Source organism: Lepeophtheirus salmonis, chromosome 11 (assembly GCF_016086655.4).
Source record: "Lepeophtheirus salmonis chromosome 11, UVic_Lsal_1.4, whole genome shotgun sequence".
Classification (NCBI taxonomy): Eukaryota; Metazoa; Arthropoda; class Copepoda; order Siphonostomatoida; family Caligidae; genus Lepeophtheirus; species Lepeophtheirus salmonis.
In genome coordinates, this window is record NC_052141.2 from 1,761,784 (window position 1) to 1,905,962 (window position 144,179).

Genomic DNA, 144,179 nt, shown 5'->3' on the forward strand with positions numbered 1-144,179 from the left:
AAGAAAAAAGTGCGTGGGAGAGGAATGAAGTTGAATGTAGCCTGGAATTTTTCTCACGACACATGAAATCTTGACTTTATTGTTTTCCACATTTTTTTTTTAAATACATACATTTCAAAAAATCACTGTATGAATATAATTAATTATAAGGAGGGCTTTTTTTCGCGTTATTCTACATGGATACCTACAAGTATTTCGTGACTAAGGGGTCATAACCTTTTCTATGTATGCTGTAAAATAACATTTACATTTGCACGCTAAATGAGTTGATATTTTCATTACTCAAAATTATAATATTAATACCTACCTCTGGCTAGTTATCGGCCTCCTTCAATGCAGTTTCTCCGTATGATAATGAGTATTTTATTTAAGAGAAAATATACAGTGTGTATCAAAACTATTTCACCATCACTTTAAATATTTTCGTTTTAAAGATGAGTCTAAGAGTCTAAGGTGTTGATCTTCCTTGTTTGATTATTTCACAATCATGCTAAAGTGAATCGAATGAGTCACTTTACTCTAGTGTTGAACGGGTCTAAACAAACTAAAACGACTGCAGTCGTATCAGTCCGGTCCTAAAACAATTTGTCAGTCCTAGGACATGGCCTTCTTGGTCTTTTATGATAACTACAACAGCTGAAATGCCGTAGGTATTGACTATGTACTTTCAGCTCTTCAACATATCATCTTTCAACAGACAAGATAGTTCAAGTTTAAATTTGGAGGTGTGTGGCTAGAACTTACTTATATACCTTCTAGCTATAATATATTATTTTCTTCATTTTTAAATTATTCAATCTTAGCTATGTGTAAAGAATAGCTAAATATATAGGAAGAACCGTAGGACTGAAAGACCGACGTATCGTACCTTAAGTCCGTTGAGTGGTAAAAGAAATCTTACCTATAAAAAAGACTAACAGGGGGAAGACTGGTTATACAATCAGTGCTAGGACCGATCCAACACTAACTTGCTCCGTGCTCACAAAAAAGTCAAGTAGACCGGTGTCCGTATCATAAAGCTTCACCAGATTTCATACGCAAAGCGGATCTCCTCGGAGAATGACTTTCCTAGCGTTTTATCTGTTGTGAAGCTACACATCAATGTTTCAAAAATGACATAATGTTTTTATCTTCTTTTATTTTAGCATATATTTTCCTTGGAGGTATTTATAGCCTTTGTATAGCTTCTATATTTTTATTCAACAGATTTTATAGCATTATGTTACTATATTTCCTTTTTATTTTGGCATTCTACTATAAGTATATATCTGTTTATGAGACTAGTTAAAAGTGTACTTACTTTTCTGTGCAACTCTCGTGCAATTCTGGAAGCAAATAACCGCTGGATGGGAACCCTGGAGGTGGTTGCCCCATAAAAAAGTCATCATTTGTTATAAAAGAGGGGGGCATGGCTGCACCAAGGCATGACCTAAATAACTAAGTACATCATACAGTTGTGTTTCAAGTTGATCAGATTCGTAATTGTCAGCTTTCATAACAATAATGAGGTTCTCCAAAAGGATGGAGCACCTCCACATACAGCGAAGCGACCCAGTCCTTTCTCCAGAAGAAAATAGTTTATTTGGGGCATGGCAGTGTGGTCACCATACTCACCAGACGTGAATCCGCAGAACTCAATATGCCTTCGATCCCAGGTGATTCCTAGAGAAATAAATATACCAATACTTTATGTTGGTACATGGATTTCACAAAAAGATTCCCAGGTTAGATGTAGCAATTGTAATACTATAATGCTTATTTATACTTAATCAATCCAACTCCATCTAATAAATGGCGTCCACAGATTTATATTTTTCTTTTAATGGGGTGTTTTTTTGTAATTCTTTGCAAAAATCCATATAGATTCACAAAAAATTTCATAAATCAATAGCTATTCACAAAAAATTTAATTTGTAGGAAAAACAATTGAATTTTTTATTTATATATATATTTGGGGGGAAGCGCTTCAGCCACTCCAGTCCACACCCTTTGGACACCCTGCGTTGTGCCTTGCCTTCTTGGTGCATGTGGAGAGTAAGGCCCATGGCAAACGCCACCCCAACTCTGAGGCCAATAAAGCCTCTGTATTAGTTTTGGGGCAATACGTACAAAGAGTGGATAAGGAGGTCATGCTCTGCCTCAGCCCCAGACTGAAGGCCATCATTCAGACTGATGGAGGTCATATTGACCTTTAATGAACCTTAACTGAATTTTTACAAACTAGCAAAATATAAATAGGTACAGAAACATGAAGTCTAAAGTTTTTGATTAATTTTGTTGTTTTGAATCGGGAAATATGTTTGATACAACCTGTACATAATTATTATTTGTTAAAGTTCTCAAAGAAAAATAATGTATAATAAAATATATATTTTGTTAAACGGCATTTGAATCAAATTATACAACATTTGCTGTTATAATATATGTACGTTCTACACGCAACGCCCAAGAAAATAACAATCCCGCTCACTCTATGCGTTTCCTTATTGTAGGTAGGGGAATAGCAGGTTGTAAAAGATCAAGTGCGGAAAAAGGATGGGTAATGATGAGTTAGCATTTAATATGAGTAATGGATTGCGTTTTAATTCAATTAAAGATAATAGGATATTATGCATTGCATTTATATAAAAGGTGAGTAAGGTTTCGTGATGAGAATATGTTTGTTCCGTGATTTTTATATTACAATTCTATTATTATAATTTTGTGTATTTATATAATTAGATTTTAAAATATTATCGCAAGGATCAGATGATAATTACATGTATTTTTTTATAAAGGGGGGGTTGGAAATGACAGGAGAAAACAGTTCTATATTGTTTCAATGTAAAACACACACAGTTTATAAAGTTATACAAATGAGTTCAAAACTAATGAAGGTTCATTTCGTATTCAGAGTGCGAATTGAATTTGTATATATTTACTGCCAAAGAGTACTAAAAACTTGGAGATATATTAATAAAAGTTCTAAGCGTACAAACGACAATAATGCTTAGTTTTCTTAGGAATGTTTTTTTTTTTTACTCACATCAGAAAAGTTTTCCTACAGAATGGAAAAAAAAATATTTTCTCCTGTATATAATCATTAAATAGCAGATGGTGCCTAATGATGTATCATTAATTATACAGTAGATTGCTGAATGGGTGATGAGTTAGGGATATTTTTAGTAAGGAAGGGAATTTTATTCTCTTTTCCATCATCCTAAAAGGATTACATAGTTTGTGGGCCAATTTCCATATAAAAAACGCCCTTGCCAAGCTCTTTAAAATAAAAAATTAAAACAACATTCTGTCAAAATGTCAAAATACTCTATTGAACATTTTCATTGACGTCATAAATTGCATCATAGTTAAAGGAGACGCCATTTTAGTCACTCAAAGTTGATATTTTACTGAATAAAATGGACCAATTTTCTCTACATCTTGATTAAATTCCATCAAATAGCATTATGAATCAAATAAAAAAGACTCAACACTTACATTGAATACTACTTAACGGCAATGATAAACAGTGATAGTTGTATAAAACCAAAGTAATTTGTACTAAAAATGGCTAAATTTCTTCTTTATTTTAATCAAAAAGGGACGATTGATAATTGGAGAAAAATATCCGAGTATCTCCATTATAAAAATTATCTTATAATACAGTGATTTTCAGCCTTTTTTAGTCATATCCCACTTGTAAAATAATTATTTAAGCCAAGTACCCCCTTACCAGTAATATACATTTTAAGTTTCAGTGATGTAACACATGTACCCCCTGGAGTGCCTCAAAGTACCAAGGGGTTCGCGTATCCCCATGTGAGAACCACTGGTGTAATAGAATCTTTGAACAAAACAAAACATTTTTGATCCTTGGCATTTAGCATCAAGCGTCTACTATATATTCATATTTTTTATCTAAGTAATAACATTGTAGTCCTATTAATTAAATATATCAGGCCTTTTGCATGCAGTAGTAAGCAAATTTGACATGGTTTGAGATTCGATCCCGGTTTCACTGACAAAATTTGGTAAGTAAAAAATTCGAATTCTTATAAGTAATACATGTTTTCTAAACTAAATTTGTATGTAAACTTCAAATCTGAAGTCAGAAATACAAAATATGGAATTCTTCTTTAGATATACTCATTTTTGTACAAGTATGTCTAATCTAACGGAAATAAAAATTTAACCTGATACTGAAAATATATGTATACTCGGATATCAATGTTAGAACAACTAATGTGATGTATTTATTTCAGACAACATACTTGATACCTTGATTTAGCCAATATCAAGTAGCTGCAGGTAATATGATTGCACAATATCATGCGTTCCAAAATATAGATATTTTACTCAAAAATTGTGTTTATGTTGCTTGGTAAAAAAAAATACATTCAGAATTATTAAGTCGTTTGACTCAAATTGGGCATCATTTTCACAGAAAAGTCCTGGACATAATCAATTAACTTTTCAAGAATATCGCTCGTTCTGTTTTTTTGTTGCGGCCTCTCGTAATGCAAAATTTCGCATAAAATTTTAAATGAGTAAATCGTAAAAAAAAAAAATCTGAAATATTATAGCTTGTAGTAGATAATTAAACGCATCAGCCTAAAATATGCTATTTGAGGTACAACCCATACGATTAAATTTTCACATATATAGCTCCATACGTTTTTATGTACCATCCATTTTAATGGCGGACGGTATTTTTTCATTCGTCAATCAAATTAGGGAGTAGGCATAATATTTTTTTTAATGTTTGGGTACAAGAAATAATATAAATTAAGTATCAATTTAAAGCTTATTAAATTTCAAATAAAATGATATAGAAATCAATCCTGTAGTCCTTTCCTATCAGTAGATATGGCTACCTAAAGCCAGGAATTTATCAAAAAATATGAATTTCCTATTCCGTTTGTCACTTAATACATATTTTTTTAACTATAATATTTCATTAAAGTTAAAGTCCTGCCCACTATCTATCATTTGAATATAAATAATTGTTAATAAAATATACATTGTAGATTCTATAGGTCTACAAAATTGGGATTTCAAAAATTTTGTCACGCAAAAAACTGTCATTTCCCGGGCAAATTGGTATTAAATTCAAATTTCTTGGCTAAACGACATAAAATACAGGATTGAAACTTAAAAAATCATAATGTACAGACATCTTTACACCATAAAAGACTTATGAAACAATTTTCATTGTTTATTTTCTGTCCCTAAATATTTTTTCACACTTTTGTGAAAAAGTGAAACCGGAGTCAAATCTGAAACCATGTCATATAAAGGATAACTGTTTTTGTTAGTGAGCGTTAGTAGTAAAAGTAATCCCTAACTCATCAGTCATCACATCAATTTATTTATTTTTTTCTTTTGTCAAGCTCGTATTATTAATTTTTCATTCTTGAGGACAGAACACGTCATATGAATGGATAAAAGCATTGAGTGAGGATTTATCTTCTATAACCGAAGCCTAATTACTCCGGGTTAGGCGGAATACTACCCCTAGAATATATCAAACCTAGCAAAAGAAGGATGGATTTTTGATATATATATCTTTTATTGGTTAACCCATTTTGACATCCAATATTTCTGTATTTACCTTAATTTAAAAGAAAAGGGAATTTGATTGTGTATGCCCCCAATGGGTAACATCAAACCATGCTGACCACTGACGTCATGTAAAAACACTCCTTGCCAATTGATGTCATTGATAAAGAGTGATATTTTTATAATAAAAATAACATGTACTAAAAATCCCTACAACTGCTAGATTTGTATAATTATTATTAATATTTTAGTCCATTACGGACGAGAAAAGTAGAATAATTTGATAAATATATCTTGTTATATAATTGTCATAGTGAATATATATCTACACCATGGAAATGTGATTTTATAACGATATAATAACATATTTTTAATAGATATAAAGGTGAGATATATATAAAAAAACTAGGCATTAAAAGGATAGTCTTTTGATAAGAATTAAGTCCTTTTATTTGTTGGTTCATTGTTCAATGACTTGGATGTTCTAAGGCTCCCAATATGTCCTCCATTATCAATGCTGATATCAAGTGAAAAAGATTTTTTTCTCTCTTTTCGCACGTCATTGTTTTTTCACCCTTATTGTATCACCCAACCTTTCCTCAAAAAAAAGTCTCAAAATCATCTAGTAGTTAGCCAAATAAGTCAATCATTCCCGTTGCCATTTATTTCTTAAGTCATCCCAGACTCCTATTGTGGTGTTTACCTGAATGTAATTAAAGATATATACGATTCTCCTCCCGAGAGTAACGGAATGGAGAGAAAAGATTGTAGACAGAAAATTAATATGAACGTAGAGCCTATTTGTGAAATGATAAAGGATGACTAAAATATAGAATAACTAAAAGGATATGGTGGAAGAACGTAGATTGGTGATTAAAGCCAGTAAATATTACTACGAATATACATGACTGAAATAAAATGTTTTCATATAATTAATTGTAAAAACAAGGAAATGTCAAAATTATTGTCTCGTTATTTATGCACCATTTTTGAAATGAATTACATAAATATATTTCATAATATTAAAATCCTACAAAATTAAACTTTTATGAAATAAATGTCAAACATTTAGGACGGCCCTATATTGAAAAATAATTGTTGATATTATTAGGTATTGTTATCAACAAAAATGTTGTTGTTCTTGGTGAAATTGATTTAAATCTCAGCATCAAAAACAGTACAATTTGCTTATCCACATTCTACACTTTTCTCCTACGTTTAATATACCTATAAATATTTTAGATTTCTCTATAAAATAAACAATACATGGATGAACTCTCATGTCTCTCACATAATAATACATGTATTATTAATACAGGGAGTTGGGAACAAGAGAACAGAGGCTCTATTAAGTATATTATTCATTCTTGATATCATTATACCAAATCTGTGCTCATGTCATGGAAATAACAAGAATAAGTGGGGTAGTATGTAAAGGAAAAAAAAAAGTAGTTCCACTCTTTCTTAAGAAAAGTGAAAATAATGAAATAAAAAAAAATCTTTATTTAAAGAAGAAGAGAAAAACCCCTTATCATTCAGAGTTATCTTGCCCCATAATACGTGATGGAAATCCTTGATAAATGTTTTTCCATTTCTTTCTTGTTAGGTTTTTTTTTTTTTGTGTGTGTGCACCTTTGTACATAACTTTTTACGTAAAGGAATTTGACGTAGTTACTTCTTTTACGTACTCGGCGTTTCATTATTGCTATTATACGCAGGACTAATACTCGCTACGCCCTCATTTTCTCATCTTTATTTTTTAAATGATTATTATTGCAAATTATTATTATTATAAATGCAGTTTCACAGATATTTAATTAGATAAATAGTAGTATAGAGACTCGTTTCGAGACACATTTTTGATTTGGTTCGGTCCTAGGACTGATTTATTAATTTTCCAATCTATTTTTTTAAATGCTCGAAATTCTCCGGATTAGAATCATCAATTCGAAATCTGAGCACTTCATAATTCAATAATAATTGAAGCTGGAGTAATGGAAATAAATTCATTATTCGATATATTAAGTCATAAACAGTTCCAAACAAAGCAAATTTGGTCTCTCTAGCGTACGTACAAGTTGAGAAAATGACACTCAAACGTGACCGAAGAATTTCTATTCGCGCACACCAAGTAGTTTGAGGTCTCCAGGACCACCCTTTACGCCCTCAGCCAATTCCGAAATGTTGGAGAGGAAGAAGGGATCTGTCAAAAAAACCAAATTGCTGGACCCGGATGAGTTAAAGAAAACCCCCCAGGACAATCCCTCAATTCCATGAGGGTCTAATCAGGAGATCTCGGATTTTCACACCAGAATGCCCAGAAAGCTATCAAAAAAGGGGGTGGAAAGAGTCTTGTGAGGATCAACAGGCAACTTTTGACACCAGAAATGAAAGAAACACATTCCTTCCGTTGCAAGACTCTTTGAAGTACTTTTGAACACTTTTACCTACCCTAAACCCCTGATACTAACCCTTTGACTACACCTTTTGAGTGCATGTAGAAGGGAAGGCCTCCAGTGTCCATAATCCAAACACCAAGACTCTCTGAGACACTGACAGCCAACACTAGAACGGAATGACAGTGGACTACATTCTCCGCGAGTGACAGGCCTTTCCGCTGGAATCCATCATTGTCGCTAAGGGTGGCTACATTAATGATTAACAGAGTTCAGCTAAGCATCTATTTATATTATAAATTTTGTTGAAATTATACTGTATTTTAATGGATTATATTTTGTTGAAGCTACAAAATTCAAAGTGTACGGATTTTAATATACCACTCGGTATATTAAAGACGTAACTAGACGTCCTCTGTTTTTACATGTACTTTGATCTCTGTTTTCATTGAATAACGATCTATTTTTATGAACAAAAATTAAAAAATGGAGCCGTTACTATAAGAACCTCTCATGGCAGATTATTTAAACGAAATGATTTATATAATTAGTCTTCCTTTTCTTCCTTTTATATTCCTCAACCCTAGGTAGGAGTCAAGATAAAAAAAAGAAGATAGCTAGGACAGAAGGACTCAAGTACCAAAAGGGGGTCTGTAGTACCAATTATGGTAATTTATCTATTTTGAGCACTAAAAATAAAGAAATCAGTATGGTATCCTGACATTTGGGAGTATGTTTTAGAAGAGAGCAGCTTAGCTACCATGACGTTTCGTTAGATCAGCTACAAGCAGCTGTGAGGAGGGGAGAAGGATATCAACCAGGGCAAAGAATAACTCCTATATCGATCATCAATATTACTCTGAGTACAACAAGAAAGTACAATTTATTACTCCACAAACAAATCCTCAGGACTTTATGAGTAGAACATGAAGTTCACTCATCAGAAATTAAATAAGAATCACAAGAACCTAGTATTACAAAACTTTACTCTTCAGATTGCCAACTCCAAGAACCCGGATGAGCTCTTTCTTCTTTTTTGTTGATTCTTTAATAGATCGTCATTTTGTTAGTATCTCCCTCTGAAAGAAGAATTATTGCCTATCTTTGGTGTAAATTGTTTTAAAAAGGAATAATAAAATAAATAGATAGGAAATTAAATACAATCGTAATATTTTTCCTGCATCATTGCTATTTATAATTAGAAGTTTCTTCTCTTTTTATGAGGAATTATTATTTTCTCTCCAAAATCATATAACAGAAAGTTAATATTAACAAAGGCCTTAATTCAGTAGTGCCATATTTAACACAGCCCATTTAGAGAAAAATCAATGTAGCTCGTTTGTATGTTGACAACCAAATATATCTCCAAGAATAATTGAATTTTAACAAAATAATTAGGTATTTCTATAAATATTATGTACTTAATTTGTCAATGCTCCAGTATCCAAAGTTGCGTGAGTATTTTTTGGATGTACTTAACATAAGAGTACATAATTTTATTTCATTATTTGAAATTCTTCAAACAAGTAATTAACATAGTTTAATATAATTAAAACTGAGAAGTTTCTACCCTTCATTCATTTCTATTTCATTGACCCTTTTGGTTCACAATGGAGATAGAAATTTAAAAAAACAATGTTCTTGAATAACAAAGGATTGAGGATCCTGTGTAGAATGACAATAGGTTCGTCAACGGATCAGGTTGAATAAATGTCAAGTGAAAGAGTTTTTATTTTATAAATAAAAAAACCCACCAAATAATAGCCTTTTACACTTCATATTATTATGTACATCTTGTTATGATTATTACCATTATTTCACAGCCAACTGAAAAAGTCTCTGAACAAAGAGAAGAGATCAGAGGCGGGAGAGTGCCATATTTGGACAGGGTTTGGTTCTCCATTCACATGAAATGTCTAATAAGTAAGGTATCAAGTACTGAATACAACTACATAATTGAATAACGTTTATACAGTTTTATTCACTCAAGACTCTATATTTGACCCGTCAACACAAAAACAAGATAGAATGATACTTCTCAAAATTGACCCTATATTACATATGTCCTCTTCGACGAATTATTGTCAAATTCTAAAAATAAATTAATCTCATTAACCATTTGAGTACATTTGAATGAGAAATTGGCATTTTCTTTTTTGAATGGGCTGTATCAGGTTCTATATAAGTCTCTTAAATCAAATAATGGTTTTAAATTATAGCTAAGACTATTGGGTATCTAACCTCATCCGAGTAATTTGAATAATAAGCCTATAATTGACTCAAAGATGCCTATGAAATATTAGGGTGTATGTATATATGAAATAAACAAATCTAACAATAAGGCTATTCTTAAAGTTGTATAAAATAGGACCTTCCATATACACATATATGTGTATAATATACAAAGACTGTATACATTCTGTCAAAAAGTACCGAGAATTGGTGATTTAAATTGCCTGTACTGAAGGGATTTAAAAAGATACTTTTTCTAAATTTGAAGCACTGTTCTTCATTATAATGCCAAGTTTGAGTGCGATTTGTGGACCAGTTTGCTTGCGAAAGCTGGATATGTCAGTTTACCTAACTAGTGGTCCACGACATGTCTTTTTTCTCCCCCCAATCTGATGATTGTTGGCTGGTTTGCTTATCATACTCGTAGACCCACGTGTATCATTCCCAGTTATAATGTGTTTTTTGAAACGTTGGGTCGAAATTCACTGGATCAATCATGTACGAAATGACTTGTTCACGGTACTGTTTTTGCAGCAAATTCTGCTCTTTTGGAACAAGCCGTGTAGCGACGCGTCTCATCCCCAAATTTTTAGTCAGAATGGTACAAACTGACTCGTGAGAGATGTGAAGGCAATGTGATAACTTCCCTAAGCTGATATGACGATTTTTTTGTCCAATAATTTCCTTCATTGTAAAAATCGTGGAGCACTATTGAGGTTGACTGACTTTTGCAAACAAGCTATTCTACAAATCGCGCTCAAACTTAGCATCGTAATGAAAAACAGTGCTGCCAACCTAGAAAAAAACATTTTTTTAAAATTCATTCAGCTCGCGAAATTTAAATTAACAATTCTTCGTACTTTCTTGACAGAATGTATGTGGCCCGTCAACACAAAAGCCAGCTCGAATTATTCTTTTCAAAATTGGCACTGGATTACTTTTGTATTGTTCGACGAATATTCGTCAATTTCTATCAACAAATTATTTTTTTAACTCTTTGATCTTGTCACAAATTGTACTTAACCCATTACAGGCGATTGGTGAATTAATTTACCACTATATATTGATATAACTATAAATATTTCTATCTTCATGCAATATCTTTTAATAATTCTTGTTTATCTGTCATTTGGAGTACCTTAACATTATTTTTGTACGATATCTTGGGCAAAAAAAAAATTTTTTTTTTTAAAAGATCCCTAAAATCATGTTAATTGTGTCATATTGTGTCAATTGATCATATTAATTGATATATGTATTGAGTAGTCATGTGTGAGTGTGCTCATGAAAAATCGAGAGCAACACTGATGATATACTTGAGGAGTTATCTTCTATGTTAATAAATCAAAATTTGTCTTATGAGCGATGCATTATTACTCCAGGTAATGTTGGGTACAAGTAACTTATAAAAGAAAAGAATAAATTAATTATTGGGCGTCACATAACTACGGAGTTTCTTTCAAATTTAGTATTTAGCAAAAATATGTATTAGAATTTAGTATTGTATAAATTAAGAAGGTGATCAGGCTATAGACGAGCTTAATACGTTCATTTTTAATTAATACTTGTTTATTGATTACTTTATTTATAATAAAAAAAACTGGACTTTTCAGCAAGTTCGATGTGGAATAAAATGTTGACTTTTGAGGGATTTGATGTGTAATAAACGTGGCCATTATCTACTTAATAAAAGTCAAATGTTCAACATGTATTTCCAGGCAAATTTACCATTTCATTGTGGGATTAAAATATATTTTTTTATTATTTTGCTCCTCTGATTGGATTAGCCCATCCCAGAACTCACTCAAAAAGAGTTCAGTCTTTCTGCTTCTCATATACATGACAATGGATGGATGATACCATTCTTTTGAGTCAGTCATGGGGTGTCATTGAAAAGGTAGGTATCTACTACTGCTAAGACTCGGTCCGAGCCCAACTTTTTTAATTTTGATCTTACGTAATTTTGTTCAATGAGATTTCAGTCTAGACCGTGATGATTTCAGACTGTAGACCGAAATTTAATCTATTAAAATCATGGTACGATTTTTTCAGTATCAATCTAAGAACCGATTTTCTCACCATTCCGTATCCATAAGTTGTGTAAATATGAATAATGCAACACATATCATTTCCCATGACGTTTTGTCTACTGATATTCACCATTTGGAAACCCTCATGGCGTCATCTAAAGGGAGGGGACACAAAATTTGCTGTAGCATGACTATATTACGAAAAATTTGATTTTTATGGAATCAAGAAAGACAACTCAAAGCCAGTTGCTGCCTTGTTTGACAACTATATTTACCTTTATTTTGTATTTCATATGTCCTCCTTCACAAGCAATAACAGCCTTGATACGTCGGTGAACAGATTGACACCACTTGACGATGAAGGCTGTGTCCATGACGTACCACGCTGTCATTATGGCAGCTTGGAGCAAAATTAACTGTAATGAAAAGTTTGACAGACATTCTTCTCCAAGACACCACAAACTGGAAAATCCCGGTGGTTGACATCAGTTCTAAAGGAGGGGCACATGGAGGCAGGGCAGAAATCAGCCATATTTTTGCTTAAGAAGTTTCAGTTTTCTTTGCTCTATGGGGCTATCATGGACTTTTCGATGTTGTAGGGAGTCCGAATAGAGATGTTACCAGTCTCTGTAGCCTTCTCCGCATTGTCAATGGTACGGAGGAGATGGAACAGGCGTTGCCTTTTTTTTTAATGCTCCAACATTTTTGCTACTCCAAGTTTTTTGTTCCCACTTTGCCTTGAATTGGTCTAGACCAAATTTTCTAATGAGACTTATATTTGGAAGAACCATATTTTCTTTGGAAACTATGTAAACTAAGCTTGCCTTTTTTTACCGGTTCAGTCCGAACTTCTTTAATGGACCGAATGAGTTCGATCCACTAAAATTCACAAGGGTCTGAGACCGGTCTAAGACTTTATAACGAACTTCTTTAAGTAACTACTGAATTGATTTAATTCGCTTAAATTCATAGCGGTCTGAGACCGATCACACACTTTCAGACCTAAGACCAACACTAGTAGGTACCTACATACTCACATGGATGGATCATAGGTAGGGATCGTTTGAAGAAAGAAAGAAAAAAGAAGGAAAAATTATATAACGCTCATCCCTGCTGTGAAAATGAGGACGATGGGAGGATTTGTATGCGCTTTTTTTTAAAGCAGGTGTTTTTTGACTTCTATTATATTCTTGATTTAAATAGACAGAAGGAGTGTTATTGTTGTTGGGGATGTTGAATCTATTTATTCCTCCAGCTCCTGCTGGAAGGTGGTCTCTTTCTTTCTTTCTTTTTTGATTGCTGTAATTGTTGTTGGAGAGGAAAAAATATGTGAAGGAAACATAAAGAAATGTTTTAAAATAATTTTTTGACGAAAAAAATTATAAAATCGTCATTAGATATATGACAAATAAATGTATTATCAACCAATTACAGGAGGGAGTTTAATAAAAATCTACTACTACATAAAATAATGAATTATTTAATCTCAAGCGAAATTTTGGTTTTGGAGATGCAATATTAAGCTACATCTGCATTGTATCTATAATGATGACAAATAATTTATGGCAATTTTGTTCATGTAAATACAAAAGAAACCTATTTGAACATATGAATATAATTTTTTATTATTAAATGTAATAGTTTAATTACAAATATGTCTCCGATTCATAGATACCTTCTTACATATAAATGCTACTGATACTTAATTAATTAGCCTGCTCCTATCAGGATCCAAGATATTTTTTGAGGTTTTTTATAAAAATATAAATCTCTTATTTGAGTTGTAAACTGTTCTAAACTGTTATCGTCTGTAATGGATTAATTTGTTAAGGGTGTCATATATGTACGTAAGTTTCTTACATTTTTTGCCCAAACCTCCTCACGTGTTCGTATTTGGTACATATTTATTCAACCCCGCCTTCTTATAAAGTTAAAAAGTAAATTCAGGGATCAACGGTCATTAAAATTAGCCACTAGCAAACAGGGCTAGTAAGAAGTGAAATAAATCCTTATAGAACATTTTTACGTGACGTCAGCATTGTTAATGTCAGCTATTTTGTGCACCGAAACATTCATTATTAGAATACAAACTCTTTTTCATAAATATTAAGGTAAATACGGAACAATTAGATGTCAAAATGTGGGCAAAAATTAAAGAACTTGAACCTTACCATCAGTTAAAAATGTATCTCTCTAATTTGGCAAGTAATAGCATATATCTAACCCAAATATGTATTAAAAATATATTATTACATCGTCCTATACAATCTGTTTTCCATATTGTTGTCAATAAACTAACTATTACAAATAGTGTTGTGTTAGTCCATATTTTTTCAGTCCAGTCCAGTGTTGTTAGTACCAGTACTATCAGTTCTTGGGACTGGTCCTTAAGACTATCGGTGATCTGACTTTCATTACTAGAACTAATTAAAAAAAGAAGAAATAAAGTTGGGTGACGTCATAAAGGACCAAACCTTATAAGTTTTTTAGAAAAGAACTGGACCAGACCAAGGCTGAACTCGTCTTAAATAAGGACCGACACAACACTAAGTATAATAACAAGTGGTTCATTGAACACTTACTAATTCAATAATTAATAAAGGTAGACTAATTTGAAATTAATTCATATTTCGATATATCAAAGCATAAACAAATTATCTTATCTACAAGTCGAGAAAAGGATACTTGAATGGGATCGACAAATTTGAGAGGAAGAAGGGGTCTGTCAAAAATGCCAAACTTGGCATGGAGGAGTTAAAGAAAATAGTCCATGCCAATCCCTTTAAGTCCATGAGGGTTCATGCAAGAGATCTCAGGGGGTTTCACACTAGATTTTCAAAGGAGCTATCAAAAAAGTGGGTGGAAAGATACATGTTTGATACCAGGAATGAAAGAAACCCATCTCCACTCTTGCAAACTCTTTTGAATGTGTATTTTCAGTTCTTTTGAACTCTTTTTTGACACTTTTGGCCCACCTACAGCCCTGATACCATCTCCCTCGACTACACCTTTTGGGTTCATGTCGAAAGGGAAGACCTGCAGTGTCCGTCATCAAAATACTGAGGCACTCAAAGCCATCACTCATTATGACACCATGACAAAGGACTACAGGTACCAGGCCTTTCTCCACAGCATGGAAGCCATCATTGCCACTAAGGAAGGCTACATTAATGATTAAGAGAGCTACGGCACACATCTATTTATAACATTATTTTGGTTGAAATTCTAGTGTTAATTAATAGATTATATCTTGTTGAAGTTTACCTAAAATTAAAAGTAATCAGATTTTAATGTACCAATCAGTAAAGTGAATTTATACATAATCAGGAATGAATTAAAGGAACATTAAAAACAAATCCTGGAGTCAAATTGTATCATCATTTATTAGATTGGAAATGGTTTTGTATGAACAGAGCACCATAGTTCATATTTGTCGTCTAATAATACTTGTATACACATTGTAAATTACATCGAAATGCCCCAAAAAAGTTTTACGAGATTGTACAAGAGACTTGAGTAGTATTTGGATGACACCATCATTGAGTAAATGTTATGCCAAGGTGAAATAAAGTACAGATAAGTAAATAAAAAACCAATTTGAAGATATATGGTAAAATGACTGGATGAGACATAGGCAGACACAGGCATAATAAGTAGATGTCAACCTTAGATAAACAGTCAATATATGAATGTATATATTATTTTTTCACAGCATGGTGTTAATGAAATCCCCCCTCTAAAAAAAAATGATGAGAGTTTTTTTTTTAAAAGTTATAAAATATACTATATACTACACAGCAACTATTGGTTCAATATGTGATTTCGAACAACCATAGCTAGTAGACAACATGTGAAAAATACCCAAGAAATAAGAGATTGTCAAAGCAATCTGTGGCTTACATCAAAATAAAAAATATATATTTTGTGATGCGTCAACATAATACAATCTTGAACAAAAATCAAGTGACGTAGAAAATCCCAATTTATACTTTGCCCTCCATATATAGATATAATCCAATATAGTATAGACATATTTGACTCAATTATAGGCCTATTATTCAAATATGTAGGATGAGTGAAGAAAACCATAGAATGTTAGCAATAGTTTAGAACCTTTTTTTTGATGTAATTTACATATATTGGGCCTGGTTTGATCCCTGTCAACTATAAAATCGCTCAATTCCTCATTTTTCTATTATTGTGAAGATGCATTTTGACTACTTTCAGTGGCATTTTATACACACCCAAAAATTCTATACGAATAATTTATTTGCTTTATTGGATAAGTTAAGATACTCAAGAATTTTAGCTATAGCTTCAAAACTTTATTTGATGTAATAGACTTATACTGGCCCTAATATGGCCTTTCAAGGGAAACCCCATCCTTTATTAATCTTTTTATTTAGCATTATTTATAAGAATAATTTGTTCATAGAAATTAACGATTATTGAAAAAGACAAATCTAATCCACACTCAATTATTAGAAAAATCATTCTACCTTACTTGTGTATTGACATTTTTGCCAATATATTTAGAGACGATTGTATCTAGGGATGCCACTATGAATTTTATACCGCCCCTTGATTCCCCTCTAAAAATCCCAATAATTAACACTGAAATCCAAAGAAAATTATACTAGTTTACAGCATATTAATACAATTTGATACTCACATTCGATCCGTTATAAATGAATGTCATATTCATAAAAAAATCATATATATATAAGCCTCAAAAATGATGAAAGATAGTAATGCCCCTGTTCTTCACCTTAAAAGTGTATAAAATCCCTTTCTGTATGCGTTGTAAGCCTATATTTGTGTCGTTGATGAATATTCCCCTGCTTAATTTTCGTTATTAAGGCTACGGGAGGCGGACAGTTTGAACATGATTAGCCCTAGTAAAAACCAGACAAAACGTGAATAAGTTGAGAACGACCTAATGAGTAGTAAACTTTTAACGCGTTGAAAAAAAAGTTTGAAAATATAATTAATATAATCAAACAAAGTTAATCAATAGCAATATTTCTACATTTAGGTACAAAATAATCCGAAACGTAACGTCAATATCAAAAGATCTTGGGATAAATCCCAAGGAGTGGCATCTCTAATTGTATCTGTTGTTCGAAAAGAGGACCGTTTTATGCTCCAAAATGTCAAAATATGATGACGAAGGACACAAAATGTCAACAGTCCAAATGCAACCCCTCATGGCACACTTAATCCAACTTAATCCCTTCTTCTGTTGACATCCAAGCCCATTTTTCGTATAGTCTTTATTGCATTATATGCAAGGACACATTTATGGGAGGGGGATGGAATAATCCATTGACCCTTCCTTCATCATATGACTTAAAGAACACGACAAAATAATTTGAAATCTGTGGACTCGTGAGTAACAAATAACAGAGTAATTTATTTATATATCAATCACTGTTCCGAGTGTTTACATACAGCAAGGGTTCATATTATTCAAATCCCTGTTATTGTTGTTCTATTACCTCCTACTAAGCCAACTATGAGCACCTGCTTAGCATCAGATGTTGCAGATTCATATCTTAGATAGCTATGTATGTTGTACTAGTCGACGGCATAGTTTCAAGTGTTTGTTCCTTTCGTAAGTTTTGTCAGGAGGGTTTTTCGTTATTTTTAAACATAAATGGTCTGTCAACACAAAAGCAAGGTAGAATGATGTTTCTCAAAATTTACCCTGGACTACATTTATATTCTTTGCCAAATTATGCAGAGGCGTCTGCAAGATTCTATTGGGAGGGGATTCGTTTGCAAAAAAAAACACCCTAAATTAGAGGGTTTTTTTTCTTAATTCTAGTATTAAATTTTTGGAAAAAAAATATCAAAAATCCACAGTCATTCACAAAAAACTACAAAAATTATATTTCAAAAATGAAGATAAATTTCAAAAATTCGTTGATATTCTCAAAAAATTAAATTTTTCGCAAGCAAAATTCAAAAATCCAGAGTTGCTGCCAAAGAATTAGATTTTTTACAGAAAAATTCATAAAAATTAGATTTTAAATATTACATTTTTTGGAATTTTTTTTCAAAATCCACATTTATATGCAAAAAAATTTATAAAATTATATTTCGAAATATTAAATTTTCCAGTAAAAAATAAAGATTCCCATTTTTTTTTTTTTTTTTTTTGTGTGTGTGTTTCTACAGAACCTGTCTAAGTAATCAGAGCGGATACAAAAATGATCAGTAACACTACAAAGATCTGCCAACGCCTTGAAAAGACCTTGGTTTTGGAATTTCCTATCAACAATTCCATTAGTTTCACGGAATTTCAAACAATACAACTAAATTTAGCTGCTGAAACTACTCATTCAATTTCGTTCATTAGTAGGATTGCTTTTGAGCATTACATAGGTATTTTTGTATAGTACAAGCCTATTACAAGGGATATTATTCTTTTTCGAATGCGTTTTACGACAATTTCGACTTTGGTTCTGTGAAAAACTATCCACGAAGCAACATTGAATCCTTTTTTCAACTATTTGAAGGGAATACACTTGGATCTTCAACAGTTTTTGCTATTAAATTATACAAAAACCTCCAAAAAGTTTTACAAATATCGCGTACTCTCCGGGACATTCAAAGTGAGCCCGAAGTTTTTCCGGATAAACATAGCAAATGATATTTTTGTCGTATGAGTTTAGCGGTCATTATCTATATGATTGTAAATTTTTAAAACCTCATTATCAATATGTTGCTTAGCTTAAAATCGATAATTTTTAATTTTATATATTCCAAAGAAGCGATATTATTTTATTTTATGTTGGAAAACAAGAAAGTATTTCATTCAATGGAGTCATAACAAAGCCACAAAATGTGTTGTACGTAAAGAAAAGTTCCTACGAGTTTAGCAAATCGTATATTTTATCAATTGTTACACTTCACATGATAGTCTTAAAGAAGTCAACTTAATGATTTCCATTAATAGCCTAGGTTTTTTTTTCTACAATTTTTATTATTAAATAAAATGTTGAAGTATTATATGATACGTCAACCATTTTTAGATCGCAGGGACGTCTACAGGATTATATATATATTTATTTATTTTTGAAGAGGGGGTCTTGTTTTTTGAAATTTTTTGAAGAAAACTCAAAAAATTACAAAAAAATGAAAAAATTAAATATTTCCGTTAAAAAATTGAAAAAAATATTTTTTTAGAGAAAAAAATTTCCAAAATTCACAGCTGCTCACAAAAAAATGGATTTAAAAAAAAATTAAAAACACATAGTTTTTTAGAAAAAATTAAATTTTTTGGAAAAAAATTTCTGAAATTAAATTTCAAAATTAAAAAAAAAAATTCAAATATTAAATTTTGCGGAAAAAGATTTCAAAAATCCATAGCTATTCACATAGGAATGAAAAATGAAATTAAATTATTAATATTAAATTTTCTAGAAATAATCAAAAATTTCTTAATTGGGGGTAGTCTACAGCCCCTTCAGCCCTTCCCCTGTGGGCGTCCCTTGATTGTCAGAATAAAAGTAGGATAAATTGATAGATTTTATTTGAAAGGGGCATATGGGGACCAATATAAGTCTCTGAAATCAAATGAAAGTTCTTAAATATAGATAACATTCTTGGGTATCTTAACTCGTCCTAAAAATTTGAATAATAAGAATGTTATTGATTCAAATATTTTAAATAAATAGTGGGTTGAAAATATGTTATATATGAAGTAAAAAAATTAAGTAAATAACTAGTCATATATATAGGTGAATCTGATACTGTGAATTTGATAATGGTTGCCTTTAAATCATGGTAAAATTGTTAAAAAATAAATTCACGTATTTTCTTCTTTTTCTGATTTTCGTTCAAGATTATTTTATGATGACGCATAATATATGTGACCAGTGAACACTATAGCAAAATAAAATGATTTACCCCAAAATTGACCTTTGAAGACATCTATTAATTAATTATATTTTATTTTATTTAATGTTTATTCTGATTAATCCTTTGAAGATACTGCAAGGTATACTTAAATCTTGCAAAAAAAATCAACTTTCATAATTAAAAATATAATATTATAGACTATATTTGAAAGATCATATCGAGGATAAATAAAGTTCTATCATGAATGTGTTTTATAATAAAGTTAACATTATTGAGTATTTAAATACAGCCCCGAAATTTGAATGTAATATCATGTATCAATGAGGGGGTGATATTAATACATTAAAGGCAACCATTATCAAATTCACACTATCAGATTCATCTAGATACATGACTAGCTTAAAATTATTTCTTCGGAGGTAGGAAGGCTTTCTTTGAGGGATTGAGGGAGACTAATAGATTCTTTACAATGTGATGGTTTCATATAGTTTTGTGGTCGTTTTAATGAAATATTTGATTGTTTTTTAAGTTTAAGCCTTAGTTAGGAAGTTTAATTTCAAGCTAAAATATTTTTATTAATATAACGCAACTCCTTCTAGCAAGTAATTTTATATTAATTTTGTTAAATTGTGCCGCATCAGAAGGCTATAAATTTAATTATTCATATATAAATATATTTTTTAATAGGCATGATTAACTAATTAATTACAGTATCTGAAAGTTATATTTCTTTTTACTTTCAATTTATGATCTACAGCAGTGTCAATCTATAGGTTTTAATGTTAATTTATCATCAAAGGTAAAAGGTTTTACAATATATTTGTCTGAGACTTGTTCTTAGATTCTATTTAAAAAATACAGGCTATAATACTGGACCTACAATACTTTCAAATACGACTATATTTTCACTTTAAACAACATCATGCTCTTTCCCAAAAATACTTTTTTATTTTCTCTTTGCATAACCATAAGTAAATATGTCTATTTACAAAATTATGTCTCTATGTATTTACTTATTAAATAGTAGTGTTGTGATGTGCCGCAACCTGAATTTTACAACTCAAGTATTTTCAAGTTTCAAAGAAAAAAATAACCCAAGGAATGAGGAGCTATACTTCTTAATCGCCGGAAAATTCGATACCCTCTTGAACACTCGTAACTCGTCGACATACCCACTCTTAAACACTTTTTGGTACACTAACAAACCTGTCGGTCCAAAAATCTTATTTTTTATAGAAACGTCGATAGTTATTTCTCATTTCAATTTTTTTTCTACATTCTCTTGTTTATAAGTCTTTTTCGATGTTATCATACATGGAATCCAAAACGGTAGAAGAAACCAGTCCAAAATTTAGTAGATAGACGTATAAAATAACCAAGCATGTTCTTAGGACATTTTTTGGGGGTTCTGAGGTCATTAAGACCCAGTTTTTGACCCCAATAAAACTTCATTTTCCTTCTCTCTTTCAATATACATATATACCTCTCTCTCTCTGTCGCTTCCTTCTTCTCTTCTCTCTCTTTCTATATCCATCCCTCGGTTTCTTTTCTTCTACCTTCATTCTTTGTTTCTATTCCTCTCTGTTCAGCCTTGCAACGCGAGCACGCCCAATTCGTAATTTATAAAGGATTCCCATTAATTAGATCATAGGTCGGTTGTTAGAGTGGCTTAGTTCCTAATTAACGAATAGGATACAGAGCGTAGTGATCAATTCCACTGTCTCTGAGCCTTGTGACATTACTCCATCTAATCCACAAGGCAGTGTACTTGAATCCACGCTCTTTGACGTTTAGATTAACGATTTAGTGTATAGTTTATCTGGAGATATATTTATATACTTGCATGATACGAAAATTATCTGCTCTGATTTAAACTCTGTTGGTAATGTTTATACCAAATGTCTTAACTAGAGTATTACTAGGAGAATCCTTATAAATGTGTCATGTTTCCTTTCTCCAAAAAAGAGGGTATCCAACGCAGTCTTAAGGGGGTAGATGATTACTTGGACTTGTGAATTTACATCTCTCGTGATCTACATCATGAGGAAGGGCTCATTGAAACTTGATAACTATTAAAAGAGGTTTCAAAACTCCTAAGCTACGCTCCCTCTTTTATAGCATTCACAAATGTTCAATCAGATTTAGATTATAATTGAATGTAGACGAAAAGGAAGTTCACTCCTCAAAAATAGAATAATAAGGACAATAGCTGATAAATAGAAGATTCATTCTACAGATTACCAATTCCAAAAAACCAGGCCAGCTAAAAATGTCACTCGATTTACATCACTGATAATATGCTCCAAAAATAAAAAGAGGGAATCATAAGTTTTGACGAGTAAAGACGGTTTACCACATCTATCGACCGTGTTGACGTCTAAGTGTGTGTGCATATATACGAGTTAATACTCACATTTTAGATCACGAGCCGAGTTTTTAATGTGTTTTTTGTTCAATATTAAAATTCGAGCACTGATTCATGGATTTTGCTCGCAGCACATCACTTATAAATAGATGGATATACCTTGAATGTGCATGAAAAAGATTTATGCATAAACATGCATCCTCATATATCTTGCAGCTCTGACCATAAAGTAATCACACCTTGACGTGGACAAGGGAAACGCATGTCCAAAAGGTTAACTATCTAGGCATTACTGCTTTGATTTTTGTGCCTGTATATTTTTTTTCTTCTCTCTATATATATGTACAATTTGTGCCTATAAAAGAGGCTTTAATTATTATTCATTATTTTAAAGCATTAAGTATGCAGGAAAAATTATTCACACTCACAAATATTCAAATATCTTTAAATAAATAATATATTTTGTTAAAACAGTTCTTTCAATATTTTTAAATATAGAAATAAATCGTAATAGTATGTTAAAAAGTGAATATTCTCTCTGTTAAAAAGTGTGTTTTACATTTGTTCCTATAAAACCTTTTCCGGAAAAGAAACTAAGGCACAGATGTGAGGCATACATACATAGTTAAAAATGAGGGTAAAGTGTTTTTGTTTTTTCTCCTTAAATGGTATGATGAATATTTCCATGGATTGTGGAGGTGGAATTAGAGTAAAATAAAGAAAAAATCATCTTATGAGGCCTTAGGGATTAACCAAAAGATCTCCATTGGAATTATAATTAGGACCCCTTAGCTAAATAAATAACCATTGACACATTGATGAATAGGGTATTTTTTGACCTTCTATAAGGGATTTATACATATATATATATATATATAATATTATCATGTAGATCAAAGCTATTTGTTTAAAAAATATATACATTAGTGTCGAACAGTTTTTATTTTGAATTATTATCAAGACCAGAAATGATTATCTTGCTACAGAATAGAGCTTTTTATGTGACGTCAGCATTGTTGATGTACACTCGCAAGAAAAAGTTTGGAAAAAAAGAAAGGAATCTCACTTATTTTTTTAACTACTTATGACTTTATTATCAGGTAACAAAGTAATTAGGCTATTAAAATAAAATGAAGGTTCAATATGGGTATAAACATTTATTTGTCAAAAATCAAATTGATTTTTGTTTAAATTAAGCTTCTTTAAAAAATCCTCCTTTAACAGCCAAAACAGCTTTACAGACTTTTCGCATTCTTGCTGATATTTTTTCAAGATAGGCATGTGTGATATCATTCCAAGCATTCTTCAAAACGTTCCACAACTCATTTTGACTTGTGGGGGACTTTTACCAAACTTTTCTATCTATGTGTTCCCACAATAGCTCTATTGGATTCAAAGCATGAGATTGAGCTTACCATTGCATTATAAATAAGATGTAAGAGGGTTTTTCTTTCTTTTCCAAGAAGTTTTTGTAGAGCTTGGATGTATTTTTTGGGTCGTTGTCTCTTTGAAAAACAAACTTCCTTCCAATTAATCTCTACCCAGAAGAAATGGCTAGCGTCTTCAGGATGGAATGATAACCATTATGAAGGAATTAACTACCTAGTTTTCATACTTGCCAGAGAGAAACATTACATATGAAATTAAACCTGACCAAAAAAAGCTGGATTTTTAAAGACAACTAATTAAAAAAAAAAGATTTTATGGATTTATTTTTGTCATAATAATTTACATCGGCTTAATGTAAAAAATATTGATAAAGTCATAAACATTGATGAAAATGACAAAAAAGTTTGTTTGTTTTTTTCAAACTTTTTCTTGCCAGTGTAAATTCTATATAAGCAAATTAGATAGGAATAAAAACGAGTACACTGTATAAAAAATGGCCCAGTATCATGCTTTCTAATTCCATCTCAAAATTGGAGACACGGACAGCGGAAAGTCAACATTCAATTATCGTAACCTCTTAATAATAAGGAAATAACCTTGCAGGGTGAAGAAAAGAATATATTATTGGAGTAGGGGTCTCAACTTTTCGAAACATTTTGAGGATACTGAAAATAGATAAACGGTCTTATTATGGGAAATAGGTGGCTGTGAGTGTGTCTCTAATGGATTATTCGAGGGGATGGGAGGCGAATATCTGTGGACTGACGTAGGAGGCCGGAAGAAATTGCAACTCATAATGTAAAGCACTACGACTTTTTTTTGTATCTTTACCTCATTCCTTAGTCCACCGGATCGTCTCCGAGTCCCTCCCAAATTCTCCACAAAGGACAACTGATCAATCTCCTCCAATTATTTTCCTAATTGTCCTATTAGAAGAATTTACCTTTTTGTCCTAATACTATTCAGTGGGGGCTTATCAATGGCACTGTGGAACTGCAGAATCCCCTATTAATTACATATATATACTATTATAAGAATATATACTCTTATACATGATTATCAATAGTCCTTTAACTTACAATTATTGCACATCCTCTCAATTCAATAAACAATCAATATTAGCTACAAATAAAGCAAACAATATTTGTAACTGCGTACTCAACAGTTCCAATTTTCTTTGTATGATGGTATGTGATAACTGATAACCCAGCAGCCATTATATATATTTATATTTATTGACACAATTTATATTTAATGTAGATACATTATTAATCTTTTAACCACCTTAATTTTTTTCAATTTGTTGCTTTGTTAAATCGCACGATTTGCTGTAAAATAAGTTATCTCAAGATAGCCTTCAAAATCACGTATCAACTATAACGGATCAAACAAAAGGTACAATGGACAATAAAACATTTATTTATCTAGTATTTTGTAAGATTTTTAATCAATTTGGGAATGCAAAGTACATAAACTTAGCACCTTCAACCTTTGTTACTACGCAATATGAAAGTACTTTGTCTTAATTTTTAACTTCTCTTTTTTTCTTTAATAATTATCATTTATTGTCCGAGGAGCATGAGAAGATTTTATATTATGCAAGTCAATTGCAGGTATTTAAAAGTATCATCTTTTGCACAATACTGTATTCTGTAATTCCTGAAAATTTCATTCAATTATCTTCATGTTTATTGGGATATCATATTTTGTTAGATAACAAATTTGATCATTTGTGTTTATATTTATAAATTAAAAACTTGAAAACGAACTAAAATGTTAATGTTCAAATTAAAATAACAAACTTATCAAAATAAAAATTTCAAAATAACAAATACTAAACAAAATCTATTTGTGGGAAAATGCATATTTAAATTTATAAGAAATTAAAATTACAAAATAATCAACTGTATATTATATATCACATAAAAATATCTTATTAAAACCACTATAAATTTCAGGATTTCACTCCCTCCATAGGCCTCAAAAAGACCCTAAAAGTACTCAATTATCCGAAATTTTGTTGGGGAAGCTTACAGGGTCCCCCAAATCCCCGATTGTTAAGCTCACATTGCTTGCCAACCACACATCCATTTGTTATGCAACATCACCCGCATGAATGATAATCACCAGCCGCTACTGTGACTATTACTTATTGATCATATACATAGGATCAGGTGTATTTTGTATCATAATTATACCTTATAAAATCAACAATTATTTTTACAAATGTCATCCTTTTGCAGCCATCATGGCATCCAGTTTGAGGAAATAAGGCATTGCACACCTGAATGACAACGTCATTGAACATATCACCCTACTCCTTCATAACAGATGCATTCAGGGAAATATTACATAGTTGAGGGGTGAGCAGTCCAGTGATGAGGAAGACCACAAGTTTGGAGACCAGAAATCGGTGAGATTTTTCTTGGACCAAGGTTGAGTTTTTATGGTCTTATGACTAAGTGTTGAGTCTCTTTGCCACCAACAGTAATCCTCTTTGTGGTTGTTGACATCCAACCAGGACTTCACAACCTCTTTCATCACTTCGGGGAACTCCTAGGCCCCATCCTAAGCCATAACTATAAAGAAGTCTTGAGTTGCCATCTTGTTGTATTCTCCACTTCCTGTCTTGCAGCTATTAATGAGCCTCCTGATCTTACAGACAAGCTCAACAGAGCAATACACAATATCCGCGACCTCCTTTACTGAGTATTGGGAGAAAATCCGTTGCCTTTTCCCCTCCATTTTCGTTTCTGTAGATGTAATGCAAACACAGGTTGTGCCCAGTTCAGGTTTATCGGTTTTATCTGTCCCGATTCTTTCATTTCACCGGTTAAGGTCTCAGTTCTTTTTTATACATGCTCAGTTTTGATTTGTAACAGGCAATTAAAAAAAGGGGTGTTGCTAGAAAATAATATTAAATACAAACAGGGTCGCAGCTACCTTGTACTTAGAGTGCGTAGTGCTCCATTTTCCAGCACAACTCTGAAAAACTGACGTTGCTTACAACCTTGGTTTTCAAAGTGGGGACCGTGAGGGGAGGCTAGGGAGGGTTGCAGTAAGACGGATAATTGGGGATTCCTTTCAATTTATACATATATAGTACACATGTTTCGTATAAAAGGAGCCTCAGCTAAAAATGTATTAGAATAGGGAGGTTTGGCATAATAAAGTTTGGGAAAGCGTGGCTTAAGAAATATTATAGTTATCATATTCTAGGCTCCCAAACAAGCTTAGTAACAGACCTAGATTCATAATCAACCTCACTCCTTCCTTCTTCTATTTACACCATATGGTGGCTAAAACAACTTTTCCAGATCCATAAGAAGCCCTTTGCTATTTGGAACTCAGGTACAAATGTATCCCCCTAGCAACGTAAAAAAATCATTGGAAACACTGCAATTGTACAAAAAAAAACTCAGAAAATTGATTTTTTGGAATATATATTGTATATTCTTTATATGCTCTAAATAGGAACAAAAGCACAAGAACCGAGATCGATAAGCAAATAATTGTGGTCTGGGGTCACTTTTGTAGGGTGCAGTTCTAGCGGCTCAAGAACCGGAACCGCTTGAACCACTAGACCGATAAGAGCAAAACCTTGATTGAAACTAATAATACAGCTTACGAAAGCTGATTAATTTCAAAACAATATATTTGAATAACCCAACATCGATTGCAAGTAATAATGGTTGTATGGGGCTTTAATTAATGCAGTACGATATGCTTAAGCACATTGTAGATAGTATCAATAAACAACCCCTCAAAAGCTCATTATGCTTTAGCTACCGCTGAGCAATGAAATCTAATTTGATGGCTTTACAAACGCCCAATTAAACAGTTGTAAGAGAGCAAAAGTTATTATTATTTTAAAATTTGATTTTACATCCTCTGCATCGCACGTCGTTACCTTTAGTGTATATAAAAAAGGCACAAACTATGCAACAGTTAGCCAGTTCTTCCCAACTATGCAATAATTACAGACAAGCTCAACAGAGCAATACACAATGTCCGCGACCTCCTTTACTGAGTAATGGGAGAGAAAAATATCCAAAATCCGTTGTATTTCCCCCTCCATTGCCGTTTCTGTAGATGTATGTAGATGTATCTCACCCACAGGTTGTGCCCACTTCAGATTCATCGGTTTTATCAGTCCCGGTTCTTTCATTTTACCAGTTTCGGTCTCTAAAGAAAAATCCACATCTTACAACTAAATTAATTGTATACTTATAACGGTGTTACCTCACTTACACAAAAATACTCTTTCTATTTTTGTCAGCTGTTGAGTCCTTCGTTTCACATCATACGTAATGTCTATTTCATAATTGATTGATTTTGATAAATAAACGAAATAATAAGGTATATATAATATAATTATGCTCAATTATGTAAACCTGGTGTGTTTTTTTTAGCTGGCCCGTTACTTTGTAATTGGTAATATAAAGAAGGAATTTTCTTTTTCTTAGCAGTTGTCATTAGGATTTAATTCCTGAGTAGTGAACATCCTTTCCTAAATAGATTCAATTATATTCAAAACCTGCTTCAACGTTCTGAGTGCTCATAAAAGACAAAGTGTAACCCTGAGGATTTGTCCTGGAGTTATAATTGTAAGTCCTTGTTGGACTCAAAGAAGAATTGGGGATCGACATCGGAGTAGTTCTAGCAAATACCCTTGTTTATATCCTTTTTTCTCCTTTCTCTCTTGTCACAGCTGATTGTAGCTGATGTAACGAAACGTCATGAGCATTATTCTTCCTCTCATCCAAAACATTTTCAAATTGTCAGGGTTACTAATTTGATTTCCGGTTATTTTTTTTAACATGCCCATTCTACGCTGGATTTTCATCTTTGCTTATACTCTGTTTCTTAAAGGACAGGCATACCCATATTTTGTCATATATGTACAGTTAGACCTCCATATAACGGACGAATAGAGGTAGAGGGTGTCCGTTACAGCGAGGCGGTGTGTTCCAATAGCATTTGCCCCCAATAATAATGAGAATTTATCCTTGCTTAATTTCTTCGGGTTGCGTTTTTTCATTGTTCCAAAATACTTGCGTATTCTTCGACAGTTACCTCCAATACAGAGCGGGTTCGTCAGCGTTATAAACTGGATTTAAATACAAGTCTTCTTTCTTTTTAATTAATTCATTTAACGATAAAATTTCGTGCCCCAGATTTTATCCTTTGCATCCTAAATCCATTGCAGGGAGGTCCGTTAGATCAAGGTTTAACTGTATATATAAAATATATGAACCATCTTATTACGTCTATGAAGACATTTTTGAATTTATCATATAGAAATATAAATGATAGTCTAGGATTACATAACACATCGTTACTTTCATTGTATCACCCAACCTTTTTCCGAGAAGAAACAGAAAGAAGGCCCTAAATTATCATGTACATAATTAGCCAAAGGGTTCACTCCTACCAACTGTTTTTATCTCCTATGTACTCCAGACTATCTTTATCATATTATTTCTACACAATTTATAAAATGAATTTTATAGTTGTTGTTTTTTTCTAGTTATATAATATTATATTAAAAGTATTATATACATTTGTATATGATGGGCAAAGTTTCTTCATTGAAATAATAAAATGGCCAATATAATATTTAATATATGTTGTGTACAAGTTGCGATATCTGTACAAGTTGACACTCACAATTTATTCGTCTTAAAATGCCTTATTTAATTAGACCATTGAGAGGGGACCCCCCCCACCAAGATGGGGTTTTCGTTTGGACTAGGAAAAATTATCGCACTGGGAACAAAAAATTAATGAAAAAATAAAGGTTAACAAATTTTCATTTCCAAAAAAACAAGGTAATTCGACAAAATTATACAGCGGACTAAAAATTTTAAAGTTATTATTTTTTAATAATTCAAAAAAACCAAAAGCCCCCCAAAATATAATCCAGCAAATCCCCCTGACATTGGCCATTCTAATTATCAACTATAGATTGATATTATCATTTTATTTTGATCTATTAAAATTACATGGCTATGATGTATTTACGAGTGATATAACTGTGGGCATTTGAACGTTATTATACACGACAGAATACTTATATTTTAGTCATTTGTATTCAAATAGTCAAAAATGAAACAAAAAGTTGAAACTTGTACAAAAAATATAAACCTATTTGTGTTGAGACTCGATCCGCACCGATTTTTTTTTTTTTTTTTTTTTTTTTTGGTTCGGGTTTAAATCATTTTTTCTAGACAGATTTTTTGGCCCAGGCCGCAGTTTCATACCGTGGACCGATTTTATTTGGTCTCACTTTCTCGACACATTTTTTCCGGTCTCATATAATATAAGAGACCAATTTTTCTTTTTCTATATAAACCCTCATTGATTTTTCAAAAAAATATGTTCCAAAACAAATATTGTATTTATAAAAGAGACAATGGGATCAAAATTAACCCGAGCTATCTCTGTTTAAACTTCGTATGACGTCATTGTACTTGAAAATACATATGACGTCATGTTATAAATAATTTATCTGTAAAATCGGTCATGACCGATCTAGAACGAACTTTTCCTTTGGACCAATCTAGACCGAATTTTTATATGAGACCGGACCAGACAGAGCTTTTTATTGGACTAAATAATTCCACCCAACAAAAAATATAGCAATCTCAGACGGGTCTAGGATTTACAGACCGAAACCCAAGACTAATACCTATATATGACGAGGGATCAACAAGAAATTGTATTCCTGTTTTTTGATAACGGAACATAAGTATAGTATTATACTTTATTACATGGTTTATTTATTATTTTCATGAAATAGCCATCAAGTGAGACGAGGGAATCGACAGTTGACAGGAAAATACAGGTCGTATTTTTATTTATTTTAAGGAGGTCAACCATGTTAAGAAATAAAACAGCAATTGCTAAGGTTGACTTATTGGGCTGACGGATTTCGGATCATTTTCTCAGTTTCTTTTCGGCTAAAAGGTTGCGTGAAACAATTAAGGTATGGACGTGTTATATATTTTCTGTAAGGGAAGTACTTCCCTCTTACCGACTTTCATAATTATAAAGTAATGTAAGATATTTTATTCAAAAAACACACACACTTTATAATTCATGGTTTTTCAAATACATTTGATTTTTGATTTTTTTCAACTTTCCGTCAATCTTTATACGATCAAGAATTTACATATATATATATATATATATTAAGCATTTTCCGCAATAAAGGATTTGCAAAAAATCTCCATGTATAAAAAATACTTATATACATCCACACTTTCACGTTTTTTACGGTAATTAACCTTAGGTAGAAGCAAGTTGCTATTTCGTTATTAAATATGGTTGTATGGTTATATTGAATATTATGGGGGTTTTTTCTTCTTCTTCTTCTTCTTTTTGGTATGTACAGTGTGTTTCACAATAATTACTGATATTTGTGAAGAGATTCGTGTTTTATGTTTTGTTATTTTTACAGATAAGACATCTTGTGAAATTTATGTACGTTGTTCTGTCCTTTCTTATCTGATATTGATATAAGTAATTTAATTTACCTATTTTCACCTCTCCCCGGATTTTCTTTCTTTCCTGGATCTCACTCTATATATATGTACGGCTATTTGGAGGGGGGGGGGCTGATGTATTACCAGATAATAAAAATAATTGGTGTGTTTAAGACCAAAAAAATTACATCATTTTTTCAAGCTTGAATAATAACGGTTTACATATTAGATCTTAAAGATATAGATAAAATCCACAGTGAACCACTCTGTATATATAATTTTTGGTATTATGCCTTCGATGTTTTTGTACAATATGATGGCGTAAATATTAATTTTACTAACAATTTAGTGAAGATCCGTTTTAAATGTGTCAACTCCCTGGTACAACACTATATTAAATATAACTACTGTATATCTATTATTTTCTTATGCAAAAGTGTTCATTGATTTTAATCTAAGAAATCAATTAACTCTTCCAAGGATGTTATTCTCAGCAAATAAAAAATATATAAATATTGTAAATTTGTATGGCGTTTCCATTGAAACACTCCCTACTCTCAAATACCCATACACAATTTAACAGATAATCTGCTTTTATATCTATCGAAACTATCACTAAAAAAAATAAATTATATATTGAATCCTTTATAAATTCCAACCATTACAATCTAATAAATAAATAAATGAAAGACCGTGTCAATTGAAACGCACTGTATTTTTTATTGTTTTTTTTTGAGTAATCAAATGTGAAATAATACAGTATGTCTCTGGTAATTTTATATTTAATCACCGAAAAAAAAAAACTTTTTCCACCCGACACACTTAGAATTTGATGAAATGTATCTTGCCGAATATAATTTTCCCGGAAACAAACATTGTCGCATAAAGGTAAGTACTATATTTGTTGAAGATTCATTATACAAAACTATGTAATTACGATTCTCATTTATGTTACATCAATTTTAAAAGATATCATGTTTACTTATTTGCTACGATTTGCAATGATTCAGTGTTAATTAATTAATAATTGAATTATTTTATCATGCGGAGGCTTTAATAGCTTGCTTGAATGATTAATAAAGCCTTGGTAGCAAAAATAAATAAGTAAATTACAAGGAGAAGAAATGTTTAAGGGAGAGAAGGTGTATATCAAACAATAGCTGAGATTCTATGGACAACCGGCTAGTTAATAAATTAGACAGATAAAATATGTTTAAAGAATTCGGAGGTGTCAATCAATCTATGATTGAGTTTCAATGGGTAATGTAAGGTATTCATCACTTAGATCGGATGTGTTGGAGTTCTTATGCATCTAGTCAAGTCGTTCTGATTGACACTCGTCTATTCCAAGGAGGTATCCTTCTCTATAAAGATCAATATGTTTTTTGTAATGGTCTAGTAGATAATGACATAGTTTTGAAGCATGAATTATCATCAAATATATTTTTATGTTTTTCGGCAAAGTGGTCATTTCGCAAAGTGGCTGTTGTCAATAAGGTTATAGGGAAAGTGTTCTAGAACCTAAATTTATGTATATACAATATCGAAATACTTATACATGCAAATTCCAAACCTACTTCATATCTCGAGAGTCAACCGTCGATAATTTGCTAACGGAAAAATCAATTGTATTTTCCTAAGCATTTGTCATTATTATTGTACTCCTGAGTAGTGATCTTCCTTTCATACTATATTCAATGATCATCTAAACCTTATGAAACTTTTTGAATGCCCATAAAATACGGAGAATAATCTTGAGGATTTGTTGTAATCGTAAGTCGTTATTGGACTCATAGTAGAATTGAGGAACGACATAGGAGTAATTCTTGCCAATTTCCTTATTTATTTCAGTCTCCCCTCCTCCCTTGCCACAGCTGATCTAATCATATGTCATGACAGCAAAGTTACAGGCCTCCAAAACATTCTTTAAATTGTCATTGTTACTATGTTGATTTTCGGTTGATTTTTTTTACATGTCTACAATACACACAATTTTCATCACTAGTCATCGGGGTCCGACGATAGGGACCAAGAATTATGCAGCTAGTAGCATCTGACAGTTGACCCTTTCGGTTAAAGTTTCAGCCGAATAGATCAGTATATGGTCAAAGTATGCAAATTAATATTCAAATTGTTCATAATATAAAATCAATTTCATCTTTCTCTCAAGGGTCAACAAAAATTTTGATATGAATTTATGTGGTATCGTTGAAAGATCTGTTTAACTTCTTTTAGATAAAGTATGCACTGGCCTTGTAGTCCTGAGAGTTTACCAGAAATGGCCTATTTTTGTGAGCATATAAACTTTATTCATTTTTTATATACCGCTGTACCGGGTGTTCCATTGAAATCCGAACACCTACTTATTCAATAATTAATGAAGGTTGAGTTATTAAAATTAATTCATATTTCGATATATTAAAGTATAAACCATTGGTTACAAAATAAATAAAAAACCTGACCTCTCAAGCTAACGCACGAGTCCAGAAAACGACACTTGAATGAATTTCCATGATTGCACTCCAAGTAGTTGGGTGTCTCCAAGACCATTTTCTACGCGGTCAGAAATTCCGAAACGTTCTATAGGAAGAAGGGTCCCTTTCAAAAAGGCCAAACTGGACCCGGAGGAGTTTAAAAAACATCCCAGGCCAATTCCCTCAAGTCCATGACGGTCCATGCAAGAGATCTCGAGGTTTATCAATAGACTGTGCAGAGAGCTATAAAAAAGGGTGGAAAGTGCCTTGTGAGGGACCAGCAATTAAAGAAACCAATCCCCTCCGTTTCAAGACGCTTTTGAATAAGTATTTTGAAAATCTTTTAGAAAATCTTTTTGACACATTTGCATTTCACCGCCCCCCCCAGCTCTGATGCCTGTCAGTCAGCACTTGGACACCATGACAGAGAACTACATCTACAGTGGGTTTCAAGCCTTCTGCCGCCACCGGGAAGCCATCATTGCCAGTATGATTGCCTACATTAATGATTAAGTCAGCTCAAACACACATCTGTTTATTGCATTAATTTTGTTAAAATTAAATTGTTCATTAATAAATTATATCTTGTTCCAGTTTAAAATTCAAAGTGTTCAGATTTTAATGGAACACTCGATACAGTGTACAAACATTCATTTGGACGACCAAATCAAGAGGAAGTTGCTTGTTTGTTTGTTAAATGTAGGCTGTTCTTTCACTGGATGATTGATTTTGCTTTATATTTATTAGAATTATTATGTATGCCTTAGACATTTGTTCAACAACAAAAACAGGATTCAACGGAAATTCAATCGTGGTGTGAAAGGTTCTTCCCAATTTTTTTTTTTTTTTCTTTTTTTTTTAAAGAATCTGCAATGGTAATTAGTGATTTAATAACTTGTTATTAGGTGATTCGACACAGTTCTTTTCCCCTTCATATTTTTCTTTTTTTTCTTTACAAAGAAAAGAAAACGTTTCTTAGAAATTTGTTGTGTAACACAATACATTGTATTTATATATTCCTGTGGGAAAGAGATGAGAAGCACAAGATGTTGGTTGATATATTAGGCAAAATATCCAATATCCGCATCGTATCCCCATATCAGAACTGGAGTGTTGTGCTAGTCCTTATTTACGACGGAAGAATGCAGTCCTGTTCTCCATATCAATCCTAAAACTTATAAGTTCGGTCCTTAATGACATCCCTCAACTTTGTTTCTTCTTTCTAATCAGTTTTAGTACTAAGAGTCAGAAAGATTAACAGTCTTAAGGATCGGTTCAAGGACTGATAGAGCGGTTTTAAGACAGAACTGGACCGAATATTTCCCGTTATTGCTTGTAAATATTAGGCATCGATGAAGAGACATACTATCAACTATAATATAATAGTATATTAGTTGTGTGTCCGCTTATAAAAAGCATAGGATACATTTTATTTCGAAAAAGAAACAGAGACATACTTAAGAGATAAAATAAAAGTCTTTTATAATTATGAGTTACGCACCTAAGTTTCATTCTGATCCGACGAGATTCCTGGGTTCTGGAGTATAAGTTTGTTTTTTCGCAAATAAGTTGATTTTTTTCATAAAACAAGATCGATTCTCCGTGTCTCAAAGTTGTTTAAGGTGTGATTTGTCGGTCCAAAAATATATCAAAAAAATTAAAAATCAAAAAGCAAATCATTGTACAAATGAAAAAGGAGAAAATATATATTGAATTAGAATTTAAAAAGGGAAGAAGAGGATTAGTGTGTTAGTCTTACATTGGTTAAAGGATGAACACATTTATAATTATTATGGACAAAGGAATTGAAGAACTTCAAATGTTGTCTATCGACTAGTTTTACTAACTTCTAGAATTATTTAAAGCATTACTAAAATAATTCGAAATACTAGGTATGCGCCTATGAAATGAGACTTTCGGCTATTGATCACTAGGTGTCGCCAGTTATAAACCGATTCAAAAATCTAAATGCTGATTTCGACATGTGTCAACAATATTTAATTCATTGTTTGTTTTGTTTCATTCAACAACATACTTTTTTTCGCTCGTAAAAATGTCTAATTTTGTGCCTATAAACTGCGATGTGCGGACATCATAAACTTTATGTTACTAATTGAAGAAAAACGCTTCTCAAGTCCATCAAATGCTTGTGGAAGCTTACGGTGGACATGCTCTAAGCAGAGCACAGTGATACGTGAGTGAGAAGGCAATGTTGTGTGTATCCTGGGACCAGTTTGTTGTATTATGATATGACCTTCTACAACACGGTCAGACTGATGATGGTGATCGCTACCAACAACAAATTGCCGATTTGAACCATGTTATACCCCAAAAACGCCCAAAATATGAAGCCAGGTAGCACAAGGTAATTGTCCTTGATGACAACACACAAACGCATCGCTCTATAGCCGCTCACCAGCTTGTTGAATCGTAAAACTGGGGACCTCTTGCTCATGCAGCTTAATCACCATACCTGGTGCCTTACGATTATCACTTGTTTGCATCGATGGGCCACGCACTTAATGATTTAAGATGACTGGTTTGCAGCCAAAGAAGAACAATTTTTTTGGATAGGCATCCATATATTGGCTGAAAGATGGGGGAAAATGTGTGGCTAGCGAAGGTGCGGAGTTTAAAAATTAAATTTGTAACCATTTTGTCACAATAAACGTTCAATTTTTTTTTAGTCTCCTTTCATAGGCCCATACCTGGTAAAGCATATAATACGGGTATGCTCTAGTGCTTTTATAATATTATAAAATTATATGAATTTGTTTTTTTATTACAGATGATAACTCCCCAAGGAATAATCAGTGTTACTCACCTTTTTCATGAGCACACCTGCATGTAATTACTCGATACTTAGATGTTCTCTCCTCAATGATGAAAATATAATCATAACAACTTGAGAAGATAAAGAGCATTGTTTTAGTAACTTGCTCATCAGATCTCGAGCCAGGGGTACCAGTTTTTTTCCTCCAATATTTGTCGTTTTGTTTTGTTTATTTTCCTGCTGTAGATTTATGTGGTTGATCATTGTATATATTTTTATATCTTTCGTGGCTTTAGCCTACAAAAATAGATTCCTTTTTTTCTATTTTGATATTTGACAAAATAAAATAAAAATTTCAATTTTTGTAGCCAGGAAATGCTTAATTCACAGAGTCCTTATACTTAGATGAATGAATGCATCTGTTATGACTTATTAATTTCTTAAAAAGAATGCAACACAATGCTTGCCTTCTTTATTCAAATTAAGATGTATTCATTGTGAAGGCTTGTGAAGATTGTCTTCCATATAAATAGCTTTATTTATATATATGCATAAATGGTTTTTAAACTAACATTAAAAAACATGGGAGCCTTGTCTTAAGGTTACGAATCTATTGGCAAGGGAACACACCAGTTGGGACGAAAACAAAACACTGTTTTGTTTGGGATAAGCGTACATATAATGATTTGTAGAATATGGGATTGGAAAATAATTCTTAAATTATCTCAAATTGGAGAATATTTGGATATCAGCCCATGTCTAGGGGACGAACTAGTCCGCAACGCCTTCTTCTTTATATATCAAATGAGTAAGTTAAATTCGTTTGTGAACACTTTGCCACATAAAAGAATAAATATATTTGATGATACTACAATACTCTAAAATTATGATTCCCATTCATATTTTTTCAATTATAAGCAATAAAATGTTCATTATTCATTATTACACACGAATTGCAAAGTTACAGACAGCACAGGCTACGAAGATGGGAGAATTTCATAAAAAAACTCACATCAACTCACTCAAACGAATGTTTCAAAACAACTGCGAGTCCAAAATGACTGAAACTTTGTTGAGTAACTATCAACAGATGCTAGATACATGTGCCCAGCTTTTACATACGTACGAGTGCTGTCATCTTCACTTTGAGGTTTCAGATCACCCTCGTATAAAATTTTCGCGAGTCGGATTTGCCGATGCAGGCCACCTGTTCAGATTCCCAGACTTAACCATTTGGATTTGTGGCAAATAATTAAGCTTTTGATCTTTGAAATTGAAGTAACATGAATGGTATTGCTACAAGAATCATCATCCAATATATGGAATATTTTTCCCGGCAAACCGTCCATTTGGCAATATCTCTGTTTATCAAAGTGTCTATTCGATAACGTGTCTGATCGGCAAATTGGCTTTTGGTAAAATCCCTTAGAACCGTTAAATATAAAAACGTTATAAGTCAACAAACAAATGGCTGTTTGCATTGATAAAATTTTGAGGGATGGACACTTGTATGAAGGAATTGCAATGGTTTGAATTTGCTATTATTTGCAAAAAACAACAACAACAACCTGATGAATTGTTGCTTTTTTGAAAACAAAGAAGTAACCATTGAATATTTAAATATATATATGTATATATATATAAAATGTTGGAATTTGATGAATTTCTTGCTTATTATATATATGAATGACCAAATCCCCCCCTTCCCTTTCTAGAGTTGAGGTCATTTCCATAATTCATATACAAAGCATAAAAAAGTTTGCAAAATCATATTTGCTAAGTCTTAAAACCATAAATCAAAGATTGAATCGGTGATTGTATTTTTATAAGTAAAAGGAAAAAAAAAATTATTCTTTTTTTCGAGTGTATGGTATCAAAAAAAGTGTTTCATTTGAGGCACTCTGTACTTACAAACTATGTGAGGAATTATTTGACTCGGTGTTACCTTACTAAAACAAAAAATTTACAATGTTTTTGTTGGTCGTTAACAGGGGGTTGACCATTGATTAGTTGTATTTTGTATTAGATCTTGTTAAGCTGTGAACACTTCCCAATAATTAGTGAATTTATTTAAATTCCATGTCTCTAAGTGTAAAAATGTTGGAGCAAAAACAAAAAAAACCTTATCACTAGTGTCAGTCCCGAGAAGACTGCTAAGACCGCCTGGCATCACCATCAAGAGCAATAAGGAAACATACAGCCAAGAAGAACCAAAAATTATCCGGCAGCAATATGTTTGACTTCTGTCCTGCCTCAATATGGCTCTCCTCCACCCCTGGCCTCAAGCCCCTTCCCTTATCAATTTGGAAGGACTTGGAGAAGAATGTTTTCTACACCTCTCAACCAAATTTGGATTGGCACTGATCTGTCATCATGACAGCGGGTAATGGCAAAGACACGGCCTTCATCATCAAGATCTGTCAATACATTGGCTGGCGTGTTGAGACTATTATCGCATGTGAAGGAGGACATATTGAATAAAAATATAACTCAATATAGTATTTAAACATCTCACAAATTGGTTTTGAATTGTCTTTTCTTGATTACATAAAACCACGTTTTTCTAGGAATCCAATTAAAAATAATTTCATTTGTTTATTTACAGTTCTTATAAGGGTTCAAAATTAGAAATGTATTAATAATATACCTAGAGGAATGTGCTCTATAACTAATGAAGCAAAAAGGTACTCAAATATTTGCCTTATTTCGAAAATATTTTTGTTTCAAAAAATGCAATACAAAATCAATAATATTTTTTTTTAATTTGTGAAATGATTGCACACACAGAGCATTACAATATTCAAGGAATACTCTATTCATGGAACAGCTGATACTTTTACTCAATCATTCGGGCTTCTTGTCACCCCTATGTATTTCTTTCTCTATGTGTATGACGTTATTGGGTTTAAGTGACAAATAATTTGCAAAACTATTAGTTTGAAAGATATATAAGATCCTCTGTCTAAAATGCAAGACTTATTTTAAAAGACGCACCATTGTCCTATTTGCTATATTTCGATGTTAAACACTAATAATTTATTATAGAAAAATATCTAAAGAAACTGTGAACTAAAAATTAGCAAAGCCAACCGAGAAATAAGAGCGTCATAACTAAAAACATGGAGCAAGACACAGCTGTAATTCCGGAGCTTTTCGCTCGTGTTTAATCACCTTCTGATATATCTAAAATGCTGGGATATAATCCATCCCTCGACTGTGTACCGGATGATCGTGAGAGGTACACCAAAAGCTTCCACAAGGTCCTGATCAAGGCCAAAGGGGGATTTTTTTTTGCCTGGGGCAGTTAAAGTCACCATTGACGGCAGAAGAGGCAAGGTGACCGTCAATGGCCTTGCTCGTTAATTTGACAACAGCCAGTCCGCCATGCCTCGCTTGGTGAAGCAAAACTTAAACTTAATGCCTACAAGAGAACTCTTCATTAGAATGTGAAGTTTTTTGTATGGAGGAAAGCGTGTGGCCCGATGTACAATCCTCTTCAATAAGCTTGAAAAAATAGACTCTTGACCTCCCACAGCTCCAACTGTTCCCACCTGGACTTTTGTATATTTGTGCACATCAAGGGGAAGCCTTCGGGAGTCCGATATACAACAAAGGACCAAGTGAAGGCATGCCATCATCACTGCTTCAGCCAACTTGGTGCCGAGCTTAGTAAAGATATCATGCTTAAAATTCTGCCCCAGTCATTAAGGTAATTTTGAAATAATGATTGAGAATGAAAAAAAAGGTGTCCCTTGATTGTATTTATGCACAAAAGTTTACAAATTTTGATGATATTTATTCAAATATAACCATTTTGATAAAGTGTTGCATTTTAGACGGAGTAGCCTGTAATTAAGGGGGCCAAAATATACTTTTTTGACAATTTTTAGTGATTATATGAAGAATACATTTCCTTTATTTATTTACACATTCTTAGAGGGGGTTTCTGTATTAAATAAACTATAAGTAAAGGATTTATATATTTTATTATTTCTAAGAAAGTTTGAAACGTAAATATTGAGCGAGTAGAAAATAAATATGCATAATAAAATAGCTAAAAAGGTAAAAAAAAAAGGAGAAGTGACCCATTGTTTGAGTATTCTTATATTTTTTTTCACTCTGGTGGAGAAAAGGTTAAAGTGAGTAAATAGATTTAAGTAAATGGTTTGTAAAAAGAGATTTATGTCAAGATTAGAGGCTCAGGATACGAGACTTATATACCTACTATAAATACAAAGCTATCATTGCCAAATACTCAAAAGGTAAATATGCAGTGTGTATATGTGTCTACACAAAAGCAACCCAGAATTATTTTTCTCAAAATTGAGTGTGGATTCCTATTGTATTCTTAAACGAATTATCGGCTATTTCTATCGACAAGTTATTCTGATTAACCCTTAAGGTATGCCGCAAATGACACTTACAGGAGTTCAAAAATGATACATTGTATTTAAAAAAAGACGATATCGGGGCCAATATAGGTACCTTTAACCTAATAATGGTTCTAAGCTAGACCTAAATTCCTTGGGTATCTTAATTCACCCCAGTAATTGAAATAATAGGTCTGTAATAGCCTCAAATATGTCTTATAACATATTGGCCTGTATGTAGACAATTAATTGAGATTTTCTCCATTTCTTGAATTTTGTTCGAGATTGATTTTATGTTATTGCACACAATATGTAGATAAATACAAAACTAATTTTTTTTCAAAAAATTACCATGTAAATATGTAATGTTTATATGTGGCCCGTCAACAAAAAAGTTATCTTGAATGATTTTTGTCAAAATGAGTGTGAATTACAATTTTATTCTTTTGCATATTATCAGCTTATTAACCTGTTGGACGTTTTAAAAATAGCACTTAAAGTAGCCAAAATTGATTTTTACAATAAAAGAGTGAGAAATTGACCTATTTTGTATGAAAAGAGCAATATTCAGGCCAATATAAGTATTTTAAGTAAAATGAAAGTTCCATACTTTGACTAAAATTTGTATACTAAGCCTATAATGGATTCAAATATGTTTATGGGCTGTAAGTATATATGAAGTAAAAAGAAATATTGTTCTAGGTTGTTTTTAGATTGAAAACCCAGACATATAATTTATTTGCAGATTTTAAATGATGTAAGTGTCAATACTTTTGAGTAAAATCATTATAAATATCATTTATATTGGTATTTTACTTGAATTTTATTAAAATTAGTTTTATGTTGATGCACAATATATATGATAAAAATAAGGGTTTTTTTTCCAAAAAATTATCAGGTAAACATGCAAAGTATAGACATACATACACTATGTAGCAATGCATGTAAATATATATATAGATATATAAAAAGGTACGGTGAAATATTAAGAGGTAAATTAAATCAATACAAACTCTTTATTGACCCCCAATCGCTATCATGAAAGTTATGGGGTATTTAAATAAATCTGAACATATTTACAAATACTTTTTTCATGAATAAATGACTCAGATAAAAATTATTTGGAGAGGGGTCGGCAACATCACGTCCTTTTTTCTAAAAACAATCAAGCAAGTTTGATAAATTAAAGAAGTGTTTATTTTATTTGATAATGATTGTACACATTTAAAGTTTTATTCTAAACATTTTGAAAATCATATCCAATAAGTGGCATTACCTATTGTTCATACACTTAATAAACCAAACACTGATATTTAAATACCAACAGATTTATTCAATTATTTTGCTTCTCTATAAATACGTTATCATTGAAAAGAATTACAGGAACACTCTTTTATTTAAAAAGGTGCTTAATTGTATGACCAACATATCTTATTTTATAACTATGGACGATTAATTGATTAAGTTAGTAGTTATTGGTAATTTTCCAAAGGTATTAACAATATCGATTTTACAGAATAAATGTAATTTTAATTATCCTATTTGAACAAATAACAGATTTAAAATTCTTGTATGACACTGAATATGATGATTTCAACTTTAACTATCTAGCATTATTGTTCGTTGAATAATAAATCATTTTTTGTATATTAGAAATGAAAGCAATTAATGTATTTTCACTTATCGGAAAAATGAAAGCTCTAGAGCTAAATTGTAATTACTTTAATTTTATACAATATTCTGTACAACCATTTTTGGGTATATTTATAAACCTTAGTAAATGCACGTTCCTCACAACTCCAACGCATTATAGTGACTGATTGTATTTCTTATAAAACTTTAGAATCTGGCCTCTAGAATGATACCAAGACTACCCCGCTACTACTTCCACAGCCTGATTGCCATGTATTATAAAAAAATGAAGTTATCTTGCCACACCCGGTGGGTGTTGTGGTAATGGTGGTCTGTACATCTCTGCATTTATCAGTGTGTTCTTCATGTTATTTACCATCAGCTCTAAATATGAGTATTGCATCACTATTTTAATTTTATTGTATTAGAACAGTGGTTCTAAAATGGGGGTATGCGTACCCCTTTGTGTACATGGAGGGACTCCAGGGGTACTTGAAATTTTGAACGAATATTTTACAAATGCTACAAAACTTATAAGGTGTCTGCAGGGGATGGGTTGGAGGGTCTGTGACCCACCCCAAATTAATTTTTCTTTCAAATTTTTTTTCAAAATATTTAATATTTGAAAATTTTTCTACAAAAAATTAATATTGAATTTTTTTTTGAAAAGATTTTATAATTGAAATTTTTCGTCGACAGATTTGATTCAGATTTTTTTTTCCACAAAAAAACTTAATTTTTTTACAATAAATATGGATTTTTGAAATTTTTTGTGAGTGGGTAATAATTTTTGTGAATATCTAAATATTTTTGATTTTTTTTTTGTGGATAGCTGTGAAATTTTGAGTTTTTTTTCGAAAAAAATTAATATTTTAATTTTTTTTTCAAAATGTTTAATTTTTTGGATTTATTTTCATAAAAATTCCAAAAAAAAGATACATTTTTCAAAATATAATCCTGCGAACGCGCCTATGATTGAAGCTAAAAATGCTTTGTGCTTGTAATGGGGGTTAAATAAATATTTTGCAAGTGGTACATTACTAGAAAAAGGTTGAGAATCCCTGTTATTAAAATAACCTACCCGGCTTTTACAAACATTTAAAGACCTTTAGATATAACTTCTTTAGTGGTTGGATGTTTACGCATTTACCAACATCTATTTTTAATCAAAATATGTGTGTTTTTATAGATGTGCTACGTGAATGAATAAAATACATTAGATGGAAGGAAGGTTAAAAACAGAAATGGGTGGTCGTCTCTTTTAACAAAAAAAAAAAAAAAAAAAAATTACATTCCTTCCATAGTCATTGATAATGGTGAGTTAAATGTCAATAACGGTGTAGTGCTTTCATTAGCGTGATGATTTAATCCAAGAAATTAAATAAATGTAGGCATATTCTAATTTCTACTCAGTCATTGGACAGAGTAGGGACCCAAAATTTGGGGTAGTATTAAATGACGATTTTATCCTCTTTATTTTTAATTACAAGGTTTCATAATGCAACCAAAGGGCTGATGAAATAAAAATAAACAACTTTTGTTTTTATCTCATGCCTCTAAGTGTAAAAACGTCGAAGCAACAACAAACAAGGCAACCCCTGAGCATTGTCCTCTGCGTGATGTCAGTGCTGAAAAGGCTGCAATGACTATCAGCATCTCCATTCGGACTGCCTACAACATCAATAAGGCCATTACAACCCCATACATCCAAGAAGAACGAAAACTTCTGGACCAGCATCTATGGCATGACCTGGAGCAACCTTTTGCATGTGCCCCTCCTCCTGCCCCGACCCCAAACCCCTTTACCTTAGAGTTTGGGGTGTCTTGGAGATGAATATCTGTTGAACATCTCATACAATTTTGGACTCACTTCGAGCTTCCAACTCGTACTCCATGGACACGACCTTCATCGTAAAGACCAGTGAATCTCTTCACCGACGTGTCGAGGCTGTTATTGCCCGTGAATGAGGATATATTGCATCTAGCTAAATATAGCATTTGAACATATCACATATTGGTTTGGAAGTGTCGCTTCTTGATTTAAAAAAAATCACGTTCATCTACCAATTTTGAATTCCCACCCTGAAGAAATATGCACTTCACATCATCCGAAAATAAATACATTTTCATTCAATTCTTCATTTTGGAAGCATAATGTCAAACATTGACCAACAATCATTATAAGTAATATTTCGTTAAACCTTGCATTTCCAAATCATAATTACAAGCAATATTTAAAAACACTTACATAGTTGAAATTAAACAAATATGAAACTGTTTCAGTAATCCTTATATTTACGTATTAATAGAGTGAAGTTGGTCTGTTTGTTTGTCTGAGGAGGATTTATTTTAAACAACGAGGCGTGTGTATCTAAAGCTCAGTGTCTCATATTAAAAAATCAAATTAAACTACATTTATTTAGGGCTGTAAATCCAAAGTATTTTTTTTCTTTCATCCTTAACATTCAAGTATCAAGTAACTAAGTACAGTTGAATTTGTTAATGAAAAACGTATAGTAACTCGTAGGATTTTTTTATATTATTAAAGCAAAGAGTGTCTGTTCTTCGGCGCCTAATAATTAATAGAAACACTGTGTACTGTAGCTATTATTTATAGAAAAAAACATTCGTGTTATATCCTAATATAACTTTGCTAAAATCGGTCATTCACTGAAAATTACTCAATATAGTAGAAATATAATGTGGAATAATCTACTATAATAATTACAATAAATACAATAACAATTCTGGTAAAGATAAAAACTATCTAGAACTAAGATCAAGAAAATGATTTTTTTACTTGATATACCAATATATATCATAACACATATTTGTAATAATAATAGGCTTAAATTCAAATTTATGTAATGAATTATGATATCCAGGATTTTTAGCATTAGTTTAGAACTATTATTTGATTTAAGTAGATATCTGTTGACCTGATATCATCTATTCATTTTCATTATTTTACTGCAACGTACAATTTAAATCACTTTTAGTAGAATTTGCAGCACACCCTGATGGTTAATAAGAGTAATCTTAAAAATGTTATCCAAACTCCATTTTGAGAAAAATCTTTCTAATCTGCTTTTGTCTTGATCTGCCTCATATGTGGAGATTATCCAAAAATCAAACTGGAAAATTAATATATTACTCTATCACTAACTCAACTAGACGCAAAACTCGTTCACTCAATCGGGACAGAATTAAAAAAATTGACTCGAATTCAATACTAAATGAAAAAAGATTTTTTTTATTGTATACATAAAAACATATTTGAAAAACTATTCCTAGAAAACTTTTCATGTATGAAAAAGATTAATCTGGCAAAATTTACATTACCATATTATGAATAAATAAATGGGTAGACACGCCAAGAATTATGTGAGAATCTGATTGAGTGCTACAAAGAAAAAGTGACTCTTTGAATGATCTTTTAGAGAGGTTTAATCCTTGTGTATTCTTTTGTGTTCATCTTATAACTATTACTATCAAAGGAGATAAGAACCAGGAACAAGAAAGCTGTCAATCAGTTGAATATATATATAGGAGTACAAAAAGACGGATTTGCAAAAGAAACAAAACAAAATCATGATTACTTATGAATGGACAAACGCTCTGGACAATCTTTAGTGTTTATCTTTAAAAAACGTTTCCCTTTTCTTAAATGGAAAATATATACAGGGTGGGGATTTTAAGTCTGCTAGAGTGTAAACCTGAATATCTTGACATCCCTGAAATGAATGTTTATGAAAGTGTGCCCATCAAATTCAGCTGACAATAAAGGGGCGTCCGCAGGATTATATTTTTGTTGGATGGGGTTGGTTTTTGAATTTTTTTTATTCAAAATTCAAAAATCTTACTCACAAAGAATTAAATTTTTGGAAAAAAAATTTCAAATATTCTATTGTTATACAAAGAAAATTAATTTTTTGGAAAAAGTTAAAAAAATTATAAAAATTTAATTTCAAATATAATTTTTTTTTTTAATTTCAAAAATCTATAGTTATTCACAAAAAATTACAAATTTTGAAAAATAATTCAAAAAACTTGTATTTTTGGAAAATAATTTAAAAAATCAATATTTGTTTATAGAAAAATAAATTTTTTTGGAAAAAATTTACAAGTATTAAATTTTTTGGAAAAAAAATTTAAAATTTAATTTTTGTGGAATTTTTTTTGAACAGGTGAATTAAATTTCAAATATTAAACAAATTCAAATATTAAATTTTCTAGCCAAAAAAAAAAATCCCTTAGTCCCCCTTCGGACGCCCCTGCAAAACCAGGCCTGTAGAGTTAGAGTCAGACGTCGAAAGAAATAAAGCAACTCTACCTACAAAAATTATAATAATTTATGTAAATAAAACTTATTTATAATCTAAGGCTTACTTTGAGCGTTCGTAAAGTAGTTGTTTTTTAAATAGTTATAAATTATGGTTATTATTTTTTTCCCCTATTAATCCGTTAAACTTGAAATTTAAAAAATAATAAATGTGTTTACTTCGCCAATTTCAAACGTGTTTTATAGTCTATACAATCACAATTCCCACCTCTAAAGTCTACATTATTATGCCAAGCTAATTCAATACAAAGTATTTTGGATAGTCAACGTCATCAGTATAAAGTGTAACGTTCCAGTGAGAAGTTGTGTGCATTGTTGTATCTTGATTACAAGTGGATAAATTATGCTCAGAAACTTATGAATGAACTAGCAATAGATATAAGATGTATAACTTTGGATTTATTTCATTAGCTGTTAATTATGTTAAATATTATATATTCTAAATATTTTCTATATATCCGGAACAATTATTTACTCCAAATAACTCATAACTACCTATAACTACAAATTAAATCTTTATTTATATAATAATATATTAATATATATAAAAATTAATTATTATAAAAGTGTGTGTAAGAGTTTCGAAGTCGGATTCGGATATAATGTGAACCAACTCCGTAGCACTGGACAAATTCTACAAGAAAAAGTAAAAAATCCTTGAGGTGTCCTCCGAATACAAACGTCATGCGGTTATTATAGTGTACCTCAGAGACGGGGGGAACTTATTGAGTTTACAAGGCTTTCCGAATAAACTGTTTACGATGTTGGCAAAGCTTTTCAGGAGTATGATGTGTCGTCGTAAACACCTGCAAGGAAGACACTTGATTGTTCTGAGAGCTGCTGAATGTTTTGGGCAAAGGAAATGTGGCTTCTTAGCTACACAGATCGGACCATTGGATTACTATTTGTGGGGCGTTTCAAAGGCAAAGTCCAACAAACGTGGACATTTCTAAATAAGAGATCTGTCTAAAACAAAAACTATGTTGACAGATTGGAAATTGAAAAACGGTTGATGTATATAGTCTTTTTTTTTTTTTTTGTTCATTATTTAATCAGTCGTGTGTGTGTTAACATCCCCCTCTAAAAGAATAATTATCATCAAGGATTGTGCCAGGTTCAGGGAGAGGTTAAAGGATGTAGAGAAAGCTGGAGGTGGTTGGCTTGAGTGATTGACTTCCCTATGGACAACCCCGTCTTGTAGGAGCAAAAGATTGTTGAATTATTAATTTTGAGAAAATGATTGTTAATATTATACAATATCTTTAAATTTCCCGGATTTAAATATCTACCCTCTATATAGACTTAGACACATAATCCGTTTTCTATAGATACACGAAAAAAAAAAACCCCATAAAATAAGTACACAGTTGAATCATATTTTAAAGCATTATGTAGATAGAAAGTGCCTTATTGTAGTTTTTTTTTTTGACAGGTACATAGGAATAATATGTATATTCATACCTATATGAGTATATACTCAACGATAAACATGATTAGTATCATTATATGACTGTATAACAATGTATTGAGTGATCGATCACAAATACTTTTTCTTCTCTTTTTTTTTTGCAAAATGTACGAAAAAAGATAAAGAACTGCATTTACATATCAGATATTTTGATTTATTTGTTTGTAGTAAGATGATCCAGGCAATGCCACACATTTTATCTAGATATCCATTACCAAAAATATCTTACCAACTTATAATAGGAAGGCCTTCACAACCTCTCTTCTTTTAACGACACTACAGGATGCAAATAGAATCATTACACTAAACATTAACCATCATATCTTGTAATAGATGGTAAACTGTTTATATCTTGTCCCATAAATACTAAAACAATTGTATTATTTTCTTACAGTTTGAATTATTTGTATTAAGGGGAATGGTAAGTTTGATACTTAGGTAACCATTTGTCATGTTTAATCTCAAGTTTCCAAGTTATGTTTGTTTGTCTTTTTTTTTTGTATGAATATTACCGAGTAGTCTATTAAAATCGGAACACCTTGAATTTTAAACTTCAACAAAATATAATTTATCAATTAACAATAGAATTTCAATCAAATTAAAAATATGAATAAATGTGGATCTGAGCTCTCTTATCATTAATGTAGCTGTCCTTAGCAGCAATCAAGGCATCCCGACGGCGGCAGAAGGCCTAGTACCAACTGCAGATGTTGTTCTTTGTAATGGCGTCCCAGTGCTGACTGATAGTGGTTCTGAGGGCCTCTGTGTTTGGATGACGTACACTGCAGGCCTTCCGCTTGACATGCACCCAAAAGGTGTGGTCGAGAGGGTTTACATCAGGGCTATAAGTGGGCCAAAAATCAAAAGACTCATTCAAAAGAGTCTAACAATGAAGGAGATGGGTTTTTTTTTCATTGCTGGTTTCAAAAGTGGCCTCACAAGCCTCGGGATATCCACTTGTGTGAAATCCCGAGATCTCTTGCATCTGCTCTCATGGACTTGAGAGGATTTGCCTGGGCTATTTTATTTAACTCCTCTGTGTCCAGTTTGGTCTTTTTGACAGAGCCCTTCCTCCTCTACAACGTTTCAAACGTGCTGACGGCGTAGACAGCGGTCCTGGAGATGCCCAACTGCTTGGAGTGCTGGTTCAAGTGTCATTTTCTCAACTTGTACGTTGGCTAGAGAGCTAATGTTTTTTTTTGTATCTAATTGTTTATGCTAAAATATATTCTAATATTAATTAATTTCAAACATCAACCTTCATTAATCATTGAATTAGTAAGTTTTCAGATTTATTTTTATAGAAATATAATGTATTAAAAACCCAACACTTTATAATAATTTTTTTCGCAAAATTTAAATCTAATTTATTTTTAGAGGAAAGTAACTTATCCATTCAACAGTATCATATCAGATTACATGATACTAAGTTGGAAGTGATGAAAATAACAACACTTCCTATTTTATTTTGATGATGTATTCAGTAATGAATGAGGCATGAGCTTTGTATACTTATTAATGATTGGTTTTTATACCTGAGAATAGTGTCGCCACTTGGCGTTTATTAATATTATTTGCATGTTACGTCAACTTAGTACATTTTCACCATATTGAGGATGTAAATGTTTTGGTAGTAAACATTCTTTGGCCGTTCATGGAATTAATACTTTAAAGAATTGATTTCAACGTTTATGTAAGTTTTCTCTACGTTTGTAAAGTAAAATACTTCACTAAAGGCATTTAATCGTTTACACGAATGGTTTTGAAACTCACTGTTGCTCCATGAACTCCCTTTAGTTGGTAAGTGCTCCAAAAGCTGTCTTTTCCTGTTTGTTTTTTTTTTTTTTTTTTTTTTTTTTTTGCATAACATTCCTCCAAAAATTGACGAATTTTAAACAATTGTGTTAATTTGAGATCTTTTTGGGGAGTCACTCGTATCAAAATGTGTCACATTTATAATTATGCAACTTTTCATTATTTACCAAAAAGTGCGGCACCATTGGTCCCCTATCTGGTGTCTATGACTAGTACAATTTAGAACTAAATATGTAGAGACAACAAGTTGTTGTTTATGGTAGCTTGGCATTGAGAGAAAATATTTTTGAATATACAACTCGGGTAGAAGAATTCAGCTGCTTTATATAAAAATAAATTGTGTGGGGATTTCTTTAATTTGACGAAAAAGTTTAGACAATTCAACGTTCACCTTATTCAATGGTTTTTTTTACATCAGTTGTAATAATTGAATTAATTAAATGATTGGCGAAAGCAATGTCCCAAAAGGAAGACAAAAGTGAACTCCCTAATGGGCTGATTAATTCGTTAATGCTTGCTCTGATTCTCTTCTCTTTTCCAACTATTTTCTACCACCTCATCCATTTTTGTAAACAGCTGAAATTGGCATCTAGATATTTTTCAACTTATAGCCTTTATATATTTATTTCCATAAGAACCGAAACAATACAATTAAAGTTACGATGCATAATGTATAATAGACGATAGATAACCCGAACTTAAGGATGAGGCGAGTCAATTATGAGGGCGATATTAAAAATCAAATTAGTCTCGTTGATATTTGCTTTGATTGGAGACGTTCAAAAGAATTACCATGAGAATACATATTGTTAATTTGTGTTTATAAGAAGAAATAACCAGTTCAGTTTCTGGGTAACAGAGAATTTATGACAGAGACGACTTTCTCCTGATGTCATGAATGTGTCTTGTAACCCAAGCTATTCCGTACCTGCATCAATAAGTAGCCAAATTAGCCAATGTGTACATAAGTGTAATTTGAGTTTGAAAGGAAAAAATTGATTCAATTAATTTATAAATAGTTATGATTAAGAAATACCCGAAAAATGTATCTTTAAAAAACAGGCTCTAGGTCAATCATTGAACATTTTTGTACACAAAAATAACTGTACATCCATTCTTTATCACAATATCGATGCTTATGATCTGATGTCCGGATGAAGGGACCTCCATGAGCGCCAACACTTTGTAGTCATTTCCACATTTTAATTAAGTTTGATTTTATAAAGATATTCAACATTGATTGACAATTTTTTATTTAATTTTCTTTCGTTTGAAAAGATCATAATCGGAGTAGGTTCATTCTATTTTTGTCTATTTATTTTTTTAAAGAAAGAGAGAGAAATAATTGAATAGATGGAAATTGTGTTGATTAAATCCGTTTTATTTTTTTAAATAAAATATAAATACCCACAAAAAGAGGTTTCATCACATGGAGTGGTCCTTAATTAAATCCTCTCCTCCTGAAGATTATCTATTTGACGACATTTGTTAATAAACTGATATGAAGAAGAAAAAAAAAAAATGATGTCAGACAAAAGAATTCCTTTTCTTTCAAAAGTTGAGGGAAAGGTTGTCAAAAGCTGTCATCAGTGATTATTAGGATATAAAGATATGTAGTTCAGTCACGATCATTCTTCATTTTGATTATGTCTTTTACGACTTCTAGTCTGACAATAGCAAAATAGGAAGGAGTCTAAGGAACCATATTTATAATTATTTAACTCAAAAATGTTGCCTACATTCATATGTAAAAAGTACAAATGAATTACATGGGTCGTGGAACAATATAAAATCAAGAAAAGGAAAAAAAACCCAAAGTATTTTTTTTACTTCGTACATACATACATACAATCCAATATTTAATTGACATACTTGAGTCAAATATTGGCTTTGTATTCAAATTTGTGGGATCCGCTAAGATATCCAAGAATTTTAGGAACAGATTAATAACTTTATTTGATTTGTACATACAATCCAATATTTAATTGACATATTTGAGTCAAATATTGGCTTTGTATTCATGGGATCAGCTAAGATATCCAAGAATTTTAGAACAGATTAATAACTTTATTTGATTTAAGACACTTTTATTGGCCTCAATATGATCTTTAAAAATTTATCATCCTTTACAGGAAAATTAAGCATCAATCTTTAAATATATCTAAAGCTACGATGTGCAATATATAATAGACATTGGTTTACTCAAGCTTGAGAATGAGCGTGGTCAAACATATATATTAGACCCTATTACAAAATTATTAATATTTGAAATTGGCTGACATCATTCAAAACCATTTCACAACTTAAAAATGATATAATTATCTTTTAATTGAAAGAATGAAATTAGGTCACCTAAGCAATTTCACACTAGGAGGACGAAGATATCATTTTTGATAACCATTTGGGATTCAATGAAATACTGTGAGACACTTCTTAAATATATTTGCTAATAACGTCTTGAATTTTTACAATAAATTTTATTAGCCACAAAAAAAACAAAATTCAAATTAGTAGTCATTTCGTTGATCGGGTGAACACTGCCTAGACGGACGTGGGTATCATATTTTTTATCTAATCCTTTCAAATAATCACTTGTATATATATATATATATAATTGTGTATGAACAGGCTCAAGCAAGTTCAAATATGAATGAACAACTCTAGAAAGGAAACGTGTGTAAATATTAACATAGATTTTCCTGAACCAGTCATTTTGCTTCCACATTTTATACAAGGAAGTCCAAGAAAAAGTTATCCATTGAAGAAATAAAACATTATTTGTGTCCACATTGTACTCAGATTCAGAAGTTTATCCTTTCGAATTGGAACAAGATGAAGAATATGTCAAACCACCTCCATCTAGTTCTTTTGATTCTGATGATTATTCTGAATTTTTTGACAAGCCTGTGTGTAATTAATTGTGTTGAATACCACTATTAATTTTAATGGATAGTATATATATTTATTCACAACTAATTGGTATATTTCAAGAAATCCCAGGATGTAATCAAGTGACTCAATTCCCGCCTTCTAAGAAACATTAATCAACCGACTTATTAGGAGAGTCAATGTATGTCGGCAAAGATAACACAATTTGGTACTAACAAATATGAAATAGAGCCTGTTTTAGCTTCGAGGAAGTCCCAGGCCCGTCATTATTTGCAAAACGTAACATCAGTACAGATACAATTTTTTTTAAATAAATGGATATCATTTTTGATATCCAGCATCGTTTAAGGAGTGTCGTTAAAATCTATTGCTGTAGTCTTTAAAGCTAAATGAAGAACAAAAAGTTATGTTTAATACCTACGTATACAATGAAACAATATTCTCTGGCTTGTGATTGGCTCAAGTATGAGAAACAAAATAGTCAACTTTTGACAACTTTCTGTTAAAATTAAAGATATTCTACATCTATTTGAGAAGAAACCGGACTCTTAGGGCAAAGATAGTGTTACTCAAGTCTAAAGAACTGTATGTAGTTTGTGAAAAAAGTTGATTGTACATATTTATAAATAACTTTCATAAATATCCTTTAAGCGTGTGCCACTCCAAAATCCACTTTTTTCATTAATTTTGTATGAGAAAAAAATGGAGATCTGTTCGTGAATATAGATCTTTTTATTATTTATGAAAGGGATATCTGATAGATTGATCAATCTTTGTCCTTTTAGAATAAGTATGACTCACTTCCTTGTTTACCATATTATGATACTGTCAAATATTGCCACGGCATATGCATGAATGTTAATATCCATGTCCTATAGTATAGGAATATGATTTAACGAACAAAAACAGATATTTGGGTCAAGTAAAATTAAAACTCTTGAATCTTCTTGTTTATACCTCATAATAAATTCTGAGATACGACCTTATAAAGAGACATTTCAAGGACCTGTTTAGGTGAAAGTGTTTGCAAATCTTTGATCATAATTTACCTTCTTTTAGCAAATTTGTTTCTACAAATATAATCTATGTACAATACATAGCTGACGTATAGACTAATTTGACATGACATTTTTTTTAACCCCCTTATCAAGCAGTGAGTGGTAAACCATTGAGGAAATTGATTTCTATTATGATGGAAAACTTAGATTAACAACTCAAATTTAGAGCAATTGTTCTTGAGATATGGTAGACTCGAACAGTTTAACAAAAGACATGGAGACCCTGGATATCAATATTTGAACACCAATTGAGTTTTAAGATGTTTATATTTACTTCATTTAGAACAATTTGCTGAATCCTTATTGCAGAAAACCACTTTGACAAAAATGTCATTGTGCGGAACAGACTCTTTACCGAATGACCACTTTACTTGGACCACTTTACCGGGGGGAAATAAAAAAAAGTATTTCCTGTTGACTCATGCTGTAAAACGTGGTAATTATTTAATAGACAATGACAATCATATCTAGATCCCTATAGAGTCAGAGACAATCTCAGCAGAGAGGAGTGTTGATCAATACTTGATCAAGTGCATAGGAGGTCCAACATATTGGATCCAAATGATTGATTCATTCACATTGTCCATTGGGTCTCAATCATTGATTGATTTTTTGACATCTTCTTTTGTTTAAACATATTTTCTCTCTCTAATATGTTTATTTATTTTGTGGTTGTCATGATTTTTGTTACAAAGGTTTTAATAGCGGTTCGAACCATCAGTTGAAGCATCTTTATACTGAAATAATTCAATTATTAATTAATCAACGCTTAATCATTGCAATTTTTGGTAAATAATAATTAAACCTTTTAATTTTTTTAAATTGGTGTAACATGCAATGAAATCAGAATTACATTATATTACAATATGAATCGTAATCAACTATATTTCTTATTTTTTTCAGCAAAGTGTCAATACTCCTCATGATGGCTGACATCTGTGTTGTATCAACATAAAAACAATCTTAAACAAAAATGCAGAAAAGGAGTTTATTTTTGTTATGTCATATATACAGACCGTCCAATATTTCATTGACATATTTGAGTGAATTATTGGCTTGAGGCAGAATGATCGAGTAGTGACATTGGGGGATGTAGCAGAGGAGCATGAATGTCCCACTATTGTTCACCTTGCTTCAGTGATGATGTTGGGCCTGGTTGCTGAAGGTCTGAATCCCGTATGTTCCCGTCAGGATACAGGCTGAAGGCTGATGAGTATGTACGTTAAAATTCAGGGCACCAAAGTTATCCCATAGATCAAATCCATTGTTGGCAATCCTGCCCACACCGCAAAGGAACCCCAAGAGTTACTTCAGACCAACATGCACTTCTGGGCATAGGACTTATGGCCACCTCAGAGCCAGGACCTCAACTCCCTAGACTATTCCATCTAGGCACACGTGGAGTCCAAGGTCTGCAGGAGACACCACAACAGCACCCGCGTCCTGAAGACCTTCGTCATCAAGACCTGGGCCTCCAAATGCGCCGAGTAGATCCAGAGGATCTGCAGCAGCTTCCCTCACTGCCTGGAGCTTGCCATCAATTCTGAGGGTGGATACATTTTTATATATTTTCTTTGGTTTTCAATTAATAATTAAGAAACTCGTTTCTTAATTCACCAGGATCTTGCCATAGACTTCAATACTTTGTGTATGAAAATGGGACAATAATATCGTTTATACTGCTATAGACTTAGTATTCTAATCTGTGTAATGAGTTAGGATACCTAATAATTTACCTATATTTTAAAAACCTTTATTTGATTTAAGGTACTTATATTGCCTCGATATTGCCTTTCAAATAAAACCTATTAATTCTTCATTCCTTTTTTGTGACGATCAATCTTCGCTGTTTTAAGTCCAATTGGTGGCACACACATAAAGTTAATAAGAAGTATTATATATTAGAAATTGAGGATATTTCGTCAAAGTATACAAATGAAATCCATTCTCCATTTTGGTAAAAAAATATTCTAGTTTTGTTTTGTGTTGACGAGCAAAATATATTAAAGGTAAAATACACCTTGACTCATACGTAATAAGAGATATATCCTTCTAGCTTGATTTTTTGTTGACGGATCACATGTTTGTTATGGAGTGTAATAAATAAAAAAACATCAGACAAACATCCGTTTGCATCCTGACATTTTGTATAATATTTAAATACACACCTTTGTATCTATGAAGGAATCAAACGTGCTTCAAAAAGTCCAAATAATTGACAGAAGACACACACACACACACACAAGGAAGGTTACAATTATCATAAATAAGAAAGGTCCTTCCTGGCCTTGACTCCAGCTGACAAATTAATGGTAGATTTATGAGTCGATAAGTCATGTCCCACTAGGAGTTGGAGCAGAGATGGATCGGATTTGACTCCATGTTGTATTATTATTATTATTTAAAAATATACAGGAGATCGAAACATTATGAGTACATTATAATATGAAGTACCCTACAATTATTTTTCTTCTTTTCCCCAATGATATTCAAGAAACATTCTACACGCCATTTTGTAAAAAAACAACAATAACAGTAGAGAAATCCAAAAAAAAAAAAAAAAGTTTAAAAAATACCATCGTCGATTTAAATACCCAACTCTTCGGGTGGAAATCTATAAGGAGGTGTCGTCTGTATACCCCTGCTGCTTGTGTTTTTACCTTCTCTTTCCCAATGGCCTCTTCTGTGTACTATCCTTTGACAGAAAAAATAAATAAATTCATTCTCAAAGTGTCTTTAAAATATCCAAACAATTTTCCTTTAAAAAAATAAAATATTTATAATGACTGTTCAAGAGTTAAAACAATAGATTAAAAACATTGTTTTAAGGGTAGCTTATTGAAGCTATACTTAAATAAATTAAAACGTGCGCTTGGTAGATTGCAATATTTTTTTTATTTTATTTTTTTGCAAAGTGAAGCAACATTATTAAACCTACATAAGGACACCAATTTGAGCTCTGTACCTAAATATTTACTAAAGTTATGGTCGATTATGATTTTGAATGAACGTTTATTGTTACCTTGACCTTTGACCTCTCAAAATTTAATGGCCTTTTAGTGTTTTAGTGTGACTATATATAACGTTCCTAACAAGCTTGATCAAAATCAATATGTTACTTTTGCCCTAATCCCGGTGATTAACAATCCGTTCCACTTTGTTACGTAGTTAAAAATACTTATCAACCCATGTTTATACTAATTTGCTCACGAACTAGTGCACTGGTATGAGCACCACAGGCTGATGCTAATCATCGTCCTTCGCATTTGCCAAACTGTGAACGAAGTAGGCCACTAGCCACACCTTGTTTGTTTATATTCATATGGCTAAAATATGGCACTTACTTCACAATGACTACTATAAAAGTTACATCAGCCAATAGTAATTATGATAATCTTACAAAAGTATATAAAACGATCGTAAAATACTAAAAACTGACTTCTCACAAATCACTGATGGTGAATTGCAAAGAAATATGCTTACTGGCACTTTGATAAATAAACCAGAGTTGATAATACTCCATCAACCTACGAAATTTTTATATAAATACTCAAAAAGATGACAATGACTGGGCAATTTAAAAAACAAAACATTCATAAATTACATTAGTCTTTAATTTATAAATTGTATTTTGTAGAAATTTAACAGATAAATCCAGACAAGGTTTGATTTCATCAAGGTGAATAACGAGGGGATTGTAGTCAAGTTAACGGCTATATATGAGTGGTTAATATTCTTAGCAACTATTTGGTTCCAATTTTACCACGAAAATATCAACAACAACCACGGAAGGGACACAAAGAACCCTATTGTTGAATTAGCTAGAACAGGAAACGGCGCCAGGGTTATCATCGACTCCGCCAAGTACACCAAGACGACCTTCTACGATGTTCTAAAGTGTCTGAACGATTCCGACCAGTAGGCCCCAAGAGTCCCGAAGCAACAAGTAGAGGACCCTGACGTTCCTGAACAGCATGACGAACTCAATTGACGCGAATCCAACGAAACCAACATCGAAGCTAGCCAAGGACTACTCTGTGTGCACAATGACAGTTAATAGGACCATTAGGGGGCTTGTGCCTCACTTCCTATGCACAGGGCTAGGCTCACCTCCTCTTGGCCTCTGCCAAACCCAAGAGATTAGAGCACTGCAGTAAGATCTTGAGGAAGTTGAAGAATTGCAAAATTCTTCCTTTGTATATAATTCAATAAATAATCTTGTTATTTTTAGATAGAGGGCCCTTTTCGGGCCCTTTTATCATAAGCTTTACGCTATAGATTGTCAACCTGGATGTTGTATTGGTTAGTTGGTGTTAGGTTAGAAAGAAGGATATTTCATGGGATACATTATAATGTTAATCAAAATCAAAATTGTTGATGACGGGCATTTTAAGGGTCTAAACAACCAAGTTTTATAGCAATAAAAGCCATTTTTTCTGGAATATTAAGGAAACTAGTAAACTACTGCATGTCAAGATGGTGTCAAAAAATAAAAGGACTCCATTTCTATGACAAATATAGGGTCTAATAAAAATAAATCCATTATTTTTAAAAGTCCTGCAAATCCCCTATGAATTCTTGCCAAGTGAGGGTTTTCAACTTCCCTCAAAATATTTGATCTTTTTTTTTTTTCTTTTGATAAATACATCATACTTTTTACATAAATAATATATTTTTCATTGTGGGGTTAGCCTTTGTGAATCATTAGTCAAGGCTCTTGATCTAACTCGTAACCCAAATGGAGGGGTTTGTATTTTCCCAAGGAATATGTTTGTGCTGTTAAGTTGTTTGTTTGAGCATGTGGGTGGCATTTGGATGGGGAGGAGGCTGCGACTGTAAATGATGCAAATGTCCTAGCTTATTGTTTAGATACTCCAAGTGAAACGAATCCTTTCATTAGGTCGATCATCACCTATTTGTGTATGTCACCTGACTCGTAAACAACTTTTGGTTAATGAGTCGTGATCTGAAAGGGAATTGATGATGAATGTATAAAATGCTTTGTGAGGGGTTCTTCTTTAGGACTACCTATGTTAATTGTACGTATGAATGTAGAGAAAATACTGACATTTTGGCTAACGGAATCAATTCATCCAGTTACTTACTTCCTGTATTTTTTTTTTTAATAGAACAATCATTTTCTAAAAAAGATGAAGACTACAAATGTTATAGGAGTTAATCAACTCCCATATCCTGTTATTCGGGTTGATCGGAGTCTTATTCAAATGAAAAAAATAAGAGAGTGGAATCTCGTTCTCTATGAAATGTTAAAATGACTCATTTACAAATTAGGAATGAATTGATACGGATATTTTTGGGTCGATTATCTAAGAAGAAAACATCACTAATAGATTAATCGGTAAAGTTGTATTTCTCTTTTTCAAATTAACCCTCAAAGGAGTAGTATTTTTTTTTTAAATCAAAAGTGAGGAAAGCTATTTTTACATTGTAAATCAAGTTTTTAGAACGATTAAACAACTCTTAGTTACATCAAATTTAGGTTGAAAGGTTATTGAATATTGTTATTTATGTGTATTTGTAAACTTGTATATTTACAGTAAATAATATTAAAAAAAATAGCCCGTACCAATACTAATCCCTGAAACTTTAAATACCTGGAATAAAAACAAAATTTTTACTTTTCCCAAATGAGTCATTTTTTAATACATACAATCAGAGTAAAAAAGGATTCAAATGGATTGTGTTTAACATTATTAAAAGGACAAATGGCAAATTTCAGCAAAGATTGACATACATTTTTTTAATATTTAAATATTAACAATTATTTTTTATATAAAAAAGAGCATTAAATAAAATGAATATTTTTAATATGATTAATAGCAAAGAATTAGCAAGGAAAAAATGCAAATTGAGCACAAAGAACTGTAGGTGTAAATAAAGTATATATCAGAAGAAGGATATATGACTCAAGTGGGAAAACAAAATGACACGAAATGTGCATCGCCAAGGATTTTTGCTCCATTTTTTAAAATTATTTACTCATCGTGAATGGATCACTTTATTGTTTTGATCCTGGTATCTAATCCCCAAGGAAGGAGTTCACCTACTCCCTTATAAAATCTGGAAGTTTTCTTCGTATGAATTCTCCTCCCGTCGTCCCTCGTGGAATTTGGAATTCGAACATCTCTCGAAGTTGATGATCAAGGATGAAGTATATCTTCCATCGATTGTCTTGATCTTCATTTTACGGGAAAAGACGTCATGAAATTGGCATTGAAATCGGAAAAGTTATAATTATAATGTTGACTACATATTTGCTAGTACACTCCCATAAAAAATGGGATCTCTTAAAAAATACAAAATGTTACAAAATTCTTGGAGATGCATATTTTTTAAATAGATCTTTTTTTAGAAAATAATAATATTTTTCTATAATATAAGCTATGAACTTCCTCATCACTATGTATTATGAATAAGTTATAAGGGTCTAGGGAAGAGTGTCGTTTATCATCCTTTTTCAGCCTAAAAATGGAAATACATCGTGTTCAGAACAAGATAGAGAATTAATAAAAACACTTTTACATAAGTTTCATTAGTCTTACTTTTAATTTGGGGATTGTCTTAAGAGTAAAAAATGACTCTGACCAATAAATGTCCCAAAGTACTATAATCTCAGATATTTCAGAATTCAGATGACTCAGAGAAAAAACTCGATTATTGTCTTCACTTCATTTGTACAAAATCCTGATTATTCACCTTTGTTATGCTTTAATGTGTCCAATAATATATAATGTTCGTCTGTTTGTCGGTTAGTTTATTTGTCCAGCGAAGAAAATAACACATGAACGTGATCGACAAACTTCCATTCACGCACTCCAAGGAATTGGACGTCTCCAAGAACACCTTCTACGCCGTCAGCACGTTTTACACGTTGGAGAGGAGGAAGGGCTTTGACAAAAAGTTTATCTGTTCGTCCACGCTTTATAACTCTGAGCAGGGCCGGTTACTACTACTGCTCGTAACTATTATAATCAAAGTTACTCCAGCTAACAAGGACGTCACTCATATACACCAGAGAGCTCCTCAACCCAATAAATATTGAATTAAACTTTATGGGCTAGACTCCTTCATAATATTATTTCACAAAAAAACGAAATTAGACCCCACATACTCCATGCCCATCACACAAAAACTTTAATACTTACTATGGCTGAATCAGAGCTTGGGATATATTATTGAGACTCGTAAAAAATTATTCGTGAAACAGCTTTTGAATAGGCAAATGACAGCGGATTACAAATTATTTTAAATGATTGATATATTAGTCAAACTCTAATTCAAATAGATGTATAGAATATTCACTTTTTCAATCAGTGGCCATTTTAAAGAAGTATAAAAATATATATTTTTTGTCAAACTTTGTCTTTTTAAATAAAAAATTAATTTACAACTATTTTTCTTTCAAGAAAGAAAAAGATTGTCTCACACATGAGTACAAAAAGTTGAAGCCATATAACAATAAACTTCATTTTCTCTTCTTTCAGAAGAGGGCAGATGACTTAAACCACCCTCTTTTTCTATTTTAGAATACTTGTGTAAGTCATAAAGTAACAAAAATAAAATATACTGCACAGAGACTTTACTCATCCCATAAAGTAATTTTATACTTCTTGTTCTACTTATCAGCTGTAGTTAGAAATAGAGGCAAAAAAGGCTTAGCCCATAAACTCGCTATAGATACTTCATACATACTTTCAAAATACAGATAATTTTAGACTTTGAAAACCTCTCGTAAAAGTTTATCAAATCATAAATCTCGCCAAAAAAAATTGAGTATATGTTTTTAGAAAAAATATATATAAATGAAGGAGGGAAAACCTGACCTTTGACAAACAAATAGTTTGGCTCGTCAACACAAACGCAAGCTGGAATGTATTTTTCCCAAAATTGACGGTGAATTACATTTGTATTCTTTAACGAATGATCGTCAATTTCTGTGAACAAATTATTCTTATTCACCCTTTGGGTATGTCCCAAATTGTACATAAATAGGGATCCAAATCAGCCAGCACTTGGACGCGACGACAGATGACTACATTCACAGCGGGTGTCAGACTTTCCACCACCGCCTGGAAGCCATCATTGCAGCTAAGGGTGACACCATTAGTTATTAGCAGAGCTCAAACACACATCTATTTGTAGTATTAATTTTATTGAAATTCTATTCTTAATAAATAAATTATATCTTGTTGAAAAATAAACTCGGTAAAATAAAATAATATATTGGGATTTTCTACTTTTCTTGATTGTTATTGAAGATTGTTTTCATGCTGACGCATCAAAAGTATTTATTTTCCACTTTGTGGAACATATGTAGGTAGGTAATTTTATGCGTAACGAAATGGGTATTTACGCTTTTTCCCCCTCTCTCTCTCTCTCTTTCAGACTCACTCTGAATGACTGAGGAATTGGATTCGGTTTTAGGGTTTCTTTTTAGAAATATTAGTGTAAAGGATATCCGTATCGCTGTTTGATCTTTTCTTTGAGTGTTTTCTATTGTGATTTTTAGTCTTTGAATGGAGTTAAAAATAATGTGAAATGAGTGGTCAAATAGAAATAGACCTTTTTACTGCATTCGTCTCCTTCAAAAGCATAGAGATTTAAGTCAATATATATCGTGACGTTAGTTCAGTAACACAAAAAGTATATTTTGTTATCAGCTGTGAATGTTTTTGGTTCTGAACGTTGATTGGTGAAATTAGATTGAGCTCCTTGTAAGCTTTGAACAATTTTCAACAATTTTTGAATAATAATTCCATACTTGAAAAGAATTGGCTAACTACGAACTGATTTTTAGCTTTTTTTACCAGTTTCTTTTCGTATGGGAAGGCTGCGTAATACAATAAAGATATCCATATGATATTCACAGGGTATCAAAAGGAAGTCCACCACTTTTGATCTATCTACTTAAGTTTAAAAAAATGTTCATTTTTTATTTATTCAAAAATATCAGTTTATAAAGAATATATGTCAATCAATATAGTCTACGTTGAATCTACGATTCGAGTCCTGAACCTCACACAGGCCCTGAAAAGTAGTGTTTGGTCTAAATTCTTGCATTCCAGGACAATGGAGTGGATGAGGGACTTCTTGGTGGTCTGATGACCTTTGTTGACCTTTGACTTGTGATAGTTTCAAGAAAAATAATCCCTCTGATCCAGATCATGGAAGCTAGGAGGTCAAATCTTCTTGTACACCCAGTTGTAGCAACGCACATGGGACCAATCCTGCATCCTTTTGAAGGAGTACATCTCCTGTAGATGCCTGTCATCTTTGATACTTCAGCATTACTAATATCTAAATCCTTGTTCACCAAAATATCATCACAGAGCGACACTGCACTTTGCCTATGGAAATGTTATAGACTAGAAATCTTTTGTTGTTGCCTCAAAGGTCGTGTTTCGGCTATATTAATTAAAACATTTCAATATGACGATAATTTGGTATCATGTACCAAAATCATAAATAAAAACTCACTATATTGTGATTAACCGTGGCGTCATCAGTTTACACAACCAAATTTATTAATGAGAATTAAAGCTTTAAAAATTTTGACATCCCGTCTACTTCAATTTTAAATCTTAAGAATGTGGCCAATTGAGTCCCTCCATAAATTCATATTTACGAAATGACGCCATCATAAATATGAGTATTTGACCATCAGCATTTCGTTTGCAATTTGTGACCCTCATATGATTCTAAATACACTTTTTTTATATATTTTTTTATGTCACGAAATGAAAGATGGAATTTTAAGAACCAATATATTTATATAGGTTTAAACAAGCTATAATATTACAACCGCCTTTCTTTGTCTCATTTGAACTAGAGCGTTGCATTTACTGACCTTTACAAGCATCTTTGCATGCCTTAAAAGTGTGATATAATCTTCTTCTCATGTGACCTGTAAACAGTATTCGAAGTGTTATGGGCAGAATATTTGTCTTTCAATTGGAATATGAATTGATATCTACAAATACATATATATTGTAATTATACTTGCAAAAAGGACCCGGCAGTCGTCAATAACCATAGAATGATTGGTTAGTACAATATAAACTTGAAACACAAGCAACCTTTATGTTCATTTTTAATTGGACTATTCTCATTTTTAATTGGAAATGGTATACAGAGTGGGGACCCAAAACTTGCAGTTGTAACAGCAAATTACGAAGAATGTAATTTTGTATGTAATCAAAAACAGACAACTCAAAACCAACTGACGATATCTTTAAATACTATATTTAGCTATATTTTTTATTCACTAGGTCATCTTTCATATGCAAAAACAGCCATGACGTGACGGTGAACAAATTAGAAGCTCTTGACAATGAAGGTCGTGTCCATGGCGTTTCAAGCTGTCATGATGACAGCTCAGGGGGAATCCAAATTTGGATGAGAAATATGATCTGAATTACCCGAAATTGTACAGTCCAAGTGGTTGAGGTCAGGACTGAAGGATGGTCATGGAGGCAGGCCAAGAGTCAGACATATTATTCCTGCGGCATTTTTGTTTCGTCTTGTCTGTATGAGGCTTTAATGGACTTTTTGACGGCCTCTGCAACATTTTCGTCATAAATACCGGCGTGGAGGAGATGCAAAACGCATTGCCTTTTTTGTGATTGCTTCAACATTTTTACACTCAGAGACATGTGAGAGTTACAAAACTTGTTATTTTTTCTCTCAGCTGTTATTTAGTTCCGTACTGAAGCCTCGTAATTAAAAATCATGGGATGAGATCGTAATTAAATACTACTACTACTAGTCTTGTGTCTCCACTCTGTAGATGGGAAAATGATTACAGATAATTTTTGTGAACTAATTAGTGAATGAATCATTTTATTTGTTGCTGTAAAAACAGGGGAAATAAAACTATTTACCTCACAAAGTTTGCCACATACCCTTCTGTAAAGTGACAATACTAAAAAAATGACATATTTATCTATTACATCAAGAGGAATTGTATGTATTTTGTACATCATAATAGACTGACACGCAAATATTGGTCTTTACTACAGTATATACTTTGATAAAGGTGACTCATTCATGTATTTATGACCCATAGAATGAAGAGAAGTGCATTAACAAATAAAATTGTATTTTCTATTACGCAAAAAAATCACATATTGACCTTATGATTGACCTTTAATACACCATAAATAAAAACTGTATGTACGTATATAACTTTTTGTCTCTGTAAATTATGAAATAATGATGTTTCTAGTGAAGATACAGCTGTCGAACTCCTTGAGAAGGATTTCTCATTACTTCTCCTCTTTCAATTCATATAGAGAACAAAATAGTCATTTCGTGACACTAATTACCTAGTTGTGACTTTGTTTTGTATTGAGTTTTTTTTTTTTTTCCTTAAAGGGAAAAAACGATTTTTTTTTGTATGTGTGTGTTTTAAAAGATTGCCCTAGTTCGTTCCTATATTGTTCATATATATAGCCCCTTAACACATAAGTAAGCTAGAATGGTTTTTCTCAAAATTGAGTGTGGATTACATCAGTATTCTTCTACAAATTACAAATTTATTTGAACAAATTATATGTAGTAACTATTTGGTGTTTCGCAAATGACACTTATAGTTGCCAAACTTGATTGTCACAACAAAAGAATGAGAAATTGAATGGTTTTATTTGAAAAAGTAATTATCGGAGTCAATTTAAGACTCTTAATTAGAATATAGGTTTTAAACTGGGGTTTTAATTATCAAATTTCTTAAATATATCATTGAAATTTTGACCTACATGAACAGAAGTAAAAAACAAATAAATTGGGATTTTTCCCTTATCTTGATTTTTGTTCAAGGCTGTTTTTATGTTGATGGACACCATATGCATATAAATACAAATCTTTTTTTTTTTTAAATCAACAGGTAAAAATACATTGTCCTCTAGGTAAATAATGTAATCGATATAACTCATAATTTCTTGTCAATATTACCCGTTATAATCAAAACAAAGATAGGTTATGTTAGCAGATCAGCAAGTCATCATAAAACCGGATCAATTTTGAGTAGAACCATGAATGTTTCAGTCTCAAAGATCAACCTTCATTCATCTTCAGTGTGCCCACAACAAGATTGCAGAAATTTGAAAGGTCATTGCATTCCATAGGACTATTTCTTACAGAATTGCGAAGGCTTATGATGATACGTAACTCAAGAGAGCTATTAAGACTAAATCCCATTATGCCAATGTCGGTATGGCAATGAAACGATCAGTGTCCAAACAAATCATTCAAAGAGCTGTGAAAGATTTGTGAAAGAAGTATATAATATACCAGATTCGTAAATAGGAAATCGGAATTTACCAATTACTCAGCAGTACTGGTCAAGGAAAGTATTGAGATATTTGCTAGGAAGAAACTTTGGCCTACGGATTGTTCATCAGTCTTAGCAATCCGTCAAGTACTATCTGTTTGAATCGATGGACACACACTTGCTCAGAAGAAACTTTTTCACGAGTCTTGGCTCCGTCCAATAACCACCTGTTTAAATCGATGAGACACGCATTTGCTTAAAAGAGCTTCACTGCTTACGAAGAAGTACGAAAATGGTGTGATACCTGGTTTAGCTCAAAAAAGTGTTTTTTCTCTCTTTTTTCTGCGTGGTATCCACAAATTTTCAAACAGGCGGGGAAAATATATAGCTAGCAATGGGGGTCACTTTGCATAAAATACTTTGTATCCCTTTCATACAACAGAGGTGTACTGTCTAATTAAAAATTCCACCTTCATATTTACAAAATCTGGTAAATATTAAATTAAAAAAAAAGGGATTTGTCCGTTTTTTGATTTCTGTTCAATATTTTTTTTATATTGACGCACTACATATGTGTGTGTTTCTTTGTATGTATATATAGGTATTTATGCACTAAAGTAGAGCAAAGTTCTTAATTAAGTAAAGAACAACAGAAAACGTTGGCTAATGGTTTTTTTTTTTACTTCTTTGCTTAACAAAAAAGCTTCCTTTTAACAAGAAGGAATGTTGTTGGTTCCTTGAGTCAAAACCATTAACAAACAAAAAACAAATCCTCTCATCATTATTATTTTTATTGGTTTTGTAAAAACTATTTTCACACGTTCAAATACCACTAAAGAAATTGATCCTTGACAGACATAAAAAAAAAATTAGATAAAAATTCCATCAGATCCAATAAATATTTCGGGAAAAAGTAATTTTTTCACAATATACATATATATCCGCCATTTTGTTTGTTTGAATAACCCATTGACATAATGGCAATAAAAAAATAGTTGTGTGTATTGTAGATGGGGTTTATAAAAGCCCCATAATGAGATCTAAATATTAATTACCATTCTATGTAGTTTGTAGAACGAACTAACAATAGCTAAATGGACTCAAATATTTGTTTAATTCAATTAAAATTCTCTCAAAAACGTCGTCATGGATTGTAAAAAAAAAGTAATCCTTTGAAAATTCCTATTTTTTTCGTGAACTAATATTTTGATATATCTACCTTGGAATTGGATATTTATAAGTGCTCAAACTCGGTCCAAGACATAATTGTATTTTCGGTTCGGTCTTTTGTAGATTTTTCTATTTTTTAATACCTTTATATAGATAGTAAATAATATCTAAGAGTTAAATAAAATGTTCTGGTGAAGTTGTATTGAAAGAAATATCCTTAAACATTTCAATGTAAAATCCTTCATCAAATTAAGGCTTACAAATATAAATATTCATAAAGTTATTTAATAGAAACATTAGCATCTCATAAAAAAAAAACTAGGTAGAGGTCAAACCCCCCGTTTAAAATCAAATGGAGCCCCATGTATCCCAATTTTTGGATTGATTAAGCAATTTTACAACTGCCAACGAAGTTGAACAGGGGGGTTATGTATTTACCCTGTTTCTTAGTCACCAGGATTAAGGCAAATTAAATTTTGAGATGTCAAGGTCAAAGTTCAAGGTCAAATTTCATGAAATTAATGATTCATGATTTAATGGCCTTATAGGGACCATATATAATCTTCGTAACATGTTTAATAAATATCGATCCGTAACTTTTGACGTTGACCAGTAGACTAACAAACAAACAAAGATGTTAGAATGAGCAGTGGACACTCGGTAGAACACAAAACCTCCCCTTAAAATCCTATTGAATAATGTATGCCAATTTTTTCCAAAGTTAGTTAGGGTCAATTATGCATTTTTTAAATGTTGTGCTAACTTGATCTCTCAAATTTAATGGACTCTTAGTGTGACCATAAATAATAATCGTAGCAAGTTTGATGAAAATCAATTTGTAACCTTTGCCATAATCCTTGTGACTAACAATTAAACAAACTTTGTGGGCAGTGGTCAATATGCATAAAATATTTCCTAAATAAAAATCGACAAAATGGAACAAAAGGACATACATTCATTCTCATACCAATTCCAGTCAACACAGGAATAGATAGCAACCAAGGCACTAAAATCACTCAAATATTATCAATAACCGGAATTAAGAGGAAAATTGTACTAACAACCTGAACGTTTCTTCAAACTCTTTTTTAAGTATCTTCTGCAATATCTAAAAATGTCTACTTGAGTTTAATGGATGATATCTAACAGTATCAAAGGCTCAGTTCCAAGCACAATTCAATCCCCTTTGGAATCTTCATTTCGAGCGCATTTCTGCTCAACGGCAGAAATAAAAATTCCACGAATATCCTCCACAACTACGGATTCTCCTACAGTTATATTCTTTCCTAGTCTTCTAGACAGTTTTTGCAATATTGTCAGCCCAGACCAGGATCTCAGACCAAAAACCAAAGTTTAATCGTTTTCAAATTGGGACTGATTTTTTTTTTTTTTTCAGTCTCAATATTTCACGTCGTTACCTTACTAACACAAAAATCTACATTATATTTTGTTGTCAGCTATCGATATTTCCTCTTCTTTTACACATGTCTTTGCTCCGAAGGTTAATAGGTTAGTATAGTACATGCTAAGCTGATAATAACTCTTAATGATTATTGATTAATAGTTCTAAAATGAGGAAGAATTGGCTAACAGTGAATTGATTTTAGGCCACTTTTCCCCAGGTTCTTTTCATGAAAGGTTGCGTGATAAAAATAAGGACATGATATAAACCTTTTTGGTCTTAATATATGGATTGATTTTCTTCCCTATCCGTCTGATTTATTTGTAGCACATGTAGGATTTATGCAACACATTTAAATTGATATGACGTTATAGTCGGGGCTGTGGACTCGCTGAAATTTCAGAGTGAGTCCGAGTCCCGAGTCTCACATGAATTTCAAGATCAAGTCCCGAGTTTCAAAGGTAATTTAAAGCCCGAGTACCGAATCTAACGAGTCACAACACACTTGGATAGGTATATGTAAACGAATATTGCCATTTATATTTCAATCTTGATGAACACTATGACTAAAATATTTTTAAAAAAATACTCTGCAAAGTGATCCACATACAAAAGTAGTTGAGTGCTAGAGACTTGCCTAATATAATTTTGATTTTTACAAAAACGGAAGGTAAACATTATCTTCAAAACTAAACACTTTCGTTTTGATTATGTATATTTACAAATGCTATATAAGAAAAAATTAATTAAATAAGTATTTTTATATCCCATTTTGCTCGTAAGAAAAGGATTGCATTCAGAAGATGCTCCTTCGTTGATGGCCTCTGGTAACTAAAAAAGAATTTTTTAGGGGAAAAAATCCTTCAACAGTCACTGACGTGTACACAAGGGCACGAACGTCCGATAAATACATAAAAGGATCTTTTTTTAAGGCGTCAAGAGCTGTTTTTCCTGGAGTCGAGGTATATTTTCAACATTGATGATTGCATCCTTCAATGCTATTTTTCTTGAGCTAGAATAACCTTTTTGGCAGGGGCTATAATTATATTAACTCTTAGTAATAATACAACACAGAAGAAAGACTCTGAACTCACACTAAATTTAGACGAGTCCTATCAAAACATAGCAAACACAGGAGTCCACGACTCCGAGTCCACAATCCCAATCTTTACAATTTTGAAATAGAACTGACGTCATGAACCATGTATCTATAAAATCGACCTAGCCTTATCCAGTCCAAACTTTTTCAATGCCTTATACAGCACGAATTAGTCTATAAGACTACTCTAAATTGATTTTTATGAGACTGATCCAAGAGGAATTTTTTGTATGACTGATCCAGGCCGAATTTTGATTTGAGAACTGTACAGATGGAACGTCTTTATAGTACGAAATTAGTTTGGGCCACTAAAATCAGTACGGTCTCAGACCGTGTCCCAACACTAATATTTCTATATTTTTGACTTCAAGGAGTAAAATATTTTCATAATCCCTTGTCGCCGTATTTTTATTCCATTATATTTCTTATAAAGTACATATTTTAAGGGAAATTAAAAATGGCGACAGAAGCTCTAATGAATCTATTTAAGGATATTTATTATTAAAGGTTAAGTTGTAAAAAGAAAAGAACTTTAAAACATGGGCAATTATAAAAGGTTGTTAGGAAAGGAAAGTTGGAATTTTAAATATTTGTAGTGGGATGAAAAGCTTCACGTTGATTCACAGTAGTTGCTATTTTGTATGTTACGAGGACATAATAGTATATACTCCCCCCTCAGGGTCCGATACTCATCTCTTTCAAGATAATAACTTACTTTTTTCTATTTTTTGGACATGAAAAAAAAGGAACAATCTCTGTATATTATATCCTGATTATTTTGGGTAGTCTCTACACATTTTGATGTGAATATAATGACACAATTATTTAACAAAATATCAAATATATTATTATACCAAAATGTAATTTTGATATTGTATTTACTTTTTGGCTTATCGGGTATTTTAGGAATTTGAACTCTACATATATGGCCTTTTTTAATCAGTTGAGGGACACTTTGATATGTTTTTTCCTTTTTTTTATTATTTTAAAGATTGATTTGTTTGATGATCAAATAAATATAAAAATGGTTTGACAATTAATTTTTTTCTATTTTTTCATTTATTAATGAAAAAAACCGTTTGGAATGGATTGAAAAATGAACTGACCGTACAAAATGCTTTGAATGTTTTTATTCACTACTCAATATTTGACTTTGTATTTTGTTAGTTTATGTGTGGTTGCACATGCTTATACTTATAAAATGTGGATAATCTGTGGATGCAAATGTAAGTAATCGAGTAAAATTTACGAATATAAAAACCTAGATACTGGTAACCCAAAACTTTCAGTTCCATTGAATTACAATTTTATCCGCCTTATTTTTAACTACAAGGTTTCATTACGCACCCAAACAACAGCTGAAACAGAATTAAATAAGTTTTGTTTGGATACAATGTCTATGGATACAATGAGCAACAATAATAAAGATAACGTCTGTGCAATCAGTTCTACCCATGGCCAGTTCCAAAAAGGTTACAAAGACTGTTGGCATTTCAATTTCAATATCGAAAGGTATATTAGAGCCTCATAAAGTCAAAAAGAACACAAACTTCTACAGTAACAATATGGCTTAATTCTGGCCTGCCTCCGTGGGCCCCTCCTCCAACCATGGCCTCATCCTACTGGACCTTGCTGTTTGAGGGGCCTTGGAGAAGAATTTCTGCCACATGTCTCATTCAAATTAGAATTTGCTCCGAGCTGCCACCATGACAGCGGGGTACGTAATGGACACGGCCATAATCGCCAAGAGATCTCGATCTGTTCGCCGGCATGTCGAGGCTACTATTGTTCGTACAGAAGTATATTAGGAATAAAAATGAAGCTAAATATAGTGTTTAAACATATGACGAATTGGTTTTGAGTTATCATTTCTTGGTTCAATAAAAATCAATTTAATATACCTCCTTCAACAGCGGAATGGTTTTTTTAATGAAAAATTACAAAATTGAGAACTTCCAAATCAAACAAAATAAATCACAATTGCATTGTCAAAGACTGGAACTACCTTTAGGGTATATAGACTAGTCATTTTATCTCCTCTATCTTACCGAGTTTGGTAATATCTTTATTTTAGTTTTTCTTATTTGTAAGTTTATCTGAATAAAACACAGAATGTATTCATTTTTCGAAGATTTTCCTTGATAAACTGCAATAGTCATGTGAGATGTACTCGTAGGTTATAAAAAATACATTTTTGTTTTGTTTCTTAGAATTTTTTGACCTCTCCGTGTTTATAAGTAGAAATGTGCACATATAATTCGTCAATGAATTTATTAATTTCAATATATTAACCATATTTTGAGCATTAAATAAATAAAAGACCAATCAAATTAGTGGATTATATTTAAAAATCAAAAGTGAAAATGGGTCAAAATGACCTTTTTTCTTCGATAAACAATTGGTAGGAAAGGAAATATTATCCTTCATAAGAAAAAATAAAAATAAATATTGGAACTTAACCTCACAGGCATTAGCCGATCTATGTACTGTGGTATGATTTTGGGCTGGGGTGAGGGAGGAATGACTATATTTATGGATTTGGGGTTTCTTTCATATTTTTAACCCTCTCTAAGCATTTGAGTAACTACGCCCATCTTCATTTCAAAATAAGTATTTACAGGTTGTTGTTTTTTTTGTTTTTTGGAAGGAAATTTTTTGGGTTTCTTAAAAATAACTTTTTTATAGTTTTTTTTATCCAATAAAACCTCTTTTGGAAAATTATCTTACGTCATTCTAGAACTGCTTTATGTCCATAGTCGTTAAAGAAATGACCGCTGCTATGCTAAAAAAAGAAATTCAAAATCATAGTGGTAACGCTGACAATTTGAGGAATGTTTCGAAGGAGAGCAGCTAAGCTCTCATGACGTTTCATTTGATCAGCTGCAAGCAACTAGTAGATGAAGGGAGTAAACACAAAGCCAACTCTGTGCCTTACAATGACACAGGTAGGATTTAACCCGAAATCGATATTAAATTATACTCAAAGTCCAACAAGAACTTACTCTGATAACTTCCCAACAAATCCTCAGCGTTACTCTTTGTCTTTCATGCACAAATAATTACTTTATGCTTATACTTTCTTTCTTGGAGAATAAAATAATAATGATAACAGCTTCTAAAAATGAAAAAAAAACCTTCAGGCTGCAACTACAAAAAAAATTGCACCCGTCTATTATCATATTTTTTACAACATTATTTATTTCCCTCTTATGGAGAACAGAGCAGAGTTAGAGAAATGTTACCCTAAGTTACTGTTATCTTTGGAACAAGGAGCTCCATACGAAATCCCAGATCCTTTTTTTTAGAACTGAAAAAAAAATGACCATTTTTTTTACAATTTGTCAAAAATTGACACAAATAATAGGTTAATGAATTTGATTTTCCTTATTTTCAGAATAGTTTCTGAGATTCTTATGCATAAGAAAGAGTGCAAAAATGAAATCAAGGATATATAAATTGATATAAAGTAATAAAAAATGCAAAAATTAAGTAATTGTATGGGTTATGTAATTACGAGCAACTTCAGTAATTGATAGTTACGCACTCGTTTTTCTGCTATTTTTACTTTCCATGTATATACTTTAATGAAGACAAAAGTAACTCATATAATGCATATCAATAAAATTGTTATTGTAAATAACAATTTCATCAAATCACCAAAATAATTTAATTGGGTAATTTTGGGTAGTTTTATTCATTATTAATTGGTTGAAGTTGCGGGAAAATAATTCCAATTCTTAGTTTCCTTAGAAAAAGATGCAATATAAAAAGTAGGAAATTACCAATATATTCCTTAAATTGTAATTAAATGAAAAGTTGAATAAAAATTATAAAATTAAATAAAAATAATAATAAACTTTAAAAAAATTATAGATTAAAGTGAAACACAATCATAAAAACTTAAGGAGACTCGGGTTTAAAAATTTCTTAAAACTAATGAAAGAATGAAATTATATTATTTTAATGGTTTTTATAAGTGTCCAAGACACTTTTTTTGGTTAAGTCTTATGTGATCTTTTCTTTTTCATCGATTAGGACGGATATTTTGGTCCAGACCACGATCTTAGAGCGCAAAGAGAAATTTAATCGTTTTTGAATTGCAGACCGAAATTTGATGGGTTTCAAATCGTGGACCAATATGTTCCATCTTAATACATTTTCAATTTTAAGTAGTTTTATTAATTGGTAATTGATCGAAATTGCAGAAAATTATTTCCGATATTTAATTTCCTTAAACGAGGAAAAACAGAAGGAAATTGACATGTTATTTCTTATTTCAGAATAAGTTTTCTCTCCAACGCCGTCTCACTCTAAAATCAATTGAGCAACATTTATTTTATATATAAGCAAGATTATTCTTAAGGTAAATAATCTGAGTTACATAGAGGGGGGATATTTTAATCCATATATAATTTTAGTCAATGAATAAATATTAAGTTTGTTTTTTATTGGAGCGACAGGCAAGGTAGTACTATGCCTAATTATTTCAAAGTTTTACTTTGCCTCTTGGCCCAATACTCTGCCAAAAATTAACCTAAATACTCAATGATAAACGGTACAGGAAAATGTGTAAGGTTCCATTGGGAATGAGGCATAGTTCTACTTAGACCGATGCTCCACCATAAATCGACTTATAAACTACGTGTAATCATTAGTGATGAAAATTGTGTGTATGGAGGTTGTTAAAAAAAGCGAAAATCATATTGGTAACCCTGATAATTTGACGAGTTTTGGTGAGGAGAGACTCTTAGCTGTCATAACGTTTATTTAGAGCAGCTGCAATCAGCTGTAACAAGGGAGGAGGGGGAAAAGGGACATTGGCAAGAATTACTTCAATCTCAATCCTTAATTCTACTCTGAGTCCAAACAGGACTTATAATTTTAACTCTGCAACAATTCCTCAAGGTTACTACTCTCTGTCATTTATAAGCACACACAAATGTTCAATCAGGTTATGAATATAATTGAATGTAGTAGGAAAGGATGTTCACTACTGTGGAATTAAATAATAATGACAAGAGGTAAGGGAAAAAAGTATTCTTTAGATTTACGTCACTACTAATAATTATCAGAGCACCTCTAAATGAGATGGAGTAAAAATATATTATTCTTCTCAGCTCTAATACTAGCCTTCAAATTAATAATTAACAACACTGATTATTTTAGTAAGTTGAGTTTAAACACGAGATAACGTGTTCAGAGCTGAAACGGAAGCATTGGCAGCTAACATCTTTATACTTTTGTGTTAGGAATTAACGTCTTTCAGCTTTATAAAAATCCATATTACCTCTTCTAAAGAGTTAGAGAAGTAAAAAAAAAAATTATTCACCCTATGAGAGATTCCATTTACTACTTTCGAATTTCGTAATCATTTCCATTGAGTGTTTTTGTATGGTATTTCATATACATATATGAGTTTTTTTTTGTTAAAGAAAATGAGCGGAGAATTAAGTAAAGAAAAGAAATAGAGGCCTCCACCCATAATCCTTTTTTTCTTCCTTTGTGCAACCATCATATCCCATCTTGAATTCAAAGAATCTACCTCTTATTTCTCATGATTGCAGTGCAGTTTTTGAAAGAATTTACTGTGAAATACATAAATATATTTAAACATATTATTCCACAATTTTCTTTGTATAAATGAAAAATGAAAAAAAAAAAACTATTATAATATATTTGCTGTATTATTACTCAAAACCTAATGGCCATTAATTATCTTATTTTTTTTTTTTTTTTTTTACATAAATAAGTATATAATTTTCAAGCAATTTAGTCGAACACATTGTCTCATTCCTAGTAAAGAAATATATATACGAAAAATTGTAAATTCATTTTTGTCAATTATGAAATTTATTTGTTTTTAAAATTAAACAATGGTCAAATAATTGTGCGTCAACATGAATACAATCTTGAACAAAACTCAAGAAAGGGAGAAAATCCCAGTTGATTTTTTTACTTCATGTTCAGAGGAAGGACTCAAAAAGTTTAGTTTGAACTGGTCTCAAAGGAAAATTCGGTAATACATTGGTTTTAAGAAAAAATCAATCTCTTTTAAAATTTGGTAAAGACTGATTCTATAGATGAATTGTCAATGACGTCATCTGTGTTGAGAGTATTAACCTACAATGACGTGATATGAAAGTAAATGTGTTGCATAAATTCTATTTATGTATCTCATACATCAGGAGTGGAAGAAAATTGGTCCATAGATTGAGAAAGAAAAAAAAACAGTCAATATTTGGGACAGAAAAAAATCGTTTTCAAAGCAATTAAGTGTCAGTTAATAGTCTCAAATTGTGGTCTGGACGGAAATATTGGTCCAATTTGGTCTATAAAAAATCCCCTATGTACAAACCGGGAGGGGGGTCCGTCTTGTACTGTGTCTCAACCAGAGTTGCCATAGTCTGTTGGAAAAAGGAGTCTGACCACTGATTACTGACTACTCCTTCAAAAAGTAACTTTGTAACTTAACTGACTACTTGATTTTCAAAGTAAGTAAGTTAGACTACAAGTTACTTTATCACTTACATTCAGCAGCTGATACCCTCCTCCCCGACACAACATAAAAATGACGACCGGTTTTGGCAAAACTCACCTTATAGAAGTGCATTTTAAACAGAAACATCAACCATGTTCACTACGTATGTCCAAAAAAACAGGTGCGTTATGCTGCCCTCTGATGGTTAGTGGTCTAAGTGTCATTAGACTATCTAAACGGGAGAGGATACTATCGAAGGAAAATGACAAAAATAGTAACGTACCATTGAACTGGTACATAACTTTAATGTGATTACTGCTTTGGGAATAGTAGTGCGTTAGGTTACTCGCTACTGCAAAAAAAAGTAATTGGGTTAAAGTAACGCGTTAGTGGCGTTACAGTTCTCAACACTAAAAGCGATGATGCAACAGTTTGAAAGAATGACGTAATTGACTAACGACCCATTTTGCTTTCTCTTTTGAAAGGAGAGTTTGATAAAGGATACAACGAAGATAATATTGCGATCCACCAATGTACTACCTATAAACCCAAAAATTCTTGGTCAGTAGCAGTCAAAAATGTATAATTGAATTATAATAACCAATAATAATATATACATTATTGTGAACAGCTCCTTTGAGAGTCTCAAATTAATATATTGTACATACATTAAAATGTATACAAAAGGACTCTTGTACCTGTAAACATGGAATAACCACTAACAGCTCAGAGAGAAAGAGGAAAAAAAAATGGATAATCAGATTATTGTTATTCTTATAAAGGATGATTCGGGAGGTCCTTCCATCACATATCTCGATACAAAAGAGCGGTTCGTTTGAAAATAAATCCTTTTTCCCCCTCTCTTGTGGTTGTGAAGATATGGCTGAGACGATGAGAGTGTCTTTAAAAACGTTTTCATGGGCTCAAACTACATGTTTAATTTTATAATCTTCTCTTATTAATCCCTTTTTAATGTCATCGTTACAAAAATATCCTTGTTTTTAAAGAAGAAGAAAAATACAGGGGATTGGTAAGAATTAAGGAATTGTTTCACTTGCGACTTTTTAATTCCATTTGTTTCTTGAAAGTTTATATTATTATAATTCATAGTTTGTATGTATCAACACAAAAACTTGCTAGAATGATTGTTCTCAAAATTGAAGACATGTGTATTCTTCCACAAATTATGGCTAATTTCTACTTACAAATAATTTATTTTTATTACCCCCTTGGATCTATCTGCAAATTGCTTGTAAAGTAGCCGAAATTGATTATCAAAAATAAAGAATGATGACATATTGGGGACAATATAAGTTTCTCAAATCAAATAAAGGTTTTAAAATATAGGTAAAACTATTGGGTATTTTATAATATACCAGAAATTTTAATATAAACTTTATGATTGACTCAAATATGTCTATGATATATTGGGCTTTATGTATACATGAAGTAAAATAATAAATTAGGATGTTTTCTATTTCTTAATTTGCGATCAAGATGGTTTTTAAATTGACACACCACAAATCTTTATTTCCTTTTTTAAATTGATTTTTTGACAAAGAAGGACCTCGTGATGGTAATCTCGTCGAGATCTTCATCTGTGAAAGTCTTGGTCACATTCTCAAGACCAATGCTTAAGAAACTTAATCTAAATTTTCATCTTTTATGTTTAATGAAAATGATCAAAAAATTTCTTTTTCTAGGTCCGTGGTTTCCAACTTTTTAAATATAGCAACCCATTTTCAAACAAGCAAACGAACCCCATTCTTATAATATCTTAGATATAATTCATTTTATGTACAATATACTACCTTTTTTTACGATTAAGAATTATAGATTATGTATTCTTGAAGTAATTATACATTTTGTAAATTCTTCTTCAGAGAAGAAAATCAACTGATCGCCATGATGTTAGAGGTCATTACAAAACTTCCTATAATGCTTATGCATATGGAATTTTTAACGTTCTTCTCAAACATCTTTCACTTCTACCTCAAAGACTTGACCACGATTGACTCAGTATATTCCTATTGAATAATGATAAATCGAACCACTACATGAAAAACAATTCTCTAAGATGCAGCCAAATTTTCCCTAATCTAGCCAGAAATTGGCTAATTTGCAACACTGTTGCAAAAAGCGACAGTGTTGTTGCAACCAAAACAAAAAATAGCCTAAATATGCTCAATACTAGCTCAGATGTTTGTTTGAGCGGCTTAGAGTAGTAGTCCCCAAAGGATGGTTCGTAACCAACCCCTTGTCAGGGTAACAGGACAAAATGGAGGTGTCATGAGATGATTTCCAAAAATACGAATATAATTTAAATCGATATTACTTTGAGTGACATCAAAACTTAAATAATTTTGAATGTATATATTTTATAAGTCCCTTCTGGATCATTTGAAAAAGTATTTCAAATGGATACGCCCTCATACCACCACAGCTAATCATTTGTCTTCTGACTTTCATTTGGTCATACACTAAAAACTGACTTTTATTCCTAAACACTTGGCAAATTCTGGATTTATGTGATGAATATGTACACACAGCTGGCTAAAGCACTTCGGATTTACTTATACAATTAAGCTCAACTAATTTATGTGAGAAGACCTTTTCCATATTAACTTACATAACAAATAAATACAGATTGCAGCTTAATGTGGAGAATGATCTTCGAGTTGTTGTGCCTAAAGTTAAATCTAGAATAAACCTGCTTTGCTTAATGCACAAAGCACATACGTGCAAATTAAAACCTTGATTTGTTTATAAACCTATTCACGACCATAGCCTATAGTTTTATCTGTTTGTGAGTCTCAATTTTGACTTTATCCTAAAAGAAAATTCATGGTCTAGAAATGACTCCAAGTAGTACATCCCGTGTATCACTGATTTCCTTATATTTTTCCATATAATATGTAGAATTAAAATGTATATTTTGATCAATATAGTCTAATAATTAATATCATTAGACTTTAAATAGAACTTTAAGGAGTTGATATGGCCTTTAAGTAATATATATTTGCATAAAATGTACTTGAAATTTTATATTCATCTCACAAAGAGAGGTCGTTGGGCTCACATTGTATATCCTTATATATTTTATGAATATCACTGGAAATGTGTGTTAAATTGTTTTACATTTTGGATTTCCTATCGATGGAGAAGGAGTTGAGGATTTGAATAGCCTGAGAAATCAAGGAACCACTCTTCTCCAAGACATTCTTCAAATTGTCAGGGTGACCACTTTCATTTTCAATTTTAGCATACAGGCAGATCTAATTATTGATGTTTTATCATTATTTTAAATTTAATAAACAACAGTTAAAAATACCTCAAAATGTTATGTCCTTAACCTAAAGCAAAAATGTCTAATTAGAAATTCAAATTCTATCAAGCTCAGGTTCATTTAATTTTAGGACTTTGAACACATACATGTTGTATTTCGTCATTTCAATATGTATATACAATCAATTTTTGTATATATCCGACAATAAGACTTTGAATTCTCAACAAAAACCCCCCCCCCTCCCTAATTTCTTCCCGCTTCAGAATTCAAAAGTTTTTACCGAGTTTCTTAATTATAAACAGAGAACTATTGCATAAATAAATATAAATTAATTTTTATAGGGCAGGGAAGGAGGTGTAGAATTACAATTAATGATGTTCTTCCTCATGATTTGAAGGGGGAGGGGAGGGGGGAGTCTTTGAGGATTTCCTTACAAGAGCAAAGTCGACATATTATTTATATGAGCCACGTTAATATAACCTTTGGACATCCTTTAAAATTATGTCATATTAAGGATATATAAAAAATTCACAAGTATTGTAATTCTTAAACTTCTATATAATTTTTTTTTTTTTTTGGTAAAAATATATTCTTTTAATTTCCTTTGTAAGAATGTACTTGCTTCGGCAGTACATATACTAAAATTGGAACGATACAGAGAAGATTAGCATGGCCCCTGCGCAAGGATGACACGCAAAATCGTGAAGCGTTCCACATTTTTTGCGTCCGCTTCATCCTGATCCTTTAGCATGTACCATCACGGATCATCAAATATTTTTCTGCCCATGTCAAAATAAGAATAGTTTGACTTTATTTTTGAAAAAGCAGGAAAAAATAATTAGAGCGCCATCTGTGGTATTAAAAAGAAAGCTCTCAATAATGATGGAAGGAATTATTTTCATATTTATATATAGACGTACATAAATATAAGGCATGGGGAATTAAAAAGAAAGCCTTTATGCAGTTTGGCGCCATCTGTGGTATTAAAAAGAAGGCTGCAATAAAAGAATAGAGGGAATTATTTTCATATATATATATATATGTACATAAATATAACACATAGGGGAAATAAATAGAAAGCCTTTGTGTAGTTTGGCGCCCTCTTTTTAAATGTTTATCAAGTAGATAATTTTGTAGATTTTGTATACTACAAGGAGTGACTTTTTTAAAGGAGAATTCGACGCATGCCATGTGCTGCGGACGTCCTTTTTAAAAAATATATAACCAAGTCAATTTAATTCAATTATATTTAGATGTATTTTTTCCTGTCAAAAAAAGTCCATTAAGTGTCAGGGCACACATACATACATGGGTATATAATAAATTAATAACGTCTTGAAAATAGAGTTATGTCTGTCAAGGTGAAAGAGGGAATTTTGAGACACTGCATATGTGCTAGTGTTGGGCTTGGGATAGACCGGTTTGAGAGAGTCAGGATTTTTAGTGAACCGAACTAGTTTCGGCCCTTCAAAGAAGTTCGGCCTAGATTGGTCTCACAGAAAAATTTGGCATAGATTAGAGATAGGACGAGTCGTGGACCCGGATTTGAAGTACTCAGGTACGGTTTAAGTAAAGCTGTATTATCTGAATAGATCCAAGGTCTGAACCAGCTTCGGATACTGAAGTTTTACAGATGTTAAGAAACTAAAAAATGTTGCTTAATCTTATTTTTTTGAAAGAAATTATCAATATTGAATGTTACATTCTTACTTATTAATTCTTGGAGTCTCATCCACAGAAACAGTCCTTACCTTTATTGTATAACGCAGCCCTTTTTCCAAAAAGAAACAAAGCAGAAAGCCCAAAATCAGTTGGAAGTTAAGCAATTTTTTCCAACTGTGGAATTATTATTTAATAGTTGAAAGAATTGGCTAATTTTGAGCTTATTTTCTGCTTTCTTTCGAAAGAGAGATTGCAAAATGCTGTATAAGTTACGACTTTTCCAATATTGTTATAGTAATCAATCTAAAAATGATTAATATTTATGTTCAAGTAGAACTAACATTTTTTTATTAAGGTCCAAACTTTGAGTAAACTGCTCATAAAGTTTGTGACAAGTATCTCTCTAATTTAAAATTTCAATTTAAGTTTACGTACCCAAAATTTACGTCTGAAGATCCGCCCCGCCCCGTATCTGAGCAAATGTAGATCTGTCCTATCTGATGTCGGGATCGGTATAATTTAAAATTCAATTTAGAGCAATTCTATGGATGAATTGTTGATGACGTCATGTATTTGTTAAAATTTAAACATTGGCACAATAACGTCATATCTATTCTAATATTTTGCATTTCTCATATTTTGATAGTATTTAAATGAGGATAGCGGGAAAATCGGTTAAAACAGTAAGACCGAAAAAAATTGGTCTATATATTGAGGACCCCCAAAAAAAAAAAAAAAAAAGTTCCACAAATTAAATTAAATTTTGGTGTATGCTCTCAGATTGCGACATTGAACTAATTTGGTCCTCTCAGGAAGAAAAGTTTGGAAAGGTCATAAATAAAAATTCGGTTTTGATTCGTCCTACAAAAAAAAATCAGTCTTATTTAAAATAGAGGGTAAAGACGTATTCTAAAGATTGGTTGATCACGTCAGTTCTTTTTCAAAATTGTGAACATCACCCTATGCTGATGTCATATGAAATTAAACTTCATATTTATACAACTTATAAATCAGGATTGAGGAAAATAACGGGCCATAGATTGGGACCTCAAAAGTTTAGAGAACATATTAAAACGGAAAAAATCAGTCAAAATTTGAAAATGATTAAATTTTGGTGAATGTTCTGAAACTGGGGCCTGGACCGAGATTTAAAAAAAAAAAAATCACATGTAGTACGTCAACATGGAAACAATATTGAACTTTAATGAAAAAAAGGAATTAAGTCAATTAAAGACTTCAACTCTAAATTTGTGGGATGCGGTAAGATATCCCTCCCCCGCCCCCAATAATTTTAAAGCGCTCCTAATAAAAAATTCGGACTAGATTAGAACCAAAGAAAAAATCAGTTTGGATCAGTCTCATTTAAAATTCGGTCAAGACCGATTCTTTATATAATCAGTTGTGTAAATTGTAAACATTGACCTACAATGCTGTCATATGGAGTCAAATTTGCATCAAATCATACTTTTACAGCTCATAAATCAGGAGTTGGGAGAGAACCGGTCCATAGATTGAAAAAAATTGGTCTACGTTGGAATATCCAGGGTCTAGATCAAAATATCAATCCATTCCTCTAAAAAAAAGTAATTTATAATCGAACCGGACAGAAAAATCATTCATGAACCGAGTCTTAACACTAAAAGTATCTTTAACAATAATGACTGAATGAAAGATTTTTTGGGTCAAAGTCGCCTTCTACTTTTTTCTGAAAGGATTAATTAGAGATCAATCTTTGTTCCCCTTTTCTTTGGCACACTCATTCACCATTCATGCAAAAGGTGACCTTAAGGAGTATGATGTACATTCAAGGTGCACTTAAAATTGGGTAATTTTCTTCTTCGGGGGGTAGAAAAGTAACATATGTAGGTTTGACCCATGAGGTGTGTGAGTGTGTCTGCAATATCGTCTTCCTCCCCTTCGACCATTGTTACTTTTTTTCTTCTTTTTTGAAGCCTCTGATGAATTTTGATTTATGACCTTTTCTAGGGGTGTAGTTGTTGGCCATATACCTACTTATTTTTTTTTTTTTTTACTTCCTTAAGTTCTTTCCTTTACCTATTTCTCAATAGTTTTGAGTATCATGTGTTTTCCATCTACATAAATAGGGATTTTAATATCCACCTTAACTCTCTATATATTTAATTTCTTAACCAATCGACTAATGAATGAAGATACCGAATACTGTGGAACGTTTGCATGTGACATTGTTGATGTTGGCCATTTTGAGGGTCTAAACAACCAAGTAAAACTGTTTTTTATTCATATTAAGGAAAATATTGAGCTATTTAGATGCTAAAATAGGACCAAAAAATAAAAGGACTGACCCCTTCACTGTTTATTAAAAATATATCCCTCTAATGCCTAGTTTTATGTTATATTTGACCGTAAAATTTATTAGAAATATGTTAGTACATGGGTATAAAAATCTTATTTCCATGTTGAATATATGAAAAAACTATTAAAATTGAAATAATAAGCAACTTTTTTATTTGTCCAACTTTTCTTGTCCCTAATTGATACAAAAAAAATAACTGAGCAAATCTTGGGATTTAATAGGGTTTTTAGGTATATATTACTTTGATTTATTTCAAATGTATTAAGTGTTGTTCATGTCGGGCATTTTGGGTGCCTAAACAATCAAGTTTCATAACAATAGAATCCACCTTTTCATTAATTTTAAGGAAACTAGTGAACGATTGGATATCAAAATGGGAAGTTAATAAATAAAAGGATTTCAACCTTACTCTTTATCAAAAATATACTCCGTTATCCAGATTTTATTATATTTCCGACCCTAAAGTGCATTCAAAATATGTTACTACATCGTTATACAATTTTATTTGCATATTGTAAATAAAAATTAACTATTACAATGAGAAGAATCAGATATTTTTCTCTAATTATTCTAGATGTAGCGTCTTATTGATTTTTCTATCTTCTTTTTTTACAAATATACCCATTTTGAAAGATATTCAGTTCAGATCACTTTGATTTAATACACAAATGTCGTTGTTTATCTTTTGCATCAAGTAGTTTTTTTTAATGCAGTTTTTAAGACGTTTTTACTCTTAAATACATTTGATGAAGTTTCATCAAGATTTATTGGAAATTTCTCAATTTTATGTATTAAAAATATCCACTTTGATCCACCAAAAATAGCGTCTCCTTCCATTAAGATATAATTTATAGCGTTAGTGAAAGGGTTTTAAACTAGTAAATCAAAAATAACAATAGCTAAAGAAAAAAATACTATTGTACATAATATTGTAAAACAAAGTGAGACCAAATCAGAAACTTTAAAATATATTTGGATTCATTATTAATGAAAGTTTTTGAAACTGTGGAGTAATTGAAATTATCTCATCTCTAAAGGAAGGGGTTTCCAATTGTAAAGAATCCTATTAAAAAGGTGTGTTGGAGTTATTAGCTATTAAATAGTGGTTATAAGAGGGATTTCTTCAAATGAAAGCTTTATGGAGTACCATTTTTTTTAATGCTTTAATGTGTTCATTATGGAAGGTGCTGATATGCTACACTTTTTCTAAAAACGAATCTCCTTCTATAGGCGTCCCCAGGTTTTTGCTTTGGGGATTTGTGATTAGCTCAGTTTTTATTATTAAAAGCCAATTTGAGTTTGGGCGATTAGGGCTAGATAATAACTAATAAAGTGCTGCTCTTCTCCAAGCATGTTTTAAATTGTGGGGGTAACCAAGTTATTTTTCGGTTTCTTGCTTTTAACAAGCCGGTAAGTCATATTTTTACAACTATAATTATTCGTAAATTATCTAGAACAGGGGTTTTAACCTTTTTTTTTTTAGTGATGTACCACTTATAAAATATTTAGTTAAGCCAAGTACCCCTTACCAGCACAAAGCATTTTTAGCTTCAGTGATAGGGGCGATCACGTGATTATATTGGGGGGGGAGGGGCTTGCCTTTTGGAATTTATAAAAATTCAAAATTATAATTTTTTTGAGAAAAATTCAAAAGTCCATATCTATTCTCAAAAAATTTAGTTTTTGAGGGAAAAATTCAAAATCTACAGCTGCTTACAAAAAATTTAAATTTTTGAAAAAAATTTAATTATAAATTTTTTTGAATTTAAAAATCCCCCCCACCCACCTAAAAAAAAAGGAGCCAATTCACAGAAATTATATATAATTTCAAATATTAAATAAATTTTTGTGTTAAAAATTAAATTATTAATTTTTTTAGTTAAAAAAACCAATTTTTTTTAAAAAATGGATGGGGGGGGCTACATCCCCTACAGCTCACCCCTTCACAGTCCCTTGAGTTATGTATTACTTGAAAAATAGTCTTTCAAAATCTTCAATACCCCCTGGAGTGCCTATAAGTACCCCAAAGGGGCACGCGTACCGCCATTTGAGAGCCCCCGATCTAGAAGAATATCTAGAAGTATAAATTATTCATATTGTGCGTGAAAGCAAAAAGATTAACATGGAGTATTTGCTGGGAGAGCTTTAAGTGTTTGTCTTCGTTGGACTCGGAGTAGAATTGAGGATCAGCAATGCAGTCATTCCAATCCAACCCCTTGCCTGATACGGAGTGGGACTTGTGTATATTTCCTTCATCTCACTGATGCTTGCAGCTTGTTCAATGAAACGTTCTGACAGCTAAGCCCCTCCCATCCCAAACACTCGTTAAATTCTCAAATATACCGCGTTAATTTTCAGTTTCTTTTGTTTAACAAAACTGCAGATCATATTTTTTACAATTATCGTTATCATTCTGTACTTTTACATCCATAGTAGACCAAACGATGAGACATCCTTCCGCTCTACACCACCCTACGCAAATACTTACAATATACAAAGACTACATATATCCGGATCTCACTTTCATATTTGTAGAGGTGTTGATAAAATACAGAATTAGGAGGAACAAGCTTAGTCCTCTTCAAGTCTCAGTCGAGCACAATATCAAAATACTCTCAGGACATAAAACAAACAAGACATACATATTATTTACACGCCTCTTTTGTAAACTTAATAAATTGTCACGTAGAGTACAAAATACGTCAAATACAGTGTTTGGATATTGATGTTCTTAGTTGTCCTTGATTAATATTTGATGTTTCACAAATACAAAAGCTTGAGAAATTGGCAGATCAATACCTACAAGAAAGCTTGCTTTTTCCTCCAAAATTATCTCTTAGCCCATTTGTTTTATGGGTTTTCCTTTTATAAGGCCTATTTTGTCCTTATCTTTTGTCCACAGAGGTTGAGAAATTTCCCAAGTAGAATACACAATGACTTATCCACATTACTTTTCATTTTGTTGAATGGCGTTCAGTTACAAAGGTAGAACTTAAAAAAGTATTTTTTTATTATAGAGAAGTCACATAGTTTATCCACTTTAAGATATGCAATTAAAGGAATATCTTCAACGTTTAAATATGTAGCAATATCACACATATAAATATGTAATTTAATTACAACATAAGGTGAATAACTCGAACTTGAGAGGACTGCTGGGGGAGTGGGATTTGTGTTCCTTTATTTCGTCCATCAACTGCTTGTAGTTAATCTAATAAAACGGTATGATAACTACACTTTACTTCTCCCAAAATGGGACTAGGTACTTTTGGCTGAAATTATTTTATCACAAACCATTTTACCTTAAAACCATTTTCCCTCAAGAATATTTATCCTTAATATTTATATATACCGGTAGTTGCATAAATACGCAGACTATTTGTGGCAAATAATTAAATGTGTAATAAAATTTGTATGACGTATTTTTTTGAGAATTATATGATAGAGAATGTATTCTGTTATAAAATTTAATATAATTATATAACCGCCATCAGCTGCTATGACACCCTCCAAACGCCCGCGGAAGGCCTTGCACACATTGATGATGTAATGGTCTTCCATGGCTGCCCATTGCTCATTGACGCTGGCCTTCAATGAGTCCAAATTCGGGTGGCGTGTAGCACAGGCCTTCTTCTCAATTTGCCACCACACACTGTAGTCAAGGGGATTCAAATCAGGTGATTGAGGTGGCCAAATGTTTTTTTTTGTTTGTTTGTTTTGCGAGCCAATCCTGAGTCATTCCAGAGGTATTAATTAGGTCTTTCAGATCTTTTCCCTCCTTGACAAGCGTCTGGACCTTGAACACAGTAGTCCTGGATTGTCCAGTGTCCTTGATTATCTCCTTGACAGACTTACTGGCGCGGAGGAGAGTGGTAAACATATGACGTTTGGCCTTGTTATTCATCGTAAACGACTTTGTTTGATGCAAGTAAGAAAAACAAAAACAAAGCCGAAAGATTTACCGAGTTAATTGTCCTGGAATTTTTATTTCCGGTCACGGAACCTCGAGATATAAGCGTTTAAAAATTAGTCGGTGTATTTATGCAACTACCGGTATAAGATTTATACGTCGTTATTGTTTGTTTTTGGTTAAAATTGACGGCAACGATTCGATTAGAAGGATTGGCTAATCACTTCTTCGTAGGATTATTTATGCTAGAAATGACTCATGAAATGGCACACAAGCATAATATGAGATAAAAGTATTTTATATATCATTATTCCAACAGAAAACCATCATATAATGTATTTGATAATAATAAATATTACATTTTCATATTTCAAAATTCAAAAGGAACATCAATTTTAACCCAAAATAAGTAATAACGACTGAAAAAGGTAAGATTATCATGCACCTCCAAAAATGTCGAAGGGCAAATGGTCGAAAAGACAGTTTTAAACATATGTTCGTAATGCGACATTAAAATTGACCCAAGACACAAATAATGAAAGATGAAGAGATTAAAATTTGTTTCTTCTGTGCCTTGGAGGAGGAAACCTCTTTCCTACAGATGGAAAAACTATCAACATATCCTCAGATGCGTCAAACCCATCTGTAGATACGACAGATCAATAGATCATTATAAATTTAATATAATTACGGGCAATTTTCCGCAGTAGTCGATTTTCCTGCGGGCCATCTTCCGTACACGATCCATTGGATATTATTTTTTTTTCACTCAATGAATAAAGCTTCAGAAATGTTTTCTTAATTATAATAATCAATTTTTTTAAATGTTAAAGACATCAAACAAAAATAATGGAGTCAATGAACGAATGACCCATTCCATCAAGAAATCCATAACATATATTCCAGGGTAAAAAAGTTTTATATTAATGAAAAGATATTTATCATGGATTAAGATATAATTGGAAAACGACGACCAAGAAGGAGATAACCAATCATTTGATGGTTTTATATATATATCATTTGGAGGAAGGGTGGGGGGGGGGTGAAGGAAGGGAGACAATCTCAAAAAAAAAAAAAATCGGTCATAAGAGGTAGTCAAACAGGAAAAAAAACATTAGTACAGAAAATGATAAAGGGTTGAAAATTGCAATGTAATCCCTTAATTGATCGGTAAACTTTTAAGAATCATTCTTCCAAATGATATGAACTAAACAAGTCCATCACTAAAAGTGTGTCTAATCAGTCATGACACTCCAAGTATACATTTATATTCAGAGTCGGATTTGGGATTTTTCTTTGAGATGTCTTTGAATATTTATGTACGAATATCTCGTCATTTTATTTTTCCAACTCAGATATAACATTGCATCTATTCATTTCCCCCAAAAAAAAAAGACGCTTATAATAAATAATTCGGCTCAATTTTAATCGAATTATATTTTTTTTTTTTAAAGAGAAGTTTAAATATTTATTAATGACTTTTTTGGGTCTATTTTCCGAGACTAAGTTTGTTGACATTTTTTTAAGAACAGTAATATTGACATATTTCTGGAAAAAGGGCTTATTTTATATTTCTTAAATATTTAGGTATATTTGTTAAATATTTTTCCAAAAGATTACTTGAGTAATCTGTATCTTGCGCTGTATGCAGTTTATGCTCGACAGTATTAGAAAGATAAGATATTAAACTCAAAAACTTTTTGCATAAGTTCCTTGATTTTTTTACTGAGTATTGTTTGAGAGGTTGTCAAAGATGGACACCAATAAAGAGAAAATACGAGATATGTTACGTGGTTTTTTTTTTCTCGATAAAGGCGAAAACGTAAGCCGGGCATCTGAGAATGTAAATATTTTGTTGGTCCTGATAATGTAACAGCCAATCACGCGTACTTTATGGTTTTGTTGATTCCATTCTGTTAATTTCGATGTCAAAGATGCAAACGCTCTTGAAGGCTAATTGTCTAAAATGAGGTTAAAATAATAATGGAATTCGTCGAGTCACGTTGCCATGTAAATAAAGTTTTGATCAACAAAGGGTGGGGGGGAATCTGTTAAAAATAATGGATTACTTTTGGTGGACCTATTATATCAATGATAACTTGTATGTAATAGAAAAATAAGTTCACTTCTTAGGAATTGAATAATAACTCCAAAAGCCAATGATAAGAAAATTCACCCCTTAGTTAGACAAACCAAAAAAAAAAAAAAAAGGTCGTATTAAAAATTGCACCTGATTTTCATAACTATATATTAGCCCCCCCCCTCTGTCGAAATAGGCACTGTTGTTATTGAACCCAAAAAGTTTGTTAGTACAATCATCGTATTTTTAATACATCCACAAAAGACTGTTAATTATTGACCAACTCTTTACTTTTTCACACAAATTTAAATAATTAACACCCTAATGTACATTTTCTTAATAACCAGAAGCATGCCAGTTATTTTTAAGTACTACAACATACACACTTTATTATTGAGTTTCATGGGAATTCAACATTGTAGAGTCACGTGTGGGATAGACGTTGAATTCTTTTAATCTTGTGAGAAATATGCATGAACAGTATATCAAATACGAGTATTTGTTTCATAAAGAATTAGTAAATGAGGGTTCCTCTAGGTACATCCGTTTGAAAATGCTAGGATCAATCTACTATGTCGTCTGTCAACACAAAAGTAATTTAGAATGATCTTTCTCAGAATCAAGTGTGCAGTATATTCAGTGCTATTCACAAAAAAAATTTTTTTTTTTTTTTTAAATCCATAGTTATTCTCAAAAAAATTAGTTTTTGGAAAAAAATTACAAAAATTTACAGCTTTTGACAAAAAAATTTTTTTTTTGTGAAAAAAAATTTAATTATGAAATTGCAAGAATTAGAGTTTTTGGATTTTTTTTTTTTAAATCCACAGCTGTTGACAAAAAAAATGAATTTTCTTTGAAAAAAATTTCAAAAAAAAATTTCAAAATTCAATTTTATGAAATCAATTTTCTTAGAAAAAAATTTCCAAAAATAAAATTTCAAATATTCAATTTTATGAAAAAATTGAATATTTGAAATTTGTTGGAGAAAAATTTCAAAAATCCGTAGCTCCTTACTGGAAAATATATTTTTTTGAAAGAAATAGAAAAATTTAATTTTGTTGCACAAAGAATTTGGAAAACTTAATATTTTGATAAAAAAAATCAAATATTCAATCATCTAGTAAAAAGCAAAAATTCCTTAATTTTTTTTTGGGGGAGGGGAGACCTATAGCCCTTCCAGCCCATCCCTTACGGACAGACTATCCTACATAGTATTTTAATTGATACTGAATTATAATATTGCTTAGTAGTATTTTATTATAAGCGTAGCTATACATATTTATTTGCATTTGTTAGCAAAATGAATTCATAGATGCCCAAAATATATATACGACGAGGAATCATCAAGAAATTTCATTCCTGTCCTTTAGGAAACAGACCACACGTATACAACAACTTCTTTAATTTATCAAAGAGAATTAATTATGAAATAGCCATGACCTACCAAGTAAGATGAGTGAATCGACAGCTGACAACAAAGTATAAATGGTATTTTTGTGTTAGTGATTATGATTGGAATTCCGTCTTCTTTTAGAGAACCGGCCATCATTTCGGCTCACTAAAAAGAGTCTAGATTTTTTGTTTATGTTAGAAAAAATTTCAAGACTTTTGCTCTCCTGCAAAAATGACCGAATGACATTTTTTTAGAAAAGAAATGGCAAAAAAAACAAAAAACAATCCTCTATTTTCGCTCCAAATTTTATCCTAATAAATTTTTTTATAATAAATGGGAAAAAAATCATCATTTAGGGGGAGCCGCAGTTCACTTGAAAGAGCTGACTCATAGAGCCGTTACGTTCACGAACTATCATGTATTTGTTTCTTCTTTCCTTCCTTCTCCTCCCCTCTTATGTTCTTATTATTATTGTGATTATTTAAGATTATGTAAAGTACTGTGTGATCTTTTATTTGTATAAATACCCTATATGGATTATATTTGTCAGAGTTAATAAGAGTAAATCTCCGTTTCTTATAAATCCAGCCTTACTGCGTCCTCCACGTCTTCCCTTCCTTGTTTCTCCCGGTCGTCCTGGATTCCTGGTACTAAATACTAATTATTCCTCCCAACCTCGTCAAAGACACAACACGAACGACACATCACTAGTAAGTGTGGTAACGCCGTGCCATTATGAGCAAAAAAACATTTATTAACCCTAAAATTCAAGTGAAACGAATTCCACAGACATACCATATGCTCCTTTTTCCATCACCCATAATATTAATTAATCTCCTATGTTTTCTTTTATTATTCATTTCATAGATAGGGATGAAATAACTCGCCTTGGTTCTAGATAGACTGGACATAACAAAGACGAGTGTTAAAATTACTCCCCTTTTATTTGATTATTGACTCAACAATAAACGTTTTGGGGAGTCCATTTATAGGAGAGTTAAACAACAGAGCAAAGTGAACAATGACTGCACATTACGGCTATAAAACATTTATTGGAAGCGTTGTCTGTTTAAACATTTATGTATATATGAAAAAAAAACATCCGTGTAACGGGTTTGTTACATTCCAGGGATTCACAAAAAAGTATGTACTACATCAATATAAATGTATGTTTATGCAGGAGCGTTGTGAATGTGTGTCTACGATTAATGGGCTGCAGATGCATTTGCCCATTGTTTCTTTGTGTCAGGGGACATTATGCAAATATTACTCCACTATAAATTGATATAACCTGATTTTTTACGCATATAATCTGTATAATTGAGAGCACGACGGATCTACACCACTATAAAAAAACACCATTTTGTTCCACTTAAAAATGGATACATAGGCATATGAGTAAGTTGTAAATCGTAAGCATTTTTAGCGTAATTTTTGTATTCAACTTTAAACAGTATTTTTTTATTTTCTAAAGCTGTTCTCATTATTATTTCAAACTTTAAAAGATTAATCTATTAATGAATAAAGTTGTAAATCGTAAGCATTTTTAGCGTGCCATTTTTTGTATTGGCAATTTAAAAAGTATTATTTTTATCTTCTGAAGCTGTTATTATTATGGCAGTCTTAAAAAGAACAATTATTTATGGATGAGGTTGTAAATCCTATGTATTTTTTGGCGTTCCAGTTTTTTTTGTATTGGCAACAGTATTTTTTTATTTTCTCAACCTGTTATCATTATTATTCAAACTTAAAAAGAGAAAATCTATATACGAATAATGTTGTAAATCGTTTGCATTTTTAGGGTGCGATTTTTTTTGTAATAGCAGCTTAAAAAGTGTGTTTTTTTCTCTCAAGCTGCTATCGTTTTGATAACATTCTTAAAAAGAGATAATCTATTTATTTTTAGCGTGCAATTTTTTTTGCATTGACAACTTAAAAAGTTGTCATTTTTTATTTTCTAAAGCTGTTATCATTATTATTTCAAACTTAAAAAGAGGAAATCGATTTATGAATAAAGTTGTAAATCGTTTGCATTTTGAAGCGTGCGAATTTTTTTCTATTGGCAACTTCAAAAGTTTTATTTTCTGAAGATGTTATTATTATTGCAGTCTTAAAAAATAACTATTTATTAATGGGGTTGTAAATCGTAAGCCATTTTTTGGCGTGCGAGTTTTTTTTGTTTTGATAACTTAAAAAGTGTTTATTTTATTTTCTGAATCTGTTATAAATGAATTTGTAAATCGTAATAATTTTTGGTATGTGAAAGAATAACCTGAAAATGAACATGATAACCCTGTCAATTAGAATAATGTTTGAGAGCAGATATGCAGCCATGTTATTTTATTCAATTAGTTATTACTTGATACTAAGATGTTCCTGTTTCATTAATATAATAATAATTATAAAATATAGGAACAGTGTTGCACGCGTTCTAGGTCATATTTCATTCGAAATATGGTTATTATTATTATTTAATTCATTTAAAAATGTATCATGGGTGCGCTTGAGTGCTTATGAATGACATAGGACAACACAATTAAGCTGTTGTGGATTTATAATTACAATTCCATATTGGATTATGAGTAGAATTGAGCATCGAAAACAGATTAATTCTTGCCTATGTTCTTACTTGATATGGAGTGGGGATTGTGTTAATTTCCTTTATATCACAACTGATCGACGCAAATTTAATGAAAGGTCACTACTGCTAAGCTGCTCATCTCCAAACATTCTTCGAATTGTCAGAGTTACCATGTTCATTTTCCGATTTTTTATATACACCAAAAATGACATCAATTTATAGCCCTACATATGCATACAACCAAGCAAGACGGTTTTTTGTAAATAAAATAAAAGAGCCTAAAGTGCATTTGTATTTGTCAAATAACTATTTGGTTTTATCAGTAAAATATTTTGATTTATCCTATTCACATTTTCTAACATGATAAATTATAATAGAAAGGCTATCAGAGGAAAATATAGTCTTATTAATCAAATGAAAGTTCTGTTACTGTTCTGATAAAGACACAACAGAACAATTCCCATTTTAAGAAGAGGCATTGGGCATCTGAATTTCTTTAAATAAATATATTCTTGAAAAAAAAAATTCTTAAAATAAAAAATATGTTTTTTTTAATAAATAAAAAACTCCCAAAAATATCGCAACACAATCCCTCGAAAATCTCAAAATTTAAATTTAAGCAAAACAAAGGTATTTTTAATTAAACCCCTATAGAAAAATCCAAGTTTTGGATCTAAAAGAGCCCCATATTTGTCCATGCCTCAGGACCCACTCAACTAGAAAATCGTTCCTGTTTCAAACTAAAGCCAAGGCTTTGAAGGATTGAGACTAAATTGGGAACAATATAACTGAATCGAACTCAATTATTCTGAAAAAATAAAATTTGGCTCTCCTAAGGAGACCAAATTAAAGAAAACTTTGAGACAAAGACGAGACCAGAGGTGCCAAAATGAATTATAGGGCCAAATTACATAATCATGACGTCATATCTTACAATTTTATGATATAAACATTACACTTTGTCTACAAAAGTGTCCTTGAAAGATATTTCGCTTCAGAGTGTGAACCCAGACCGTGGACCAAAGTTTAATTGTTTTCAAATAGTGCACCAAATGTTTCAGTTTCAATATACAGATCAGTTTTTTTTTGTCACAATCTATGTACCAATTTTTCTCCCCACTCCTGATTTTTGAGTTATACAAACATAATGTATGTAACTCAATTAACTTCATATTACTTTATTGTAGGCCGATGTTCACAATTTTGATACACAACTGACGTCATGTATAATTCATCTTTGAAATCCGTCTAGATCAAATTTTAAATAAGATTGATGTATATCGATTTTTTTAAAGACCGATTCAATCAGAGTTTCTTATTGAGGCCTATCCAGACTGAACTTTTTAAGTCAACTAAAAATCATAGCAGTCTCAGACCCCAACATTAATATTTAACCACAAAACTTTCACAGAGTATTTTCATTCATGTATCTTATATTTCATTGCTTGAAATAATCATTAGTGACTGCTTCTCTCAGTGTATCATCATCTAACTGTCTCTCAAGAGACATTAATGAGAATAAAATTACAAGTTAATGGGGAGAGAATGAATTAAGAACTTCCTGGCATGGATTTGTCTTTTAACTCCACTCAAAATACATACATTAAACATGATATGTATTTTTTAAACAATACATTTTCTATTCTTTAAGTCACTCTGCGTGTAGATAGGATTTAAACAATTTTATGGGGTGAGTCAAAACGTTTGGAACAAACGGAAGAAATAAATTACATACTCCTCCTCAAAATTGACATCATATGCGGTGAAATAACGCAAAAAAATTAAATAAAAATCAAGAAAAAAGAGAAAATCCCAATATATTTTTTTTTTAATTTATTTTCATACGAGTACTAGGGTGGTCTGAAAAGTTTCCAACACTTCTCCAAGTGATGCTCCTATCTCTGTAACCTGTTCCCGTCTTTAACTTGGCTGAGAGAAGTGTCCAGAGTTACAAGGAGACTATGTTGAAAAATAAATCCCAAATTCAGATTTTTTTCACCACAAAAACACTCCCATTAACGCACTCAAACATAACAATATAACAATTGCGTGTACAAAATGACTGAAACTTTGGTAACAACTTCTCGACCAAGGCCTGCATGTAGTCGGCTCCACTGACCCTTAACCCAACCAGGAACCAGATGAGGGGTATGGCCTTTCCATCTGAGACCACAAAGCCCAGGGACAGATGTAGAGTGCCTTGTGGTAGTGAGAGTCCGGAGAGACTCAGCAACTTGTCATTTTGGCAGTTTTGCACGGGGTCCACTCTACAATTCTTCTAAGGATCACAACCCGAGGGGCCCTGGCCTTCATTAGGTCATTCAACACAGCCTTGTAGCGTTGGAGATGGGTCTCTTTATTGGCTGGTGTTATGAGGGGCCTCTACACCCTCACAAGGCTCTTGCCCCCAGGCTTGTTGATGGTCCTTCGAAAGGTTCGGTCCGAAACGCCAAAGCCCTTAATGTATTCCTGCATCGACTTCAAAAGGGATCCCTACATGTAAAAGCAAAAGATGTTTGAATTGCTGAATTAATTTTGGGAAATGTGAAGGGAGAAAGAAAACAAAATGACGTTCATAGACTTCTATGTATCTTGAATCTAGTATCTTAGACTACGATATGTGAGGTATCTTGGAAAGTGTTTAATAAACGTGCATATGACTCCTTGGGAGCTTTTATTTTCGAGGCAGTGTGGAACATGGACCAGGAGTTCCTCATCAAGGCCTGTGGGAGGTTCAGTGCAAGGTTGAAGGCTATGGTTGAAGCTGAAGGTGGTTGTTTTGAGTGATTAACTTCACCATGGATACCGTCATGTAAGAACAAAATATTTGTATTGCTGAATTGATTTTGGGAAATGAATTATAATTTATATTATGCTTAAATTCTCTGTATTTAAAATCCCGACCCTGTATGACTTAGGTGGCGAAAAAAAGGAAACAAAATGTTGATAATACACTATCATGTATCTAGAATTCCATAGACTATCTTAAATGAATTATTTCTACTTAAAATAAATAAAGAAATACATAAATTTAACATTATCTACTAACGGGATCCTAAGCTTTAAATAAGCATGTCCCAGTATCCCGCTCAACGACACCTTCCCGAAAATGAGAACCCCAAATATAACTACATTTCATATAGAGAAAATATCATTGCAGAGATTTAAAAGTATTGATAACATCCTATTTTTTTTTCTTGTGTTGAAACAAAAAAAAAAACAAGGAAAATTATAAGAGTTTTCATTTTAGCTGATGTGTAGATATTTGCATTTAATCTTAAAGAATCATAAATGAATATATTATTATTGGCTTAAAGGTATTTATGTATATCTTGATATATTACAAAGCTTCTTACATTTCATAATCAATCCCGATAAGTGAGAGTTTTATTGGAAGACAAAAAAATCAATATTCGAACCATAAAACTAAACTATATAAATAATTTCCCGAATCAATACATTCAAGCATCATATTGCGAGTGCATTCTATGATTAGCTAGTGTTTTGTTGTATAGAAGGACTTCTCTTGAACCTTGTGAAATTGAGTAATGACTTAGTTTTGTGATTTGTAGGCAATCTTCCTTGCTAAAGGAGCCAATACATCTCTCTCTAATCAAGGCTTCTGCAGGGAGGGGAGCTCTACACACACAGATTACAAAAAAAAAAGTAGGTATATATTTATGTAAAGGGATGGACATTTTGCAGAGCCCGAGGAGAATGCAGGAGGGTGACTTATGGTACTACTGAATTAAGAACCTTGTTAAAATTAGATTCTTGCTATATGATTTGGGGCAGATAAAAGGTACTTCTGTTATAGAGAGAAGACCCTTCAATATTTGAAATAGCGTTGGTGATAGGAAAATGTTTATAAAGGTGAATGGGAGCTCGGAAGAGATCAAAACACCCGCTTAAAATCAAAATAAGTAATGCATCTCAATGTGTTCCAAAGTTGTGGTCGATTATGCATTTTTTACGCTTTGTGTTAGCTTGAATTTTGACTTAGGGCTCTCAAAATTTAATCACCTCTTACTTTGACCATATATAATCTTTTAAATAAATATATGATTACTCTTTTTTTTTAAATAACACCATAGGTTGTGAAGAATTAATCCTCCAGAACAACGATCTATTAAAGAATGAACAAAAAAGAACGACAGTACCAACAGTTTTTCTTTTTCTAATAATTAAATTGTTATTTTTCTCTACCTTCATCCCATCCCTAATAATCTATTGTTGATTAAGTTTAGTGATGCAATTTCTGAACTAAATGCTCCCTTCCTTTTCCAAACAAAAATCTAGCAAATGGGCTACCAATGGAAGGACCATTTGTCTCAGGGATCGAGTAACTTTTTTAATAAGTTTTAGCACTGACTCTCCGAAAGGCCCGACATTCTTATGGACAAGTCCCAAGTACTAATAGGACCTGTCCTAAAACTGGACTGTACCGAAAAATATAAACTGACAAAACATTACTCGTCGTATTCCAAGGGTTCCCTACATTTAGAAAGGGTGAAGCACAAAAGCTACATCCATCCATCAGGTCAAGTACTTAATTGAATATTCAAGTCAGATACAATATCTTTTTTTTATTTATTCAACCCATACTTTATTTTTTATTATCATTATTTCAATAAAAGGTCATTTGAAAGAGCTTGACCTTTTTAATAAAAAATAACAAGACAAAAAAGAACCAACAAGTTTAATAATATCTACACATGTACAAAACAAGGATCACTTCTAACAGATATAAGTACCACTCAATTACAATCCAATTAGCTAACACCGAAAAAATACTGTGAATGTTATTTCTTTTCTCCTCATCCGTGTTTGAATGTTTAGTGGTTGAATTCGCATTTGTTAGCCTGTAAACAATTCCCCACTAACATTTTAAAATCATTCCTCCATAGAATTCACTAACTGACAACATATTTTAGGACTTTTTATGTTTCTTTTTGTATGAAAGGTCGCATAATAATACAGTGTGTGGAAGCAAAGTAGATAAAACACTTTGATTAATTGTATCCTTATAGTTTTTATTTTAACACATCATTTTATGGTATCAGCATGTTAAGTAGTTCAAACTTGACAATTTTGACATCTCAACTAATACGATCTCATCGGTTGTAAAGTATATTGGGATGGTCAGTAATACTCAAATATGTAAAAAAAATATATATAAAACAATGATAATAGGTGCCAACGAGGCCTTAAAGTTACTTCGATGACTTGATTGTAGGATAGACCAGGAAATTTACATGCAAATAAAGATTACACACAAAGTACTTTATTTATATTAACCTTGGTAGATATATACAGTTAATCTCTTGCAAAAATAATTGTTGACCTAACTTTTGTGGTTTCTGAGAATCAACCTGTCAAATTTAATAGGAATAAATGTTTCCAATTTGGTTTCCAACACTGAACAATAAAGGTAACGAGGTAATTTCCTCTTATCAATGTTCTGAACGTTGATTGGTTGAATTTTCTCTTATTAAGCTGTGTACAATTAGCAACAATTAGGTATTGAATAGATATTCAATAGTTGGGAAGAGTTGGCTAACTGGCAACTGATGATAGGCCTTTTTCTGTTTGTTTTTTTCGCATAAAAGAAGCGTAATTCATAAATATGAGCTTGTTTTCCCCGTTTCTGAACATTGACTGGTTGAATGATCTCTTTTTAACGTGTGTAGCAGCAATTATTGATTTATAATTTCATAATTGGAAGAATCGACTAAATGCGAGCTGATTTTCGGTCATTTTTATTTTTATTTTCGGAGTACAGGCTGCGTGATACAATAAAAGTAACAATGTGACATATTTAAAGGTACAACTTTCCTCAGTCAAAAGGATGTTTGTATGAAAGAATTAATGAGTACTGAATCAAATTACATTTTTCCCCCCTTATTCCGTCAAGGGTCAAAGGTGAGGGAATTTACAGGGAACAAGGGCAGGTGTCTTTGAGGGGTTGAACATGTATTTACATACATACATCATGTTCGATGGTACATACTCGTACATACACAAACAGAAGTGTTCGTTCCTTTTGTGGTTGCTACTGTATGATCAGAAATAAACAAAAAGTGTTTGGGGTATGTTCATCTCATTTTGTTTCTTTCTACTCCAGGCTCTGATTTACTATATTCTTTATGTATATGCAGAGACCTTATGAGCATAGAAGGGGTCAAAAAGAGCAGCTGCATGTACGTAATAGGTAATTACTCATCACTGCCTCTTTTTTTTATCTTTTAAAGGTGTGACGTGATTTCTTACCATTCAATAGGACGTTATTTTGTCAAAAATAGACAAAAGTGGCATAATATATTAAGATATTTATAATATCTAAATTCGTCAACTTTACGCTACTCATCTAAATTAGTAGATGGTAACTTATAAAACAATACATTTATGCTGCATCAACCTAAATACAATCTTAAACAAAAATCCATGTAAGGAAAAAATCCCTATTTATTTTTTTAATTTCATATATGCATAAAATATGTCCTAGATAGTGTGAGCCACTTTTTCTAGGTGGTAATCTGAAACGTGTCTTTTATTTTCCAAAGTTGCTATTATTATTATTTGCATAGTTATCGAGGACTAGTTCGAGTGTTCATGAAAGCCGAAGCGTTATATTGATAGTTTACTTGGGAGTTATAAGCCCTTGTTAGACTCAGAGTAGAATTAAGGATTGGCATCCAAGCACTTTCAACCTTTATGTCCTTGCAATACACAGAAGAGGATTTGTGTTAGATTTTCTTCCGCATGCAGCTGCTTTGCAGCTGATCTAATATAAATGCAGCTAAGCTGCTCTCCTCGCTAATATTCTTCAAATTTGTCAAGGATTACCCCGTTTATTTTCGGGTTTTTGTATTTTTACATCGGTTTTTTGAAGGACGTTCATTTTGACTTTTCCTTTTGGTTGATGCACTAATAATATTCGCTATACTGATTCTTTAAAGTTATTACCCCTGTACAATTTGAATAATATTTGAGCTTCAATATATCATTTCAATATTATCATTCTGCTGTTTTTGTAGATACTCTATTTTAGACCTTAAAAAGGTTTTACCAAAAAAAAACACCAAATATTATTTTCTTACAATAATCATATCATTAAAATCGGTCAATCAATTATAACGTGACAACGTTAATTTGCGATCTTTTATTTATAAATACCATTAGGACATATTTTTTTTGCATGACAGGAAATACTTCATGCTACGTCATAGGCGAAATTTAAATGATGATAGATTATTACGGGCTCTAAAAATAGACAATTTTGATTTCATTATCTTAAAACAAGCTTTTCTTTACTGACATGATGGGTCATATAGTTCATTTCCCTCCTACACAATGAATAAAGAAGCAAAATACAATCATAGAATTTCAATTAACTTGTTTTTAAAAAAAAGAGAGTATTTTAACCGTGTACATTTAATCATCTTTTTTAACAAAATATAAATAATTTATATGCATTGCTATAATTGGCGAAAAACTAGGGGGAGAGGAAAGAATATCTGTTTTATTTTATACTTAACTATTGAACGTGGCACGAGTTTTGCCTCAAGGCATATTGGAAAAATGTATGTATACTAATTTCTCTTTTGTTTAAGTAAAAACAGATCAGACGAGAGGGAGAGAAATATTAATATGTACTTCTAATTCTACATAGATTTTTACATATTGTGGTAGTGTAAAGTGTATTAGTGTTGTGTTGCAGTCCGAAAACCCTGGATCGGTATGAGATCCCGTTGATTTTTAAAAGACTTGATTAATAGGACATGAGCAAACTATACCAAAACATCAATATTTGCAAAATGGCGCAGATGTTTTGAGTTGTCGTAAACTAAATTAATAAAGCAAAGTTTGTCTGCCACTATAAATGTTTGAAAAATAGTTAAAGGGTGTACTGTACATAGTCCTCCTATAGAGTAGAAAATCCTTGACCACCCTGAGACACTTAAGATTTTAAGTACAGAGTGAGTACTCAAAAATTAGAAAATTTTAAAAGCCGTTTTCAATACTCCATATTTTTAATTTGTGCCATTTTGAGGGCAAGCCTTCGAAACAAAAGTTGATAACTCAACAATTTTCAACACTTTTTACTCAATATACCTCATCCATTTTCAACAATGGCTTCAGTACAGGAGGGACGAACAGAAACACGACTGGAATTGATAAAGTCTGAGGACAAGTTGTTCCACTCCTCTGTGATCATGTCCTTCAGTGTATCAAAATTTGTGTTAAAAGTCTTGTTTATTTTGTCTTCTTAGACGCACCAAACAGCAAAGTCCAGGGGCTCATGTAGGTTGAGGATGAAGGCCAGAAGTCTACCGGACAAAAGGCAGCCATGCTCTCCCTGCAGAAATGCTTTACTTTCTTGGACGTGTGTGCCGTGGCGCCGTATTGGTAAACACATACTTGTCCTTTGGGAACGTGCTCTTCAACCATGGCAAGACACAGTGCCTGAGGACGTTGTAGTAGACGTCCGTGTTGAATTTATCGTTGCCCTTGAAGAAGTAGGAAGGCATCTTGCTGCTGTCGGACGCTACGACGCCGAGGACAATGACCGGAGCTGGATGTTTGGTCCTACAGGTTCCCTTGACCTGAACTGTTGATTCAGTCAAGAAACAATCATTTTACTGTTCAGAACAGCGACCTCTTGTCAACAATTGCACGGAAGAGATTGCACATCATCTGCTGATTTGTTTTTTGCTCCAACATTTTTGATGGCACAAAAACAAAACAAACATCAAATTGTATCATTTGTCAGCTCTTTGGAATGGGACCAAGAAAAAATTGTAAGATATTTAGAAATGAGACTAGACAGCCGCGAAGAGGATTCTAATTTTTGTGTCCTCGCCCTGTAGACCAAACTAATAGGGTATCAACAAACTATAAAAAAACATCCATATAAGCAAGTTGATGCGGATGTACAAAGCTGATGTAACAATCATAAAAGAATCCACACTCATAATAAACAATGATAAACACAAGGTGGGGCCACTATCCTCGGGTATGTAAACAAACCACTAATAAATAATAATAGAAACCCATGTCCCATTCAATTATTTAAAGAAGTTTAGACAGTACCAGTCTACAAGAATAATTTGGAGGAGATTGCAACCAAAGGTTAATTGAGTCTTGTAAAAAATCTATCTAGACTGGTTTCAATTTAAATTTGGTATATTCGGATTCTATGGAAGAATTGTGGAAGACACCCGTTAAATTTGAAAATTCTGAACAGTGGCACAATAACGTCATATGTGTTTCAGAAATCAGGATAGAGGAAAAAATCGGTTCATAGAATGAGATCGTCACATTACGTTTTTGAAAATGATTAAACTTTGCTCTTCTGTACAAGATCACAGTCTCAAACTAATTCGGTCCTTTTATATAAGTTCAGTTAGCACCGGTCTCAAAAAAAAATTTACTATGGATCTATCTTTAAAAAAAATCACTCTCATTTAAAATTTGGTATAGAGCAAGATTTATAGAAATACAAGGTTATACCATAACGCTTTTCAATTGATCTTTGACTTCCACCACGCTTTTTAGTCTTGACATCATAGAGTATAACCGTTACCAAGAGTAGCGATATATACCGCCTTACTTGACCTGTCACTCTTAGAATACATCTGTTAATACTCTATGACGTCAAAATCTGTCTGCATTGCCTAGCAGTCGGCACGGTACATCAAATTGAATAGTCTGGTAAGTCTGATTACATGATTGCATAACCTTCTATTTCTATTAATTTGGTATAGATGGAATTCTATAGATAAATTATTAATGACGACAGTAGTGTTTTAAAATTGTGAGCATATACCTAAGAAACCTCATATAACTTTAAATGTGTTATTTAAACCATATTTATACAAGTCATAAATCAGGAGTGGGCTGAAAATGGGTTTATAGATTGATAGCAAAAAAATCAGTTCACATTTTTATAAAGATTAAATTTTGATCTACGTTCTGAGATCACGGTCTCGGCTGCAAAATATCGGTCCCAAATTTGCTTAGAAAAAATTACTTAAATCGAACTGGGGAAAAAATGGTTTTGGATCGAGTCTCAACACTAAAAAGTACATAGAATAGAGTTTTCTGGCCCTACACCCTTAAAAACTGTAAACGGAAATTCGTTTCAAGAGGTTGAATAAATTATAAAGACGCTCTTTCTCTCTTTCTTGTTTCTCCTTTTTACATATTCAGTACACATGTTCATTTCTTTAAGCTCTAAATTAGTGTGTGTGTTGGAGGGGGGAATATGCTCATAAATGAATATACTTTAAATTTGTTACTTGGAACAAGATGTTAACGGAAGAGTCAACCCATGTTCAAAGTCATGTCCCATGAAGGATAACTCTATAAAGTAACTGAATAATATGTACCCTTATTGTTTTTCGGGGAGTAATATCTTGTCTATAACGAATAATAGGTTATAAATAATTTCTTATTTTTTGCTTTTTTTCGGTGCTTTATAAACAGTGTTACAATCATCAGATTTACGTTAAGTATGCCTTGTTCTGTTTGATAATTTATTCCAAACGAGAATCCAACTTCCTAGTTCCCTTTTTGTAAAAACCCTTGTCACTATTGCCAAAAAACTCGGAATAGCCATTTTCAAAGGTTGTGGTGAGGCCAAAATGTAGTCGGTTCAAGTCTTTTATTTGTCATTCTCCTTTTGACATGCATTATTGATTAGAACTAGGATTTTTAAGATTGACCCTCCCCTTCGTCAACATCCTACGGATTCCCCAATTGAATAGCTCTTGTCTTCTTTCGCCAACGTGACTGATTGATTAAGTTTTTCTAAAGAGTGACTAAAGGAGATAAACTTCCCCCAATTACTCAAGATATACTTTGTTACATCAAGTGGAAATGGCACTCTCAAACACCAATCGCAAATCTATGTATATATATAGAGCGTGACGTCTGCATTGTTAATATCGGCCATTTTGTAAGCCTAAACAACCAAGTTATATAACAATTTAAACCTTTTGTTTTCATTAATATTAAGAAAAATAGTGAACTATTGAATGTCATGTCAAAATGGGAATAACAAATAAAAGACTTGAACCTTCTGTCTATCAAAAGCTTATCTGTTCATTGCCTAGTTTTTTAATAGGCATACCTGACCTTAAAATGTATTAAACATATGTTATTACTTCCTTATCAATCTTAAAAATCCTAGTTCTAATCAATAATGCATAATTACAATTTAAAAAAATGTTTTAGAGGGAAACTACAGCTGGTGTTGTGTCGGTCCACATTTATTCGGTTCAGTGCAGTCTCAGGAGTGGTACTATCGGTCCTAAGGACTGTCAGCCTCTCTGATCTCTTTGCCGATACTTTACTAAAAATCAATCGAAAGACTCATACAAACGATACTGACAATTGGGAAGGTTCTATAGGGCAATAAGGCCTAGGTGTCAGTCCTTATTTAATACTGAAGACGTCTAGTTCAATCCTGCATATAATTCATACAATGTAATGAAGGTAAAAAAGACAATGGATAGTAGATCTTCTCCACATCCATCACACTCTCTAAAGGAGGTCGCAGACTTAGTAAAATACTCTGTTGAGCATGTCTGTAAGGTTAAGAGGTTTATTTGTTTTTGTGAGAACCTATTCATTAAGGCAGGAATTGGAGGATAGAACAAGATTGTCACTGAAGACTTCTTGACGGGTATGGCCTTTGAAATTATAAAAAAAGAAGACCAAGAGGTGATGAAGCCATGGTAGGATGCTAACTAACCCGAAGGAGATTACTGTTGGCAACAAGACTCACCACCTGGCCATTAGGCCCCACCAAATCAAGCTTCGTGCAAGGAAAACCTCAACTATTTCTGACATCCAAACTTGTGGTTCTCCTCATCACCATACTTCTCGCCACTTAACTTTAGACTATAGGGATTTATGGAGAGTAGGCCCTAAAAAGTCCCCCACTGCAATGTTGATTCCCTGAAGGCTACGTTGAGAAGGAGCGGGCCAAATGCCCAATCACTACATCTTCAAGGTGTGCAAGGCCTCCAAGACTGAAGACCGTAGACACCACAGAAAGACGAAGTTTTAAGAAAAAATTCTTGATATTATAAGGTATAATTATTATAGTTTTGTAGCATTGAATCATCATCTTTTTTTTTTTTTTTTTTTTTTTTTTTTCTTTTTTTTTGCAAAGTGTTCGTTTAGCTTAGGGGTGCTTATTCGTTAATGTGTCCGTTCAGCAAAATAGCATTCGGTAAATTAGCTTTCACCAAAGTGTCCTAGAACCATTATTATGATACGTGTATAGGTAGAAAGTTATAGTATATATATATATGTATATAATTGGATCTTGATCAAATAGATAATTTGATCTTAAACCCATTTCTTGATAAAATTTTGAATCAACTTACCTACTTAAACTAATGGAATAAAAACACACTTAAGAGAACATTAATATAATTAATATTTCGTGAATAAATTATGAATAAAATTATTTAAAGTCTATATTTTACATTAACTTTAACATGAAGAGTAGTTCAATTAATTAATTTCGAGATAAAAGTGTGCAAAAATACATTTCCAAAGGCGGAGGGGGGAATTATTTTAGCATACAAACGACATTGTAAAAAATATTTATTTATTTTTTAACATAACCATATAAAAAAAGAACCAATAAATTTTTTATAGGAATCATAAAAAATTTTGAGGTCATAATTTTTGTGTGCTAGAACTTATTAACTCATTAACATCACAAAAGGGGGCGGGGGGGGATGTCTCTCATGTTTTGTAGTGTACATAAAGTAAACGGGTTATTCATTTATTATTGAAAGAAACATCAAATTATGCAAAATATTTCCGTCACAGGAACTCTGCAATAAATACCTGTACACAAAAATTATATCTTATCTTTATATAAACGTTAAGTTAATATTTACAATCCCTTTGAAAGGGTTTTTTTTTATTTATTTCTGAGTAAATGTATTAAAAAATAATGTAAGAAATTGACTGTCATAAAGTTTATGAGGGACCTACGTGAAGGTGGAGGGGATTTTGTAATTAAGATCCTTGAAACAATATTGTAGAAGAGAGGAGGGTATATTACATCATACATCAACAACAGGGTTGCTTTTAATACTTTTGAATCAATTGGTGAAAAATAATAGAAGAGCCAAAGATATTATCACAAAAGTCGAAAATGATGACCTTTCATAGGGATTTAATTAAAGTTTGGTTATTAGGGTTATGTTTCGATATGAGGATCTAAGACTGTTATGAATTTTAGTGGACTAAACTAATTTGATCCTTAAAGGAACTCCATTTCTTTCGGTTTCATTTAGGATTTGGTCTAGATAGATTGTATAGATGAATTGTTGATTACGTCAGCTGTGTTTAAAAATTGTGAACATGGACCTACAATAACGTCATATGATGTTATTAATGTGTTGCATAAATTATATTTGATGGACACATAAATCAGGCGGATTGGGTAGAAAATCGTTCCATAGATTGAAATCGGGAAAAAAGTACTCTATTTGAGACCGAAAGATTAGCCCCACCGTTCGAAAACGAATCAATTTCGGTATACGGTCTGATATTGTGGTATTGAGCTAATTCATTCCTTTAAATAATTTTAGTTTGAACCGGTCTCAAATAAAAATTCAGTCAACATCGGTCTCAAAGAAAAATTGGGTTTAAATCGGTCTTACAAAATATTGGTATGGATCTATCCCATTTAGACTTTGGTCTAGAGCGATTCTATAGATGAATCGTAGATGTCAATTGTCATATTTGTAATATAAACCAGGATATTATGTGCAAAAATCGATACTCGATCTTCGTTTGATACCAATTTTCCCGCAGTTCGGGATTCATTGACTTTTTCTAGATATTTAAAATCTGAGACCGTTATAATTTTTAGTGGATCGAATTAATAAATTTATTTCTTTAAAGAAGTTCAGTCTGGATCGATCTTATAAAAAAATAGGCCTAATTTAGAATTTGGTTTAGAGTAATTCTATGGATGAACTGTTGATGACGTAAGTATTGTTTCAAAATGGTGAACACCGACCTACAATTACGTCATGTGAAATTAATATGCTACATAAATCATTCGTGTAGCAGTCATCAATCAGGATTGTAGAGAAATCAGTATATACATAAACTAGATCGAAAAAAATTGTTTTATATCTTGAGACCAAAAAAAAACAACGTTTTACGATTTAAAAAAGATTCAATTTCGGTCTAAAGTCTAAAATAGCAGTCTCAAACTCAAATATGGTTTAGTTTGGACCTGATTTCAAAGACAAAATTTGGTTTGGATCTGTCTAATAAAAAAGTCGATTTCATTTAAAATTCGGTAAAGTGCAATTCCATATATAAATTATTGATGGCGTCAGTTCTGCTTTAAAATTGTGGTGAACATTGACCTATAATAACGTCATATGAAGTTAAATGTGTTCCATAAATCATATTTGAAAAGTTATCAATCAGGATTCGAAAGAAAATCGGTCTACGATTTAAAAACGATATAACTTTTGTCTATAGATCCTGTGAGATCGCGGTCTGGTTCGAAATATTAGTCCAAATCGCTCGAGAAAAAAATCTTTTATTATACTTAAACGGGGGGGATCGATATTGGACCGAGTCTCAATACAACTATTTATGATTATGAATCAATAGTATATTATCATCTTCTTTTCTGCACATCTACACAAATGAACAATGATCGTTTATAACCCTTTAGTAGATAGAAGATACATAGAAAATAAAAGCTTCGTGTCAATTAAACCTACGGGAAATATATATAGACTTTTTGGATAGACACGCTACCCTACACTCTACAACCCCTTCACAATAAGAATAACCGCAAATGATTATTTATCCATTATCTTCGCATCCATCAACCTATTGATTCTGTCATTTTAACTCTGTGTAGTATGGTTGTATGTAGTTCTCAAATAATAAGAGAGAAAACATCATCAAATATACCAGATGAATCTTACAAAAACCATAGAGAGTAGTACACTCTATAGCACTCACTACTCAGAGACTATGCAACAAAGAAACCATTATTTCTAACTTAAGGGAAAACAGAGGTGTTTGCTACGGTGGTTGGCTGTCAAAAATCATTAAAGAAATGGGGGGATTGTATGACAATGGCAGAGGGTATATTTTAATACCAGTGATTTTCAAATTATTATACATGCCATGCCTCAAGTCTGCTTGTGAAAAGTGATTTGTTTTGGTCCTTTAATGATTGTGTCATTAACTGATTTATTATGATATTAATGAGTTTATTCGTATCTGAGTTGTTCTTTTATTTTTACCCAATCAGCCTATCCTTTAGACTAACTAAATGGGCATTATACGAAAATCAAATGGTAATCCTGAAAAGTTGAAGACTGTTTAGAAAGAAATCAAAATTAGATGATTAAAAAAAACATAAATATAGTTGACCTTGAGGTGGACTTACTGTGTATTAACTATCATTTTAGATGGATATTGTTAAAAAGACAACAGCATTAATTAAAAAGCATGTGACTACTCTGGGGATTTGTAGAGTTGTAAATCGTAAGCATTTTCGCTATGTAATAAATGAAACCGAAAATAAACGTGGTAGTCCTGATAATTTGACAAATGTTTGAGTGGAGAAAGGAGCGTAGTGGCCATGATGTTTCATTAGATTACCTGCGAGCAGCTAATCAGCTAATCTCTGCATTTTATAAGGACATAGGAATTGCTCCAATATCAATCTTTAATTATACTCCGAGTCCAACAAGGACTTCCACCTATAATTCCCAAACAAATCGTTTGTGTTAATTTTCGTCTTACACGCACTTGGGATTAATATGCAATATATTTGTTATATATTGCTAAAATAATTATAACAGCTTTTGGAAATTAAAAAAAAAAAAAAACCTTTTAAAGGAACTATTACAAAAATTATTGCACTCTACCTATGTCATATTTTTACAACTCCAATAATTTCAAATGTAAATGTTTGAGATAAAATATTTTTGAGAAGAAGAACTCAATTTTTCCAGAATATTAAGAACTAATTAAATTCAATGACCTTTTTTATAAAATGACATTTCTATGATGGCGTTGATTTGTTTTTTTTATAAATTAATTGCCCAAAAATAGTAAATTAATCTAATACGCCTATGTTGGCATATTATGATAAGGACTTCAATGGCGTAGGTTGTTGTAATAAAGGAGAGGCAAATTGTTTTTTGTTTTGTTTTTTCGTTACGGAGTTGAAAAAAATAATGTTAGTTGACATTTTATTTCTAAAAAATATAAATAGTTCCCACATTTTTACCTGTTTATTAATTAATTTAGTCTTTTTAAATGCTTCAAAATTTCACGAGGCGATTACAGATTATTATATAAGTTAGTCATTCTTAGATCCGAATTCTAGACAATTGAAATTGTATAGAAAATTGATTTTAATGAAGTCATAGGTACACAACTCAGGTGTAAAACCTTTTTAAAATGAGTTGAAATGTGAAAAATGTCTAAATTTGGGAAAGGACGAACGTTTTCGAACTAATATTATGTTGTTTTATTTATCTGAGTCCACAAAGAGATCGTTCCAGATTTTGCTGTGGACCGTGATCCGCCCATTGGAAACCCCTGATATAAATTGACCTATCGGATGGATCATAAGATGATAAACAGGCTAATATCCAGTGAATGAAAATATAAATTTCTATTGATTAATAGTTTAATAGTAGATATAACCAGGTTTCACTATGGAACTATAAATATTCATGTATTAACCAAGTGATACTTACAATTAATGAAAGGACGATTAATCAAAATCGGAAATTGGAGAATCATGGTGTTTTATCTGGAAAAGAATGTTTCATTGACGGATCCAATTCGTATTTATTACGGGTATTTAAGTATTTATTACTTTTCAAGTGATTAAATAAAATAGACCCCCAAAAAAAAAAAAAAAATAGCAAATAAGGAATTTCTGCTATTTACTAGAAAATTTAATATTTGAAAGTTAATTAAATTTTTCAAATTTTTTTCCAACAAATTCAATTTTCTGTGAATATTTATGTATTTTTCAAATTTTTTTTTCTGAAAAAAATTTATCATTAGAAATTTATTTTTCGAAATTTTTTTGTGAACAGCTGTAGATTTTTGAAATTATTCTTCCAAAAAATTTAATATTTGAAATTTGTTTTCAAAAAAAATTATTGTTTAAAAGTTTTTATCCAAAAAATTGTCATTTTTTCTGAATCGTTGTGAATTTTGGTTCATTTTTTATATCAAATTTATTTTTTTGTGAATAGTTGAGGACTTTTGCAAAAAATTTAAATATCAAATTGTATATTTGAATATTTTTACCAAAAATCCAAAAAAAGAAAAACAGGCTTTCCTCCGCCAAAAATATATATATATATAATCCTATGGACGCCTTTGATAGTAAAATGGTATTTTTCAACTATTATTTAAAATATTAAAGAATCGGCATCGGGTATTTTTACTAGAATCGCATCGTAATCGGCATCGGGATTTTTTTATGCATCCGTCACTTGTTGAAAAAATATTAGATATTTCTAGTTAGCCTTATAGTAAACATTATCATCACATCTTTCCCAATATTTAATTTCAATACCTTACAAAAGAAAGATCAATCGAAGGAAGCTAATCCATTCAAGAGATGATTCCATATTCTTATTATACGAAGAAAAGTAGAATGGAAGAGGTGAAACAATAAAGTGAAGATTGACTATGAATGAATATCATAAGGGTCAAAGATGTTTTTCATGAATTATCAACCTAAAAATGGAAAAATATTGTGTTCAGAACAAGATGCAGAATCCCTAAAAACAATTTTTAAACATTAAAAAATACTTTTACATAATTTTTATTAATCCTTTGGTGGGATTGTTTTAAGGGTTAAAATGACTCTGAACGATAATAGCCTCGATTTACTATAATTCCAGTTATTTCATAAGTCAGATGACTGAGAAAAAAACTGATATCCGTTTTGGATTTTACGGCCATGGATAAATTCGATTATTGTCTTCAATTTATTTGTTCAAAAAATTTCCCCCCACGAATTGTTCCTTTGTGTTATCCATTATACAGACGAATATATAGCCATTTTTCTTAATTTATGCTTTATTCTTAGTAAAAATGAAGAAGACTGTTGTGGCACCCTGTATTATTAACAAATCAACTCACAAAAACCCAAGAAACGACATAATGCAACTATGTGTGTACACAGAAGAGGACCTCATCAATTACAAGATGATTGGTCGATCTGGGCTTCTGGCTAGTCAAGACCACTGGCTATTATATAAAAACAACTATAGTTATTTATGAAATATAATTTAGAAAATCTATAATAAACATTTAGAAATTCATGCTCCAGGGTTGAATGGACTACTTAAAATATGTATTTGGAGCGCCTTTTTTTTCTCCAATACATAGACATGGATATATTATATATATATATTTTTTTTTTTTTACATTTCATTAACTCATTGTTTAAATGAAGGAAAACTTTTCTATACATACATATGTATTTTTGAGCAACACAAAAAGATATACATATGTAGATAAGATCTATATATTATTTTCATGTGGTCTTAAACAAAACAAAAAAAAAAATATGGAGGAAGAAAAACGGACTAATATTAATAGATTGAGTTTATTTTATTTTTCAGAAGTACCCACTTGAGAAAAATAGAGAAATTGGATATATTTTTGGCAATGATTAGTTGTATAAATAGATATTTATTTTTTATGGCATTTCAATCAATAAATATAATCCTTCATAATTAATTGTTAATATTAAACATTATAAGATATTTAATAAATTATTTCCAAATTTGGTGCGTCGCACATTCAAGAAAACATCTATTTTTTTTTTTCATTAATTTTCACTTTAATTAAGGTAAAATATCATTTTATTTTTAAGTCAGTCATGGTCCTCCTTTGTCCATAAAAAGAATTAGTAGTTTACCTAATGTTATGATGGAAAAATAACCTTTCATTCAATGTTGTTTAATGATCTTTCATTCCTCTGAATTTTTACACGTAGTCTAAGAGAAAAGGAAGCATTTCAAAATGTTGTTTTATTTCAATTTTTGAGAATGAATCTACCTATATATGAGTTTTTGATAGTTGTGTTGGATTTGAGTGTTATTCGAATCCGAGCAAAAGCTCAACTTTACCAAAGCTGATAATTTTTTATAAAAGATTTGAGCTCGCAAGATAATTTTGTAACTTTTTTGTGAAAAGTTACACTTTATTTGAATAAAATTTATACTCAAAGCTTTAAACACTCCAGTAATAATGAGTCAAATTGATTGCATCCCCAAAGTTGTATCCAATAGAGTGATGCTAATGAGGAGCTTTAACATGGTAACCCTGACAATTTGAATAATATTTTGGAAGAGGTCAACTTAGCTGTAATGACATTTATATTAGATCAGCTTCAAGCTACTATGACGGAGGAGGAGGGAGAAAATGAAATAAAAAAGTTATTTTCTACTTCATTACGGACCCAAACGACAGCTGAAACAAAAATAAATAAGTTTTGTTTTTATCAAATGTCTCTTTGTGCAAAAATGGCAAAGTAATGGCAAAAAAGACAACGGGTGTTCGATCTCCTCCGTGCCGGTGTCAGTAACGAGAAAGCAGCATATACCGTTAGCATCTCCACCCCAATTGTCTACAACATCAAAAAGTCCCTTAAAGTCCCATAGAGTGAAGAATAATCAAAACTTATCCAGCAACAATATGGCTGACTTTTGGCCTCCCGCCATGTGACTCTCCTCCGTCCCGGACTTCAATTCCCAGGACTTTTGCAATTTTTGGATATAAATGTCTACTTCTCATCCAAATTTGGATTTGATCATGGCCTTCATCCTCAAGAGCTCCCAATCTGTTAGCCGGCGTGTGAAGGCTGTTATTGTTTTGAAGTAGAACATATTGAGAAAAAAATATATAGCTAAACATAGTTTATAAACATATAAGAAATTGAGTTTTCTAGATTCCATAAAAATTTATTTTTTTATAACATAATCATCCTACTGCAAGTTTTGGGTCCTACTCTATAAAAAGGAGAAACAACTGGACATATTATTTGGAAATTCTCCCAAACTTGAACTAGGAAATGTTGACTTGAATACAACCCTAGCTTTTGCGAATCGCCATATTTTTTATATATAATAAAAAGTATGTAACTGATAGGTTTTGCAAACGGAAATAGTATAAATATGAGAAATGTCTTCGCTGATTTTACTTACTTATTAATGAGATTGTTTGGATAATGAAATAATGCATTGCCATAAATGTGATACTGTGCGGATTTTAGAATACGTTGATGTCAATCAACGTGAAACTAACTGAGCCTTTTAATTTTTCAAGCAGATCAGGCTAGATTTGTGATGGGAGATATATTTTTGAATGATACAATCCATTTTTTTTTAAATTGAAAATTGATTTTATTCTTAATTTTGATCTTGAAAATAAAAGTTTATAAAGAAGAACTTTTTTTTACATGTGTACTTAAATTAATATTATAAGTCACGAGACTTATATTTTTACATTTAAGTGCAAAAATTGGACAGTCTGAAATGACCAGCTAAAGCTAACAATGACTTGATACGAAATAGTTTAAAATCCCTTCCTCCGTCTAACAACCATCGCTTTACATAGTTATACTTATATCTAAAGGATTTTTATATTATTACTTATTAGGTCAACTAAATGAATTCTTTACTCGGTTTAACTTAACCGAGAGGCGTTAAACAAAGTATCAAATAGATTCAATATTATTTACTTAGTCGATTCAATGTTTTAATCATTCACTCTCGCTAAATAGTATTATAAATAACTCATTCAAATTAACAGATTTCTAATTTTTTTTAAATTTCCAATCTATCTCCCCAAGTCGATCTTTAAAGAACTCCACTCAATTTGACACAACAATAATATTTTTGTATGAAGACTAAAGCTGGAGAAGAGTTGAACAATGTTTAGAGATTGATCTCAAAAAACTACTATTGTCTTTTTATAAATCCTTTAGATTAGTGCTTCTTAAACCTTTTATCTAACACCCCCGCACCCCGTCCCCTTCTTCAGGTAGTATATGAGCATCTGCACCTCCCTTTTTCATTTTAACAAAGGGAATTTTCAATTTTGTTTTCTATAAATACTTCTTGAAAATCTCTTTCACGCCTCTGATTGTTTGAGAAGCCTAGCTTAAGATATTTGAATATGGCTGGGTATATATTATCTTTAGACGACCAAAAAAATTAAAACTCATTTCAAATGGGCCCAACTATAAAAAGTGAGTCCCTATTAATTCATTGAACAAATGTCATTGGAGTATGTTGACTACAGATCCAATTCTTAAAATCTAATTCGTTTCAATAGAAGATCAGGGCCGCACATGGAACAAATGTCATTGGAATATGTTGACTACAGAGCCAATTCTTAAACTCTAATTCGTTTCAATAGAAGATGAGGGCCGCAGGCATGTCCATGGTTTCTCTTTCTATCAAAAAATTGGAAAGTAAAGTTGATATTCAATCAACCCAACCTTTCAATATATAGTTTGTATAGATTAGCTTGTCGAAAGTGTCCAGATCCCTCTTCTCAGGAAAAAAGTTGATTGATGTCATCAAGGACTGAACTTGATAAGTCTTTGGGACTAATGTGCAGGACTCAATTAGACCGGAGCAAAAGTGAACTGGACGGGACCGCAGTCTTCAGTTCTAAATATGGGCCGTCACGAAACTACTTTGGAGGAAATTTAAAGTAGAAAGGAGGTCCTATTATTTCGATGAAGCTGTGATTTCGTATCTTATGGACTATCAAGAGGTTGGGAGAGGGGTGTTGTCCTTATTTATTCGGTCCAGTCCAGTCTTTGGGCCCGTACTAACAGTCTTTTGAACTGACAATACTAAAACTGGTTTTAAAAAAAGAAAAAATGTATCGGTAAGTCTTTGATATGACTTAAGATATGTGAAACTGAATTGAACAACCATCCTCAGTCCTAAATAAAGATCGACACTACACTAAGGGTAACGAACTTGGACTCCATCTGTGGAATGATGGAGGATTCTCCCAGGGGAGATCATATCTCGCTATGTAAAGTACTTTGAAGTTCTTTCCAATTCTATAAAAGTTTAAACTTTCAGCTTACGCTGTATCAAGTTCCTAGATAGAAAGAAAAATCATACTTGTGAGTAAAATCGTAAGCCATACCCGAAGATAACTATTAGGTAGTTCATATATATATGTAAGCAAACACATGTAGCTTTAAATATAAGTATTCATACTTCCAATTAGAATATCTAATAATTTATGAGCATAGAGTAATATATGAAATTACGAGCAACATCAGTTTTAAATATCTGCTCAACTTTGCTATTATTTCATGGTGATTATTATCAACGTAAATTGGGCATGACTAAAGCTTAGATGATTCTAGTCTAAGTTGAAGGGGTATTAGCCTTTTTTGAAGAGTGCTTCAAACATGAAAACTAGGTTTGTGTTGGTCCTTAATTCGGGGCATACAATGAGTCACGTCCTGTTATCAACACTTGAAAAATGATTCAAATATTTTATTAATATCTTCTACAAGACAAATCTTTGACTAATAGTACATTAGATTATTTCATTTTACCAATTTAATAATTTAAGTATCGTTCATGGAAAATAATATTTTGACTCTATTCTGAAAGACGTTATTAAAGTATTTGTTAATCTTTTAAGAAATAATGAAGATTGATTAATGATAAATGGACAGGCTTGATATAGATGATGACATTATTTTTCAAAGATTGTTTTATGGGCTGGCTTTTGTGGTTAATAGGACCTGGCTCTTAAAATTCAGGATGAAAATGGACGGCCCTTGTAACTTTAAAATTTATGCATCCCTAATAGAAGTCCACTAAAAATTGAAGAAAGAAAAAACTAGGCCTCTAAATCTTGAGCACAGCTAGAATGCTAATTTTGTTATTCTTGGCAACCTGAAAGGTGTTTTTTTTATTATTTTCTAAAGCTCTTATAGATTTTCTGTCATTTTTGAGGAAAGGACATATAAGTATAAAGTGTAACCAGGATTGCGTGTGTACATGAATGACGGAGAGCAACGCTCTGGAGATATAAGTAGTGATTAAAATTGTGTGTATTTTTTAGTTGGCAAAATGAAGGGTGATTAGTTTCCCCCAAGCTGTTGTCCTTATTACTTAATTCCTGAGAAGTGAACTTCCTTTTCGTCTACATACAAGCTGTCATTGGTATATACAAAACCGGATTGAACATTGATCATAAAAGACAGAGAGTAACCTGGAGGTTTTGTCGTTTAGTTATAACTCTAAGTCCTTGTTGGACTCAGAGTAAGAATGAGGATGGAAATAATTCTTGCCTTGCCTAGTATATGTATAATTCCGCCTCTCCTTCGTCACAGCTGGTTCTAGCATATCTAATGCAACGTCATGCCAACTAAACTACTCTTTTCTCAAGCATTCTTCAAATTGTCAGGGTTACCATGTTGATTTTTAGTTTCTTTTTTTAGTATCCCCAAAATGCTGCCAAATAGTATCACTGGAAATTAAAAGTGTACGACTCAAAGTAGAATTGAAGATTGAAAACTGAGTAATTCTTGTCCATGCCCTTGCTTGATACGAAATGGGACTTTAGCGTATTTTCTTCATTTTGCAGCTGCTTGCAGCTAATGAAACTTTTAATGAGAGCCAATTTGCTCTTCTCTCAAACATTTGTCAAATTGTTAGGGTTATCACGTCATTTTTCAGGGTTTTTTATTGCATACCAAAAAAGGCTTGCCATTTACAACCCTAATATCCATCATAATCTAAAGTTTAAACAGACGCTATTCATAATGCAGGTCCTTTTTTACCCCATTTACTCACAATTTGAAAACTTACTGTACTCTACTTTATATGTACAGTAATGAATATAAATTTTAAATATAATTGATTATTTTAAAAACATACTTCATACTTTAACAATTTTCAAATTCTTTTAAAATACATTTATTTACTAATAAATTAAAAATCAGAGAGCGTAATACATGTGATTATGTATACGTACGTTCCTTTATAAAAGAGCTAACAATGCGCTCCCCTGGGTACAACAACGCTAATTGAGTTACAATGTTTCAAATAGATACAGAAATATGTATATCTAATTATAAAAATATTAACATGATCACACAAATATTTAAATTTAATAAAAAAGAAACTGAGAGAGGGAATCATCCTGGTTGGTCTTTTTAAATACATCAGTTGATTTTAAAAACAACAATGGATTCCCACACAACGTCCACTAGGGAATAAACTATGAACTAATTGAGATAAAGAAGTTCCACGTGATTTGAAATAATATGTTAATCACATTATTAATTCGTTAACTGTAACAATAAAGGGTCATGACACACACGAATCTCTACACTCAAGGGAGTGAGGATCTACCTAATTGACAGCTGACTCTTTATTCAAAGCTAAATAAGATCCGCTTTCAATTGATTTTTCAATTATAATCATACTAATGGAATTTACAGCACTTGAGAGAGTGACGATTTTGTTAGTAATTGGATAACGAAGGATTAGGATTAACCTTAAGTGAATGTGTGTTCGTTTGATAGCTGGGAGTCTGTCCTAGATATTTGAAGGTTTATTAGGAAAAAAAAATTGATATTTTCTATTCGATAGCATTATGCAACAAAATTAATGTCTTGGCTAAAATCTTCATTTATCATTGTTATTTAAGCTATAGAATATACAAATGATTTTTTAAATTTTCAATTGCAGTAGCCTTTAAAAACTCTTTTTTAAATGACGTTTTCAGAGGTTATTTTCAATTTGGTGCCACATTTCGAAAATAAATTACTTACTATAAAGATTAAAATCTATTGTATTCAAGTATAACATGAGTCTTGCCTTTTTAATGTATGGATCCAAAGAGTGGAACCCAACAAGAAATTCAGAGGAAATTTGTACTACTAATACAGAATGGGAACTCCTACGAAGAGAATCTAAGAAAGGTCGGACTTATACCCCTAGAAGCACAAAGGACAGCAAAGGCCGTTTTAACCTTTCATAGTTTACTAGAGTAGGTTTGCCCGGAGTTGCTCAGGACATTAGGAAATAAAAATTAATTCAGAATTTTTCTCCTTAGAAGAATAAAAAATAAAATAAAGACCGTTAAATTTTAAAAATTATTCTTGCCTCATGTTGGTGTTGGTATGTACCCTTATTTGAAGGAGATAGAGTAGGTTTGCCCGGTATTTATAGGTTAAAATTAATTAAGAACTCTTGTACTTTTTATAAAGGAGATTATAAGGTTAAGAGATGAAAAAAAGAAATATTCAAGTTAAACTGTCTAGCGCTCAACTTTAATGTTATTGTCAAAAATCACTTGTCTGATTCTCTCTTATATTTTATAATCCGTTATTTTTTTAAAGTGTGCAAAGATATGTACATACCAACATGCTGCAAATATCACTTTTTAAATTTTAAATTTTTATTTTTTGTCTTATATGAAATAGTCGTTTCTTAGTCAAAAAATTCGTTTTTAAAGACAAACATACACAGATATTCGCATTTAATGTATAGATATCATTGGAAGTTTTGTGTACCATGGTTGATTGGATTCCAAATCGTGTTAATTGTACCCCCATAACTAGAATATATCTTAACTGTCAAATAAATCCTCCTCTAATCAATAAATGCTCAACTCAGCAGAACTTATCCAAAATTGGAATGATTAGAAATAATGAAAATATATTTCGGAAAATTCGAATTTCAGACCTGCATTTATATTTTATTTGGATTATTATTATTATTATCTCTCATTGTTTCATTTTATAGCTTTTTATATTTGTCGGATATTGCTTATATATTTTATTTCGTTTTTAAATTTTATAAGTCGATTTAGTTCTCTCAAACTGACCTTTCTAAAAATTTATTTTTATACATTAAAATAGTCCCCACTCACTTGCATGTATTGCCACAGTATTACAAAGTTTAAATATTTATTAAGTTATCTTGGATTCAGTTCCTACAACACGTACCCAGTCATACAAAAATTACGAATCTGCCATTAGGTTGATCGTAATAGTTATTTTCCCTTAAACAATTTCAACTGCTTGAAATATTTTTAAATCTTTTTGTAGGTATGATAGAGTTCAGTACTATGTAGTCCAAGGACCGATAGGAACCATCCTAAGACTGGACCGGACCGAATAAATAAGGGTCGACACAACTCTAACTGTATCTAGTATTGCGTCGTTGCTTATTTAGAACTGCGGTCCAGTTCAGTCACACTTGTTGGTCCTGAGAGAAGGTTCAATGGATCCCTCTTGACATCGATGAGAGTGTTTTTTATGTATTTTAATTATTCTGTTCTATAATAAAATACATTAGATAACCAAGTAAGAATAGAATATGTGCGTATTATATTGTTTTATAATGAAAAAAATAATATTTTTGCAAAATATGTGCAAAAATCTTAAAACATATGTCATACATCCTATTTGCCTTAACGAATCATTAATATTTTCATGAAAAATTCAAAGGACCGACAGATAAAGGATCGGTCCTAAGACTGAACTGTATTGAACCGAACAAATATGGACCATCACAAAACTATCTTTATCCCAAGGTTAATAGAAGTATATGGTTGCACCCTTATTTGAAGGAGATAGAGTAGATTTGCCCAGTATTGTCTGGGACATTAAGAAAACAAAATTAATTAAGAACTCTTCTACTTTTTATAAAGGAGACTATAAGGTTAACATCATTACATCTTGTTATCGGCATTGCTAGAATTTTCAATTTGATGCATTGTACTGACTGCTGGACAAGACAGGCGGATTTTGACAAAACGCGCAACCACTCATAGTCTATGAGGTAACTATTGCTAGAATTTTCTATTTAATGTATCGTACCGACTACTGTGCAAGAAAAACAAATTTGACAAAACACGCAACACCTAATTTACTATGACGTCAATAGTAAAAGCGTGTTGGACGTCAAACATCAGTCAAACGTGCCTTATGGTTTACCCTTGTATTTCTACTAACCTTGGCTGTATTCCTTATTTTTTCATTATGAAAATGAGAAAAGGCACAATTCATAACGGTTTGTATGATTGATTTTTCTTATTTTTTTAGAATTTCATCTAAGAATATTTGAGGATGAGAAAAATGAGTAAAACTTTGAAGTAGATTTGAGTAGCATAATAATCGATATTTTCATGGATGGAAAATCCCAGGAATGACTCAAAAACAGAAATAAGCAACTTCTATCTTTTAGCAAATATAATGTTCATAGTCATAACCCAGGTAGATAGGAGAGATAAGATACTTTATGATAGTCGTTGTTTTTTATAGAATGTAGCCGACACAATATATATAAGTATGTCATATATCCCTCAAAAATATAGTCGCAAGTCCTTACAGCTTCTAATTACTTTGTTATTACACGTATTGAGACTCCTTGCCATATTTCGTATGTCTCCCTAAAAATAAAAGCAATTATATTTGAAAAACTTCTCCAAAAAGTTAAATTAACACCTCTGAATTAAAAAAAAAAATCCAAAAAACTTAATGTTTGTAATTTTTCAAATTTTTTGGAAAAAATTTGAAAAATTAAATTTTTTGTTTATACCTATGGATTTTTGAAATTTCTCTCCAAAAAAAAAATTATAGTTGAACTATTCGTAGAATAGCTTATTATTTCAGAAATGTAACTTTCTTAAACTGAACAGTTGAATTTTATTATTATTGGATTTTTTTTCAAAAAATCCAAAAAACAAGCCCTCCTTATATAATCCTGTAGACGCCTCCGTAAAGCCAATCTCAATCTTCTGAAGATTTTTTAAAAATATATTTATGTTTGTTGTATGTAGATAAATTAATTCTTACAAATCCTTGAGTCCATCAAGATAGACTCTCCACTAAATCCTTCCTTATTACATCAATAAAATAAGTTCTTATCTGTAAAAAAAATAAAATAAAGCAATTTACTTTTATGAAAAATAGGCATTATTCGTGACTCAAAGACATTTTGTTTTGGGTCTGTATCTTTGACTCTCCATGCCTATTATGTATTATATACTTATAAACTAACATTAGACATTAAAAAGATTTAATATGTTAATGCAGTGGTTCCCAAACTTTATATTGGACTTATCACCAGAGAATATATTTGTCACTCGAAGTACAGAATGGTCTAAATACATTTGAAAAATCTTAAAAAGGTTGCAACGAACGTACTATATCGGTTAAAATCATATTTTTTTATTATTCCAAACCTATATTTAATGGCATTCAATTATTCATAATGAGGGCAACCTCGTGCAGATCCAGTTTAGCCATTGTATTGGTTCTGGTTTTGCAGTTTTAATTTACATTCCATGAATGGAGGGAGTAGCCCAAGGAATCAATTACACCTTCCAACAAGACAGTGAATCTACCCATAAAACCAAAAAAGTGCACTATGTTTAAAAACTCACATTGCAGTCCAGATTTTTGGCCTCCACGCAGCTCGTATTAGAACATATGAGATTTCTATCTCTGGGGGAGGGTCGAGCATAAGGTATGTTTCTAGTATCATTCGTCTGTGGAGTCACTGAAGAAGTCCATTACAAAGGCAAAAATGTATCCGCACGAGGTCGCCCACGCAAGCCAAAGCTTCCGGCACCATGTGGCCGAGGATATAAAGGAAGGCAGATTTCATTATAAATCATTGAAAGTCACTAAATGTAGCTTTCAAATAATTATTGTGAAACAAATTTCTTTATTAGACCAAGGACAACTGAGATAGAGGTCAAAAGAAATTGGATGTCAGCGTTTCTTGGCCCTGGAATGAGTTATGGTCCCCTGCTTCAAGGCTTTCATTACCAATCTTAAAAAGCTGAAATATGACGACAAAAGCCTTGAGAGGAAGCTCTTGGCCACAAAGTCAAAAAAAAAAGTTAAAGGCGGTGGGAAGTCAACTTGGCAAATTTCTGGCTCTGGTCAATATAGCCTCAATCCTCACCAGACTACAACCCTCTAGGTTATGGGATCTGGGTACCATCGAGAGGAAGACCTGTGTTACTTCCCATATCGATGGTGAATCCATAAAGGGTGCTATGGAGAAAGAGGGAGGGGGTGATATGTTGGAGGAATACGTGAAGAAAACCTGGAAGGCCTTTAGTGTTAGGATCTAGGCCAAAATGCAGACAAAGGGTAAGATTGAGATTTTAACTGTTTATAAAGTCTTACTAGTTGTACATTATGAGAATCTTGATAAGGTTATCTCCAGAAAATTCGTTGGCGATTCACAGGGGCACACTGTACTTGATGCCAATGATAAAAAAAATCAATTTTTTTCAACATACCTATTCTTGAGATGCCGAACGAAATCCTCATATATCAATATGTTGGGTTCCTGTGCTCAAGTTACCGTAATTTGTAAGGAATTAAATGTATCACAGACAACTGTGTATCGAATAAAACCTGTGGGAAAAATGGACCGTTGCCCCTTTTCCCTCTGCTAAAATCAGCGGGAAATCTTTCATACTAGCCTGAACTCAATCGCTTTTATATGAGCATGTATTCAGAACAGTATTTCAAGTTTGCATGTCCTTAAGGAACCGTGGAGCGGACAAAGATGGAGACAGGCTATATTATTCAGGCTTGAGCTTTTCACTTTGAAGTCAGTTGTGCCACACTTTTGAGGGCTGAAGGAATTCATATTGAATAAAATAGGAATGTTATCTCCTTTGGAGGATACGTCAAAATATCAAGTGTTTAGATCAGTGTACATCAATTTTTTTTCTGTCTGGGCACATTTCAAAACTGCTTAAACAAAGCACCCCAGTCTAATATATGATTAATAATGACACTGCATAGCCTAAATGCAAATGTCATGTTTATGTATCCACCCTAGCGTCCATTGGTGATGACTCAGAGCAAATCGACAAAGGCTCACATAAAGCCAGCTTCAATCCTGTCCAGTTCTTTTGGGGATTTTCGTTTTAGAAAACGATCCATAATAATGTTGCGTGTTCCTTGCTATTTGTGAAATCAAATGTATTCCCGTGGTAAATAATAAAACAATATGCTGCACACTACAGTCAGGCTATCCCTGGTTGGCTTTTGACTTGATACGTTATTGATAATGTATACTTGATACAGATTTTTATATGTAAAAGAGAATGTATTTAAATATATTTATATATAAAATGTCATATTTTTTTATTATATGTCAAAATATGTATTTCTTAAAGCACCCCTGACACGGACAGGGGCACTCCAGTGTACTGCAGGCCCCACTTTGAGAAACACTGGTCTAGTGATAAATGTTTAAAATGAATACACAAATGTTTCATCAATCTAAAGTGTGTCATAATTAAATTTATTCCGCTATTATCAAAAAATATTAATGATTAGTGATGAAAATACGATGTAGTTTATAACTCCCCGTTTATTTGCCGTTGGTAATCTGAAGAAAGATTTTTTCTTTTTGGTTAAACTTGAGGATTTGTTGTACTTTTATAATTGTAAGCCCTTGTTGGATACAGAATAGATTTGGGAATCGATTATCAGAGTAATTCTAGCCTGTGTCTTTTTTATTTCTGCCTCCCCCTCCTCATTTGTCAGAGCCGATTGCAGCTGATCTCCTCCAAAACATTATTCAAATTGTCAGGGTTACCTAATTAATTTTTGATTTCTTTTTTATAGATGCCCATTAACCACTTAATTGTCATCCCTTTTGATGATGTTCCTTCACGTACCACTGGAAGGAGTTTACCACACGAGTCAAAGTTTGAGAACCCCTATCTTATACTTATAGAACATGATATAAAACGAAACAATGAAATAAGAATCCAAGCCTTACATACTCACTTATGCGCCTAGATATGAACTTAGATATAATTGAGTCCTTCCAATACAAAATAAATGCGTTTGGATAGTAAATTATATTATGACTAAGGTATACATAGGTAGATATCACTCCATAAATGGCACAACTAAGAGCCTCAGATCCATTTGACCATAAAACCTAATCCATCATCAAGACAAGAATCATTTTCTATTTACAAAAATAGATATAGAAAAAACCCTAATAAAATTTTTCAGAAATAAAAAAATATGTTGGGGAGAGGAAAAAATGCAACCTTGAAGACAGATATAATCAGCATAACAGAGTACATTCTGTATCAATTGTACATAATAGGTTTATACATATTGAATGGGTCAGATAGGATCACTTTTTGTATTTTAAAAGGTATATTAGCACTTTATGAAACTGCAAAGAAAAGGCCAGTCCCCCAAATCCACAGCAATTGGTGCTGAAGAGTTTATTTGCATAAGTAAATTTATTGGTATACAAGAAAACATTGGATTTAAACATAAAATACTCATGCATCATAATTCATAGGTAGATATTAGTGTTGGGGTATGGGCTGAAAATCTTAAACTGGTCTCAGACTGTTATTATTTTTAGTTGGACCAAACTAACTCAAAAAAAAAATCAAGAGCCACATTTGGAAAAAATAACAGAATGCAAATAATTGTGGTTTTTGTCACTTTCAGTACAAAGTTTGACTTCATTATGATCAATAACGTGAGTAATATGGCCAAGGTCTACGGTCTCTATTTGACAATATAAGCATAGAAATAACATTTTTTTCTATTCAGCTGCCGTCAACCATCGCCACGCACTTTATCATGTACCTAAAGCTACCACAGGCGTTTCTTACATGAGCAGGGTCCAACCTTTTGACCTCACGCTCATTAACTGTGACAGAGGGGTGTGAATTGGCTCATGCTTTGCTCTCTAGCTCCCCAAATCTTATAAGTTCTAGAGGTTCCTGTCAAGGGAGATGGTTGGGCCAGGTCTCAACGTACATGGAAGCTGGGACATGGGCTGGAAGCCAATCATGTACAATTCAAAAGAGTCTTTATGAAAGGAATACAACCAGGGACAATAAACAGTGTTCTTGAGGTGGTTTATGTTTATTTTCGAATAAAAATGCTAGAGGGGGAAGGGTGCACAAGCCAATTGTGAGCTATTTAGCTTGTGCGGCGTTTGTCAATGACCAAGAAGGTCAGAAGGAGTAAAGCCAAATCAATTCATAAAATATCAGAAACTTACTGGGAATGAAAAGCAGGGTGTACGATGGGGTTTAGCTGAAGGGACTATAAATATAAGGAATTTTTGCTTTTTACTAGAATATTAAATATTTGAAATTTTTTTACAAAAAATTTAATAGTTTTTTTTTTCCAAAAAATTCCAAAAACAAGCTCCCCCCAAAAAAAAAAAAATGTATATATAGTATATATTTATATATTCCTACGAACACCCCTTAAAAGATAGGTAATTTGAATTTACTGGGAATGAAATTACCTAGCACCATGAACCATATACCGTACCTACCTATAAATAGGAAACTACAAACTTAGATCCGTGAAATTATGAACGCAAAAATGACAAGTGGGTGGTATTCTACATATATATATATAAAGGAATTTATGGTCCAAAACTAATTCTTTTAATATATATAAGTATGTACATTTTGAGTAATTTAAAACATTTTATATTTAATTAATGGCGCGAGTTACAAGGGTAGAACAAACAAAGCAAAAATGAAAAAATCTCCCCTAATCCCTCTCCCCCCCCCCTACTCTCTCAAACAGCTACATTAAGGATCTCAAGTTGACATATAAATATATGTATTTTATTCAAAGACCATTTTGACAATTTATTTTGGGATATTCCTTTTCATATATACATATAACTGGAGACGGACTTCCTCCCCAGATAGGTGTTGATTGGATATCCTTTGTTTTCTTTAAATATATATATATATGTGTACAATACATGGAATATAATGATGACCTGGTGAGGTTGAGATACTGATTGGGAGATTAGTGTTATTTCTTTAGGAAATGACAGTTTATTTATTGTACATATACCAGTGGTTCTCAAATATTTTATAGTCTCAACCGTCTTAGAAAATACCAATATCTCAAAGTATCCCCATTATGACTTTATTGAATATGTATTGGTGTCCCTTAGGCAGTATATAGCCTTGTGTTCAACAATTGTACGTGTACCACAGTTTGTGAATCACTGATTTACATGTCTACTAAATTGAATCCTTTTGAATTGTAAGGCATGTTTTTGCCATATATTAATTGCTTAAAGAGCTAAATATTAATTCATATATATAGTAGGTATGTTAACAAAAAATCATAATCTAGTATTTTTATATAATAACGGAGTTATTGCAATTTTTCTTGTCAAAAAATTAATCACTGTTTTCAGTAGTATTTGTTTGTTTAGCCTATAGCAACGCTAGATGGCGCATCGAATTTGAAAACATCGTCATAACATACATAACAACGCATACTTAAAATACTAAATAATTTATCTTGCAATTGATATTTTGACTATTGCCATTAAGTATATCATAAATAAATATGGCTCTTTGATTGATAAAAGTCTATAGTTTACCTCAGATATATTCAAATATTCCTCAGATCAATCAAACTAGACTCGGAAGTTGAAAAATTTCAAACATATCGGGGACAATAATTTGAAAACATAATATTCATGACGAAATAAAGTAGCTTTAACTCACGAAGTGTATTCATTTTCAACCAGCAATGTAGCTGGGATCTTTAAGGATACGTTAAATATATTATAGTTTAATTATAAATCTATCAAAACTTTATGAAAAATGAATTAACTGATAGTATTCCAATCAATGATAACATTGTTTTTAAATAATAATAATAAATTCGCTAAATAACTAGTATTAGAAACAGTGATTTTTGTAATAAATCAAAGAATTACGTTCTGGAAATCCCTGAAAATGATTGTTTTTTTGTTCTTTTTTATCAACTAGGGACGAGAAAAGTAGGATAATTAGAGAAAAATATCTCATTCTGTCCATTGTAAAGGTTTATTTGTATATACATAATGGAGATAAGCCTGTATAACGATGTAATAAAATATTTAAAATACAATTTAGAGTCAAATATATAATAAAACTAGCCAATAGAGGAATACACTTTTGATAGACAGTAAGGCTTAAGTCCTTTTGTTTGTTAACTTCCTATTTTGATATCCAATAGTTCACTATTTCCTTAATATTTATGAAAAAAGTATTTTCGTTTTTATAAAATTTGGTTGTTTAGGACCCCAAAAGGGCGCACATCAACAATACTGACGTCACATGAAAACATTCTAAAGTAATAGTCGGATAAGTGGAGTTTGAGCGAATTAAACAATTTTGTTCGAGATTCAAAAATATAAAAGACTTTCCATTTTATAGTTTTTTTAATTATTTGTGAATATTTGGGCTAAATTATTTTGATAACTTGAACTATATATAGGGGTGGTATGCAAGTTGAAACTAGTACAAGGAAATTGTACAATTTGCAGCTTAAAAACGAGATGAGTAATTTAGAATACTTGTGATGAAGATAATACAATAATTAAATATTCCATGTATTAATGATGTTATTTCTTACTTATTATAAAAATTACAAATGAATTCCTTTTTTTCAACCAATCACTCCTTTTATATTCCTCTCATTTGTATATTAAAATTATGCGTGATTATTCTAGGTCACTTTCAATTATTTCTTTGAAGAAAAATTATAAAATTAAATTTGTCTAATGACATTTTAAGACAACTAAAGAATCTGACGCCACAGATTGAATAGTAAACCAAAAGGGACAAAATGATGGAGGTATAGTTTGTGGATATATTAAATTATTTACTAAATAACATTATAAATTCCCAAAAAAAACAAAAAATACTTACAAAATCTTCATTAAATGGCTTTAAAAATTACAACTTAACCGTTGTATTAGGATTGGTATGTTCCGGTATACCGGCATTTTAGTGGTGCCGGAGTACTGACGCATTTCAAATGGTAATATACTAAATTAATATTAGAACTGCCACTTACAGCTCCGCTGTGTCATACAAAATGGCCAAAAATACAACGCTACTCTTCAATTTCCGGACTACCACCCGGAACAAAAAGAATTAAATTTTTTTTTTAAATCTATTATAAAACACAGTTATCTAATTTCACCCCAACCCCAAACAAAATTTTTGCAAACAACCCTGTAAAAGCATTACAAATTCCCTTAACGCCATTTTTGTCGTATATTTTTAGTCGAAAAAGTCTGGAAAAGTACCGGAAATTTCATATTATGAACACTAAACGTACTGTAGTATGACTAAATTACGAAGAAGTTGGTTTTTATAAAAGCAAGTAAAGACAACTCAAAACCAATCTGTGATATGTTTCAATACTAAAAGTAATTATATATTCACAAGCAATCTCAGCCTCGACAGACTGCCAACTCTTGACGATGAAGATCGTGTCCATGGTGTACCACACTGTTATAATGGCAGCTCGGAAGGAATTCAAATTTTGATGAGAGGAGCAGGCAGCAAACATTCCAAGACAACCCTGGGAGTGGATGTCAGAGACACATGGAGGTAGCACAGAAGTACGTCATATCCTTGCTGTAGAAGTTTTAGTTCTTTTTAGGTATATGGAGATTCCAATGGTACCTGAAGTCCTCTCAGCAATGATACTGGCGCGGAGGGAGATAATACACTCCCGACATTTTTACACTTAGAGACATGAGATAAAACAAAACTTGTTTATTTATGTTCCATCTGTCATTTGTTTGCATAATAAAACCTTCTAATTAAAAATATTGGCGATAAAATCAACACTCTGTATATTCAAAAAGACGTCTGCCTCCCGATACGAAACTGCAATCAAAAATAACTTCTCCTCTCTATATATTTATATATATTTGGGTTACATCATCGTAAGGATGTACAATGGAGTAAGTTCAGCCTTTACGTTCTTACTATATACAAATTAGGATTTGTTTTTATTTCCTTGCTCGCAAGTAATCTAATGAAATTTCATGACGGCTAAGTTTCTCTCCTTTCAAATATTCTTCAAATTATCTGGGTTTTTACATATCAAATTTACTAACGATTTACAAACCTCTAAGGTATCCAACTTCCACAATGATCACGAATAGTAAACAGCCCTAATGTAGGATATTATTATAGTTTTAAGCCCTGAGTATGATTTACTTTGATTGTGGTAACCTGAACAGTGTATTTTTTATAAATAAGCTGTTATCATTTCTAGTTAATTCTTTAAGACAGACGATTGAAATATATACATAGTAATAACTAGTGGGTATGCTCGTGAAAAGACGGAGAGTAACAAGGAGGGTTTGCTTAGGATTTACAAGTGTAAGTCCTTCTTGGACAAAAAGTAATTCTAGCCCATATGGCCTTGCTAAATAAGGAGCAAGATTTGTATTTATTTCCTTCATGCCACAGCTACTCACAGGTAATTTAATCAAATATCTTGACAATTAATCTCCTCTCCTTTCGAACAATCTTCAAATTGTCTGGATTAGCACGTTCATTTTCAGTTTTTTTTTTACATACGAAGAATACTTACGATTTACAATCCCACATGCTTTAAATTATTGCTGTTTTCTACCTTATCCATCTAAAATGATGTTAATCAACACTAAGAAAATGTCAATTTCACCTCAAGGTCAATTATATTTATGTATTTTATTTTATTTTTCATTTTCCAATTTTTTTTTTTTTCAATATTTTTTATATACCCGGGTCAAAAATATCTATTTGAATCATAAAACAGATACATAACGACTATTGTTTTGACCTATTTCCCTTCAAATGTTATGTACATAATAATAATAATTTATAGTATATATGTTATTTCCCCTCTAGAGGGAGTCTGATTCTTCATAGATAGATAGTTGTTAATAATAATTATCTTTAAATCTTTTGTTTCCGTCTTATTATTTCGTTTTCTTCATCCTATTTTTCTGTTTCTTGAAGAAAGAAAGAAAAATACAACTTGACAATTGATTATTAAAATGTTATGTAAAGTTTTCTGTAAATCAAAATAATGTGTTTCTTTTTTTTTTTTTTTTTTTTAATAGCCGACACTTATGAGGATTCAGTAGTGTACTTAACTGCTGTTGTTTCGTATACAGGTACCATTTGGGATACATTTAAAAGGGTACTAGTAGCTACTTTTGTGTCGATCCTTATCTTAGGATCAGCCCAGTCTTAGGATCGGTCCTATGGGTTGTATCAGGAGTTATTACAATATGGTCGTACGGACAATCAATACTATTGTCTTGAAGTTATGCGCCCCTTGCGATAAGAATACGAAGAAAACTTCCGGAATTGTGGAAAAACAATTCATTGCTTTTGTCGTAGGATAATGTCCCTGTTCACTCATCTTTGATTTTGAGAGATTTTTGGCCGTAAAACAACGCCAAAATGATGCCTTAGCATCCATATTCAACGGATTTTGCCCCATGTGACTTTTTTATTCCCAATGCTGAAGAGATCAATGAAAGGATGGAGATTTGCAACGATTGAGGAGATAAAGACTACATCGCTGGAGGAGCTCCTCGCTATAACGAATGTGCTTCTGAGAAGTGCTTCGAGGATTAGATAAAGCCTTGGCACAAGTCTATTGTATCTGAGGGGGATTATTTTGAAGGGGACAACATAAATATTGATGAATAAATTAATATTTTTTCCTCAAAAAAAAATATTCACTTTACTTTTTGATTCTTGCAAAAAAAACATTATTGTTTTTATACAATAAAAACATTTTATATTGTCACTTAGTTATATAATTTATTTTATTTTAGAAAAGAATAATTAAATAAAGGAAAAACACCCTTAATGACGTGAGAGGCATCGATTTTACTTTCTTTAAGGAACGATAAGTGGGATTGGATGGCACCAGACTGGACCGCGGTCCTCAGTCCTATAAAGGACCAACACAACACTACTTGTAGCTCCATTGCGTCATCCCTGTCCAATTTCAGATACATTTACCTTGTCTCATAATTATATTTAACATTTAATCAACTATTATGTACCATCAAGAAAATATAACTTCAATAGCGAATCCATATTTAGCTAATGAACAGCTGATTTTAACGAACCAAAGTCTGACTCCCCTTCCTTACTCAAGACCATTGGTTGGGGAACAGGGGGAAAATTACTGATATGAAAAAAATATATATCTTTAGAAAGAATTTTTTTATTAAGGATTTTTTAAAAAAAAAAGGTCATTTGATCAAATTTTGTTTTGGAGCAAAAAAATTAATTTTTGAAATTTTATTATGAAAAAATCATAAAACCAAGTTCCCACTAGTTTTTTGGAGTAATGCTAAAAAAATACACAACACCTGCTCAAGACGAAGAGCTTTTCTACCAAAAAAAATATATAACCAGGTGAGTTTCTTTGTTTTTATTGTAAGTCGATATACATTAGAACTTTATTCAAAAATACAGTAAACTCAATCTATCAGCTTAAAATTCGTCATTGAGTTTTAATTCTTTACAAGAAATCATGCTTGAACTCTTAAGTTAAATTTCAGAGACCTCTAATGTACAACCACTACAAACCATCTCAACCTTTTAATTATTTGTAAAACCCCATCTTCAAAAACTAATTTGTTACTGCCAAACTCATCAAGATATGTATGTAAAAATTTTACACTCTGTGAGGAACATCAGTTAAAAAAAACACGACAACTATAACTCAAATGATGACGTCGTTATTGTATTATGTAAATACTAGTGTTGGATTCCAGTTTGAAAGCCGTATACCAGTCCAAAACTGTTACAATTTTTAATGGACCGAACTATTGATGTCCTTTAAAGAAGTTCGGTCTCAAAGTAAATTTGGTTTATACTTATATTTCAAGTTAAATGGTTGATGAAGTCAGTAGTGTTGTAACATTGTAAGCATTGAACTACAAAGTGGGGACCCAAAACTTGCAATAGCATTTAATTACGATTTAATCCCCGTTATTTTTTAACAACATGTCTTATTACGCAACCAAACAACAGCTGAAACAAAAATAAACAAGTTTTGTTTGTATTCCATGTCTTTAAGTTTACAAATATTGGAGGAGGAACAAGAAAGCGTGTGTGATCTCTTCTGCACCGGTATTTGTGCAAAGAAAGCTACAAAGACCCTTAACATCTCCATCCGGACTACTTAAAATATCAAGAAGACAAATAAGGATGGAAATGGAGACATACAGCCATGAGGAACCTGACCTAAATCCCCTAGACTTTGCAGTTTGGAAGTGTCTAGAAGAAAAATGTCTACAACACCCCTCATCCAAATTTGGATTCACTCCGAGCAGGTATCATGACAGTGACGTGCAACAAGGACACAGCCATCATCGTCAAGAGCTTTCAATCTGTTCCTCGGTTTCTCAATGCGGTTATTGGACATATAAAATAAAGCTAAATATATCACAAATTGGCTATGATATAACTTTTCTTGATTGCATAAAAATCACGTTTTTGTAATTTTGTAATGCTACGGCACGTTTGGGTTCCCGCTCTGTATAATAATGTCATATGAAGCTAAATTTGTTGCATATATCATATTTGTACAACTCATAAATTAGGATTGGTGGTAAAATTGGTCCATAGATTAAGATCGAAAAAAGGGGTCTATATATTGAGATAAAAAAAATCGGTCCACAATTTGAAAAAGAAGTTCGGTCTTTGACCGAGTCTCAACACTAGTCGATCTATTGTAACTTTCTGTCCATTTGCAAAAAAAAAAAAAAAAAAAAAAAAAAATCGAATAGCACTTTTCCCCTTATTTTTTTCTATATGTATAATAGGTATACATAATTGCTTTTGATGGAATTAAGACAGGCGTAAAGCAAAGAGAAAATATCTTTGAAACGAGGATCTTCTTTGACCGCCCATGATGTGTTAATTTGTACGTCTTGACGAATTAGTATTCGTAATATATATGCTATGAAGAGAAACTCTGCAAATATACATTCATATTATATACACGTTGGGTACAAGTTGCGATTTTGTACAAGTTGTAACTTGTAGAAGCAAATTGACCAAGACTTACTCAAAAAAATCTGATGACCAATTTGAAATGAAGGATTTAGAGTACTTGTGATCAGAAGATAATTCAATAATTGGATATTCCGAGAAGGATCAATATATAAAAGCTGTAAGTTTTTGACAATTTTTGTACTAAGATATAAGTATAAGTATTATAAAGTTCAAATGGTCACAGTTGATATTGTATCCGTCCTTATTTGTTTGATCAAGTCCAGTCTTAGAATCGGTCTTTGGTACCACTTGTTAAGACTGTCAATCCTTCGGACTGTCAGTTCTAGAACTGATTTAAAAAGAAGAAATGAAGTTGAGTGACGCCATCAAAACCGATCATTATGAGTTTAAGACTAATATTCAAGACGGGACTGCAGTACACAACTAGAACCGTCACAACACTACTCTTATACAAAAAAAAAGATTGTTTGAGAAATGCATTTGTAACCTAAAATGCAGATGTAGAAAAAATAAAAATATATAATTTGGTGTCATTTGTCAGTAACAACTATTGGTCAATTATCTCCGGACACAAAGGACTGAAACAACAACCTCAATAATAATAACCATGTAAATTTAATAGATCCAAATTAAATGATACTATCAATGAATAGTTGGTAATTGGAATGGTCAATCTTGTCATTAAATAAGTCATTTTAGACTAAGAAATTGAAACTTCTACAAGTTATAACTTGTACAATCATTGCAACTTGTACACAATAAATAGACAATATATAAGGCATTTGATCCAAACCTACAAATATTTATAACAAACTCATTAGCATATCCAATGTCAGTTGAGCATATTATTTAAGACATTAAGGTGTGGAATAAGATGGATGCCTTGTCAAAAATTTAAATAAGCTAGGATTTTTGCAAGAGTCTCTCAATTGTAGGAGCCATTGGAGGGAGAGGGGATTATTACAAAGGTGTTGTTACAAAAACACTTCAACAATAAATAAAATATTCTGAAATCCCTTTCGTTCGATAGAAGGCTATTAATAGAATTGTATAAAGTATGACCAACAGGTATTTTAAAAATACAATAAACGAAAAATGACGTGAACAACAATTTGAAGAATGATTGGAAGTAAAGCCTTAGAACTGTCGATCAGAACTATAAAGAACATGCCGTAACTTCATCAGGCGAACTGAAGAGATTATCAGGAAACATTGCCGATTCGAATCTTCACGCAGGGATCACTTTCATGACTCGTGCTGCTAATTTCCTACAGTCATGCCTGCCAATTCCCTTCTTTATAGGAATTGGTTCAGTGGAAAGGAAAAACCAAAAGAATCAATACCGAAAAAACAAAACCAAGAATAAGTTTGTTGGTGGCAAAGTGCTGAAATAACTTTACTTACATGGTTACAGAAGTGGTTTCGGTACAAGCTGGTGACATCCTCGATATACACCAGCAAGTCAAATAAAACGGACTATGGATGGCTTTTTTATACAAAGAAGCAGTAGAATCTTCGTTCGCCCTATTTTATTTCGCTGATCGACCTCTATTGTTCATGGTAGAGAATGTAATTACCGATAGGTATAACATAGCATTAAAGGCGTTAGACTGGCTCATGGCTCTTGCAATGCGAGGAAAGAATGATTTTAAAGTGGAGGCTAACGTAACAAAGTGTCCTCACAATTATTTACCCTTGCATATCAAAAAGGACTCCTCTTCCCAAGGGTTTAAACACAACAATTGGGAGAAACATAGAGTCAATGGACTTTTTAACTGTACAAACTTTATATTTTTATTTCATAAAAGGGACTTTTACCCTATATTTTAATAACTTTTAAATCTTTTTTAAATATATTAACTTGAGAAAAAACTCTGTTTTTCATTAATTTGTTTTTGTAATTTGCATTATTCATCTTTAATGGGATATTTTGTATATGTTGAAAGAATAAATACAAAAAATTTGGAGGAAAGAATTATAATTGTCATTACATTTCATTAAATTAGTTGCCATCTAATATCAGGATGCAGACACATAACGTCCAAACAACAATACAAAAAAATTTTATAAATCATTTTTTTAATGTGTCGTTACAAAATGATACGATACATTTAAAGTTTTGTTTACATATTTTAGAAAACCATATCTGATATGTGACGTAGGCCATTATTGAATAAACTGAACTTCGGTACTTTAACATCCGGTGATCATTTCATTTATTTGGTTTCTCTTTAAATAACATTTCATTGTGAGGTTTAAGAGGAATAGTTATTTTTTTTTTTTTTTACAAAAATATCCAAAACTAACTGGCCACATACCTTATGTTATTTATAATTGTGGGTGATTGATTAGGTAGTTAGTTATTGGCAAATTGATAAATTCAGTTCCAATTTCTTTACCATCCTACTGGAACACCACGTTCATGTCCAGGTAGTTGGTCTGGACCCTAAGTAACAATGCAATCTCCTTTGCTTTCTTACTAGCGTTCAAAAGTGCACGGACTAAAATTCGTTGGTCACGTTCAGACGGCATTTTCTTGGCTTCTAAGACACTTAGGGAGATCTAGTTTCTTCTTTTTTTTTGTTTTTTTTTTAGTATTTGACCCGAGCAAATTTACTGCATTCACAAAAACCTGGATTTATGTAGCAAAAACGAAGTGTAAAGATTTCTACCCTGGTATAATATTTTTTATGTCATATCTATGTAAATTACCTGATTAAGATTGCAGTCCACTATAGTATACTCTAAAGAGTAAATAAGAAAATGGAGGACGATACGCAATGATGAAAATAGCCTGTATTTTGGTCATGTTAAAAAAAATGAAACCTAAAATCAAAATGGTCACCCTGACAATTTGAAGAATATTTTGGCGGAGAGTAGTGTAGTTATCTCGACATTTAATTAAATCAGCTTTGTTGAGGGAGGAGAGAGAGAAGGAAATGAGCAAGGACTATGCCTAGAATTACTCTGATGTCGATCTTCAACTCTATTCTGAGTTCAATACGGACTTATAACTCTGTGTCTTTTATGAACAAACAGAACAGTTTCAATTAAGTTTTGAATATAATTGAATGTAGACGAAAAGGAAGTTCGCTACTAAGAAGTTAAATAATAATGAAAACAGCCTCGAAAAAAGAAAATTATTTCTCCAGCAAGACCAGCTTTTGTATCATCTCTCAACCTCTACAGTCGCAAAAGAAAGAATTTTTTTTTTTGAAAAATGTGTATGTAAGTCTTCTGTATTATTCTTGTTGTCAACTTTTAATTAATACTTGGAGAATTTATAATTTCATCAAAATGGTTATCAATGACAGTGTATGAAATGATACAAATTCTTAAAGAAGGCCTTCAGTCCATGTAAATTAATATAAAAATTCAAATCTTATGTATCATCTTTTTTGAGCTCATAATATGTAGAGTCAGCTGTTTTAAATCATACAAGAGTCAACTGATGAGTATTCATGAAAACAGTTGGGAAAAAAATACAATACATCTTGGTTTATTTCAAAAAGTGAGCCATGCTAAAAAAAATACACGAGATTTAAATCACTAGTGATAAAAGTTAATTTTGAAATAATAGAAAAGTTAAAAGCAATAGGAAAGTTGCTTGAATAAACTGACATTGTAAAAATATCAAAAGAACGTGTTGCCTTTATATTGCATCAAAATTCGTCCATGTTCAATGTGCGTGCCGCGTTTTCTCAGTATTGACCAAAAACACAAACTTATTCTCAGTAGTCTTTGGTCATATTTAAAAGTAACAAACGGAAATTATTGCGTCGATATGTGACAATGGATGAAACACGGATACATCACTTCACTCCAGAATCAACTGGTGAATCTCGTCCAAAGTTCCCGAAAAGTACGACAATTTTCTTAAGAGATTATGACCTCGGTATTTTTGGATGCACAGGGTATAATATTCATTAACTTCCTTGAGAAAAGACATACCAACAATAGTGAGTATTATATAGCGTTATTAGGGCTTTTGATGGATGAAATCACTGTAACCTGACCCCATTTGAAGAAGAGGAAAGTTCTACTTCACCATGATTAAACTTCGCATTGATTTTGCATCCACCTTACCTCCAAATTTGCCTCCCAGTGACTACAGCATTGCAGACTTTAAAAAAATACTTGTCGCTAAGAAATTTCGCTCCAATAAAAAAGGTTATATCTGAAATTAAGGACTATTTTGAGGCAAATGATAAAATGCTTTATAAAAGCGACATTGAAATGTTAGTCTGCGGCACTAGAATGATTGTGTTGCTCTTGATGGATTGATCATTATAATAATATTGATAAATAAAGCCAATAGTGAACGAAAGAAAAAGGGTTCTCTCTCTTAAGCACGGGACTTTTTAGCCTATATGTATATAAGATAATATGTACATAAGCAACAAATTACCCTCTAGCATCAAACCCATCAATTAATTTGTTAATACCTTTAATAAGGGCTTATAAACCACTTAATTGGTTAATTCCAGGTAGAGTATACAATATTATATATAGTATATAAAACACTAATGTAGACTTTTCCTTCTTCATTTTAATCAAATAAGAACTACCTCGACATTGGTGTAAAATTCTTATTATTTCTCATCCATTGTATACAAACAACTTTCAGACTAAAACAGGGATTTCACCCCAAAATAAACCCATAAAATTCTATAATGTATATAATTAAAAAATTATTTTTTATAACAACATGAAAGGGGGGGGGGAGGGAAAAAACCAATAAAAAAATTTCATTAAAACAGTAAAATTAACATGATTATATTTGCCTTTTATATGTATAACAATAAGTATGTACATATATAAATATTAGTGTTGCTCCACATTTTCTCGAATCCGGGCCAGTTCGGATCTATGGATATAAATACTCTACTAAACTTTGGGGAGCCGAGTTTATGGATCCAAAGCTAAAACCAAAATTAGACAAATACTTGTCTTGAATTTTATAACGATTTTACCCAAAGTTGGGACCTTAATGAAATAGAATCAGGATATGTTACAATTTTACAGATTGCGGATGTCGAAACAATCAATGACCCGATGTTATTACAATCAAAACATACATAATTATTGTTATATTAATATTTGACACCTTTATTGTATCTTGCAACATCTCCTCATAAAAGAAACAGAAACAAGGCCCAAAATTAGTTGGTAGTTAGCCCATTCTTCCAACTATGGAATCATTAGTCAATAAAAGTGAATGATTGTTTAAAACTTATGCAGAACAATATCTTATCTAGCCAATCAATGTTAAGGACACTGATTAGAGGAAATGAAGAAGACACATCGACAGCTGACAACCAAATACAGTGTACATTTCGTGCTAGTTATGCAACCCTGTGTGGAATAAACATGCGATGCGACTGTTTATGTAGATATGACTCCAGGCACTTATCAAAATAAATAGAGATGCTACTTTGAATATATGTAGATAATATCTTTTTTTTATAACTAAGATGAAGTATTTAGCGATGTTATAACCTTATTAAGATCCGATTAATCCCTCGGATGTTTTTTTATGATCCATAAAAGTTCGACTACCTGAAGTTGGTTTGGATCTTTTCAGACAATACAAGCTTAATTATACCCTTCACGGGTACTTTGGATCCGGTTTCAAGTCCCGTCCTATCTCTAGTTGAGACTCTGTGCCGGACCGATTTTTTTTTTCGGTTCGATCTAAAGGGATTATTTTAAAGGGATTTAGACATTAATCTGGTCTAGACCTTGGTATCTGACCGTAGACAAAATATAATCATTGTCATATATCGTGGGCATATTCGGTCTCACTTTACCTAACAACTTTCCCTCTTACCCTGATTTATGATTCATATGACGTAATTATACCAATGTACACAATTTATACAAACACATGACGTCACCAACAATCCATGAATAAAATCGGACGTGACCGATGTTGATGGATTTTTTTGTTTTACGGATATGGACATGGATAAATATGGATTTCTTGAGGGCGACGGTGTTGTATAAGATCGCATAAGAATAACACTTTTGAGCTGTTAGAGAATTATAAGTATAAGTCCTTGTTGTACTCGGAGTAGAATCGAGGATCGACATTTTAGTGATTAACAGCTAAAACATTAGCTATAACATTGCTAGATACGGAATGGGATTCGTGTTTATTTCCTTGTGGTCATAGCTGGTAGTAGCTAATCTTATGAAACGTCAGGACAGCTTGCACGTTAATTCATTGATCCGTTTTTTAGAATGCCGGCATTTCATATTATTTGAATCTATACCCATATATATAATATCCCCCACACCCCACCCAAGCTTAAAAATACCTTTCTTATATATACATATATGGTTCGAACTTTTCTTTCTAGCATTTTATTCGGAACATATTCCTAAGCAACAGAACAACACTATCAAAATCTCCACATACTTATAACTATTTGTAAAGTTGTATAAAATGTGAGCTACCGATATGAAACAGTCAAAGCTGTGAGAGGAAGGAAATAAACATTAATCCCACTTCGTATCTATCAAGAATTTAGACAGGATTTACTACGTTGTCGTTCCTCAATTTTACTCTGAGTCCAACAAGGACTTACAGTCCTTAACAAACCATCAGTGTTAGACCCAGCCGCACGTATTTTCGATTACTTTATATTAAGATTTTCTCTCTTAAAGAATGGAAAAATAATGATAACTGCTTAGAAAACTAAAAAAACACACTTCAAATTGCCTAGTAAAAAAAAATACTGCACATTCATTGCTTTTTAATGTTCCTTAAATAGGTCAGATGGAGTTGCACTAATTAAGTATAAATATACGTTAGAATATTACAATTACTCCATTTTAATTAGGAATTGTCTTTGAACTCCATATATATACAACAAGTATATTTTCTTCTCTATAAACGACCATGACACGAACCTACACACATTCAGTACAAGAGAATAATTTCTCCCAAGCGCCTGGTTCATTAAGTTTCGTCGTTCCACCATTTATAAGTCTTAAGACTCATATGCAGGCCTGAATTGGACAGGAATGAGGCTGAACTGAACGGAACAACGGTCTTCAGTCTTAAATAAGGACTGACAAGTCACTACGTTCCTCTCACAAACTGGCTGGTGTTTTGAAACCCCCTCCAAACAAACTAACACAATGAATCGAAAAATGCTCACTTGAGACAAAAGAATATTGATTGCGTCTCTGTTTTTTTCCTGAACATACACCAACAGAGATATGGAACTTGACTTAGGGAAGGCAGTAGACTATTTACAAAGTCAAAAAGGCCATTCACGACGCTATGGCCGGTTTCTATTAAGTAATACTTTTTATAGCAATAATTATGAGTGATTTGTAGTCGTACTAAATAAAGAAACACAATGGAGCCTTTATAAAAACTATGGCTGTTGTTACCTCCTATTAAATTATTGTAAGTATTTATGTAGATATACTGGGGAGCAATTAATTATAAACTGAATGGTTTAAAATACATGCACAAATACATAAATGGATATATTACAATAGCTGTTGAATTATGTACGAGTTTATTAACGACTTCTTCAGGTATACTTACCTATGTACATAAAAATAAGTAATGCATTCCCCCCTCATTTTTCTTCGTTTTCTTTAGGTTTAAATATGTTACTTTACAATGTATATATGTCGTGTACTAGTTGCGATTTTGTACAAGTTGCAATCCAAAAATGAGATGACTGATTTGAGACGTTGAATTTACAGTACTTCAGGTGACGAGGATAATGGAATCATTGAACATTCTGATGTAATTTTTGACTATTCAAATTTAATCAAGAACAAACCTCCACCTATAGTCATTTTTTTCTAAATTGGATTTTTTGCTATATGAAGTATCTTTATTAAAACTACATACAGACACCAATTTGAGCTCTGTGCCAAAGTACGAACATACGATAAAAACTCCTGATACACTACGTCACGGTAGTCGAAAAAAATTTAATTTTAAAACTTTGACATTTGATGGAACTTGGTTTTTTTGGTCTTCCATTGGGATGATTGGGCTTTGCTTTTGATATCATAAAATTATACCCATGATTCGTTACCATTTATGAGCCTTTGAGCAAATCAGGATCATCAAAGACGTCTGTCAACAGCTCATGAGCAATACTCATACGACGATTCTTTTGTTCAAAAAATTATTTTTCTTATGTCGTTTTGTCAGTTGAATCTCACATGCACACATATACATATGCATATAAACATAATTTGACGAGAAGTTTTGAGGTCTAAACTTGTTCTGGATTTTAAATCCCACCCTGTATATACGTGTACATATGCATCAAGTTTGATTGCAAATTAGAGATAAGCCTTTAAGATAAATACATTTATTAATAAAAACGGCTTCAAAATAGGGCTTCACGGCTCGTAAATCGATGATGAAAGTATGAAAATTTAAAAAAACGATTAGACTTTTATTACTAATTAAGGTATAAGTACCAAAAGATTACTTTTTTTGTACTAAGGGTTTTGACTTCTTTTCAGTTTCGTGAAAATAATATTATGCATGGGTATGTAAAAAAAAAAAAAAAAAAAAAATACCGAAAATGAATGTGTTAATCCAGACAATTTGAAGGATGTTGAGAAGGAGAGCAGCTAAGCTGTCATGACGTTTCATTAGATTACCTTCGAGTAGCTATAGGATGAAGGGATTAAACACAATGTGTTTTCAAGCAGAGGGTTAAATATTATTATGGTGACGTAATCAAGACTGAATGTCATATTTTTTAGGGGGGCCATTGAGCTTTTTCGGTAATGTTTTTTTATAAATGCAAAATTTGTGGAATAACTTTTTTTAGAAAAGACACTAACACTTTTTTTTATAAATTTTAATCTGAAAATTTTTTCCGAAAAAACTAAATTTTAACGAATAACAAATTTTTTTCTAAAAAAAAAGGGAAATGGATTTCCTTTTTTTTTTCTAAAGTTATGACATTTAAAAATTTATAGACAAAAGAATTGTTTTTGTTGTTGTGGTAAAGATAAAGATTCTACAAAAATGGGAAGCCCTAGGCCCTATGACGCCACTGACATAAAACACACTCACTATCCATCGATGATCTAAGTAGAAATCACTCTAAAGTTGATCATGAATTCTACTCCGAAACCAATAAGGACTCCCGAACAAATCCTCAGTGTCGTCTTCGACTTTCAGGAATAAGTGATTACTTTATACTTAGAATTAAGTAGCGACTATAAAAAGCCTTCAAGAAATAACAAATGATAAACCTTGTTGACTTACAAAGAAAAAGAAAATCGGAGTGTCCCTACTTTTTTAAATGTATGATGACCATATTTTAATTTCCAAAAAAGAGGACATATTGCAGATCAGTATTTAGTTAAAATAATTTCAATTCAATACCTGAGTTTTCATTGATGCGATTTATAAAAATCAGTTAATTGCTTCAATTTCTAATATACAAAAAAATATTTTTTCAATTTATTTTTATGATTTGAAATTTGCAAAATTATTTGAACGCAAATAGCTCTACGTATAATTAAGCTAGAGAGTTCTAATAGATTCTATCAGATCTGGTGTCATGCAAAAAAAAATTTAATTTGGTAGGGTTTGTCTAAATCAGGTAATCAAAACTTATTATTTATTACGGAAAACCAAACATTTTTAAGGTCTTTGCAGAATCGTCAATAACTAATTGCCAAGTAAACGAATTATCCATACTATAAAATAAGATGTTTTGCCCATTAAAATGTTCATCTTATTGTTGTTGATAATTCTCCCTCTAAAATCTTTTAATGAAAAGTTATTTAAAGATAAACAAAAAAAAAAAAATTCGGTTTATTCAGGTTATAAACAATGAGGACGTCAACGGATGTTTTAACTTTTTAAAACAAAACTTTAAGTTGGTTATATTCATCAAATTTCGTATATATAAATAAAATTTTATTTGATTCGGCAGCCATTATCCACCAACACAAGGTCAATACTGCAACGAAAACTGATTTGAGCAGAATTCTGCTCCTTGTCCTCACACACGATCCTAGCTTTCAAGGCATTCACAGCCCTTGCAACCTAACTCCCCCTAGACGTAGAAGTACACAAGGTTCATTTCCAAAAGTAAAAGAAAGCAATTATGAAAGAGCCACAGTTTGTTTTTAAAACAGCTAAAGTAGGTCAAACAATAAGGAGGGTCATACCAAAGGATTTAATAGATTTAAGACAATGAACATCATCAATACTAATTGAATTTTAGTAGAGAAAAATACAGTTTAGAAATTAGAAAAGGAAAACCGGTTGGCGTATGTGTTCTTTTTTCTTTATTTGTTCAGTCTTAAATAGATCCTCTTGGTGTTAACATCAATCTTTCTCTTTTTTTTTTCTCCGTTAAATTGTTTCAAAAATGCATAATAAAATAGATATAATTATAATATTTTCTCTGCAAT

General features: G+C 31.8%; 1 non-coding gene across 1 annotated transcript; it reads left to right on the forward strand.

The window, feature by feature from the left end:
- The first annotated feature begins 80,462 nt into the window (after nt 1–80,462).
- On the forward strand, nt 80,463–80,569 carry LOC121126534 (U6 spliceosomal RNA). The gene has a single exon (XR_005866973.1). It is a non-coding gene; the product is annotated as a U6 spliceosomal RNA (small nuclear RNA).
- Nucleotides 80,570–144,179: the final 63,610 nt, after the last annotated feature.